This window comes from Solanum lycopersicum, chromosome 11, assembly GCF_036512215.1.
Source record: "Solanum lycopersicum chromosome 11, SLM_r2.1".
NCBI classification, from domain to species: Eukaryota; Viridiplantae; Streptophyta; class Magnoliopsida; order Solanales; family Solanaceae; genus Solanum; species Solanum lycopersicum.
In genome coordinates, this window is record NC_090810.1 from 5,457,806 (window position 1) to 5,584,066 (window position 126,261).

At 31.1% G+C, this 126,261-nt stretch overlaps 11 protein-coding genes across 20 annotated transcripts; 2 read left to right on the forward strand and 9 right to left on the reverse strand.

Moving 5' to 3' along the window:
* Positions 1-6,382: 6,382 nt before the first annotated feature.
* On the reverse strand, positions 6,383-9,285 carry LOC101247682 (zinc finger protein 4). Of its 2 annotated transcripts, XM_019210845.3 has the most exons (3): positions 8,946-9,142; positions 7,631-7,730; positions 6,383-7,525 (listed from the first exon to the last, which is right to left on the reverse strand). In XM_019210845.3, the coding sequence occupies exon 3, from the start codon at positions 7,454-7,456 to the stop codon at positions 6,716-6,718; it is 741 nt and encodes a 246-aa protein (XP_019066390.1). In that variant the 5' UTR covers positions 7,457-7,525; positions 7,631-7,730; positions 8,946-9,142; the 3' UTR covers positions 6,383-6,715. The 2 variants fall into 2 exon arrangements, with proteins under 2 accessions (XP_019066390.1, XP_004250235.1); XM_004250187.5 differs by lacking the exon at positions 7,631-7,730 and having other exon boundaries at positions 8,946-9,285.
* Positions 9,286-16,191: 6,906 nt separating this feature from the next.
* LOC104644543 (ubiquitin domain-containing protein 7SL RNA1-like) lies at positions 16,192-17,158 on the forward strand. The gene has a single exon (XM_026028256.2). It carries the CDS (start codon positions 16,254-16,256, stop codon positions 17,109-17,111), a length of 858 nt encoding a protein of 285 aa, XP_025884041.2. The 5' UTR covers positions 16,192-16,253; the 3' UTR covers positions 17,112-17,158.
* A 595-nt stretch (positions 17,159-17,753) lies between these two features.
* Positions 17,754-25,351, reverse strand: LOC101248160 (transmembrane 9 superfamily member 3). 2 transcript variants are annotated; one of them, XM_004250189.5, is made up of 8 exons: positions 24,552-25,351; positions 21,800-21,840; positions 21,097-21,682; positions 20,873-21,010; positions 20,603-20,759; positions 18,713-19,197; positions 18,223-18,475; positions 17,754-17,997 (listed from the first exon to the last, which is right to left on the reverse strand). In XM_004250189.5, exons 1-7 carry the CDS (start codon positions 24,713-24,715, stop codon positions 18,256-18,258), a joined length of 1,791 nt encoding a protein of 596 aa, XP_004250237.2. In that variant the 5' UTR covers positions 24,716-25,351; the 3' UTR covers positions 17,754-17,997; positions 18,223-18,255. The 2 variants fall into 2 exon arrangements, with proteins under 2 accessions (XP_004250237.2, XP_010312729.2); XM_010314427.4 differs by having other exon boundaries at positions 17,754-18,007; positions 24,552-24,856.
* Positions 25,352-25,652: 301 nt separating this feature from the next.
* Positions 25,653-32,465, reverse strand: GAD2 (glutamate decarboxylase isoform2). The gene is given in 8 exon segments (NM_001246893.1): positions 25,653-26,119; positions 26,791-27,075; positions 27,664-27,716; positions 28,030-28,283; positions 28,848-29,062; positions 29,294-29,494; positions 31,452-31,656; positions 32,307-32,465. Coding segments are annotated over 8 exon segments (1,512 nt in total). The 5' UTR covers positions 32,393-32,465; the 3' UTR covers positions 25,653-25,906.
* Positions 32,466-38,372: 5,907 nt separating this feature from the next.
* LOC101248445 (isocitrate dehydrogenase [NADP]) lies at positions 38,373-44,666 on the reverse strand. 4 transcript variants are annotated; one of them, XM_004250190.5, is made up of 16 exons: positions 44,242-44,666; positions 42,027-42,070; positions 41,810-41,919; positions 41,611-41,648; positions 41,242-41,319; positions 41,102-41,155; positions 40,918-41,019; positions 40,642-40,733; positions 40,349-40,452; positions 40,132-40,200; positions 39,927-40,042; positions 39,744-39,778; positions 39,378-39,520; positions 39,043-39,165; positions 38,866-38,958; positions 38,373-38,626 (listed from the first exon to the last, which is right to left on the reverse strand). In XM_004250190.5, exons 1-15 carry the CDS (start codon positions 44,480-44,482, stop codon positions 38,868-38,870), a joined length of 1,440 nt encoding a protein of 479 aa, XP_004250238.3. In that variant the 5' UTR covers positions 44,483-44,666; the 3' UTR covers positions 38,373-38,626; positions 38,866-38,867. The 4 variants fall into 4 exon arrangements, with proteins under 4 accessions (XP_004250238.3, XP_010312730.2, XP_004250239.2 ...); XM_010314428.4 differs by having other exon boundaries at positions 43,128-44,424; XM_004250191.5 differs by lacking the exon at positions 44,242-44,666 and adding an exon at positions 43,888-44,198.
* Positions 44,667-46,869: 2,203 nt separating this feature from the next.
* Positions 46,870-55,484, forward strand: LOC101248353 (homeobox-leucine zipper protein ROC8-like). Its single transcript, XM_019210854.3, has 11 exons — positions 46,870-47,001; positions 47,147-47,271; positions 48,388-48,505; positions 49,883-50,074; positions 50,945-51,463; positions 51,801-51,893; positions 51,998-52,207; positions 52,813-52,996; positions 53,558-53,823; positions 54,371-54,460; positions 54,966-55,484. Exons 2-11 carry the CDS (start codon positions 47,159-47,161, stop codon positions 55,332-55,334), a joined length of 2,154 nt encoding a protein of 717 aa, XP_019066399.2. The 5' UTR covers positions 46,870-47,001; positions 47,147-47,158; the 3' UTR covers positions 55,335-55,484.
* Positions 55,485-67,124: 11,640 nt separating this feature from the next.
* Positions 67,125-68,747, reverse strand: LOC104644544 (uncharacterized). Its single transcript, XM_010314606.2, has one exon. It carries the CDS (start codon positions 68,745-68,747, stop codon positions 67,125-67,127), a length of 1,623 nt encoding a protein of 540 aa, XP_010312908.2.
* Positions 68,748-95,175: 26,428 nt separating this feature from the next.
* On the reverse strand, positions 95,176-101,766 carry LOC101248935 (UTP--glucose-1-phosphate uridylyltransferase). Its single transcript, XM_004250192.4, has 21 exons — positions 101,525-101,766; positions 101,356-101,403; positions 100,286-100,377; positions 100,057-100,147; positions 99,085-99,145; positions 98,928-99,005; positions 98,786-98,836; positions 98,604-98,677; positions 97,989-98,061; positions 97,842-97,899; positions 97,647-97,693; positions 97,490-97,555; positions 96,996-97,028; positions 96,555-96,607; positions 96,372-96,447; positions 96,233-96,289; positions 96,008-96,091; positions 95,804-95,905; positions 95,617-95,721; positions 95,456-95,527; positions 95,176-95,370 (listed from the first exon to the last, which is right to left on the reverse strand). The coding sequence occupies exons 1-21, from the start codon at positions 101,608-101,610 to the stop codon at positions 95,344-95,346; spliced, it is 1,434 nt and encodes a 477-aa protein (XP_004250240.1). The 5' UTR covers positions 101,611-101,766; the 3' UTR covers positions 95,176-95,343.
* A 1,372-nt stretch (positions 101,767-103,138) lies between these two features.
* Positions 103,139-107,220, reverse strand: LOC101249420 (inositol diphosphatase DSP1). 3 transcript variants are annotated; one of them, XM_010314430.4, is made up of 5 exons: positions 106,746-107,220; positions 106,556-106,649; positions 104,075-104,135; positions 103,927-103,970; positions 103,139-103,819 (listed from the first exon to the last, which is right to left on the reverse strand). In XM_010314430.4, exons 1-5 carry the CDS (start codon positions 106,976-106,978, stop codon positions 103,634-103,636), a joined length of 618 nt encoding a protein of 205 aa, XP_010312732.2. In that variant the 5' UTR covers positions 106,979-107,220; the 3' UTR covers positions 103,139-103,633. The 3 variants fall into 3 exon arrangements, with proteins under 3 accessions (XP_010312732.2, XP_004250242.2, XP_069147796.1); XM_004250194.5 differs by having other exon boundaries at positions 106,550-106,649; positions 106,746-107,218; XM_069291695.1 differs by lacking the exon at positions 103,927-103,970 and having other exon boundaries at positions 103,638-103,819; positions 106,550-106,649; positions 106,746-107,165.
* A 1,858-nt stretch (positions 107,221-109,078) lies between these two features.
* On the reverse strand, positions 109,079-114,493 carry LOC101249698 (E3 ubiquitin-protein ligase COP1-like). 3 transcript variants are annotated; one of them, XM_010314432.3, is made up of 13 exons: positions 113,962-114,493; positions 113,386-113,463; positions 112,771-112,926; positions 111,934-112,293; positions 111,691-111,848; positions 111,533-111,571; positions 111,306-111,384; positions 110,845-111,000; positions 110,653-110,751; positions 110,308-110,412; positions 110,033-110,212; positions 109,795-109,905; positions 109,079-109,718 (listed from the first exon to the last, which is right to left on the reverse strand). In XM_010314432.3, exons 1-13 carry the CDS (start codon positions 114,259-114,261, stop codon positions 109,548-109,550), a joined length of 1,992 nt encoding a protein of 663 aa, XP_010312734.2. In that variant the 5' UTR covers positions 114,262-114,493; the 3' UTR covers positions 109,079-109,547. The 3 variants fall into 3 exon arrangements, with proteins under 3 accessions (XP_010312734.2, XP_004250243.2, XP_019066388.2); XM_004250195.4 differs by having other exon boundaries at positions 111,533-111,598; XM_019210843.3 differs by having other exon boundaries at positions 111,533-111,598; positions 112,771-112,930; positions 113,962-114,412.
* A 4,467-nt stretch (positions 114,494-118,960) lies between these two features.
* Positions 118,961-124,006, reverse strand: PTOX (plastid quinol oxidase). Its single transcript, NM_001247582.2, is given in 9 exon segments — positions 118,961-119,428; positions 119,519-119,566; positions 119,652-119,723; positions 120,005-120,073; positions 120,840-120,948; positions 121,368-121,483; positions 122,178-122,271; positions 122,840-123,035; positions 123,697-124,006. Coding segments are annotated over 9 exon segments (1,101 nt in total). The 5' UTR covers positions 123,873-124,006; the 3' UTR covers positions 118,961-119,207.
* Between the last annotated feature and the right edge of the window lie 2,255 nt (positions 124,007-126,261).

The window sequence follows — 126,261 nt, forward strand, 5'->3', positions numbered from 1 at the left end:
CAACTTATATTCTGTAAATGGAAAATTAGCTTCCCATATTTGACTAGGCTCAAGATTTAATAGATTAAAAAATTCTATTAACTTTTGTTTGTCAAAATTAGTAAAGTAGTCATAATTTTTTACTTAATTAGTAAAAAATGTCTACACTATAAAATATGATGTTAAAATGTCAATATTTTAAAATAATTTGTAAATATTATTATTTGTCTTTCCTTTTATTTCTCAAAACAATCCAACATTAAATATATTCACTATCCATTTAGACTTCTTCTAGACTTTAATACCATTAAATTTTTTTCTATCTTTAAGATTTTCAAAAAAAATAATTCTCTTTTACCATTTTCATCATGGTAAAAAAAAAATTGGAGTCCAATATTTTATATTATTTAGCGTGGAGTTAAAAATTTAATGAAGAGTGTGTGAATTTTTTTATCAGTTGGGTTAAGAGCTTACAAAATTAAATATACACTTATATTAATTAACATTTAACGTATATACACCATATAATTCGATAAAGAATATGAACTTGAACACCCTTTGTCTAAGATGGCTCCGCTCTTGCTAATAACGTAAGTAATTTTATTGGCATAATACATAAATATGTCCTTTAACTTGATTTCAAATTACATTTATGTACTTTAATTTTACCTGTGCACAAGTAGACACTTAAACTTGTATAAAGTTGAACAAAGACACACATGTCCTATATGTCATTCTATATGTCATTTTTTGTCTTACGTGGTGTCCTATATGTATTTTATCATATAGGACTCATGTATTTATTTATTTAAAAGTTGGATAGTTAAAGTGTCTGTTTGTGCACTATGAAAGTTGAAGGTCAAATTTAAAGTCTAATATATGTATTATGTCAATATTATTTTATATTCAAATCACTTATATAGCTACAAGTATGTTTTTAATAAGTATTATAATAATCGATAAAATGATCAAAATACTAAGTAACCTATTAGCGCAATTATGTCACTTCTAAAGAAAGTTATATATATATATATATATATATATATATATATATATATATATATAGGGATAATGCCCAAGTACCCCCTCAACCTATGCCCGAAATCTCAGAGACACACTTATACTATACTAAGGTCCTATTACTCCCCTGAACTTATTTTATTAATAATTTTTTTACCCCTTTTTAGCTTACGTGGCACTATCTTGTGGGTCCAACGATGGTTGTCTTTTTTTTTCGAACTAGTGTCACGTAGGATAAAAAGGGGTAGAAAATTACATATAAAATAAGTTCAGGGGGGTAATAGGACGTTAATATAGTATAAGTGTGTCTCTGGGATTTCGGGCATAGGTTGAGGGGGTAGTTGAATATTTTCCCCATATATATATATATGATAAATGTAATAAATTACCTATTATCATATGTAATATTTACTATTAATATATATTTTTAAAAAATCCACGTGATTAGTATAATACAACTTTAAAATGATTTCTTCGTGACTCGTGATAATGGAAAATAGGGAAAAAGTTAGCAATTTGCTTTTTATCACTAGGAACAACCGTGAAAAAATTGAGATTTTCTCATTTTTAACCAGCAATATTAAATTTCAATTAAAAAAAAACATGTTACAAACAGGGTTAACTCAACAACGTTAGGGGCCTAAAGCGAAACTTATAAGATGGATCTTAATTTATCTTTTTTATATTTTATGTACTTTTATTTAAAATATACTGTTTTAGCTATTTTAGATGTAAAGTCACTAAGTACTGTTTTATTATTAATTTATATTAATAATTCCCATTCAAATGATAATATAGTTAATTCATTCAATCTATCTTCGAGACATTGTTGATCTTAAAGAAGATCTAATAATTTTTAATTTAAAAAAAAAAATCAGTTGAGACAACGGTTAGAGTTCCTCTTAACACTATCCTATAAATAATATGCGTATTTGGAAAAAAATCGAGTCTTTTTATTTGATTGAATATTTCATTACATCATTATTTTTTCTTTGTATTATTCTCTTTAACACTTTTAGTTCAAAAATAAATCTAAACCATCAATATCACAATAACTATTATGTGTTAAAGAAAGTTCAAAGTTAAAAATAATTTTTTTTTAAAAAAAATAATCATATAACAATGAAATTCAAATATAAATATCAGACATAAATAAAAAAAAACATAAAACAAATTTGCTTTTTACCAGAAAATTAGGGAAGACAACATAGTTATAACATGGCACGATTGTGACATCAATTAATACATCCAATACATTGAATATAAATTATAATTTAGTTGACCTAAAAAAAATGACGACTAACAAAATCCTATAGAGATGTTTTGGTTCAAGCTATATATATATCATTAGTATAAAAAAATTTTAAAATATATTTCTTAATTAAAATATTTACTTTATTTAAAAGAAGCTTTGCAAATCAGAGAGAAAAAGATACAAACAATGTCTCAAAATAGTTATACAATAGAATTGTAATTTACTAGTTATTTTAGATATTCATTAAATCTATTTTTTTTTTTAAAAAAAGACATTATTTTGTATTCTTCGAAAAGCTATGCCTACATATATCACTTCTAATATTTTTTGGTCTAATATTGGCTAAACTATCGGAGACACCTGTTTTAATAATTCTATGAGCATTATATCTAGTATGACGTAGTTTTAATGACAAATATATTTTTGAAATATTGTTAATGATAGGTGAATATTTTTTATCATATTTTTAGAAAGTTGATGGTTTTGACGTTTAAAAATTAGAGTATATATATATATATCTTTATACAAACATAATACACATTGTCATAATTTTATCTATCGACCCGAAGGATAAGATTGTGTCACGTATTCCTATTTAGTCTCCTGTTATAGTGAAGGTATATATGTGCTAGTTTTTGAACGGCAGAAGCATTAATATCTCAAAAGTATATATGACAGAGGGTATCTGTATACTATTTACAATAGTTCGAGTGTGTATTTGTCCTTTGTTCCTAATTTAAAATGAAGGGCAAAATTTAAATTAAAAATATTTATCGCATATATCTAAATTTAGAAATGAAAAAGGGTATAGTAATCGATAAAATGCTTCAAAAAATAAAGATAAGCTTAGGTTATCATATTTAAAATCGTATATAAGTTTTTACGAAATATCTTTTTATTTATTTAAAATTAAAATTTATTAAATAAAGTAGACGTGCCATAAATTAGGTACGCCATTATTATTTCAAAAAAAAATAAAATGTGTACACATGAATATTTAACTACCACTACATATTATTTCCTTGATGAGAAGTGTTTCCTTGATAATTTTTAATTTTTAATACTTGACCATCTCAATAATGAGAATCAAATTCACGTAATATAGAACTCAGTTAATAAAAGATATTTCTAAACTAATTTAAATTCATATAATATAAAACTCAGTTAATAAAAAATATTTCTAATCAATTTTTATTTAATTCTCAACACTTGAATGTGAAATATCTTATTGAAAAGGAAGGATTTCCATACATCCCATTACATATATACCTCGATGATGAAAATATCTTTAAAGTTCGTGTGCAATATATTAAAGTATTTATTATTATTATTATTATTATATTATTATTATTATTATTATTCAATTGGACAGGAAAAATAAAGAAAAAAATGAATCACCTGGGGCAGGGACTTTTGCTAGAAGATATTTTAATGGAGGCGGCTATTTTGGTCTTAATATAGCCAACTCAAGTTATAAAAAAGAAATCAAAACTTTAATCAAACCAAAAAAAAAATAAATGAAAAATGATGATTTCCAAATATATAGTTTATATGATATATTTGAATCACGTAATTTATCAAGTCTCGATATAATTTATCTTTCGAAAATTACCTTTTTTATTGAGCACCATGAGATAAGAGTTATATCTGTCATACTTTATTATCTTCTAATTGTACTTATAAAATTTATTGAATATCCAGTAATCTATTAAATTTTAAATAATTAATTAAGTCATGTCCTTATAATATGTCTTATTCAAATTGGACAAAGAGGTCATGTTCTTCCATTCCTTAATTAGTTTCATAAATAAATTGGACCATTTGGCCTGTCTTTGTTATGATTGCCTAAAATGTTACATCATTTGGTTATAAAATAATTGCATTTTTTTTTTATTATTGTGCCAAACTAAAAAGTCTTTGTATTATGTGGAAGTATTAAAATTCAAACTCTATGATCATTTTTGCGTTATAGAGTTGATTAACATCTCTTTTCATTATGTATTTTTCTAATAAAAAGACGATTATAACTAAAATTATATATTCAATTCTTTTTTAAAAATTACTCGCTTCGGTCCATCTACGTGTTTTATATGTGTGGAACTTGTTTTTTTTTTTCTATTTCCGACCTCTTTCTCAAATACATGAGGTAAGTAGGGATAGGCGATGAAAACACGCTTTTTAACAATAAACTTTTTTCGATTCTCAATTAACCTTATTTATAAAGGGTCTTATGTGACTTATAGTATTATATTTAATAAGTCACAGGTATGATAGTAGAATCACTATAAGTATACAATTGACACACTTGGAAAATAAAACAACAAAAAGCAGTCCAATTTGGAATAGTGCAAATCATTATTAGTAGGTCGAAATTTTCCAAAGTCAAGTTAGTAAAGCATTGAATTTAGATAAATTTGGTTATACTCTTCTCCGGACCCATGCATAACGAGAATAAATGAGATTTTCATCTTATATTAGTTCTTCTTCAATTTTTTCGAATTCATTGAATTGTTTTGAGTCCCCCTTCTTCACGTTGCCCCTAATACTAACTGTTAGTGAAAAACTTACAAGATAATAAAATTACAAGATTACAATTGAAAATAAAATGAAGAAATTAATCTCTTCAGGCTGAGGCGCGGATATTTCGCTCTCTTTAAGCAGATTCAAGCCCACTACAACAAATGTTTTCACCGGTCCAGCAGTAGTCCTCTTTAACTTGTCCCCTCCAGGATACAACAGCCTTCACAAAGTATAACTCAACAACTCTGAACAAGAGTTGAGTCCAAAGCTCCACAAAAAAAAAAAAAAACACCTCCCTTCAACTAATAAGAACTCTCTTTTAGACCAACTCTTCCACTCTTTGTTTTCTCTTGTGTTTTTTGTGTGTACAAACCAAATGAAGACTACCACTATTTATACTACAAGAAGTCTTCCTAACAATGAATAGGAAGATAATGGAGGTAGTAAATAGTGAAGATAATGGCCTTAGGAGTTTCATAGGTTACAATAGGAGTTACATAGGTTACAAAGAGTAATGGAGAAATTAAGAATGAAATAAAGTGATGGACAACTAATGCTATTGGATGATGTAGAAGTTATCCATTCCAATGTTTATTGGAATATTTTTATCTCATAATGAATTCAACCAATAAAGCCAAAAGTAACGGCATTACATGGCTACTAAGTCAAGGATGATTAACATGATTAAATTGATTGTTTAAAACTCAAATGCCTACCAATGATCATTCTTATAATTCTAAAATAAAACAATTTAATATGTTAAATATTAATATTAAAATGCTAATAACCTAACAGTAACTACGATCGATTTAGTCTTGTTGTCATGTTCCAATCAAACAGTCCATTTCTAAAGTGGCCCTTAGTATGATTTACATAACATGTGAAAGTTTTTCTCTGTTTGTTGTCAAAATCACTGGTATACTATAATATTTAACATCAAAGGGGTCCACCACTTTTTTTTTATATTTCCAACTTTAACCTTGTACTTATAACTCTGATAATCTAAATTGTTCAGATTTTTTAAAAATGTGGTCAATTGGTCATGTCTTGGATTTTCAAAAACAGTCTACTTTTAGAGATTGTAACAATACTTTTACAGAGTTTGAACAATATAGTTGATAACAGAAAGTTCTTAACTAGTACAAGAACCTTCCTAGGATTTTCTCAATTGGGAGTTTTTGTTGTACTAGGAGTTTCTAGTTATTTGCATAAGTTGCATAACAACAACAACGATGTATTTTGAAGATTCATCATAAATTTACTAGTTTACATTATTTGTTAACCTACCACAATTCTTATCCTTTATTCAGGTGTGAGACCGATCATGTGAGCATGCTCATACAGTCGGAGTACAACATGTAATATATACTCACAAGTTGTAACACATGTATTTTACACACAAATGTAACACCGCGCATAAATAGAGCTTAGTGTTAGGCCTCAAACTTCACAAGGCAGGACCTTATACACTTTGGTCTTCAATTATAACATTGAAGTCTCAATCCATAACTCAATGTTGTATGTGCTCTGAGGCTAACTTCATGTGAATAAGCACATAGTTGAAAGTAACTTGAACTTGTCTAGACATCAACACACAGAGAGTTATAGTTGTCGATACTTAAAAAAGTTATACAGTCATAGAAGGAGAAAATACGAAGTATGATAACCGTTACAAGTCATAACTAATACATTCAAATTGTAAAACAATCCTGTAATGTTCAAATCACACTGGTCTGAACTATGTTGTCCAGACTCTCCAAAAATGTTGCAGCACCAGTATTGGATTCGACAAGCACCAGACAACATGTTTTTGAAGAGTCCGAGCAACATAGGGCCTAAGCAGGCATTGTGCATAGTATCCACACATAGTAGAATATATTTCACTGTACAAATAGAAACAAGAAAGCTAAATGATGTTTTGGCTATTTGCTGTCAAATATCTCAAAGCCTCAGAGTGAGATCTGGTGCAATTGGTTCATCTTTTTCGACGTATGGAGTCAATGTCATATTTGAACATCCATCAAGTGAAAAATTAGTGTGAGAGGTACCAGGATTCGTCACTTGACGGAAACTGCCAGGCCATAGTACTAATTGATCATCATTTTCCATGTACAAAGGTGGACTCTGGCGATTACCATACTCAAACCTTGCACTCGTTTTAAAATCGAGTGGCCTAATTGCTGGTGCAGACATCTGGTGTAATGAAGCATGAGCTTTGATCCCTAAAGACCTTATTGTAGATCCATGTAAAGGTAAAGACGCCAAGTTAGCGTACCTTTCAGAGAAAACGCCCATTCTCATAGCACGTTTAGCTAGCGTTCGTTCTCTTTTATGTGCATTCTGATGTCCACCAAGTGCTTGTGAACTATAGAACTTCCTCTGGCAGAAGTTACAACTAAAAACTCGTTGAAACCCCGGTCCTGATACCGATGTTTGTGTAGTTGCAAGTTCATTGCTGCTTTCACTTGTGCTAGATACTGAAAAACCGCCTATCGAATCCTGGCTAAGAGACAAGTCAAGTGACACATGTTCTGAACTTAACTGTGTGAAATCTATAACTCTGTTCTTGGGAGGGTCCGTGAACGTCTCACCCACACATATGTTAGATGCGACTTGGCTAGTAATATCGGAGTCATCTTCAAACAAGGCCTCAACTTCAAGATTGAATCTTGGTGTTTGCATCTTTGGTTAAATATTAACAACTTATTAACACTATGTAGTGATCAATTGAATCAAATTAGTAACATTGTCCTGCATATAACAACAAAAAGGTTTTTTTTAGTAAACATATACTCTTATGTAAACAACATGCTGATGAAACAAATTCAAGAATCAAGTTTCTAGTACAGTTTGAACCTCGCGAATTCTATAATTTTTTAGTCCATTATCAACAACGGATTGGTTCAGGGTAGGCCACCTACGTGGCACCCCTCGTGGTGTGGCCTTTCCCTGAATCCTGCATAAACACGAGATGCTTCATGCATCGGGAATCCCTTCTTTCATCAATATATACAAATATAATTCTGTTTCATGTACATTTAGAACTAAATCTCACACTATCAAAGGGAAACCACACATATGAGTGAGACTAATTAACACCAACACCTACCATTTTGGGATCACTTTTTTCAAAGGACTAACAACACCATAAATTAGGTAATATAGTCATCAGAGAGTCGGAGATCAGAGGCGGAGCTAGAAGTTCAGCTAGAGAGGTCCGGCTGAACAAAGTAGTTTTAGACCAAACTCCAAATTATGTATTCGTATCAAGAAATATACTGAATATGTAAACTCGGTAACAAACACATAATGTCACTATCCTAAAATTTTGAACACATAACGTTAAAATCATGGCTCCACCTCGTCTAGTTGTGATAATACTTAACAAATAACTTAGTAAGTAAGCTGACTCAATATGAGTCATTAAATCTACACATCAACAACTACTAATATATCTAAATTCCAAGTCCAGTTATATGAATCATCACTATTCACGTCGCTCTACTAAAAACACTTGTCTTTATCCAATATGACTTGTTATAAATAAATTCAAGAAAATTAACAAAACTATAATAAGTTGATTAAGCAAAATTAACAACAAAGCACTCTTGTTAATATTAGATCTTTATTCCACAAAGACTAACATCCACAAAGATATGTATTAAACTATATATATTGCTCGGACTCTTTAAAAAATATCGACAGATGTACGTTAAATACTCCAAAATATTGTATATTCTTGAAAGATCCGACAAAGGTACAACAACATTTTTGGAATGTTCAAGCAACATAGTCTATAACTTAAAAAAAAGCAAAACATATTTTATTCTCCTAGATTTTCATCTACAAGAAAATTGCAAATAGTTTGATGATTTTTTTTTATGAACTTAATCAACCTACAAACAAGAGGAAACCATTTAATTTCAAGATATCAAACAAAAGATTAATGAAAAAGACATAAATGATTAACACAAAGCAATAATATATTGAAATCTAAGCTACAAAAACACCTATGTTGCTCAGACTCTTCAAAATTGTTGTTGCACCCGTGTCAGATCTTTCAAAAATACACTATGAAAAATCTAACGCGTATCCATCAAGCGTTTTTGAAAAATCCAAACAACATAGATAAAAACTATGACAAACAACACAAGAAATTAATCAAACTAACCAGCTTCTTCTTCTTGTTGACTTGTTGTAAGACAAAATATGGTGATGTTTAATTTCTAATGGGACATTTCAAAGTATACATGAAAAAAAGGAACTTTGAGGAATTGAAGAGTGGAGTTGTAGGTATCATTTTTTTTAATGTTTAAAATAATTTAAATTATGGGAAAGCCAAAGGCAATGGTGGGACATTAGAGAGTCAGAGAAAAAGATGGTTATAGTGGATGTTAGAGTTTAATAAATAATAATATTAAAAAAAAAGTACACAACATGCATTTGGTTTATAGTATATGAAACATGCATGACATTACTCTAATTGTATGTTTGTTAACATTTTTTTTTATATGTTTCAAGAAAGGATTTTACATTAATATATATCGACAATATAAAAAAAATATGTTTTTCATTATTAATTGCACTTTTTAGGTATTTTAGTTGTACGTGGTTATAGGGCAGAACGAAAAAGAATTTAGAAATGTGCAAATAGATCCTTAAAACCTGATAAAGTTAAATTTTTAAACATGATCTCAACCAACACATGCAAAAGACTATCACATACAAGAAGATTCTGGTGAAGAATATAAGCAAAGCTAAAGCTCGGATATTGATATAACCGATCACATAGGTGAAGCTTTTTGGAATGTATCAATCTTTCGTATCCCCTTGTTTGATAATTTTATCTGACTCGACCTGATCGGGTAGTATAAAAAAAAATTTACATTATCTACAAATACAAATGTTGGGAATTATTCTATGTTTGAATTAAGCAAAACAACATATGAGAGTTATTATGGTACAAGTCATTTCATAGTCATTTTATGTTGTTAGTCCCACAAAAGATTCTCAATCTGTCAAAAAAAAAAAGAAAAATATGTCTTCCACTTTTCTCTCTCAATCTATGCCCACTTTTAAATGTTTCACAAAAAAAGAGATGTAATTAATTATATATAAGGTTACTAGTCTTCATCATGTCCCCTATGTCTCTAATTACCATAACATACATATAGTATATATAATTTCATTCATTCACTAATTTAACATATTATAACAGATAATAAGAGTATCGTATAAAATAAAACTGATTATTAAAAAAATAAAGAATATCATATAAAAGGGACTAGCGAAAGTATACTACTAACTACTAAGCATCGAGTATTGAGAAAAAAAATTGAAGTATAAGAATATTTTTTTATAATAAACAGTTATTTGTTGGATAATTGTTTAGAATGAATTGTGAGTATGAAGATTAAACAATTGTAATCACAAATGAAACGAATTTTATATATCTATTAATTCTTCTACTCTAAGTTATTCGTCTTGAACAGAAAATTGAACTTATATAACTTCTTGAATGATGAATAATATTAAACTTTCTTATATTAGTATTTGATCTTTAAAAAATCAAATATCATTTTGAATCGATCTTGAGCAAGATCTATATTAGTTCAAATTAAACCACCAATCTCCGTGATTTAATGTTCCCAAGAACATTTTTTTAATATTTAACCTATCCTGAAACCCCAAATCCTAGGTTAATTTTTTTAAAATTCTAAATTAATGTGAAATTATTTATATATTTATTTATTTGTCCCCCAAGTCCATCACAAGACTTACACGTGACACCCTAACACCCAACACTACTAATTAACAGATTAAACACAAGAGTTTAAGGCTTAATCCCAAAAATTACCGACATCTTCACGTTGCCCCGCCGCTTAGCACGCGGCTCGATGTAATCGAATAGAAAAATATCTTGTTGAACTTGCTTTTCGTGAGATATTAAATAAACGAATAATAAAGAAAATAAAAAATATATATATTAAAATTAAAAGCTAAAAAAATTAAGATTTATTAATTTTTGTGCTCACTCATTTGTTGCCCACCACCTAGAAAAGCACATCCACTAAACTTAATTAGTGTATTTTCTTTATTCTTTTAATTTTTAAATAGATGGTACTAATCCAAAACTTATAATACTAAGTTAATTACAGGTTTTGCTTTAATTTGATGAAGATAAGTTATTGTAAGACAAAGCTAATTAATTTATTTGATTAAAATAGTAATTAGGTATACATTCTTCCACTAAGTTTTGGTAGTGCTTGCTTTTTGTATACTCACATGCTTTGCTTTTATTATCGTACTTTATTTAGGTTAATGAACTCTAAAATATATATGAACCACCAAATATTGCGATAAAGTTATAAGTTATTGTTTTTTTTTTTAATTATAAGTCTCGTATTTGAGTTATGAAAATGAAATCACATGTGATAAAAGAGCAATTTACCTCTAAAACAAGATTAGTCTGAACTCAAATTTAAATTAATCAGATTTCAAAATGAATATTATCTGACACTAAATAAAAAAATAAAAAAAACTTGCAAACGAATGATATGTTTTAAAAATAAAATAAAATAACTAGGAACTAATCTTTGGCAAGTGTTTTTATAATTATTCTAAATTGATATTTGGTATTTATAAACAATCTAATGAAATATTATATGGCAAAATATAATATTTGGGGTCAAAACTAGTAAGTATATATACTCCAGAAGAACAACTTGATGGATCCCTAAAAGATGGGTTGAAAAATATGTGTTAATTTTTTATTCATTTGTTTTTTTGAGTTGTCAACTATATAATGAGGTCAAAAATATATATTTTAATTATTTGAAAACTAAATATGCTTAGTCATATAACATAATGATCAAAATTATAATTTATGATAATTAACAGACAACATATATATTATTAATCTTGATCTTGTTTTGCTTTTTTTTTTTTACACATAGAGTCCAATACGAAGATATTTAGAGTTTCAATAAATTTAAGACCTTTAATTATTTTCATAATCTATAATAAAATAGCACCAATACATGTTTAAAAAGTTACTACGTATAACCCTCAATAATTATTTTAGTTGTAACTCTTGATTATTCTTTTTTTTTTTTTGGTTTGGTAAAAAAATCTTATTAGTAATGAACTATTAAAGAAATATATGTGTGACTCTAACAAATTCATAAATTTGTCAAGAACATTTTTAGTATAATAATGATTTGTATGTTGGTGAAGGGATAAATATGAGATTTAATTTAAAGAATATATAGTCTAAAAAATCCTAATTTTATTGATTTAAGAAAGAAAAATATTAATTATATTGAACTAAAATAGGGTTAAAAAATTCTTGGTGAACTCCTGAATGGACTTACTTGACATGAATTTAAATTAGCCAATTTTCAATTAATATCACACGCCAAATATCAAATCAAGAAAAAATACCATGGATCAAATATAGAACTTTAATCATGTCATATAATTAAACTTCTATGTTATAAGAATAAAATTTTAATCATTTTTCTATAAATACCACAAGTCAATGGATATGATCCAATAAGAAAATACTTATGCTAATTAAATGATGAATTAAGGGAAAACATGTTTAATTAACTCTAATTTAGTGATACCAGTATCCATTTATATGCTAATTAATAATTATGAACCAATGATACTCTTAAAATGTTGAATATTTATTAAACGGTGAATCAAAATTATCTAATGAAAAAAGTAGATGATATATTAAATAGAAGACTAAAAACAGATCTCAATATTTTGACCAAAAAAAATAATAGAAAAACCATTTATCAAATGTGGAAAAAATAAATAAATAACTGTCCACAAACTATTAAATATTTAGTACCAAAATATAATCTTCTTTAATATTCATTCACCATTTTTTTTTTATAAATTTAACTTTGAAAGTTTTGTTTTGACGACTAAATTTTTTTTTATACAATTCAGTTCTGGACGATAAACTAATTTGATAATTTAGATATTATTGTTCGTGAAATGGATTTGTTTTTTTATCCAACCAAAGGAAGTTCCATTTGCAATTGAAGTTGACGCTATTTTAGAGGTAAAAGAGAAGATACAAAAATATCAAGGTATTCCTATACCAAAACAAACCCTAATCATCCGTAAATAATTAAAAAATTTTATAATTACTCCGTGATTTTGTCTAAATATACTATATAGTACTAAGATCTTTAAGGGTAATATCATTGGTATGTTTTATTTAATCATGTGCTTGCAATATATTATCTTGAATATTGTTATGAGCAATTTACTATATTTTACATATATATATATATAAAAGTTTGAATAGTTTTTAGGCAAAATTGTATATAATAGCAAACTAATAACCTAAAATAAATGGAATAGCTAGGGTTTGATTTAATTGTGCTCGATAGCAAACGTTAGCTAAAATATGTCAGCGTCTCTCTCCCAAAAATCTCGCTCGCCACTCTCCATTCTCGCTCGCCTCTCTCGATTTATACACAGAAATGTATAATTCTATTTTTGTTTTGTATAAAGCGAGAGAAAATTGTATATACACATGCAAAAATATATATCTTCGTCTTATGCACTTAATTATACAATTTACAAACATTTTACTTCAAATATTGCAGAGAAAAAGGCCAACGAATTATACAATTGCGAATTATATAATTGCAGTGAAATACAATTTTCTCTAACTTTATACAACAGAAGTGTATATATTGTGTTTCTGTTTTTGTATAAAGCGAGAGAAAAACATTATACAATTGTGCATTATACAATTGCAGTGAAATAGGATAACGAATTATACAATTGCAGCGAATTATACAATTGTATATATGTAGCGAATTATACAGTTTCATGTTTGCTATGGAGCGCAATTATGCAAACTTTGTTATAGCATACAAATATGAATTTTTTGATTGCTATATATGAAAGTTGCCCTAGTTTTTATTCAAAGATCCAAAATATTTATTGTTAAAATTATAATTAGAGACTTTCTTTCTTTCATTCTTTTTTGGGAAAAATACTTAATCAAGTAAACTTATACTATTTAATTACTCATCGTAATTATAATTTGCTATAATTATCATTCGCGACTAACATTATACATTAATTACGTGGGCTGACTTCAAGTTTGTATAATTAGTCACGTTTGTATATGTATAATTCACTTGAATATACAAATACATATGTATAATATACAATTATCTAACCAATGTACATATACAATTCAGCTCTCTCCCACTCTCTGACCCCTCTCGCTTGCCTCTCTCCTCCCTCTCCGAATCTCGCTTGCCATATTTACAAATGCATATGCATAATAGACAATCATATACATATACAATTCAACTCTCTCTCTCCCTCTCTCGCTCGCCTCTCTCCTCCCTCTCCCAGTCTCGATCACCTCTCTCTTCCTTCTCCCAATCTCGCTTGTCATATATACAAATATATATGTATAATATACACAATTCACCTTTCTCTTACTCTTTCCCTCTCTCTTGCCTCTCTTCGAGTCTCGCTCGCCTCTCTCCTCCATATAACATGTAGCTACGAATCGTAATTATCAAACTATAGCTATGGAGAGTAATTAGGCTAGTTTTAAGTAACTATATGTGAAAGTTCCCTTCTTCTTTTTTAAAGATCTTTTACTTTTTCATTTTTTTTTTCCTACAAACTTAAACATTATTTATGTGAAAATAAATTCATAATTTATCTTGATTAAGTGAAAAGTTAAGGTAACAACGTGTCTCTCTTTGTCCCAATTTATGCATCATAATTTGAACATTTGAGGGTCGAATGTTATATTGTGGACGTGAATTTGAAACAAGATCATTAGTTTTTGAAACAAAATTTATGTATCTAAATACCACATAAAAAAAATTATAAGATGCAACAATTAACAATTTAGAGTTCAACAGGCATACGAAAAAAATCACGATTAAAAATCTCATTTTTTTCGAAATCCAAACACAACCACTTAATTTGGATGTAGAAGAGTATCTATCTAAATAGAATAGGAGATGCTAAATAATTTGTAATGATAAAAACTTCAAGTATGAAAATTATTCTGAAATAGAAATTTTAAAATTAAATGCAAATTTTTTTATTTATTTTTTATATCAACAACATGAATTCAAATTCAAATTAAAGTGTCCTATTTCCATTCGATTATTTCAATTTAAATTTAAATAGGGATATGAATTTTGAATTACTATTTTTGGTATGATAGCAAGGTATAGAAAAATATGTTGTATATTCATTAGATTGATATAAATATCGAGTACACCTAAATATTTATCCATGTGATATATATTAAGGGAAAATTGTATATAATAGCAAACTAATAACTTAAAATAAATAGAGTAGCTAGGGTTTGATTTAATTGTACTCCATAGCACACGTTTGCGAAAAAATTGTCAGACGCCTCTCTCCCAAATATCTCCCTCGCCACTCTCCTCCAATCTCTTGCTCACTTCCTCACTTTTTATATAAACACAAGTGTATAAAAATTGTTTCTAATTGTATAAAACAGAGAAAATTGTATAAATACATATATTTTTGTTCCCCTCTCTCCCCTCTTCCAGATCTCGCTCGCCACTCTTCCAAATCTCGCTCGCCACCCTCGCCTTTCTCACTTATACAAACAGAAGCGAAATGTATAAATTGCGTTTCTGTTTGTATAAAGCGTGAGAAAATTATATATACACATGCAAGTACATATATTTTCATCATATATACTTATAATTATATAATAAAAATACTCCCCTGCCCAGTTTCTTTTGCATTTCTCTCTTTCTCGTTTTATACAATTTTTTTATTATATATTTAATTTCTCTCTTTCTCGTTTTATATAATTTGATTCAATTGTATATTCCTTATCAAGTCTCTTTTGTCTTTCTCTCTTCTCATTTTATACAAATTCAAATTGTATATAATCGTTCTATACACTTATAATAATATAATTCGTTTTATACACTTCGTTTTTATACAGTTTTCTGCCCAAGAGTCTTTCTCTTTCTTGTTTTATACATTTCGTTTTATACAATTTGCTTCAACTGTATATGTATAACGAATTATACCGTTTCTATGTTTGCTACGGAGCGCAATTATGCAAACTTTGTTATAGCATACTTGTATATTAATAGCATTTAGCAACTTGTACATTTAAATCACAATTATGTTATCGAAAAAAGTAATTAAATAGAATTTTGACAAAAACAAAAAAAAAAGTGGAAAAAAAAAAGCAAACAAATGACTCTCATGCATTATCGGATATTGTTGTAACTATCCATATATTTAGTAGCAAAATGAAATTTGTTGAATCTTCTTTCACCTATATTTATGGTACCCTATTATTTATTAATTTAAATTACGCAATAGTTTAGTTTTTTTTTTTGACTAAATTAATAGTGAAGATTTACCGCATAGCAATAACATATTCAGTATATTTTCACAGCACAAAACATAATTTGTGTAAATGGATGTATTCATTCAACCAACAAAAGGAAGGTCATTTGCAATCGAAGTTGGATATTTTGACACTATTTTGGAGATCAAAGATAAGATCCAAAGACATCAAGGTATTCCTATACCAAAACAAACTCTTATCTTCAAAGGTAACGTGTTAGACGATCATCTAAATGTTCATTATTCTGATATCCTCGATCGTTCTCACATTCAACTCGTTGTAGAATCCGAACCTGACAAGAATAACGCGGTCAAGGCAGAACAACCATCTCCATCATCACTAACGAGAAAAATCCAACTCCTCTTCAAAATGCCAATATCCAAACTCGGAGTCGTGTTAGAGGTGGACGATACGGATAGGGTTAGGAGGGTAAAAGAGAGAATTCACGATATGGAAGGTGTACATGTGAGTAAATTAGTCATGCATGCAAATGGAATCGAAATGATGGATCATCAGACTCTTCAAGAATATGGACTTATAAATAATTCAGAAATCAATGTTAGTATCAAACCTAGTACCATCATGGTGTCCTCACCACCACCACCACCAACAACAACAACAACAACAAAACTTACTACTTCTTCGGGATCGCCCATGAATAATAACGGAAATGGATTGAAGAAATTAAGAATTATGGTTTTATCGAAATGTGGCACTAATAAAATTCCGATCGAAGTTAATCCATCAGACAATGTGGGACATTTGAAGAAAGAGTTGCAAAAATTGGAATTAGAGCTTCCACAAGAAGGGTATTTTTTTATTTATAAACAAAATGTTATGGATGATGATCGTTCATTTAGGTGGCATCATGTATGTCAAGGTGACACTATTGAAATCTTTAATGGTAGTGTCACTGGTGGAGTTTGATTTTATTTATTTTTGTTGTTGTATTTTCTCTATTGGTTCAAAGTTTAATAAAAGTATATTATTAAAAAAAAAAAGTAGAATAAAACTATTTATACTAAGAAACTCGTATACATACATATATATATAATATATTGATGGTGGAAACAAAACCCTCTAGAGAAAACTTGTGCATTTTATCGAATATTTATTTATGTGTAATGCAAAATAACGTGATAGTGTTGTATGAACAAAGCAAACTATTATTTCTTGAGAAAATCATAGAAATAGTTTGTCTATAAGTTTGTAAAAAGATCAAACCTTTTAATCTTTAATCAAATATTTAATAATTTATGTTTGTTAGATTTGACAAAGCTCATAAATGTTGTGTTTTTTGCTTTCATTTAGTCAAAGGTTTATCACAAACAAAACGTCATTTTCAAAGGTCTTTCGAGAACAACCTCTCTACGTACACTCTACCCTCCCCAAACCTCACATGTTAGGTAAATCGTTGGTAGTTTCTGCTATTTTTTATTTATTTGCGCGATAAGATGATGGTGTATATAACTTGCATTCTAATAACAAACGGTTTGAAGCGTTGAAAACTAGGTTACTGTAACAAGTATGAATAACACGACAAATTGGAACATAAACAGCTTAGGATGCAAATAACAGAACCATATTCTATATATTAAGAAGGTTAAAACTAGGAAAATTAAGCTGAAGCTAAAAACTAATTATAGACTCTTTGTAAGTTTGTTCAAAACACAATAAAAAGAGCATTGATTTGAACTTCTTCTGTCAACATATTTTCTTCTGCTTTGTTGCTCCACACAAATTCTAAATGGATCTAACATGTGTTGCACTACTCCAAGCACGTTGACGATTTTTACACCAAAAACACAAGCCCCTGTTACATTCTTCCATGAACATCGCGTGTAGTTTAGCCAGATGAAAACTTGATGTATTCTACAGTCTACGAGTTATGTTGCTCAGATCCTCCAATAAATGCGTTATTTTTTGGTTTTGGAGGATCCCGGAAGGGGTCTGTTGACATCTTTGGAGGATCTGAGTAACATAGGTGTGTGTAGATGTGTTGGGATAAAAAAAGTTGAAAGCAAAACGAGAAGCTTACCGGTTGAACCAGGCTAATGTGGAATTCTGCATCTTACTCGCACTTGATTGAACGGTATATGTGGCGGACGAAAAACAAAGCAGCTCGGAAACCAACAGTTCCAAGCATGAGAAAGAAGGCATAGCAAATGCAAGCCATGTAACCAAAGAAGAATGAGGTTTGCATGAAACCTGACATGTCTGATCGGGCATAATAGTAATACAGGCAGTAGCCATAGATGAACAAGCCGGTTGATCCACCACAAACGAATGACCTAGAAGATCAACATATGTTAGAGACTTGACAAATACTTGGAATGATAGTGCAGCATTTATTAGTCACATATTAACATGCAATACACAAGGAACATTTGGAGTTCTATGTACGATTGCCTGGGAAAGTATAATCCTTTGATGCATTCACCAAAAGTACAGTGTCTAGAACTCATTTCATGCTTTGCATCCTTAGACTGTTTGAAAAGAATTGGATCAATTAAGTACTATTAACTTACCTCCACCACCATTCATGGTCTTCCGCAGCAAGTTGGAAGTATGTCAAAGCCACCGTAATAAATGCAGTGACAATGATCAGAATGATGAAAACTATGAATAAGATACTGTAAATCGTGTAAATCCTATGACCCCACACGCTGGCAAATATGTAGTAGAGTTCAATGTAGATAGCGCTGAAAGGCAAGAACCCAGCCATTGCCATCTGAGGAAGAGCTCCGCGATACCATGGTAATTGTGGTATCTCTCTCGGATACTTCGTTGTTCGAGTTGGAGCTTGAAATTCTGCCTTGCTATTCTTTCCTGCAATTCCTCCCAAGACAAGCAATGGTGATGTCACAAGGGCCCATATGAGGAAAATGACCACGATGGTACCAAAAGGAAGTGCTGCAGTGGCATGATAACCAATTGCAACAGAATTAAGGAAGCAGAAAGTTAGAAGCAGTGGCCCACAGAACAGACCTCCTGTCAACAACAAGTTCCTTACCTGTAAAAGAAATTGAATTTATCAAGTACACATTTTCCTCTTTCTACTGGAAACTAAGCAAAGAATCTCAAGTAATTATAAACGCGAAAGATACACCCACAGCCCACTACATTAATTGTTGGGATCAACTGAATTCGGTTTCAATGATCATAAGTTGCAAGGCAAAAGATGGGGAAAGAGAGGGGGAGAATTCATGCAATCTTAGAAAAGAGCATAATAAAATCAGAAGCAAAATTCCATAGAGGTGATACCAACCAATTGGAATTAAGGTTTGGCCATGTGCGTACACTTAAATTAAGAGTGCTTTAAAATAACATTTTTTTTACAGATTTGTATGTTGGCGTAAATGTGAATAACCTCTAGTTTTAGTCACATAATTTGTCTTAAAGACAAGTTTCTGTAATGGGATGAAACAGGTCCAGATGAAGCGTAAAGGACAATGAAAATTTATATAACTGACCCTTCATAAGTTTGGATTAAGGCGCAGCAATTGATGTTGCAAGGGAAGGCCAAAGATGATGCTAACTGAAGGAAGAGAAGCTCCTCATTTACAATACAAAAGTCTATCTTATGCTCTCAAAACTTATATAATTCTATTGTGGTTTGGTAACTGCCTTTAGTCATAATTCCACTACATTTCTACTAAATTTTAAATTCGAACGAAATCATACTTAACACCTCCCCCCCCTCCCCCACCCCAAACAAATTTTATCTTTATCCATCTTTCTCAATTTCTTCCATCTCTCTTATTTCCAACTCCTCCTCAAAATCTCTTGCTCACTCAGCAGTAAACCCCTCTTTCTGTTTTTCCTCTTTACTCCTTTATTCAAGTCTTTACCTTCTTTTCCTCCCCTGTCCGACCCTCTAGTCAAGACACATCTTCTCCACCTTCCATAATCCACCTAAAAAGTAAAATTCATGTACTCTTTCATCCAAGATCCAACAGAACCAAATAGAAGAATAGGTTGCTTTAAGTTAAGGGGTAATAATGTTAATAGAATCATTTTTGAAATATGCTAGGGTGTGCTGCCAAAAGTTTTTTTTTTTGCCGTACGGCTAAAAAGATTGTTGTTGTAGAGGCAAAAGAATTAGTTAAGCTATTGTGGGATGCATTGTCCAAGATCTCCTATGTCGGAAGGATCTTTAGGAAATAGAGTCCACCATTTCCCCTCCCATGAAACAAGACTTGTACCGCAGAATACACTCTGGTAAACTAAATTCGCGGAGGAAGTTTACACCTTACTATTAAAAATCCTATCATGACTGGTCCATGTCAAAACTAGGAGACCTCTACTAACTAGAATAAAAAGATGAAAATAAGGAATCTGAGTAAACAAAATAAGAGATGCACTTGCAGGAAAGCTACTTTACAACCACCAAAATAGTTCTCCCCATACTTTCTTACCCAATTTTTCCCTTCAAGTTGACAATAGAATGATGCTGCAGTATAGCCTGCAATTCCTGATGTAAGAGCATAAATAATCACCAAAGCTGTGAAAAGAGCTCCTCGGTTGTAGGGGTAAAACACACCAACAAGCGCAAGTATAAATATGAAAATTGCCCTGAGAAAAAGAGGCGGCAAGAATTAACATTTGTCAAAGAAACTTATCAAGAACTGAATGGACTATGCAAATCTAGAACTAAATAAACCAATGTTATAGGCATGCATACTCACAGGGTAAACAACTGTGTGCCAGAACCCAGGGCTGCTGCAAAAAGTGACTTATGCTTCGGGTACCTAAACACATCACCATGAATGTACTTCCACCCAGTTTCTTCTTGGTCATCAGCTGCTTCCTCATCATGGGCATATCTTTAACCAAAACAGTAAATGTCATAGGATAAGTACAAGCTCCTTAATTAATAAGTATATTACCCAACAAAGTTTTTGTTACATACTTGACAAAGTCATTTTTAAGGACGCGCATCAGAATAGTAGCAAGGAAACCAGTTAAGAGCAGAACTGTGACACAAGAATTAATGATAGAGAACCAGTGGATCTCCAAATGATGTGGTAAAGCTGAAGTCTGCGAGTACTTTTCCATCCTTTTCTCAAAAGGGATTTCTGTTTCCTTCCATTTTACAGAGTACATGAAGTCTACATCAATTTCCTTATCTTCAGTTATGTCCACTAGCGCATTGGGGTCAGTTCGTGCATTGACTTCAATCACACGGTCTTTGTTGTGATGGATGTCAAAATGAAGATGTTTAAATAGGTAATATTTGTACTCACTGGGGTCAGCTTTCCCCTCCTTATCTACCTTACCAATGAAACCCCAAATAGGAAGGTCATCATAGAACATCTGGAAGTAGTAGTCCTTGGCAACAGCATCACGGAATCTTGCAACTTCTTCCTTTGACAATGTCTTCTTGCAAACTACCTCGGTTTCTCGATCATTTGTGAAGTCAAGTTTGTATGGAGCAGTGACTAAACGATCTCCATTCAACACCTCACCAAGAGCTTCAGTTTTATCTTTTACATGACCTAAAGCAAGAGCATGAATAGATATATATTCCAATGGTTGTTAAAATGTCGTCAACAATAAAAGCTAAAAAGGGCCAAAGATATTAGAGCAAGAGAGGGCAGAGAAATGAACCTGACCTGGAGAACAAAAAGGAAGATCAAAGTAGCGATATGTTTCGCTGCAATTGACAGTAAAAACGTGAGATCTAAGTGGAGAACAGTAAATGTAGCATGTGCTAGAGAAGTACAATCAGATATATTTTGTCTGTTTTTGACAAGTAGAAGTAACAATCAGAGTTATTCAAGAGTTTAAACTGATTCACCGAAGTTGTTTCAGTTTATATACTGCATTAAAGGAGTCAATTTTCACTAACTCAATGCTTTGCACTCCTCAGAGCAAGTGCGAGAAACAGCTAAAGACACACTCCAGGGGAAGATGCATCAATTGCTGTTTAATTGCTGTAAGCAAGAAATCATTTCAGCAGCAATTTGCGAACAAAGATGCAGACAACTCTCTAGGGTAAAAATCAAAGAAAAGTCACTAAACGACCATTCCAGGAAACTGGTGAAACTGTTACAAAGAGCAAAAGAGATTCAACGAACTAGGGTTGGTGAAGGAAGTATGTGAACAAAAACATCCAAAAAAGGCACTCAGCACATGCTGAATGTTTTTGCCTCCATATCTAGAGACTCAGAGTGATAAGTATAGTTCCTGCTCCTGTGCAAGTGACCGCTGAGATAAGTATCATCCACGGGGCAAGTGAAAATTTTCTAGCTTAGCTACTAGGTAGTTCTGCTATTCTTTGTTAAAGGAATAAGGACACACCATATATCCACATTGTACATGCTTTAGACACAATACAATATATTGAATTATCAAAAGATAGATTGTGTGAGCATGGACACACACACAAAAGTTGAAAAGACTCTGTGAGTATAAGTATGTGCATTTTAGAACTTTTCTTGCAAACAAGTGTGAAGAAATTTATGGGTACTCCAAACTACCATGCTCATGAATAATCAAGTACCAAAATTCAGAACAAAATTTGAATCTTTCAATATCTAAAGCAAAGTGATTAATGCTACAATAACTCTTATGCATAGAGCTGTCTGCAAAGCTCTCGGGTTAAGGAAAATGGATGAAAATACTCCGGTTTTCATGATTATATCTCAGTAGCTACCTTTCACCAATTTCCTGAACAGAAGACTAAGTGGTGGTTTAGACTAGCTCTTGGAAGATAGGTCTGGCTTTCTCACTCTTATGAAGCTTCTTTTCCTTGTTCTACAATTGTTTGTCATTATAAAAACACCTATAACTTCGGTCAATCACATACAGAATATATCCTTAAAAAATGCTAATGATATCTAATGTGCCAAGACACGAACTTAGCAAACATAAGAGCGGAAACAAGATAAAAGAAGTAGAAAAAGTCTTTTTCAAAAAACTACTGCATGCACACCACAAAACTCTTCCCATATCCAAACATCAAAAGCATAAAAGAAAAGCCATTTGTCCCATTCTCTTTTAATAGTGCTCTTACAAAATGGACTACATTAGATTTGATCTAGCATGTAGAAGAACCAAGACGTTGGACAATGTCTTTCTCCTTAATTGTAGATATACAGATATACTCTCAGATGAAAAGATTCACAATACTCAATTACCAAGTAGACTCATCAACATATATTGGAAGTTACTGTTTATCCAGCAAATATCATATAAGTTTCCCCGAGAATCCATTCCAAATCTATTTTTTTCAGAAATTCAGCACGTCAAAATGTAAAAAATAATCTCCCAATTCTCAGAAGATGACCAGCAAATAAAAATTGAAATAGATCAACATTACACCCAAAGTTCGGCAAATTTTCATCAAGTTTTCCCATTTTCAAATCCGACACAGCCCAAACAAAATTCTTGATGTTTGCTCAAATATTGAACACAGACAACATGCAAGCTACAATCAAAAGGAGCTCACGATTCTCAGAAACAAAGGTGACCCAACTAATTTACATCGAGATAACTCAACACTACAGCCAAACTTCAGTAAATTCTCAACAAGATTTACCCTTTCCATCCAGCACCACCCAAAACAAAATATTGACTTTTCCCAGATATTCAACACATAATATGTAAAGTACATCCAAAACAAGCTCACAATTCTCAGAAATAAAGGTGATCAACTAATATACATCAAGCAAAATCCAATACACCCGAAATTCAGCAAATACCGACTACATTCCCCTTTTCATTCCAACACTATCCAAAACAAAATCTTGTTTTCTTACCCAGATGTGCAACACGTACAAAATGTAAACTGCAAACATAGCAAGCTCGCAATTCTCAGAAACAAAGGTGACACACTATTATACATTGAGCAAACTCAGCAATACACCCAAAAATCAAAATTCAGCAAAATCCCAACAAGATTCCCCCTTAATTCCAACACTGCCCCAAAACAAACCTCATTTTTACCCAGATACTCAACACGTCCAAAATGTAAACTACATCCAAATAAAGCTCACAATCTCAGAAACAAAGGTGACCCACTAATATAGATTGAGCAAACTCAGTAATACATCCAAATTCGGCAAATCCCAGCAACATTTCCCCAAAAACGAAATCTTGAGTTTTCCCCAAATATCAAAAGGCCTGCAAAATGTAAACTACATCCAAAAAAAAACTCACACCCACTAATACATATTGATCAAACTCAGCAATACACCCAAAATTCAGCAAATCCAGAAAAGTTTCCCCCAATAACAATCATCCCAATACTACACAAAACAAAATCTTGATTTCAACCCAGATATCAAAAACATACCAAAATCCAAAAAAACTCATAAAAATGAAATCTTTAACGAGAAATATGAAAAGGGGCAAAAGGGTTACCTCGGATTATGAAAAGGACCAACTTTATTTGCATACAAAGGGACTTCTTCTCCAGATTTATACTTATGGTCTGATGAATCCGATCTCACTTTCATAGCCCCAAAGAACAAAAGCACCAATACGACAGCGTAATTCCCACACCCCATTCTACTCTTCCTCACCATTTTTTTCTTTACTCACATACAGAAGAAGAAAACAAAAATACCAAAGATTGTTTCTTCCTTTGAAACTCTCTTTTTAGGTACAGTGGAATTTTCCTTTGTTGTGTGTAGAAGAGAAAGAGGGGGAAGTGGTGAATACGCGCTACTATAGCGAGTTTGTAACAAACGTAATGGTGACCTATCAAGGAATGACATGTGGATAATGATGTGTCACTCTCTTTCTTTTTGTTTTTTTTGTTTTAACTTTTCTTTCCATTTTTTGACAAGAACGTGTTACCAAAGCTTTAAGGTAAGTTCTAAATAGTGACGTTTAGACAAATATTATTATGTCAAACATAGTGTAACACTCCGAAGATAAGGATGTTCAATTGAATGCGTGGATAAACTAAGAGTGATATCGTTAATAACGAAGATACATGATCAAGATACTTCCGAGAACATATAGAGAAAAGGTATGCCAATGCATAATCAGTAATTAAAGAGGCGTGAGGAGTTGAATGTAACATAAATTATGATCAGAGATTGAAGTATTTGGGGTGGTACCTGATTAGATAAGACATAATATAACTTTAGCCTATCCAAAAGGCTTGACTCTGGATAGAAAAATTTGAAGGCTGAGGATTGAGGTAAAAGTCTAATAAATAATCAAATGTTGTCGCACTTTTTGTAAGAGAAGTAGAGAGCTATTTAGTAGTCACGTCATCTATAAATTTTTCATGTATATTGTAATCTATTATTTTATTTGATTATTATGTTGCTATTTTACTGTCATATTATTCATGTACAAGTACTTTTGCTTTAAAAATGATTTTTTAAGCCAACGTTCTATTAAAAACAATTCTTTTATTTTTTTTTCAAACTTCATTTATAAAATTTACCAAAAATATGTTTGTATAATTATTTCTTTTCCTCAATATCTCTTTATTTTTTCTTATTAATGGAAACAAGGTGACATGATATTATATATATTTTAAAATATGGAGTAAACAAGACTTCAAATTAAACACTCACTATATAAATTAATTAAAATACAAGTTGTTACAAGAAAATCATATTACAAGTACACAAGAAAAATTGCCTTTAAAATGATGGTCCAATTTTACATTGTAGATTAATATAGATCATTATTAAATGCTTAAAAAGTCATAAACTCATAAATAATTCATCATATCATAAACAATAATTATGAATTAATTAACAAACTCCCATAGTCTTATTCTTCTTTTTATCAGCAACAAACTTCTTCCATGCTTCAGTAACCTGTAACTCCCATTCTCTATCCGTTTTATGATGTGCCACGCTGTCGATACCGTTCGCCGCGGCCGCCTCCTCGGCCACGGCGAGCTTAGCTTTGACACGTGCTGGAAGCATGTCGAGCTCATGGAGGACTTTAACGATGTCCATAACCTATTTGAAAAAAAAACGAACGAAAAATATAAAAATTAGGTTAAAACTTAAAACACGTTATAAAATATTTTTTGAAGATATTGTTATGAATTGAATACAAACAATTTTAGTGAATATAACAAATTTATGCCATTTAAAAATAATTATCTACCTAATCTGTTTTTTATCACTCTATTAAAACAAGAATAAAACATTTTTTTAGTCTAAAAATAGGGGCAATAACATTTATAGCCATTCAATTATGGATATAAAATGTGTAATTTTGGTCCCTAATAGTGGTATACAAAATTAGGTTATATTTAAATTATTTTTTAAAACTATGGTTACCATCAAACATGTAGTAACACTATAAACTTAACATAACATAGATAAGTAATAAAATAGTTAATTTGTGAATAAAGCAAATGTATAAAATATGTATATTTCCATCAATTAAAGTTTAAATGTGCTTAGTCAAATGCATATCAGTCATGTATATATATATATATCAAAAGTTTTTATATATTAAAATATTTTAAACTTTAAACTTCACATTATAGTTACAAAATATTCGTATCATATTCATGACTACATATTTTTTAAAATATTTCTTTTTTACTTTTAAAAATTGCATCTAAGTAAACTCCATCATATAAATTGAAACAACAGTCAAATAGAAATAGAAACGTTACCAGTCGCTCCGCGAGTGTTCTAGAGAAATCTTCTCTAATAACAACTCTAAGAACTGTGATGTGTTGAGCATCTGGTGGCATAGTGTATGCTGGAACAATCCATCCAAATCTCCTTAAAGTTTCAGAAATTTCAAACTCATCATGTTTGCTATTGTCTTTAAGAGAAAATGCAACCAAGGGAACTCCAACTTCTTTGGAGACTATCTCAAATCTTCCTGTCTTTTCGAGTCCTTCTCTTAGTACCCTTGCATTTTCTTGACAATTCTCCATAACATTCTTGTAACCCTGGTTTAAAATAACAAAATATTAAGCTTTAAAACGCGTAATTTCTTATAAGAAATATATAATTTTTATACACTAATAGTAACGATAGCAAAGTATATGTTGATCGTATTTTTCAAAAATTTCGTTAGAATCATGTTGGATCGTCTCAAATAATATATATACTTTTAGATGATCTGGCACATGTGTGTAATTTAATCTAGAGTTCAAAATATATAATTTTTGAATGATATATAACTTTTATACACTAACAGTAGGTTAAACTATATTGATAAAAGTACTGACACAAGTTCTATGTTATTACATCCATATTAAATCATTTAATTGATCATTTAGAAGATCTGACAAAGATGCAATAACAAAATTTTGAGCTTTAATACATGTAATTCTTGAAACTATATAGTTTCTATAGCCTAATAATCTATCAAATCAAGTAATAGTAGTAAGTTATATTATTCGGATCTTTTAAAAATATTAGTTGTATTCGAATCAAATCATATGAATATCAAGTATTTTTATTTCGTACGTACACATACACAAGAATATTTTTAAAGAATCCAAGTAACATGGAATCGTTAATCTTGTACTCACCTCATAACCCAAACGAATAAGTTGATAATATTGAGCAATTACTTGACTTGATCCTGCACAACAAATTGACAATATAGCAAAATATGATCAAATTTATAAGAGTAATTATATAAATGAAAATTGTACTCCTTCATCTAGTTGGAACATCATATTTTCCTTATACTAAAATCTTATCAAATTTTCGAATGAGCATTACACTACTAGAAATCAGTCAATTTTCGACATGGAAAATTCATATTTTCGATAGACTCTTTAATGTTTAGACTGATTTCTAGTAGTGAATATAGGTTTAGTACAATGCAATTATTATTGTCAACAATAAATTCATATGGATTAAGAACATAATTAGAGATTAATTAATTATACCTTTAGAGAAATTGAGGGTGAAAGTAGGTTGATCAGCACCAAGATAATTAATATGAAAAATAAGTTCATCAGGCAAGTCTTCTTTGTTCCTCCAAATGACCCAACCAATACCAGCATAAACAAGACCATATTTGTGACCACTCACATTTATACTTTTAACTAATGGCAATCTAAAGTCCCATTCAAGTTCTGGATATATAAATGGTGCAATAAATCCACCACTAGCTGCATCCACATGAATTGGAGTGTCCCACCTGTTTTACAATTTACAAAACTATTAAATATATATATATATATATATATATATATATATATATATTCAGACGTGTAAGTGACTTTTCGTGTTTGTTAATGTTAGAAGATGAACTACGACATCTCAATACACATCATCCCCTTTTACTTTCATGTCTCTACACCCCACTTTGAATATTTGAAGATGATCCGCGATATCTGACTAGAGTAATTAAATGTTTTTTTGTTGGTATAACTTGGAAGGCTTAAAACGATAAATGTATCGAAGTCTAATTTTCAATATACATATATAATTTTAGCGGACGACCTACGATATTTGACAAACAGTCGGTATAACTTTAAAATTTTAAGATAGTAAATGTGTCCCACACATCAGACTCTCAGTATACACCCTTTATTTTCATGTTGCGCTAATACTAAAAGACGACATAAAACATCTGAGTTGCTAAAACCAAACTTCTAGAAGGCCATGCCAAAACTATTTGAATAGTATTATTCAGTCGTGCTATAACTTAACAATCAAAAAAACTCGATAAAAGTAGTAATGTTAGAGATATGAAATTTACCCTGTTTCTTTGTTCTTCTCAATCAAGAGGTCATTCAATTTCTTTACATCTTCAAATTCTCCATTAAGAGTTGAACCCAAAATAGCAGCTACACAAATTGTGTTCTCATCAACCATTTCCACAGCTTTCTCAGGGCTCATCACATAGTATCCATCAGTCAACTTCACTTCTTTTAGCTCAACTTCAAAATACCTTGCAAATTTTTCCCAACACACCTGTTCACATTACTAATTAGTCCCTTCTTATCTCAGGTTATTACGTGTTAATATACACTAATGATACAAAATGTGTTTATACTGGCAATGTATATCCATATATATACAATTAGACTTTTCTACAACGTACATTTCACTATAACAATCAAATTTTTGACTCATAATCTTTAAAAACTAAACTACTGACATATACGTAGTTTCAAATTTTACAATGTGTGTGAAAGACCATACCTGGACATTAGCACCAGTAACAATGTTGGGCTTATCATAGGGCTTTCCTTGGGCTTTCATTTTGTTTTGCCATTTTCTCTTAAAGGCCAATCCAGCAAGCATAATGGCTTCTGAAGAACCAACTGTTCCAACTCCAACTGCAGTTTCTCCATCTTCAAGTGGTGCATTAAATAAATGCGCTATCATGTTTACACACCGATTCTGCCAAAAAAAATATATCAAAGATATTTTTAAATCGAGTAACAATGTCAAATTTATCGTATTATTCGTTGTCATAGATTCTAATGCTGCAAAAATGACATAGTGATAGATCTATCGGTGAATTTCAGTATAATATCATTAAAGATTGTCAATTTTATGGTGGACAACGAAATAATATTATTAAAATCATATTTTCTGGAATTTTTTTTGTTTCGTATTTTTTTTTTAAATTTATTATGGATACTTATTTGACTAGTTAGTTTAGGTTGTTGAAAAGTCCATTTCATTAATTATACTTTGCTTAGGAGAAATTAATTAAACAATTTTAAACATCTCTAAAAAACGACTTTAAACTTTATATAATCCTATTTTAATTTGAATAAGTCAACTGTCAAATTAGTCTAAGTATAGACCTTTCTAATTGTTATTCTTTTAGTCCATCTGATATTTAACTGATTTTTTTTTTTATTTTCAATTACAACTTTACTTGTAAATAACGTAATAGTTTTTTTATTCGATATCTATACTTAAATAATTATAGTCGGATTAAATTCATATTTGCATGTTATATGACCTATTAAAAACATAGAATGCATTTATGGTTAGACCACATACGTACTACAACGACAATCACAAATAAAAAAATAATATTATAAAATCGAGCTTATTTTTTAGGACAACACTTTTGATATAATTTTTTTTATATAAATCCAAAAACTACAAAGGGACATAAGATAGTGACAATCCAGTTAATAATTTTTTTTATAATTATTATTATTACTTTATTTTATATTACTTTTTTTTTTTAAGGTAAGTAAGAGACTTATGGACTAGCAAAAACACAATCTAATGAATGTGAATTTATTCGAATTTTAATAAGAGCGTTAAATACCTAATTAAAAAATTGAAGAAAAAAAAAACACTCTAGAATTTTATATATAAGTCGGCAGCACTTTAAAATAAGGTACAAAGTAAATACCTATATTATAAAAAAAACATTAAAATTAAATCATTATAATCTCAGAATACATGAATTTATCAAATAAATTTGTCATTTATTATATACTAATTAATATAAATAAAATTTTAATTATATATACAATGTGTTTGAACAGAAAGAAGAAAACGTGTGGGGAACTATAATGCGTTCAAGGACCACTTTAACAACCTACCATAATCTTTACTTATTGGTCATATTCTATCCTATTTAGTTCTCGATATTTATTTTGAGCTTTCGATTAATTTAATTATATTCGATATAAAATTTATTGAAAGAGTATTTTTTTATTATAAATTTTTTCATTGTAAAGGCTTAAAATATAAAATTTTTGATTGAAAAGTGGAGGATCCTTATGCTTATAATCTCACAATTTTTAATAACACCTATTTTCTTTTTAAATAAAGAAATTTTTTATTTATTTTATTTTTATTGTTAAATCTAAATATTGAACTCAACAGTTTTTTTTTTTTTTAAACTTTATTAAAGTTGAGGAGTTTCTTTTATCCAATCACATCACAATCTTTGGATGGCTCCTATTTTCTTATTTAGCACTATTTTTTTATACCATTCATACTATTCAAAACTTTTAAACCATTGAATAAGTAAAAAGTTCTAGAAGGAATTATGACTTTTATGAAAGTAACAATTCCAAATTATATTCAATATTATTGTGTGAATTTATATATTCATCTTTTAAAATTTATTAAATTTGCATAATTATTAGCATAAAACTTGAATTTCAATCTGTAAAATTTAAATTTTGACTTGTTTTTTTACGTATACTTATCTTACCTTACAATGACTTGATTGTGTATATATCTTACCAAACTTGTGAATGTCCTTATACTTGCTAGCTCCACCAACCTATACTTATTTTCTATTGCTTTGATTGTGCAAATATCGATCTCTTTATATTGTTAACGCATAAAACTTAAACTAATTCATCGAAAAAAATACCTGAAGCTCAGTGGTGACAGGATATTCATCCATGTCAACATAATTTTTGTTAATGGAATCCATCATCAATTTGTCACATTCTGGTTCCATCCATGTTGTCACAAAAGATGCCAAATTCAACCTTGGATTTCCATCTAACATAAGTTCATCATTTATAATTTGATAGGCTGCTTCCTTTGGTATTGAATTTTCTGGCATCTTAAACCTAAAAATTAGATCCAAAAAAAATATTAAATTGAAAAGAAACTATAGTTATACAAAAGAATATAATAGATTTGTGTTAGATACAACAAAAGTCATTTAAACGATCTATTCTTTTGAGAAGTACTTTTTTGAGTGTTTGATTGATGAGTGAAAAAACATTTTTTTTTTAGAAAACACAATTTTTAAGAAAGATGGTAATATTATTAGCAAATCAGATAGTGTATTGATGAAATTTAAGAGAACTTGGACTATATGTGGTCTGAATTTTGAATTAGTCGTGAAACAAAAATAAATATATCAAATAAATATGACATGAATTTTAGGAAGAAAAGAAAGAACGTAGATCTAAATATGTCAAATGTATCAAAATATCATTTAATTTTATTGTCTTAATTAAACATGACAATCGACACATATTAAAGAGTTAGACAAAAAAGAAAAGAGATATTTTTTTTCCGACTATCAAGAACTAAAAGATACAAATTATAAAGTAACTTATTTTGCAACAATTTATTTAAGAAAATATTTTCTGTCGTACCTAAACATTATTGCTAAACGATAAAAAATAAACAATAGATCATGATCATCGATCAACAAATAATTCATTTTTAGCTACGAACTATTTAACAACAAATTACGTATTATCAATACCTTGGGAGAGAAGTTCGAACATATCGAGACGCGAAAGTCGAGTGAACGGACACGTCACTTTCCGATGCTATCTTGGACAGAACCATGGTGGCGTAGTGGTGGTACAACGACGGAGAAGATCAAAGAGTAAAGCAAAAGAGATAAAATGGAGAAAAAAAGAAGATATTTTTTTTTTCTTGAAGAAGAAATGTATAGGAAGAGTCACTATATATAAAATAATGAAATTTGGAATATGTGGAAGGACTAACAAGTCATTATTGAAACTTAGAATTTAAGTTATATATAAATTTATCTAACATCATTGATTTTTTTTGTAGCAGATAATTTATCTTATTTTTAAAATTATAAATTTAAAACATTTAAGTAGATTTATTGGTAAATAATTTTAAAACTATTTGATAGTACTATAATTTTATTTACTCCGACAATGTGTTAGGTTGTTGATTTTGATTTTTATAAGTCATATTATTCACTATAGAAAATAAAAGAGATATTAAATGATTATAAATTATTTTTCAGGTGAAATTAAATTAATATAATTATATTCAAAATCGCTAAATTTCTAATGACATTATCTATATAAAATACTACTTCTATACTATTTATTATTGTCGCCCAATAATTGGTAAAAAACTATTTATTAGTTGTAGTGATAGAAAATAGTCTCATTCAAAAAATTTAATTACATTTTTTTAAAGGTAGCAATATAATTATTATGAGAATTTTAATGCAATTAAAGGTAAGAATAAGCTGATTAACAATTTGGACTTTTAACTTTATAAGTTGTAAATGTAATGCTGCTGCTAAAAGTATATTATAAAGATTTTGAATTATAAAAAATTCCACAATTATTTTTATATATTAATAATTAATAATACTCCACATATATTATCAGCTTTTGTACTTCAACTACGTAATCATTTATTCAAAGAATAAACAATTTCAATATAATAGCTTTATTTGAATATATTTTTTAGTTGGAATGTTACAAATATGTTATTGGAATTCCAGATATTTTTTCTGACTTTTTTTTAATTAAAAAAAATCCATAAATTGATTGTTCACTTGCTTTTTCAGGTTTCTCATGATTAATATTTTTTCCACGCACATAATTTATTGAATTAAATATAAATATTAATCATCGAAAAAAAGTCATTTATAATGATTTGGTTTACACAAATCCCACATATGCACATACTTCAAAAATCTTATAATTTATTAAGTGAAAAAACTATAAAAAATTTAAAAATCTTATAATATTTATTTTTCAAGAAATAAGTAAAATAATTAAATTAAATGAATTTTTACTTCAATTGGAATATGTGCAACGTCGGTGATACGATATTACCTCCCCACATGTTACAAAAGAATCTATGTGTATCGATTTTTATTCTAAAAAATATTCCATTTAAATTTAATAAAAAGAAAAGTGGACCAATCAAAAATTAGAACAATTATACTATACCAAAATAATTTATTTGAACCAGTCACTCAAGAACCATTAAATTATCAGTTTGATTCCTCCACCAAACTCATTATTTTCATAATTAAATAATGTCTCAAGTTCCATTGGTACATATATATTCTCGCTACAACAAATAAGAGAGATTATATGCAAACTATTTAACGATGATAATAATAGGGATAATGCACAAATATCCTTTCAACCTATGCCTAAAATTTCAGATTCACACTTATATTATATTAAGATTCTATTACCCTCTGAACTTATTTTATTAATAATTTTCTATTTCTTTTCGACCTTTATGACAGTATTTTGTGGGCCCAATGCTGGTTGACTTTTTTTTTAAGATAGTGCCACGTAGGCCAAAAAGGGGTAAAAATTAAAATAAGTTGAGGAGGATAATAGGACCTTAGTATAATATAAGTGTGTCTCTGTAATTTCGGACATAGATTGAGGGGATACTGTGCATTTTCCCATAATAATATAATATAAGTATTAATAATCAATATCTCACACTAATATCACTAAAAGTTTTAGCGATTCTTGATATAATAATATTTACTGAATATTTTAATAGCAATAAATATTATCGTTAGAAGAAAGAATAATAATCACGAATGGTCTATTTTGTGGTACGGTCTTGTTGTATGCTTTTCCTATTATTTTTTCCCTCTTAACTAAACAAAAAGTTTATCTTAAAAATGGAAAAGAATTATTCTTTTATTTTTAAAAAAAAAGAGTGAACTTCTTTACCCAAGACATAAGAAAAGTATATGTGCATAAAGATAATATTAATAAATTCAAAAATTGATTTATATCTACCTTGGTCAATAGTGGAGGACTAATTAATAAAAGAACATGGCCCAAAGTTCATGCCAAACTATCATTATCATTTATTTATTTAATTAAAATAATTTTTACTTTATACAAGACACCACTTGGTTTGTTGATGCCTTGATTGAAGGAGACAAGTGCCAAATTTCTAAAAGACAAAAAAAATTGTAATAATTGTACACTTAAGGTGTGGCTTTCAAGATTAGTGAGATGAAGTGTAAATTATGTGAGATTAAACTTTTTTTCTTTTAAAAAAAGTTAAATGGTAACACTTTTTAATTGATCGAAATTTTGACGAGTGAAAATTTGACACTTGTATAATGAAATTATTATAGAATGAATTTAAATTTTTTATAATTAAAATGTCTGTGAATATATTAGAGTTCAGTTATTGTGATGTTCGTGATACGAAGCAAATTGAAAAAAAATATATATATGTAATATTTTAAGTGAATTTTATTTAGAAAGTAGTGTAGTAGCAAGATTCCTATTTTTTGTTATATTTTGGAATATAATATTGACTATTGAGAATTTTTTAATAATTTAAAGTTCAAGTAATTAAAGGAATGTTCAACTTTGAAATGTTTCATTTGTATTTTGTTTTTGTTTTCTTTCTATCATCATTACACCAAAACGCGTACGTACGTGTTCACATATGATTGGTCAAAATATATTATTTTCTAACAAAAAATTAATTAATTAAAAAAGACACTAGAAAAGATAATTTAAAAACGAAGTTGAAAAGTAGCATCTGATGATGCAATGAATAACGTGGATGATTTAATATTGAAAGTGACCTAGTCTTTTGATTAAACGTATCGAGTTTGGACATAAAATGTAAAAAAGTTTTTATTAAAAAATAATTTTTTTATAAGAGGAATATAAATTAATCAGATAAGTAATATTTAGATATATAAACAAAAAAACTTTTATATGAAGCGGGATTTCCTCTATCAAATTTTATGTAGATCGAATCTTAATTAATCGAATCATTAAAAATATAATCAGGTGATTATATATAATAGAATTTAAAGTGAGACGACTCGCGTTATTGTACAATCTAACAATAACAAAAATATCTTATCTTTCAAGTTTGATAATTCTTATCATATATACTGCTTGAATTTATTTTTAAAATTTTAATAATATTTTTGAGAGTTCGGAGCTAAAAGGTAAAAAAATTGTTAAAATTTTCCAAAAGGATAATATTAATTTTTTTAACCAAAACGACACAATCGTTGTTGTAGCAGCGATTTCTTAAATTTTTTTTTTTAAAAAAATAATAATAAAAAATTAAACAAGTCGCTCCAAATGGAGCGATTTTCAAAAATTTTAAAAAATTATAATTTTTTTGCTTTATTATTTTAAAAAATTAAAATCAAATCTTGGCGAAATCGCTACCAAGACAGCCATTTTTAATTATTCTTTTAAAAAAAAAATCAAATTGCCGCAAAGGAAGCAATTTACACTTAATTTTTTTTTTGAAAACTTAATTAAATCGACTAATTTTTTTGCAGCGATTTAATTAAATTTTCAAAAAAAAAAAACAAATTAAGTGTAAATCGCCGCCTTTACAACGATTTGATTTTTTTTTAAAAAAAACTTTGATTAAAAATCGCTGTCAATGATTTTTAAAAAAATAATTTTTTTATCATTTTAATTTTTTTTAAAATAAAATAAAATAAAATAATTTTTTTTTACTGTAAGTCGCTGCAAAAGCAGTGACTTATTAAAAATTATCTTGTTTTTTTATTTTGAAAATCACTCCATTTGTAGCGATTTGTTTAATTTTATTTTTTTTAAAAAAGCAAATTTAAGAAATCACTGCTATTGCAGCGATTTTTTGCTTTTTCAGACGGACAAATCGCTACATTGTGAGCGATTTTATCGTTTTAGTTAAAAAAAATTTTTACTTTTTCAGACGGACAAAATCGCTACATTGTGAGCGATTTTATCGTTTTAGTTAATTTTTTTTTTACTTTTTCAGACAGACAAAATCGCTACATTGTGAGCGATTTTATCGTTTTAGTTAAAAAAAAATTAATATGCTCTTTTAAAATTTTTAAATATTTTTTCTACCTTTTTAATTCCGCTAAGATGTTTTTGATATATCACAAATATTTATGTTTTTGACGATGAAATATTTGTATAATTAGAAGTATTTGAAATCGTTAATTTACTGTATACGTGTTAACTTGGTCCATTTGGGACGTTCTAGAATTCTATTACAAAAATATCTCAATTTTTTATTTGACTTAATTGGAAATGTGAAAGGAAAGAAAAATAAAAGGAGTTGGCCAGACATGATGAAAAGTAATGGCAACAATAATTTACACTTTCCTTATTTGTTTGGACATTACATTTCAATAATTTTGAATTATATTTCTTACATATATAAAAGGGAAAAAGGGATAAATATATTCTCGAACTATCATAATGGTATGTAGATATCTTTCGTCATATTTTAAGGATATTGATGTCCATGTCGTCTAAAAACTAGAGCGTATATGCCCTTTAATCTTACGGAAGACTAACTGGGGACACGTGGCACAATCTTATTCATTGATCCGATGTCGAATCAATGGATAAGATTATGACACGTTTATCTTTGTTAGTATAAAGGGTATATATGTTTTAGTTTTTGGACGACAGGGACACCAATGTCACTAAAGAATGACAGAGGGTGTCCGCATACCCATTTACGATAGTTCATGGGTATCTCCTGTATAAAAACAAAAAATATATGTTTTTAAATGTGATTTCTTCTTTCCTAATTTATAAAATTCATTTACAATTTTATCTGATTAATTCAAATTCACCTTGTGTTTAAGTTTCATCAAGTTTTTTTTTCTTATCGTTAAAATTAGAGATTTCTGCTCCAGTGTGAAATAGTCATATCGACTCACCGTAATTTTGGGTGATTGTTGTAGTGAAGTTGAGTTCTTTATTGATGGGTTTATCACTTGTGACCAAAAAGGACAGATAATAAATTAAGAATATATTTTTTTACTTGACGTGAATTCAAATTAATCAAATTAAAATATATTGGCTACCTAATGAAAAATTCTAGCATTCATCTGTGTCCATGTTACTGGCCACCAAAATGGAGTTAAAAGGATCTTTAGTTTTAGTTTAATGAATAAATAGGACCATATATATTATAATTTTCGAAATATCATAGTAATTTTTTCTCCCAGAAAATTAAAATACCTTTTAGTTAGAAGCATTTTTACTCTTACTTAACGTGAATTCAGATTAGTGAATACCTAATGTAAAATATCTCGCATTCACATTTCCATGTTACTTGCAATTTTTATTTTTTTGGAAAAAAAAAACTATTTAATCCAATCAACTCATGTAAGAGGTTAATTATAATGAGTCCTAAGAGAGCAGATTGACGAAAGAAGGATCGAAGAAAGGTGATTAGAAAAGGGTAACTATAGGAGGTCCTAAGAGAGGTAGAGGTTGACGAAAGAAGGATCGGGCATTTGTGATTAAATAAGAAATGTCACACTTACAGCTTACCGAGTATACAACTCTATACAGAAGGATATGGAGGTCGAGAAGGTTGACGAAGAAAGATTGGAAAGAGGTGATTAAACAAGACATATCACACCTACAACTTAACAAAATATGACTCTAAATAGAATTTCACGGAATATATTATCGACTTATCGTTGTTATTGGTACAACTTAAATCAACTTGCCTAGGAACCACTTAGGACAGTTTACTAATAACGAATGACATTCTAGATACAATTGGCAAATATGAAACATTATACACTAATTTTATTTTGCATAAAAAATCATCTGAAAATTCAAAGTTTATTTTCCACATGGATCAATGAGGGGAACAAGAACACACACTAATCCAGGGTTAAGTGTGGATTAGTGAATAATGATGCACTAGAGCCATAATACAACAACTGACAACTTAATCCCAAACAAGTTCAGATCGTCTATATGAATCGATCCTCAAAGTTCTGGCAAAATGTCATTCTCCTCTAAGCGGAAACCTATCCTGAAAGAACAGATTAAAATAAAAGAGTCAAAGAAAGAACTATACTGATTATAACAAAAGGCCGCTAGACACGCTGTCTAGAGGTATAAATTCGATTAAAAGAAATGATGATTATAAAGCAGCATAACAGTGATATGAAAATTTTAATGAATGAAGGGTTGATCAGAATTCTGTTGAAGTTGAAGGGCTGAAAAGCTATGTTGCTTGAGATGATAAAGATTTCGATCAGAAAAACGTACACTTATATCTTTGCTTTTAGAAGTCTAGCTTTCAGCTCATCAGCCACAGCATCGATGAACTCTTCAGTGTTCACATATTGACGTCTAGCGACCCTGTAAGGTAACAATGACACGCAAATTATAATGACGACAACACAAAGGGCTAACATCAGAACACAAAACAGTAGGGATCCTCACTTGGATCCGTGGATAATAAGTGCTAGATCTTTTGTCATTTTCCCGTTCTCCACTGCACCAATGCAAGCTGCTTCTAGTTTCTTGGTGAAATCCAAGAGTGCAGTATTGTTGTCCAACTTTGCCCTGTTAAACATAATGATTATTTGTTCGGTACTTCTATCATTAAAAATCTAAGTGCATCCTCGAGTTTGAGCAGTGCACAATCTGAAACTCGATGGACAATGGACCTGCCTGTGACAATGGTCTGAATCCATGGTGTGCGCCTAATCCACACATCACGTGACCAAAGTCCTGGGGGCACTAAGCAGAGCAAATTAAGTACCAGAATGTCCTACCTATGTGCAAGTCCACGAGTCCAAGCAAAAATCGAGGCAATGCTATTTGTGCTGGTTTCACCTCCTTTCTGATGAACCCTGTAGTGGCGTGTAACAGTTCCATGGGCTGCTTCTGCTTCCACGGTCTTTCCATCCGGACATATCTGCACCAAATATACCAACCCGATTTGAATCCAATAAAGTCACAAGACAGCAACGAAGCCAAAATGATCCAACAAACAGTAAGTTTTATTTTCTAGAAAACTTTAAGACCTTCTGCATCTAAGCATGGATTTCCCGAATAATCATATGAAATCACAACACAAGGACTCAACATTAAAGAAACTGGGAGCAACAGGGGAAAATGGAAGCAAGTAAAAAACATACCAGGATCGATGTCATCAATCCAAGCGATCCAAATCCTATTCAAGCAATAAACAATATAAGAACGATTACGAGCATTGAAGTAGGTGGCAAAAGTGAAAATTGAACACGTAAACTTTTTTCATATTGCAAGTCCAAAATGTATTACAGATAATTAATAAACCGTTAGCCAGCAGGCAAGCATACCTTGTGCTAAGAAATCACTCTGTACATCTCCATCATAGTTTTTACATGCCCATACATAACCACCGTCACTTTTTAAAGCATAAGCAACCATATCATCAATGAGGCGATGTTCGTACCTATTTTGATGAATTCAATCATTTAACAATCTGTCATTTACAATCATTAACAAGAATCAATTGTTGGAAATGAAAAGTTGGGTGCTTACCAGATCCCAGCTTCCTCAAACTTTGACTTCCATTTTGACTCGTAAACTTCCTGGAATATGTCCTTGAATCTTCAGAAAAGATCATAGAAGTAAGAAGACAAACCTCAAAATAGAAATGGTCGAGAAGATAGGCAAATAGAGGTAACAAGGTAAAGGAACAATCCAATTTAAATGGTGAGTATGCAGAGATACAGAATAAGATCAACGCTAGCCATACCTTCCGTCGTATTTCTTAAGGATGGTATTTTTTGTGCTAAGATAGAGTGGCCATTTCTTTTGGTATGCCATGTTCATAGAAGCTTCAGCAAAAGAGCAAATAGACTGCACCGAAAGAAAAAAACAACAAAGATGCATAACTCCAGGAATTCTAATTATCTCTTTTTTAAGCTATATTGCTCGGACTGTGCAGCGTGTGATCCTCCAAAAGTAGTGCATTTTTGGAGGATCTGACACGGACAAGACAACATTATTGGAGAGACAGAGCAACATAGGTTTTAGGTACGCTCAGACCTCATCAGTGTTGTACATGGATAGAGCTACTCCACCAGCACCAGTGAAGTTGTACACCTCAAACTCGGTCTTTTCATCTGTCCCTTCTGGTACTGCAGTCATGTTCAATACAATATCTCAGCAACCTTTTCAAAACAAAATCACTAAAAAAAAGTAGTAAACGAACTGGAATCAATATATTCATAGCCAAACTAGAGTAGAGCAAAATATCTTAGCAGAGTTCCGGAATCATACAGATTTATGCAATTATACTGATACTGATGGGCAAAACTTTACCAAATACTAATTTGAGTTTTCCAGCTCCTTGAATCACTGTATCAGTAGCTCGGTATTGATCACCAAAAGCATGTCTGCCAATGCATATCGGTTTTGACCAACCTGACGTGAGTTATATCTATGTAAGTCAGAGAGAACCAAGTGAACAACTACCACAGCTAGAACTTCAGCAAATAAAACATACTTGGAACAAGTCGCGGGATATTTTTGCAGAGGATTGGTTCCCTGAACACCGTACCTGCGAAAAAATAGCCAATAATAATGGATATCTTCAATTTCATACAAAGATATCACACACCAAAACTGGTAGAAAAGGAGACTCACCATTCAAAATGTTCCTAATTGTCCCATTTGGGCTCTTCCACATATGCTTCAAGTTAAACTCGTTCATACGAGCCTCATCTGCAAATGCATTAATGTACAACTTTAATCTAGTTTCAACATCTTATATTATCTATTTGAGGGATTTTTTACTTCACGGAACTTATGATTTTCTCAAACTTTCTTCAATCAAATTGCAGCGCATAGTTCCTTGATGTAGGTTCTAAACACGTAAATTTTAAAGATTAATGAGTAGATTTCTGATATGACACTCAAATTTGATGGTTTAACCGTTGTACCCTGAATACCATCATTAATCCGGGACCAGCAGATTAATAAAATCAAATAAACCACACGGAAAAATGTAAGCACCTGGAGTAATGGTTGCACACTTAATAGCTACATTATACCTGCAATTTTTCAGTTCAAACATAATAAGGCTGGATATATAAAGATCAAAGATTCAGTAATCGATGGAAAGATTACAGAAAGTCAATATATGAGCTTGGTCCTAAAACAATCGCTCTTTCATTAAGCAGAAACTTAGAGATAAAAAAAAGTGGATACATACTTCAAAGTAGCCTCAGCGCTTTCAATTGTAACCTTATCATCTGTGGCATCACGATGAGGAAGGCCAAGATCGAAGTATTTTATATCCAACTCCAGAAAAGGCAAGATGAGCTAAAGCTTAAAAGAAAATTCAAATGTCAGCAACTGTGAAATGAACACCAGAGAATAGAGACAGAATATTCTGCTGACATATACATAAGACAAAAACAATTTGTTACCTTATCCTTAATTAATTTCCAAATGACACGGGTCATTTCATCTCCTGCAATACATAGCCAGGTAAAGAAACATAAGAAAATGAAAATAAACATTTCTTGACAGTTAAGAAGAACCAACAAGTAATGCAGTGGACCAAACTAGTTTATCATATATAGAATGACATAATGTGAACTTTTATCATACTTTGAAGGCTGATTATCATTTCACCCTGCTCCTTTATTATGGAAATAACTACAATTTTTGGAAATGAACTTACTAGTGAACTAGCTGTTACATATGGTATCAGAGGTGCTTCCGCGTCTAACCTTAAAGAATAGTGAGGAAAACTTAAGCATGAATGTTGAGCCCCTAAAGGGAGGTGTATGTAACACCTTAGGAAAATTTCACATTGACAAAACATGGAGAGATGTTGATATATAAAGAAACAGGTCCTAGACCCTCGTGATGTGAACTCGGTGTTATCAAAAGTGTAAAAAAGCTCTAAGGTCCATTGGGGCTTTAAGTGCAAAGTGCATATAAAGCACAAGCTTTGATAAAAAGAGGCACAAACAGAGAAAAAAATACAAAGATATATGTTTAGTCCAAGATTATACATGGACAAAGAATTTGAAACTTCCTTTTTTTTTTTTTTTTTTGAAATTATAGCCCAGTGGTGAATGAAGTGTGTTTAAAACCATAAGGTCTCAGATTCAATTTCCAGCGGAGGCAAGAACACCAGGTGATCTTCCCATATGCCCATACCCCAGTGGATAGAATTACCCGATACCTATGCTAGTGGGAGGTCGCACAAGTTGGCCAAGACATCACTGTTCTAAAAAAAGTACATATTTTTATAAAATTACAGCCTCCAGATATTAGTGCACTGGTACATAAAAATGCAAAAAGAACAAAAATAAACTCCACAAATATTCTTTCATAATGGTTAAGAAGAGACCTTTTTCAGCCAGAATCAACATAAATATCAATTTTTTAAATAAAATCAGTACATAAATTAGGATATAACAGTCTACTGAAACTGAAGCAGCTATATATGCACATCAATTTCAAGCAAGTTTTAAAAAGCAACATACAAAAAGAAACATGTATTGTTATGAAATTACAGCCAGTAGTCAATGAAATGAGCTGAGAACCACGAGATCTCAGCTTCGCTTTTAGAGGAGACATAAACACTAGGTAACTTCTTCATTGAAAGTCATGCACCAAGTGGAATTAGACAAGGTGCGCCCAAGCTAGCCCAGGCACCTCGGTTACAAAGAAAAAACACATATTTTTATGAAACTACAGCCTCCAGATATTAGTGGACTGGTAGATAAAAATGCAAAAGAAATAAAATAAAATCCCACAGATACCCTTTTACAGTGGTTAAGAAGAGACCCTTTTCACCCATAATCAAGAATCAGCATAAAAATCAATTCTTTAACTAAAATCATTACATAATTAAGATATAACAGCCCATTGAAACAGAAGTAGCATAAAAATCAAGTCTTAAACAAAAAATCAGTACATAGAATATAACAACCTACATAAAAATCAATTCTTTAACTACAAACATTACATAATTAGAATATCACAGCCTACTGAAACTAAAGCAGCATAAAGATCAAGTCTTGAACTAAAATCAGTACATAATTAGGATATAACATCCTACTGAAACTGAAGCAGCATAAAAATCAAGTCTTTAACAAGACTCAATACACATTTTAATGAAATTACAGCCTCCAGATATCAGTGGACTGGTAGCTAAAATGCAAAAAACAGAATAAAAAAAATCCATAGATACCCTTTTCGAGTGATCAAAAAGGGAAAATCTCAGTAGCTCAGTTGGTTGACTACATAAATCTTTCACCACCTTGTGATTACCTGAGTCCAGTGGCATAGAAAGAATTTTAACAAGGTGGTTCAAAATCTGAGAAGTATACACACGAACTAACCGAAGGGTTCGACATCTACTGTGTATATATATAAGAGTTGGCTCCGCCCATTTAGCTCCCCTACTCCCAATTTCACTTTTTTTTTTTTTTTTTAAAAAAAGAAGACACCCTTTTCACTCATAATCAAGAACCAGCATAAAAATCAATTCTTTAACTAAAATCACTACATAAACTTGGATATAGCAGCCACATCTATTTACAAACATCAATTTCAAGAAAGTTGAAAAAAAAAAATCACATAATCAAACAAAAGCATAGAGTGATACATAAATAAGGATCTGACCGTCCATTTCAACTATGGGGTTAGCCACTTTGATCTTTTGGAAAGCCATTTTCAGTGAAAAATTGAGATCAAGAACTGGAAATTCTGGTACTATAAAGAGTAATGGTGTTTGATAAAGAAAATTTCGCCTGCGGGAGAAGCTTAAATTGTAACGAAATGGGGAAAAAATAATATTATTTTGGAGGGGTTGAAGTTTTGAAGGAAAATACAAATTGGATATATAAACAAAGTTATACGACATTACTGTAAAAAGTATATTCTGAAATGAATTTTCAATTACGTATTTGTTTCAATAACAACCATTCCATGTGATATTCATTTTTGAGAACAACATTCTTGGAAATTTTCACTATTTTAAAAGTTTTAATTTTGAGTATGCATATTTAAATATGTTAGTTTAATTGAATTTTTTAGATTCGTTGAATATTTATGTATCATGTCAGTATTAAGAGTTTATTGAGTCATTCTATGTTGAGTTAGTATGTACAGTTGTTAGTTGAGATAGAATTAAAGTGTCTAAATATGCTTTCTTAAAGTGTGAGGGTTTAATTGTCAATTGAGGTCAAATTTTAGTATAGTTTTATGTATTATGTTTTGTTTTAATTTTATTATGGTGAGTCTTCAATTTTTTAAAATAAAATTTACATATTTTGAAACTATATAAAAAATATTGGAATAAAGGGTGTGTTTGGTATGCAGGAAAACATTTTTTGAAAAATATTTTTCAATTTTCTTATGTTTGGTTGGGTCGAATGTTTTCCAAATTAATTCATTTTCCTCAAATTTAAGGAAAATGACTTTTCTTCGAAATTTAAAGAAAATATTTTCCAAAACTTTCTTTCAAGCTCCCCCTATCACTCCACCCTACTAGCCCTCAACCCACCCCCTATTAGCCCCCATCCACCCACCCTACCAGCCCCCAACCCACCACTTACCAGCCTCTTACTCCTAAAAAAGTTTAAGTTTATTTTTTAAACTTCAAAATTCTTATTTTTTCACCCTTACCATCGCCTCACCCACCCCACAAGCCACCCCTCCCCCCCTCAAAAAAAAATATATTGTTTTTTTAAAATATTCAACTTCAAATTTTAATTTTTTCACCCGTTCTCTCGAACCCCCCACCCAACCCTATCCCACCACTACCAAAAAAATTTTAAGTTTGTTTTTTCAAAAAAACATTCATCTTCAAAATTTATTTTACACTCTAGTAAAAATAAAAGATATTTCTCAAATAACATTTTTCGTTCAAAAACCAAACATCTAAATGTTTTTTTGGAAAATATTTTCTATTTACTAACCAAACATGAGAAAGTAAGTCAAATATCTACTTATTTCCCAGAAAACATAATGTATGAAAAACATTTTTCTTCATACCAAACACACCAAAATGTTAATAGTATAACAATATATGTACTATGATTTTGTGTGTTTTCTACCTGAATTATCCTATATTCAATTTTCCTTTTAAAAATATCTGAACAATCATATATTATTTATCAAAATACATCTTAGTTATCAATTATTTTATTTTTTTGACCGAAATATCATCATTAAAATGTAATTTGAGAAGCTTCAAATAAAATAAGTGCAAACACCTAAGGTTGACAATGGTTTACACTACACTAAGGTTGGAGGCTCCCTTTTATATCTCGAGAAAAAAAAAAGAGATTTTTAATGAAAACAATAAAGTTCGACCCAAAGTTTGACTAAAGTATTTTATTTTATTATATTTTTTTAAAAAAAATTATCAAAAGATAAATTATCCTTTTTCCTAATATTCAAATATGAAATATATAGGAACTAACCATATTTGTTGATTCTATGTATTGAGAACCAAATAAAAAAAGTGAAGAAATCAATTGCCATATTAGCTAAAAAAAATTTAAGACTATTGAATTATTTTCCTATAAAGAACTTCTTAATGAAATTACCAAAAATGCTAATTTAATTTTTAAATATCTCTTTTAAAAATTTATTTGTCTATATTATTTGAGTTTCTTATTGTTATTCACTTCTTATTTTATTTTAGTGTGAAATTAAGAGAAATTTAAAAAAAATTGAGAACAGAAAAAGACAAAAATAAGATTTTTAGTTTTATTTTTTAAAATAAAAAATCGAATAAATATACAACAACAAGATAACATATAGAGAAAAAATTAATCAAATAAATATATAAATCAAAATTAATTTTTCACTTTCGTGAGATAAAAGGTGTATAAATCATTTAATAGGAGTATACACGAGTCACTCTTGTAACATAGGGTATATCAACTCCAAATTTCTAAGTTGAGAGGTATACCATGTCCTTTTTATTTAATCTTTTGGGATCGAGTCAAGTCTATCCTCTTTTAGTTGAGTTTTTTTACTACTTAGATTAAATATTAAAAATGGTTTAAAAAATTGATATTTTATTCTATTATAAAACATAATTATGTGATAATGATAAGAAAAAATCATAATTATATGTCCATTTATGAAATTCAACTAATGGTGCAATTTAAATAGATAATATATATATATATATATATATATATATATATATATATATATATATATATATATCAAATATTTTGTGAGAAAAAAACAAAACACATCACAATTCTTATCTTGTGTTCACACTTTGTATTCTTTAGAATTTCCCCCTAATTTTTTACGATTCAGAATTATATGTGACTGTCACATGTATAGTCAACCTGTTTTCTTCTATATAAATAGATCACTAACATTTCTTTCTCTCTATCTCTATTCAAAAATCAAAAGGTGTGTAGAAAACCTCTCTTATATATTTATTTTCTCTTTGTTTGTTTTAGTTGTTTATGATATAAATTGTTTGTGTAAACAATAAATCAAATAGTTTAAGCTTAATTTTTTTTGTGTTTCTTTTGCTATTTGTTTTATCAAACAGAAAATTAGAAAAATGACAGATTCTGGAGAAGAACACATTGGAGAATCATCGAATTCCCAAAAGAAATCAAAAAGGCAAAGACAGTGTCATAGACACACTATGGAACAAATCCAAAGACTTGAAGCGTAAGATCAATTTTTTTAAAGAAAAACTTAATCCTTCATATATGTTTAATTTTTTTTGTTTGTTCATAGAGATGATGATTTTTTTCTTAAAAAACATGAACGATAAAATTAAAATTCATTAGCGATATAGTAATTTATTTTCTATATGTGTTATTTGCACATTAATTTATGTTTATTTTTTATCGATTTCAAGTATTGCTTTTTTTTTTTTGTTCTTTGTATATCTATTGATATTTAGTAAAAGATCTGTACTTTGATTTTGCTATTCAATTTTTTTTTATTGAGTTACTAAAATGATTCAAAATAATTTATTTGGATGATTGATCTACATGTAGATACATTTTTATGAATGAATCTGTTTGTTCTTGATTATTCATTAATAACTTTAGCAGAAGGAGATGAATTTCTTTAATTTTTATGTCTTTCGCATTTTTGTACCAAAAAAACAATCTCTTTCTCAGGGTGTTAGACACCTCTTTTGAGGCTTGATTAATTCAGATTTTGTATATGTAGATACATTTTTTATAACTGAATTTGTTTCTTCTTTATTATTCATTAATAATTTTGGCATAAGTGGATGAATTTCTTTAATTTCAATGTCTTTTTCATTTTTGTACCAAAAAAACAAAAATATCTTTGTCTGAGTGTTAGATACCTCTTTGAGGCTTGATTAATTTAAATTTAAATAAACAAAATTCACTTTAGGGTCCAACAAATCCAGATTGCATTAAAAAAATTCACTTTAGAGCCCATCTAATCTAGATCTGTGTTGAAAAGTCCCACTTTAGGGCTCGATTAGTTCAGATTCGTATTAGAAAGTCTCACTTTGGAGGATAAACCACTCCCTACTAAAAATGACAACTCCAACCATACAATTGAACATGAGACCTATAGTTAATGATAAAGGGTACTTACTACAACTCAATCTATGGTGAGTATATGGAGCATGATCTAGGGCCCGAGTAATCCAAATTCAAGCAGGGAATCAAGTCCTGTTTTAGGGGTAAATCGTTCCTTACCAAGGAGGTTTTACAGAGTCTTTTTTGTTCTTTGCATCTTCAATTTTTGTTTTTTTAAAAGAAAATGAATAATAATTTTTTAAAATTTTGAATGAAGATTTTTCAAAGAATGTCCGCATCCAGATGAGAACCAACGAAACCAATTGGGTAGGGAAGCAGGGCTTGACCCAAAGCAGATCAAGTTTTGGTTTCAAAACAAGAGGACTCAAACAAAGGTAATTTTAATTAATTAGTTCTTTTTCTATAAATTCAACTATACTTAATTATTATTATTATTATTGTTGTTGTTGTTGTTGTTATTGTTATGCAACGAAAAGTTGATAAAAAAATTTTTGCAACATATTTTGCAAAAAATTAAAAAAAATAGCTAGTTAAAAGTAGGAGAGCTAAAATGACCAGACTAGTGTATCTCTTGCATTAGACCCTAAAATTAGTTCTCTAAATTTGGTTAAATTGATAAAATATGGGAACAAATACGGCAATTTCTTAATATTAATTAGGTTATTTACTTCCATTTTCATTCCCCCCCACCCACCCCCCTTCTATGTACAATTAATTTCATTGGGGGTATCAAGTTGCAAAGCAAGTTCACTGACCTAATATTGTAATATTAGGCTAGCGCGAAAGTAAGTTTTGATTCACAAGTCATTTAAAAGAGAGGAAGTCTCAATATCTTGGTTCTATTACTCAAGGAAATGGGGAGAATGATGATGACATCAAACATGTATAGGTGTAGGGTAGATGAAATGGATAGTTTGTTGAGAGTCTATTCTGCTTTACTATTAGTCGTACTATTATATTAGTATTACTCTTGTAGTTTCTTTGTCGTATTAGTTTGGTTATTATTTGTGGGCTTCTTTCACTTTGTTATCATGTAGCTTGTTATCATTATTGTTTAGGATGATTTGTCAGGTTGTTTGTAGTATTTTACTATGATTGTCTTTATTTATTTGATTTTTCTCTATTCTACTTTAGATTTTTTTTTAAGCCGTGGGTCTATTGGAAACAACGTAACCTCTCTACCTCTAAAGTAGTTGTAACGCTTGCATACATCTACCCTTCTTAAACCCTACTTTGTGAGATTACACTGAATTTTTTGTTACTTAATAACATTTTGGTCCTTCAATTATTATAAAATTCTAATTTTTGATACTAGTAATATCTAGCTAAGTACATAAATCTTCAATTAATTTAAATGTGCACTTTTGATCCCTTTATTTGTGAATATTCAAATTTAACATAATGATTAATTGTACAATTACTTAATTACCTATATATTATATTAAGTTTGTACTATTACTTTATATTTGATAGTCATATAGTTTTAAAAGTAGTTCATACTACATGCATCATACATAAAAATACTATAAACACACATTTTGATTGATTAAAATATAAATTTAAATTGATTTATCAAAATTTCACCAGGATCAAAATCATTATATACCTATATTTTAGGGATGAAAAATGTTATTTTTGAGGAACTATGAATTTCATTCTCTTTCTACATTTAACTAATTCATAATATATGATTTTGTTTATCTATCTATCTATGTATATTTATGTGATTATTTTTTGTTATATTTGATCAGACTCAAAATGAGAGATCCGATAACAATGCTCTTCGAATGGAAAATGAAAGATTTCTTTGTGAGAATATGGCAATGAAAGAATCAATGAAGAATATCATGTGCCCAAAATGTGATGGACCACCGATTGGAAAAGAAGAAAGGGCACGTAATTTAGAAAATATGAAATTGGAAAATCAAAGGTTAAGAGAACAGGTAAACCTTTTATTTATCCAATATATTTTACTTTATTTTTGTTGTTAATTTATTTATTTGTTTTGAAAAGAATTACTTCTCTCTCTCTATATATAATAATAATAATAAAGACATAACAAATTCATATTTTGAACTTGATGGATTAATTAGGTCTTTAAGTTATTTAGCATACAACTCACACTGTATTTTGAAATGAAGGGGGTCATATATAACATAGTTGTTGAACTTTTAGTTGTATTTTACATGTACATGTCTATATTTCACCTCGAAGATATACATTAAGATAGATGTAACTCATAAGTATCAGATTCATTCGAATCTTGTATTTATTTTTTTGAACAAAGCATAGATACTATGTAAGAAACTCACTAATATATAAGTAAATATTATATTTGAATCTATATTTTATAAATACAACAAATTAAGTGTTAGATACCTACCACCAAGGGTTGTGATGGTGTGAATAAGGTTTCCCAACCCTAACCAAGGGCCTTAGTTTGAGATTTGGTATAAAAAAAAGTTTCCGATAGGAAATATTTCTCCTTTTAACGAGATTTATATGATGCTAATTTGAATTTTTCAGAGGTTCTAATGTGGATACTGGATACTAGGTGAAATTTTTTCGAAATATGTTAAATAACTACAAAGACCTAATGCATATAGTTTAAGTTTTGAATTCATTTTCGCGGCCTTGCTTATGATTTGCACCTACTCTTGACAAGAGATCATATTGATCTCACAGTCAATTAATTGGATGAAAAGAATTTAAGTTACATACACTAATAACAAATTATTTACTCTAATCTTTTTTGTTATAAGTAATTACTTTATAATTGTAAGTAAATTAACTTTACTAGTTTTCTTTTGCAGCATGAAAAAGCATCAAATTTCCTTTCAAGTATTCTTGGAAGGTCTTTTGTGATGGGTTCAAATTTGGCACCACCAAAATCAACTCTTCAAACTTCATCAAATTCATCTGATGAAAGTTTATTGAGTCAAAATATATGTGGCTCTCCTATTAGATATCCTCCTCAAGAAAATAATAACAATGTTCGAGCACATTCAATAAATATCAATAACATCCCAATAATGTCTCCATCACGACAAGAACATTATGAGTTTCATCATGATAATAGGCAGAGAACAGATACGTTTGAAATTGTTGTTGCTTCTATGAATGAGATGTTTGAACTTTTGCAAATGAATGATCCAATTTGGGTAGATTCATCAAGTGATGGAGGGTGTTCGATTCATCGGGAGAGTTATGAAAGAATATTTCCAAATATGAATCGACCTTACAAATCAGCAACTGCTCGAATTGAATCATCAAAGGATTGTGGAGTTGTGTCAATGCCTGCAAATGAGTTGATCCATAGTTTTCTTGATCCAGTAAGTTTCTTGAACGCTTTCATGTTATAACTATCAGTTCACAAGTAATGTTATCTGCTTTGGATCTAAGGTGATTGTATGATTTCAAAACATGTCAATGCTAGGATATAAGGCTACTTTCTATTATATATATATATGCATATCTCTCATGTGCTTAGTCTAGTAAAGATTGTGTGTACTAGTCACTTTTTGGATTTTTTTTTAAAGTATTAGACAGTGTTTGAGAAGTTGAGCAAAGAACATGGACAATAGGTATTTATTTTGATATGTAGTTATTATTGTTATTGTTTAATCATTAAACATCTATATTTAAAATGATTGATGCGTGTATATACAGGTCAAATGGATAAACTTGTTTCCTACTATAGTCACAAAAGCTAGGACTATTGAAGTTCTTGATTCTGGAACTTTGGGAGGCTCTGTACAATTGGTAAAATTTTTATTCATCTTTTATATTTGTTTTCTTAGGAATTAAATAAATATTAAAATTACTTCATAAAAATGATCTAATTTTTTCTTCGTTCTTGAACGCAGATGTATGAAAAGTTGCATATTTTATCTCCTTTAGTGGAAGCTAGAGAATTTTTCTTCATACGTTATTGTAGACAAATTGATCCAACAACATGGATTATGGTAGATGTTTCATATGATTTATTCAATGAGATTCAAAGTGGCGTACCTTCTTATTCTTGGAAATTTCCTTCTGGATGTGCAATTCAAGATATGGGCAACGACCAAAGTATGGTACGAATCATTTCTTCTATATATGTCACTATTTATATAAAAGGATAACCCTATGCGCTAAGTTTTCTCTATACACAAGGGTCATATTAAAACACTCTATAATATGCAGTCTTATCCTACAGTTTTGCAAAGTGTTGTTTTCACTACTCGAACGTGTTTTATATCTATTCAGGCTCCAAATTTTCAACCTTGAATGTGCGTGAGAGGTTATTTAAGTGTCCCTATATAGGTTTAGAAATTGATCTTTTTATCTCCATATATGCCCTTGGACAATCCCACCAACAACCATATAAGTTATACTTTGAGACTAGGTTAAGATTCAATAACATCTTTTTAACATGCTATCAATTTGTCAGACCTATCACTATTCTTCTTAACTTAACAATGTTGAACTCCGTTCCATAGTTTGTAATTATTCATGCTTCAGATGTTCAAATCTAAACAAGAAAGAATGAATAGTTATCTCCTTATATGATCTTAAACAATCTTTACCTCATAATATCCACTAATAAAAAGTATAAGAATTTCCAACAGACATTCCTAATTATTTGCCAATGAGGTCGTTATTTTTATTTTGTTTTCTTGATTATTTTCTTCTCTTGTAGGTTACTTGGGTGGAACATGTTCAAGTAAATGAAAAAAGCCAGGTTAATCATATCTTTAGAGACTTGTTGTGTGATCGTCAAACATATGGAGCTAAAAGATGGATAGTTGCACTTCAAAGAATGTCTGAGAGATATAATTTTACAATGGGTGCAACATGTCCTACTAGACATGATTTCGAAGGAGGTTCGATTTTATGTCCCCTTTTTTACATGTTTACGACCTTCTGTATTTTAATTTATAACATAATTTTAATGATATATATCAAATTTCTCGTCACCTCAAGGCGGCTTTAATTGAAAAATGGAAATTTTGAAGGGGGTCAAATTCATCCCTTTGTTTATTTGAAACATGATCTTCTTTTTAAAGTTATTTTTCTTTTGTTTAAAAGTGTGTTTGGCACAAAAGAATGTATTTTCAAAAAAAAAGAAAAAAGTTACGTTCTATGTTTGACTAGAAAAATGTTTTCTAACTAAAGGGGCCAAATTTTTTTTATTATTATTATTACTTTCATGTTGTTTTATCCTTTGATTTTTGTATTGCATGTTGTCTCATTAGCTTTGATTATATTACTGCTATATTTGCTTTACATATGTGAACTTTGATATACTTTACTTGAGATGATGATCTGTTAGAAACAACCTTTTTATCTTCTCAAGGTAAGAATAAATGTTTCAGATATACCTCTATTCCCAGACTTTACTAGTGAAACTACATTAGATATGTTTTTATATTTTTTTCTTTCAGTGTTTAATGATCCAGAAGGGCTGAAAAATACGATACAATTATCTCAAAGGATGGTGAAGAGTTTTTTTGAAATTCTAAGTATGACGGATAAATTAGATTTTCCAGCTTCACCACAACTAAGCAGTGGAGATAGGATTTCTATAAGAAAAAATAAAGAAATTACCCAAACAAAAGGCTTTATTGCCACTGCTTCTTCTTCTCTGTGGATTCCCCTTTCATTCCAAGATGTCTTCAATTTCTTCAAAGATAACAAAACAAGAAGTAAGGTATGTATCAAACCTTTTTATAGTAATTTCGTCATTTGTTCAAATATTTTTTTGTTGGTATATCAAGATGTTGTTATAGAAAACATAATAATATAACATGATACTGATATCGGTTTCAAATAAATTTTTCGTGCTATATTAAAATGGTCAAGGATATTTTGAAAATAATCTCTCTATCTCTAAGAGGAAGAGTTACGATATATGTTAAATTTATCCTTTTCAAATCCCACCTTGTGATATTTCACATAATATGTTGCTGTTGTTCTATATTATAGTGAAATATTGTCATAGAAAATGATTGTCATATAAGAGTATGGCCATATGTATCTTTGCACTAAATAATTTAATTCTTAATGCAATGAAACAAACGTATGATAAAATAGTAATTTCTACATTTTGAATCTCTGTGTAACTTGTTATCACATGTTTACTAGTCTTGGCTTTAATTGCACATATATTTTTTAATTATATGATTTTAAACATTACTCATCTCACAAACTAATTTTAACTATTGAATTATGATAGTGTTTATCTTTTTTTTTTTCAGTGGGATATTTTGACCGGTGGACTCAAAATGACTGAGTTAGCTCGAGTATCAACAGGAACTTTTCCCGAAAACTGTATTACAATCATTCAGGTAATTGTCATATTTATTTATTTATAATTTTCTATTTTCTACCTAAATTATTAACTAATAGCGACATTTTTCAAGAATCAAATAAAATTACTTACGAATGTACTATCTTTTTTTTACATGTAGAAATACCAATTTTTTTTACCTTGTATCTTTTTTTTTCTTTTAAGCTTTTTAATCCTTGATTATTAAATCAAAATGCATTTTCTATGGTCCAGTTTCACTTTTGAGTTGTAGTCAATTAACAATAAAAACACAAATAAATCAAAGACTAATAATGATAAACATATTTTACTGCAAAAAAGGACAAGAATTAACTATGAAATTCCTCGTTAGTTTGTTGTTAAATGACTTATAGCTAACAACATATTTTATAATCCTTTGCTAATTCATTAATAAATAGGATTAGTGGTAAAAAAAAATTGTTTAGCAATAGAAACTAACCTTCATTATTTCTTATTCTTTTGAGTGTTTATAATGTATTTCTGAATTGTTGTGATTTACACAGTCTTATCTGCAAATGGAAAAGTTAGTGCTCCAGGAGTCAAGTATCGATGAAATGGGAGCATTTTTAATCTTTGCACCATTAGAGTTACCAACAATGACTTCAATTTTCAATGGACATGATGCAACAAAAGTTCCTATTTTGCCCTCAGGTATCATCATAAGTCCTGATGGTCGTCTCGTTTCGGATAGGGGCAATACTGAAAATGCACAAAATGGTTCAATTTTGACAGTGACTTTTCAAATATTAATTTGTGATAATAATAATATTTCAATCTCTCAGCAACAGCATATGGAGGTAGTAAATTCTATTCATAGTCTTTTGAGAACCACAGTTTCAAAAATCAAAGCAGCATTAGGTTGCTCTGATTAAAAATTGTGATGGTTTAGTTTCATGTTGTTTGTTTGTTTTGAAGATTTTAAACCTAAACAGTTGATGGTTTTGAAGGATGATGTATTCCCTTCTTTGTGACTTTTGAAAATTTCAAGACTGTGAGATATATATTGTTGCTATTATCTTTTATATTGATAGACATATTTTGAGACTTCTCATTTGTTTGGTTTTTTAATTTTAGCCATTTTGTATTTTTCTGCTCATTATTTTTATTATTTGTCATGTTATAGTATCATGTCTTCTTGATTTTGCTACGAACACAGATAGACGAGTTGTTGAGCCTAGGGCTAAATTACGAGGAGGCTCAATAATTAGACAACCTAACAATAGATTTGCTTGGGATTCAGATTGAGCGCACACTTACTTCATTTCTTTCTAGGCAATAACTCAAATGACACCTATATATTGAGAGGTGGTGATGGAAGGATCTAGTGGAGGGTATTTACTACTCTGCTCCAGAATATTCCTTCAACTACACTTCGAAACCTATCCTTTCTAGAATATTTCTAGTCTTTTTCTCTCAAGAACACCCATTCTAAATAGAGTCGTCAATATGGACTATGTCTGTTGGGACGGCCTGGCCTAGCCCGTGATTTAATAGGGTTGAGTTACAATTTCTGGGCCCATTTGAGAAAAGAGTTTTATAGCCCAGCCTGAATAAGTCTGTTGATTTGTGAGGCTTGGAAAATATCGGTAGGATCGACTCATGGGCCAATAAAATTAATTTAAAATGTATTATTATATTAAAATTTAAAATAAAAGAGAGTACAAACTCAATACAATTAGGTTAATATTTTTATTTAGATATTTATACTTTTACTTGAAAAAGAACTTAATAAATATTACAAAAATAATTTTATTTGTGGATTTGATTAAAAAGTAGTAACATTAACATCATGTAATATTGTTTTGTCGTTATTTATGATAATATTTTTAAATTATAATTTATAATTTAAAAATTCTAAAGATAATATAATTTTTAAATAAAGTGGACTGGTTCGGCAAGCCTGTAGCCCTCGTTCTTGTGGGTTCAACCGGCCATTTTCTAGCCCACACAAAAAATGGGCTCGCCCAGCCTGACCGGTAAAATGTCAAATCCCGTATGAAATAGCCCGGATGGGGTGGGTTAGCCCATATTGACAACTCTAATTCTAAAGATCTTCCTTCATTTCTTAATAACTATTGAATATTCTAGATATTTCTGTTTTATCGAAAAATGATTTTCGAAAAGAGTTTGTTTTATTTTGAAGATATTTTCGACTTTTGGGAGTCGCCACTTAATTTTTTAAGAAAAATCAAGAAAACTTCGTTTCTAAACAACTTAAACAGAAAAAATTGTTTTGAAACATTTTAAAGGTTCGGGATTCCTATTAGTATCTTAGGAAGGTGTTTAAGGCACCTAAGATACTCCGCTAAATACGGTTTTCCGACGATTAACTTATTTGACTATTTTTGTTTTAACTTTTGCAATCTTGAAGTTGAACTTTTATTAGAGTTTCATTTAGACAAATTTACAAGTTGAAATATTTGTTGTTTTTAAGACTTAATTTTAGTTTTAAAGTTTGATAAAATAGCGAGGCAATTCGATGGGGTTGGAGTTATTCTAACCCTATGCTAACGATATTTAAACTAAAACACACAAGCAAGTAGTAGTAGAGAGAGAGAGAGAGATTTGGGTCCAAGTTTCGGGTTCTGTTCGCCTTGACCGAAATTGGACCCACCTGCTTTCGGGTTTTGACCCATTTTCCACCTGTCCTAATCTAAACATACAAAGTAAAATACCAAAAAATAAAACAACGAGGGCTTATGCCCTTTATAAGTAAAAATACAATATATGAAAAAGGAAAAGTCTTCTGATCTAACGCCTCCGAATATCTTCCACTCTTCTCGCAGCATGAAGGTTGACACAAGGAAATTGAATGCGAGGGGGTAGGGAGTCCGAATGGACTCAACATGGGATAGTGTTCATGCAAAGAAGATAAAGGCAATGATTTAGCACAAGTGAATTATACAAGTAGGAGCTGATATTTATAAAATAACGCAACTCATATCGCACATTTGTCATAAATTATAGAATAGCAGATGCATAGTTTGGAAAAATACACTTGGATTTTAATATAAATAAAGTTTTGCATTCACAAATGATCAAGTGTGGGTGTCCACCAAATTTAATTCCTAGAGATGGAGGACAACAAAATAACCTATTGACGTCTAGATTATAAAGTTGACGACAATTCCAATTATAATAAGAGGATATGCTTAAAGAGAACAAGAAGAGAAAGATAACAAAAATGAATAAATACATAAATAGGTAAATTAGCCAACCAAACCTAAAATAATATTAAAGCTCCAAATTTTGAACAAATGTGCTTATAACTTCTGTAACTTTCACGATGAGTTATTTCAAAAAAATTTATATAAGCATACGATGTTATTGTGGCGTGTTTATCAGTGAGTAATCAAAGAAGCAAAATAATCACATCCTCAATTCCTAAGTACAGCACACACAAGATGGAAGTTACCCAAAATCAACTTGAACATGGAGAAGTGAAAACAATCAAACCGGATAATTTTTATGAGCCTTACAACAACATACGGCTAAACCATGTCAACGCATATCATCTCTCATTGGATATCAAAACAGAACGCGATTTACTAAATAACAACTAGACAAACTTAACATGAGCAGAAACCAAAGACGAAAACCTAGGCATAGCATTTGATGAAACAACAACGCATACGAACGCCTAAACTACAACCAAACAACTAAACTACAACCAAACAACGTATTCATTCAAGTAAATTAGACAAGAACACTTGAAGTTGTAGAAACGAATAAAGCAAACAAGTAAACTCCAGCACACATACGCAGTGAGATCAACCCAACAATAACGAACAAAACAAAGACATAAAACATACGTTCTCCACCCTCGAACCATCCAATCGAAACCAAGAACAGAAGAAAATCACGTAAAGAGATGTTTACCTGTTGACGAGCGGCGAACAGGGACGGAGGAGCAGCGAGCGACTTCACCACCGGAATGAGCTCCGAACTGTTTCGGAGACGAACCAACAAGCGAAGGAGACGGAATCGGGATTTCAGTTTCCTTAGTCACGTGACTCTCTCCCTTTACTGCTCTTACGAAAACGACAGGAAAACTAGACAAATTCCTCCGACTTCCCCCAACAGTTCCCGACTACTCTTCTATATTAAAGAAAGAACCAGAAAACATTTTCCAACCGCCAAAAATCCAACAGAAAGTTTCAACAAAGTCCCTCCCATTGTTCTCCTGCAGCAAAACGGAGGAGAACCAAACAAATGTTTTTTTTTCTTTTAGATTTTTCTCCACCTAAAATCGCAAACCCAAAATCTGAAGAGGGAGGGGGTTTAAATAGAAAGGGAATTTAGGGTTTCGAGAGGACGAGGGCTGGAGGGTTGAGGCCTATTTCGAATTTGAAATTTTAAAACCCCAATCTTATCCAAAAAGCAATTCAAACGGGAAGAGATATGGAGGGTCGGGATGATTTTGACGTCCTTGATACACGACGTGGCTCAAATCCGCGTAACAAGGACGAAGGCGTCTGCTACGTTGCTGCGCTGACAGCTCCTTCTGTCGAATTCGGCTGGCACAGTACCATCAAGAGGAAAGGAGGTGAGGACGCGAGCGAAAGGTTCGCGCACGACACGCGTTGCCAATACTTTGCACGCTAGGAAGAAGACCCAACGCGTGAGGAGCTGTTGCTGCTTTTTGTTTCTGTTGGGAGCCGTACTGACGAGGGCGAGAGAAGGAGGGAGGGAATCTCGCGTGGGAGACGCGGGAGAGAGCGTGGGGAGATGAGGGAGAGAGCGTGGGAGAGGGAAGGGGGAAATGGGTCGCGTGGGTTTTCTGGAGTGGGGGTCGCGTGAGGTTACGTTTGGGGGAAGGGGGGGAGTCGTGTGGGGGAGGGAAGTTGCGTGAAGGGGGAGGGAGCGTGAAGGAAGAGCTGGGAAGGGGAAGAAGGAAGGGGAAAAGGGATGGGTCAAGGGAAATGGGATTGGGCTTGGACGGATGTGGGAATTAATTTGGTGGGCTAAAAGAGTGGTTTGGGCTGCTGGGGGAAATTGGGTTGGAGTTAAAGTGGGGCTGGGAACAAGAAGATTGGGCCTGAGATTAATTTTAAGTTGGGTTGGTTTCGAATATACACAAGATATACCTACTATATACACAATTATGTAAACATTAAATCGTTATATTTCGCAAAATTATAAAACTAATTAACTTAAGTAACTTGGAAAACTCATGAAGCTCGCTAATCGAATTACGCCGACGTGGGTCAAAATTGGGTGTCAACAATTTCTCTGGCATGTCTTAGATATTAACTAAGTTGGTGATGAATTCTCGACATTTCTAGAGTCTAAGCTTTTCATTCTTCAATATAATCTCTATGTTTAATTACTAGTTATATCAGTAGTTTCCATTGTAATCCAATAGTTTAAGCGTTGTTGTCATATGGTTTACCACTGATCACAAACTACTTGAGTAATAGTGTTGAGAGTTTTAGTTTGATACATTATGTGTGAAAGTTTAATGATGTGGCCAATTTCCCTGCGATTTTAATTCTATATATCTAGTTTTTTTAAAAAAAAATATTTGACTTGTAGTCCGCTTTGACATACTTCAGATAAACCTCTATCTCCTCCTCCTCATCCCCTTTTATTCTACCAACTCATTTTATCTCTCTGGTTTGTAGGTTGTTGTTCTTTTTTTTTCATGTTTGGTTATAGTAGGCACACTAAGAATTGCTTTTTGGCACATTAATTAAGTTATTTCGTCAATTTATTATTGCAAAAAATCATTGTTGTTTAGTCACTAGTGTTTAGCCATGAGGAGCCTTTGTTCGAACAAACTTGTTTCTATCTCTTACGGTTGGAAGGGTTGAATTATTACAAGTCGGAACAGCCCTTATATTCCGAACAATACTAAACAATGTCATTTATTAACTCAATTCATTTTTACTAGGCTAATTCAATCCATTTAGAAGTTTGGCGGATATATAGATAAAGTTGATACATTAGTAAGAGTTAGGCGGGTTGGGCTACTCATTGTTTAGCCCATTTAGATCAATTCGTTTCAAGCAAAGTGATATTTGGGCTGATTAATGACATGTCTACATTAACTTGAATTTAATTTTGACCCTTTCAAATTCAACCTAATTTGCTCATTAAAGATGAATTTAAATTCAAGTTATTGAACACATGCCCTTTTTGTTGAAGATGAATTTAAATCCGAGTTAAAAGGAGAAAAATCTTCGTTGAATATTTATTGATGTTTTATATTTGCAGTAATTTTTTTTATACATATGCATGTATAATATACTATGATGTTCTTCTTGCCATGTTTGCTATTAGTTGTATATTTGATGTGATAAATTGAAGGAAAAAAAACACTCATACCCCAAAATAGAGCTGTCAATATGGGCTAGCCCACTCCATCCGGGCTAATCCATACAAGCTTTGACATTTTACGGATCAGGCCAGGCTAGGCCATTTTTGATGTGGACCAGAAATAGTCGGCCCAACCTACAAGTGCGTGGGCTACAGGCTTGACGGGCCAGCCCACTTTTTAAAAAAAATTATATTTCTTTATAATTATTAATTTAAATTTTAAATTATAATTTAAAATATTATCATAAATATCGACAAAACAATATTACATGATGTTAATGTTAGTACTTGTTAATTAAATCAAAATAAAATTATTTTTATAATATTTATTAGGGATAATTTCAAAGACCTCCATGTTTCGCTTTATAACACTCACCTCCCCTTTGATTTACGATATTACATCTACCTTCATTATTTTCATTTACTTGTAACCATCCTTTAAACCTATTTGAAATAAATATAAATTAATATAGATTTGACAATTTTACTCTTTTTTATATAAATTTCTTCTTATTAATAAATATTACATAAAAAATAAATCATTTAACAAATACTTCAAAAATAAATTAACACAAAAACTTGTTTTTTTAATCCAACAAAGATCAACGTCTTCAACTAAGCTGACCAACATTTCCATCAAATATTAACTCTTTATCTCGATTTCACCTTTACCAATTCACGTAATTTTTTTTCCCACAATAACCCATCATTTTCCGGCAACAATTTCTTCAAATAGAAGACAAAATTGAACTTCCCAAGAAAGAAATTCGATAAGAACGATAAGATTTGGTTCTAGTTAAACATTTACACAAGCGAAGAAGAAACATGATCCAACGAATAAAGATAAATCATTGAAAATTAGATCTAAACATTCATATATAAGGGTAAATTTGTTAAATCTAAATTAATTTATATTTATTTAAATAGATTTAAAGAATGGTTACAAGAAAATGAAAATAAGGAAGGTAAACGTAATATCGTAAACCACAGGGAAGGTGAGTGTTATAGAGCAAAGCCTGGAGGAAGTTCTTTGAAATTATCTCTATTTCTTAATTTTTTTTCAAGTAAAAGTATAATAAAATAAAAATATTAACCTAATTATTTTGAATTTGGACTCTCTTTAATTTTAAATTTTAATATTATATTATATTTTGAATTAGTTATTATTGGCCCACGGGTTGGCCCTACCTATATTTTTCAAACCCATCAAATCAACAGGCTTATTCAGGCCGGGCTAAAAAGACCTTTTTTTTAATGGGCTCCAAAAATCTTAGCCCAACCCTATTAAATCCCAGATTAAGCCAGGCCGGCCCAACAGACCTAGCCTATATTGATGGCTCTACCCAAAAAGAGAAAAAATTTATAAGTGGTTCATTATTTACTTTTATATCCTTATGTATTTAACTATTAAGTCATGTTTATTACTTGTTACCATTAATGTACGTATATATTGTGATGAAATAAAAGAGAAGAAGTGCTTAAGTGCAAACACTATTCACTTATTTATTGATATTATTAGTGTATTATGTATGTATATACTCTGATTGCATCAAGGAGAAAGAGTCGTTATTCTAGTAAAGAGACTGCTCAATTACTCGAATTATCTCGTTGTCTCAGAACAAATAAATGCAAGACATGTGATTAAATTTGCAGTACATCACTTAACCTTGACTAATTAATGGTAATTTTTACTGAATAAATCACTTAATTTTAATATAAATATTTGGTATGTGCACAAATAATACAAAATTATTTGGTTCTTGATGATTAATTAAAGGGAAAATAATTTGTGTGTCTACTTTATAAAAAATAATTACCATATTTGTCAGTATTATTTTTTTAACGATAAATGTCAATTTAATTGAATATTCAACTTCATATTTTTACTCTCGCCCCAAAATTTTCTCACGCCCACGATTGCAATTTTTCTCTCTCGCGCGATTGTAATTTTTTTCCGGCGACTTCAATTTTCTCTCGCCAGTGCAATTTAAAGGTTAGTGTTGAGTAAGCTCTATTAGTTTAGGTTACTTGCACTGCAATCTACGATTTTTGTTGGTCTCCTTTGCATTTAACTGATCCTTTAATGTGAGCTTGCAATTATGGTCTTAAAAGTTTAATTTCTTCTTTTTGTGTGGATTTATGTTGAAATTTCGTTTGATTTATGTTTACGTTACTTGTGTGCCTTTTTGTTTGATGATTTATGTTGAGATTTCGTTTGATTCAAATTCTTGTGAGTGTCTGGTATTCAGTTCTCTTCTCTAATAAGTATGATCTCTTGTTAGCATCTATATAATAGAACTTTAAGTTGGGTTGGTTTCGAATATACACAAGATATACCTACTATATACACAATTATGTAAACATTAAATCGTTATATTTCGCAAAATTATAAAACTAATTAACTTAAGTAATTTGGAAAACTCATGAAGCTCGCTAATCGAATTACGCCGACGTGGGTCAAAATTGGGTGTCAACAACTGTCCCTCATTTTACTTGGGTTGATGCAAGCAACTCGAGGAAAATGAAATTGACCAAACCAATTTTGACCAACTCCATCCGCTTCTTTTAAGGAAGGATTTGGCAAAGGGTTTAGGAATTATGGCCGAACCCTTGAAAACGGGTCTCCTACATATCTCAGGCTATATGAGAATTCAGGCCACTTGTAGTTCGATAAGCTTGATTTATCGCACGATTTTGAAAGAATCAAAAGCCACCTCGATACCGAATTATGAAGGTATCGAAATTCTCGAGATTAGGATTCGAGAGCGAATGTTTGGAATACAACCGAGTTTTCAACATTGAATCCGCCTATATACCCTTAAACCTTCGGAATCAGGCTGTGTGTAGTTCGACTCGATCGGTGGAAAAGGAAATCTATTCTGTTAGATAGCCTTTGGTTTTGGACAAGTGACAAATAACGAGAATGAAAAGGAGGCTTGTAACCTCTTTAGCCATGAATGTGGCGCGCTTCACACCCATAATTAAGAACTTACACGGACATAATTTCCAAAGCTCTTGGCGCATTTGTCACTCAGATTGGAAACTTGCTTCCGATAAATCGAAACCTTCGGACGCGAGACTGAAACTGACAGAACTAAAGGATGACCCGCATGCCTCGAGAGGGTGTTACGATTGTGGTGGAAGTCGCTCCTCTGCTCGCGTCCTAAGAGTTTGACATTCCTCTTTGGACTGTGTCCCAGTTCGCTGCTAAGAAAAAGTTCCACGTTGTGCTGCATCCTTTTTGATGTAGTCCGCACCTGTGGTTTTTTGAGAATTCATCCTTTTGGATGCTCTCGACAAAGACTGATATAAAACTCGTTACCTTAAAAATGCAATTAGGATGGAAGACAGTGTCTTTTACCGTGCCGACACTTCATTGTTTTCCTCAAATCGACGTCGACTCGATCGGTCTGGCGTCCAGCAAATAAAGCTTATGTCTTGTGTTTTTGCAATAAAATCTTCAATGTACTCTTCATTTGATGCTAAAATAAATAAATAGACGTTGATGCGATGTTGATGTCTCTTTTGTCGCTATCTTCGATGCTCTTCTTGAAGTCTACCTTTATATTAAATAACAAAATGCAACCGAGGCCAATGGATAAGTGTTGCTCTTTCTTTATCCGTGTATGTCCTCTTGCGGGGCATGAATATCTTCCCGCGATGTATAAATTTCAAATTCGCGATGCATGATTTTCAACGAGGCATGGATTCTTCTCGTGATGCATTAAATCCAGCGAGGTATAAAGCCTTCTCGTGATATATAAATTTGACGAGGCATGAAATCTTCTCGTCGTGCATAAATTCAAGCGAGGTATAAAGTCTTCTCGCGATGTATAAATTTGACGAGGCATGAAGTCTTCTCGTCGAGCAAAATTCCAGCGAGGTATAAAGTCCTCTCGCGATGTATAAATTTGACGAGGCATGAAATCTTCTCGTCGTGCCTAAATTCAAGCGAGGTATAAAGTCTTCTCGCGATGTGCAAATTTGACGAGGCATGAAATCTTCTCGTCGTGCATAAATTTAAGCGAGATATAAAGTCTTCTCGCGATGTATAAATTTGACGAGGCATGAAGTCTTCTCGTCGAGCATAAATTCCAGCGAGGTATAAAGTCTTCTCGCGATGCATAAATTTTGACGAGGTATGAAATCTTCTCGTCGTGCATAATTATTGACTCGCGATGCATGATTTCCGCGATGCATGATTTTCCGCAATGCATGATTTTCCGCGATGCATGATTTTCCGTGATGCATGATTTCCGCGATGCATGATTTCCGCGATGCATGAATTTCGCAATGCATGATTTCCGCGATGCATGATTTTTCGCAATGCATGATTTCCGCGATGCATGATTTTTCGCAATGCATGATTTTTGCGATGCATGATTTTCCACGATGCATGATTTTTCGCAATGCATGATTTCCGCGATGCATGATTTTATGCGAGGTATAAAGTCTTCTCGCTATGTCCAAATTTGACGAGGCATGGAATCTTCTCGTCATGCATAATTATTGACTCGCGATGCATGATTTTTCGCGATGCATGATTTTCACAATGCATGATTTTTGCGATGCATGATTTTTCGCAATGCATGATTTTTAACGAGGCCTGGATGGCTCGATAATGTTCCAACTGTAACGAGGTGGATGGCTCGATAATGTTCCACTGTAACGAGGTGGATGTCTCGATAATGTTCCAACTGTAACGAGGTGGATGTCTCGATAATGTTCCAACTGTAACGAGGTGGATGGCTCGATAATGTTCCAACTGTAACGAGGTGGATGGCTCGATAATGTTCCACTGTAACGAGGTGGATGTCTCGATAATGTTCCACTGTAACGAGGTGGATGTCTCGATAATATTCCACTGTAACGAGGTGGATGTCTCGATAATGTTCCACTGTAACGAGGTGGATGTCTCGATAATATTCCAACTGTAACGAGGTGGATGTCTCGATAATATTCCACTGTAACGAGGTGGATGTCTCGATAATGTTCCACTGTAACGAGGTGGATGTCTCGATAATATTCCAACTGTAACGAGGTGGATGTCTCGATAATAGTCCAGATGTAACGAGGTGGACGGCTCGATAATAATCCAACTGTAACGAGGTGGATGGCTCGATAATAGTCCAACTGTAACGAGGTGGACGGCTCGATAATATTCCTGCAAGTTAAAAAGAAACTTGTTTAGAAATCACTTGAGGCAATATATAAAGGAATAGAGATAAATAAGGTGGAAGATTTTCTAGGTTTTGTTGAGGAGTCCACGGTGGGTGCAAGTGACGCCTTTTGTCATTCTTGACAGCTTTATATAGTCATTTTTGTGACTTCAATGTTCCTGCATCCAAAGAAAAATTCTTAGTTTGAAGGACTGATCTGTGTTGGTCTTGTCTCCATGCTCCTTCTTGAAGTTGGCTTACACGCTCGCCCGTCCTTTATGCGACATATTTGATGGAATTTATGAGGACCCTCCTCAAAATTTGTCCCGGTCTACAATATATAAGAACTCTCATAACTTGCTCTGTTAACTCTGAGGTTGCTCATTCTGGAATTTTGAGGCCCCTCCTCAAAATTTGTCCCAATTTACCTCAATAAGTAACAAATGACATTTGTGGAATTTTTGAGATCATCTCAAAAATTCTGTCCCAGTTGCAAACTAGATTGTCGTAATTTTGAGATCCATCCAAGGCTAACTCCGTCGAATTTTGGTCTTCTGTTTTGACTTGTTAAAGAAGTCCAACTTCAAATGAATTTTTGAGATCCTCTCAAAAATTCTGTCCCAGTTTCCATTATGAAGAGAAATGGAAATCTTACTGGGTTTATGACCGAGCCGTTGTGGCGCCTACGTATCCCATTGGAGCAGGAATCAGGTCAAACGTAGTTCCCCCCTCAAGGGTTAACCAAAATAGGAAGTTTTGATAATGAAACGACCGAGGCCGACATAGGCCGCCTACGTATCTCATTCTTGAGAATTCAGGTCGAACGTAGTTCCAACAAGAGGGATAATCAAGGGGAATAAATGGGGTGATCGAAGCCGACATAGGCCGCCTACATATCTCGTTCTCGAGAATTCAGGTCAGACGTAGTTCGTTACAAGAGGGATAATCAAGGGGAATAAATGGGGTGACCGAAGCCGACATAGGCCGCCTACGTATCTCGTTCTCGAGAATTCAGGTCAGACGTAGTTCAGGAAAAGTGCGATACATTTTCAAAAGAAAGGTAATAAAACTTCATATGCAAAATTTGGCCAATGTTGGGCATTCTTCTTCTCGAATGAATATCTTCAAATGAATCAGTTAAGAAATGTCTTGTACTCACTCTTGAGCATCCAATACGTCATCCATTCAGGTGGTTTCCTCGATATTGATCAAGTTGTTGTTGATCATGTTTTGTATCTTGTGCTTCAGAGTTGAACAATTCTCTGTGTCGTGTCCAACGGCTCCTGAATGATAAGCACACCTGTGGTCAGCTCTGTAAAATTTCCCCAAAGGATTGGCTGGTCTTCCTTCTATAGGATAGAGCATACCCATTGCCTTCAACCTTTCATAAAGTTGAGTTTGAGATTCCCTTAATGGTGTAAATACTTTAGGAGCCTTTCTGAATTTTGGGCGAGGAAATTTTTCCTGATCGGTATTATGGTTTTGATATTTTCTTTGATAAGCTGGCCTCATATGAGTAGCCGTGACCACACTTACCTCCTCCACTTTTCCTTTTGATTTATCCGTATCAGTAATTCTGGCAGATTTTCCATTAGATCGCAATGCGGTAAATCTCGTGAGCTTTCCAGTCTTGAAACCATCTTCCAAAGCTTCTCCCACTTTGACAATCTCGACAAACTTTTGTCCCATCATACACAACATTCTTTCATAGTACTCAGGCTCTTGAGTACGAATGAACATTTCAGTGATCTCACGTTCGGACATTGGAGGTTGAACTCTTGCGGCCTCTTTTCTCCAACGAAAAGCATACTCTCGATAATTTTCTGTAGATTTCTGTTTGATCTTCTCCAAGTAGTAGCGATCTGGAGAATCTTCTACGTTATGTCCAAATCTTTCCGTGAAATCCTTTGCGAGTGCATTCCAACTTTTCCATTGTTTCAGCTCCTGTGATGTAAGCCACTCCAGAGCTTCTCCACTTAGACTTCGGCCGAAGAGACGCATCAATAATGATTCATTTTTGCCAACTCCCACGAGTTGATCACAATAAACTCTCAGATGTGCTAGAGGATTTCCTGTTCCGTTAAAAGTGACAAACTTTGGCACTTTGAACCCTTCTGGGAGGTCGAGATTCGGATGGATGCATAAATCCTTATAGCTCAATCCATCGACTTCGGAAATATAGTGCAACTCCTTCATGGCTTTCCTGATCTCCTCTTTCATGTTCACCTTGAATACCTCCTCTTTTGACCTCCACTCTCTCTCCTGTTCCTTATAGCGATCAAGCCAGTCGGCATAAGGTTCATTTGAAGTTGGAATTTGGAGAGTAGTCTTTTGAGGTATGGGTGGAACAATGGAGGGATTTTGGGTATTTTGAGTGGCTTGATAATTTTGGGGGAAAGTTTGAGGATTAGTATTTTGGTTTTGAAGATGGGGAAGGTTTGAGCATTGTTCGTATTTTGGTTTTGAGGGAGCTGAAGGATTTGATTGGTATTGTGAGGATGATGTGGTGCTTGACACGACGTGGGGATTGGGGGTAGTTGAGTCAATGGCTGGAGGATTTTGAGCGGGGTTAGAGAGAATGTTCTGAACTTGTTCCGCGTTTGAGGGAGGAAAGTGGAGTGGAGGTCTTCCATCTCTTGGAGGATTGAAGGATGAAACTGGATTAGACCCATCTTGCATTCTTTGCATTTCGACCCTCATTTCGGCAATCTGTTGCATCAACTGCATAATCAATTCATTTTTATCAGCGGCAGCGGGTTGAGCCACGACAACATCATTCATGTTAATCTCCTCATTGTTATCCCCCATTGCTGTCTTTTCCTTTTGCAAATTTGCGGGGAAGGAATCTTTGGGGCCTTAGACCTTTAAAATACGGACGATCAACCAACACAGATCAGTTTTAAATACCTGACAAACGAAAAAACTGTAAAGACCAATATGTTAGTGCCTGGAGGTGGTAAATAATACAAGATATCACATATAGGTGTAAACACATAAGAGTTGCTTTATCGGGGATAAACTTGCTCACCAATATAAAGGAATGGTTAAATGGACAGGAATTTATCTACTTGACTTTGGGATTAGTGAATAAAACTGTCGACTGGAGTCGAGACAAAGTTGGCGGTATCTTTCATTATCGTACTTTGATTTTTGATTTCTTTGTAAGAGTCGAAGAAGATAAATTTTCTCAAGATTTTTTTTGATCTGAAATGCTGATTCTTTTTCGGATATTAGAGTAGTACTAAATAAATATGTTTTTTTTTTAGGAAACTAAAGACTCGAAGAGTACTTGGACGCACTTTGATAGTGACTTGATATTTGTGCTTACGGGTTCTAAAAGTATTTGAAGAAGAGTGAGCTAGAATATCTCCGGATAAACAACATATTCACGTAAGCAGTTACAACACATAAACAAACATTACGCGTTTTTAACAGATATGTGACCCTTTTGTGCCAAGGGTGGGCCTAGCGATTTAAGGGATGTATACATCATTTTAAAATATTTCTCGAACACCGTATACATCCTTCAAATTTAAACATATAAGCATGGACGTCCCTTTAGGCCGTGGGCCATTTTGGACTCAAGGTGGTCTTTTCTAATGGGCCCAACACTCCTTGGGTGTTGGGTCGTCTTAGGCCAATGCGCTACTTTTCGGGATTGAGTTTCGTCTATCTTAGTTTGACTAAGAGTGGATTGTATTTAGAGTGGAACGGGTAACTCAAGCGGACTACTTGAGCTGGGACAATTAACGATCATTGACTATCAAGTAGTCAACTACACTCGTCAGGGTGCCCCGAAAAGATTTTTGGTTAACGAACGACTGCGAACCCGCATAATCGTCCCTTAGTGGAAATGTAATAAGTGTCGTTTGACAGAAGTATGTATGTTATGCATGAAACAGTTTAACAATTTAAAGAATTTAAACACTTAAACAATTAACCACAAATAATCAAATATGTTAATCTTAAGGTTAGAATCCTCCAAACTCCCCAGCGGAGTCGCCATTTCTGTTTTATCGAAAAATGATTTTCGAAAAGAGTTTGTTTTATTTTGAAGATATTTTCGACTTTTGGGAGTCGCCACTTAATTTTTTAAGAAAAATCAAGAAAACTTCGTTTCTAAACAACTTAAACAGAAAAAATTGTTTTGAAACATTTTAAAGGTTCGGGATTCCTATTAGTATCTTAGGAAGGTGTTTAAGGCACCTAAGATACTCCGCTAAATACGGTTTTCCGACGATTAACTTATTTGACTATTTTTGTTTTAACTTTTGCAATCTTGAAGTTGAACTTTTATTAGAGTTTCATTTAGACAAATTTACAAGTTGAAATATTTGTTGTTTTTAAGACTTAATTTTAGTTTTAAAGTTTGATAAAATAGCGAGGCAATTCGATGGGGTTGGAGTTATTCTAACCCTATGCTAACGATATTTAAACTAAAACACACAAGCAAGTAGTAGTAGAGAGAGAGAGAGAGATTTGGGTCCAAGTTTCGGGTTCTGTTCGCCTTGACCGAAATTGGACCCACCTGCTTTCGGGTTTTGACCCATTTTCCACCTGTCCTAATCTAAACATACAAAGTAAAATACCAAAAAATAAAACAACGAGGGCTTATGCCCTTTATAAGTAAAAATACAATATATGAAAAAGGAAAAGTCTTCTGATCTAACGCCTCCGAATATCTTCCACTCTTCTCGCAGCATGAAGGTTGACACAAGGAAATTGAATGCGAGGGGGTAGGGAGTCCGAATGGACTCAACATGGGATAGTGTTCATGCAAAGAAGATAAAGGCAATGATTTAGCACAAGTGAATTATACAAGTAGGAGCTGATATTTATAAAATAACGCAACTCATATCGCACATTTGTCATAAATTATAGAATAGCAGATGCATAGTTTGGAAAAATACACTTGGATTTTAATATAAATAAAGTTTTGCATTCACAAATGATCAAGTGTGGGTGTCCACCAAATTTAATTCCTAGAGATGGAGGACAACAAAATAACCTATTGACGTCTAGATTATAAAGTTGACGACAATTCCAATTATAATAAGAGGATATGCTTAAAGAGAACAAGAAGAGAAAGATAACAAAAATGAATAAATACATAAATAGGTAAATTAGCCAACCAAACCTAAAATAATATTAAAGCTCCAAATTTTGAACAAATGTGCTTATAACTTCTGTAACTTTCACGATGAGTTATTTCAAAAAAATTTATATAAGCATACGATGTTATTGTGGCGTGTTTATCAGTGAGTAATCAAAGAAGCAAAATAATCACATCCTCAATTCCTAAGTACAGCACACACAAGATGGAAGTTACCCAAAATCAACTTGAACATGGAGAAGTGAAAACAATCAAACCGGATAATTTTTATGAGCCTTACAACAACATACGGCTAAACCATGTCAACGCATATCATCTCTCATTGGATATCAAAACAGAACGCGATTTACTAAATAACAACTAGACAAACTTAACATGAGCAGAAACCAAAGACGAAAACCTAGGCATAGCATTTGATGAAACAACAACGCATACGAACGCCTAAACTACAACCAAACAACTAAACTACAACCAAACAACGTATTCATTCAAGTAAATTAGACAAGAACACTTGAAGTTGTAGAAACGAATAAAGCAAACAAGTAAACTCCAGCACACATACGCAGTGAGATCAACCCAACAATAACGAACAAAACAAAGACATAAAACATACGTTCTCCACCCTCGAACCATCCAATCGAAACCAAGAACAGAAGAAAATCACGTAAAGAGATGTTTACCTGTTGACGAGCGGCGAACAGGGACGGAGGAGCAGCGAGCGACTTCACCACCGGAATGAGCTCCGAACTGTTTCGGAGACGAACCAACAAGCGAAGGAGACGGAATCGGGATTTCAGTTTCCTTAGTCACGTGACTCTCTCCCTTTACTGCTCTTACGAAAACGACAGGAAAACTAGACAAATTCCTCCGACTTCCCCCAACAGTTCCCGACTACTCTTCTATATTAAAGAAAGAACCAGAAAACATTTTCCAACCGCCAAAAATCCAACAGAAAGTTTCAACAAAGTCCCTCCCATTGTTCTCCTGCAGCAAAACGGAGGAGAACCAAACAAATGTTTTTTTTTCTTTTAGATTTTTCTCCACCTAAAATCGCAAACCCAAAATCTGAAGAGGGAGGGGGTTTAAATAGAAAGGGAATTTAGGGTTTCGAGAGGATGAGGGCTGGAGGGTTGAGGCCCATTTCGAATTTGAAATTTTAAAACCCCAATCTTATCCAAAAAGCAATTCAAACGGGAAGAGAGATGGAGGGTCGGGATGATTTTGACGTCCTTGATACACGACGTGGCTCAAATCCGCGTAACAAGGACGAAGGCGTCTGCTACGTTGCTGCGCTGACAGCTCCTTCTGTCGAATTCGGCTGGCACAGTACCATCAAGAGGAAAGGAGGTGAGGACGCGAGCGAAAGGTTCGCGCACGACACGCGTTGCCAATACTTTGCACGCTAGGAAGAAGACCCAACGCGTGAGGAGCTGTTGCTGCTTTTTGTTTCTGTTGGGAGCCGTACTGACGAGGGCGAGAGAAGGAGGGAGGGAATCTCGCGTGGGAGACGCGGGAGAGAGCGTGGGGAGATGAGGGAGAGAGCGTGGGAGAGGGAAGGGGGAAATGGGTCGCGTGGGTTTTCTGGAGTGGGGGTCGCGTGAGGTTACGTTTGGGGGAAGGGGGGGAGTCGTGTGGGGGAGGGAGCGTGAAGGAAGAGCTGGGAAGGGGAAGAAGGAAGGTGAAAAGGGATGGGTCAAGGGAAATGGGATTGGGCTTGGACGGATGTGGGAATTAATTTGGTGGGCTAAAAGAGTGGTTTGGGCTGCTGGGGGAAATTGGGTTGGAGTTAAAGTGGGGCTGGGAACAAGAAGATTGGGCCTGAGATTAATTTTAAGTTGGGTTGGTTTCGAATATACACAAGATATACCTACTATATACACAATTATGTAAACATTAAATCGTTATATTTCGCAAAATTATAAAACTAATTAACTTAAGTAACTTGGAAAACTCATGAAGCTCGCTAATCGAATTACGCCGACGTGGGTCAAAATTGGGTGTCAACAATTTCTCTGGCATGTCTTAGATATTAACTAAGTTGGTGATGAATTCTCGACATTTCTAGAGTCTAAGCTTTTCATTCTTCAATATAATCTCTATGTTTAATTACTAGTTATATCAGTAGTTTCCATTGTAATCCAATAGTTTAAGTGTTGTTGTCATATGGTTTACCACTGATCACAAACTACTTGAGTAATAGTGTTGAGAGTTTTAGTTTGATACATTATGTGTGAAAGTTTAATGATGTGTCCAATTTCCCTGCGATTTTAATTCTATATATCTAGTTTTTTTAAAAAAAAATATTTGACTTGTAGTCCGCTTTGACATACTTCAGATAAACCTCTATCTCCTCCTCCTCATCCCCTTTTATTCTACCAACTCATTTTATCTCTCTGGTTTGTAGGTTGTTGTTCTTTTTTTTTTCATGTTTGGTTATAGTAGGCACACTAAGAATTGCTTTTTGGCACATTAATTAAGTTATTTCGTCAATTTATTATTGCAAAAAATCATTGTTGTTTAGTCACTAGTGTTTAGCCATGAGGAGCCTTTGTTCGAACAAACTTGTTTCTATCTCTTACGGTTGGAAGGGTTGAATTATTACAAGTCGGAACAGCCCTTATATTCCGAACAATACTAAACAATGTCATTTATTAACTCAATTCATTTTTACTAGGCTAATTCAATCCATTTAGAAGTTTGGCGGATATATAGATAAAGTTGATACATTAGTAAGAGTTAGGCGGGTTGGGCTACTCATTGTTTAGCCCATTTAGATCAATTCGTTTCAACCAAAGTGATATTTGGGCTGATTAATGACATGTCTACATTAACTTGAATTTAATTTTGACCCTTTCAAATTCAACCTAATTTGCTCATTAAAGATGAATTTAAATTCAAGTTATTGAACACATGCCCTTTTTGTTGAAGATGAATTTAAATCCGAGTTAAAAGGAGAAAAAACTTCGTTGAATATTTATTGATGTTTTATATTTGCAGTAATTTTTTTTATACATATGCATGTATAATATACTATGATGTTCTTCTTGCCATGTTTGCTATTAGTTGTATATTTGATGTGATAAATTGAAGGAAAAAAAACACTCATACCCCAAAATAGAGCTGTCAATATGGGCTAGCCCACTCCATCCGGGCTAATCCATACAAGCTTTGACATTTTACGGATCAGGCCAGGCTAGGCCATTTTTGATGTGGACCAGAAATAGTCGGCCCAACCTACAAGTGCGTGGGCTACAGGCTTGACGGGCCAGCCCACTTTTTAAAAAAAATTATATTTCTTTATAATTATTAATTTAAATTTTAAATTATAATTTAAAATATTATCATAAATATCGACAAAACAATATTACATGATGTTAATGTTAGTACTTGTTAATTAAATCAAAATAAAATTATTTTTATAATATTTATTAGGGATAATTTCAAAGACCTCCATGTTTCGCTTTATAACACTCACCTCCCCTTTGATTTACGATATTACATCTACCTTCATTATTTTCATTTACTTGTAACCATCCTTTAAACCTATTTGAAATAAATATAAATTAATATAGATTTGACAATTTTACTCTTTTTTATATAAATTTCTTCTTATTAATAAATATTACATAAAAAATAAATCATTTAACAAATACTTCAAAAATAAATTAACACAAAAACTTGTTTTTTTAATCCAACAAAGATCAACGTCTTCAACTAAGCTGACCAACATTTCCATCAAATATTAACTCTTTATCTCGATTTCACCTTTACCAATTCACGTAATTTTTTTTCCCACAATAACCCATCATTTTCCGGCAACAATTTCTTCAAATAGAAGACAAAATTGAACTTCCCAAGAAAGAAATTCGATAAGAACGATAAGATTTGGTTCTAGTTAAACATTTACACAAGCGAAGAAGAAACATGATCCAACGAATAAAGATAAATCATTGAAAATTAGATCTAAACATTCATATATAAGGGTAAATTTGTTAAATCTAAATTAATTTATATTTATTTAAATAGATTTAAAGAATGGTTACAAGAAAATGAAAATAAGGAAGGTAAACGTAATATCGTAAACCACAGGGAAGGTGAGTGTTATAGAGCAAAGCCTGGAGGAAGTTCTTTGAAATTATCTCTATTTCTTAATTTTTTTCAAGTAAAAGTATAATAAAATAAAAATATTAACCTAATTATTTTGAATTTGGACTCTCTTTAATTTTAAATTTTAATATTATATTATATTTTGAATTAGTTATTATTGGCCCACGGGTTGGCCCTACCTATATTTTTCAAACCCATCAAATCAACAGGCTTATTCAGGCCGGGCTAAAAAGACCTTTTTTTTAATGGGCTCCAAAAATCTTAGCCCAACCCTATTAAATCCCAGATTAAGCCAGGCCGGCCCAACAGACCTAGCCCATATTGATGGCTCTACCCAAAAAGAGAAAAAATTTATAAGTGGTTCATTATTTACTTTTATATCCTTATGTATTTAACTATTAAGTCATGTTTATTACTTGTTACCATTAAAGTACGTATATATTGTGATGAAATAAAAGAGAAGAAGTGCTTAAGTGCAAACACTATTCACTTATTTATTGATATTATTAGTGTATTATGTATGTATATACTCTGATTGCATCAAGGAGAAAGAGTCGTTATTCTAGTAAAGAGACTGCTCAATTACTCGAATTATCTCGTTGTCTCAGAACAAATAAATGCAAGACATGTGATTAAATTTGCAGTACATCACTTAACCTTGACTAATTAATGGTAATTTTTACTGAATAAATCACTTAATTTTAATATAATTATTTGGTATGTGCACAAATAATACAAAATTATTTGGTTCTTGATGATTAATTAAAGGGAAAATAATTTGTGTGTCTACTTTATAAAAAATAATTACCATATTTGTCAGTATTATTTTTTTAACGATAAATGTCAATTTAATTGAATATTCAACTTCATATTTTTACTCTCGCCCCAAAATTTTCTCACGCCCACGATTGCAATTTTTCTCTCTCTCGCGATTGTAATTTTTTTCCGGCGACTTCAATTTTCTCTCGCCAATGCAATTTAAAGGTTAGTGTTGAGTAAGCTCTATTAGTTTAGGTTACTTGCACTGCAATCTACGATTTTTGTTGGTCTCCTTTGCATTTAACTGATCCTTTAATGTGAGCTTGCAATTATGGTCTTAAAAGTTTAATTTCTTCTTTTTGTGTGGATTTATGTTGAGATTTCGTTTGATTTATGTTTACGTTACTTGTGTGCCTTTTTGTTTGATGATTTATGTTGAGATTTCGTTTGATTCAAATTCTTGTGAGTGTCTGGTATTCAGTTCTCTTCTCTAATAAGTATGATCTCTTGTTAGCATCTATATAATAGAACTTTAATTCAGGTTTAATTCACTTGTTAGCATTTGTGTAATACAACTTCAATTCAGTTTTAGTTCACTTGTCAGCATTTGTTTAATACAGCTTTAATTCATGTTTAATTCACTTGTTAGCATTTGTGTAATACAACTTCAATTCAGTTTTAGTTCACTTGTTAGCATCCGTGTAATACAACTTTAATTCCGATTTGATTCACTTGTTAGCATCTGTGTAATACAACTTCAATTCAAGTTTAATTCACTTGTTAGCATCTGAGTAATACAACTTCAATTCAGTTTTAGTTCACTTGTTAGCATCTGTGTAATACAATTTTAATTCAAGTTTAATTCACTTGTTAGCATTTGTGTAATACAACTTCAATTCAGTTTTAGTTCACTTGTTAGCATCCGTGTAATACAACTTTAATTCCAGTTTAATTCACCTGTTAACATCTGTGTAATACAACTTTAATTCAAGTTTAATTCACTTGTTAGCATCTGTGTAATACAACTTCAATTCAGTTTTAATTCACTTGTTAGCATCTGCGTAATACAACTTCAATTCAGATTTAATTCACTTGTTAGCATTTGTGTAACACAACTTTAATTCAGTTTTAGTTCACTTGTTAGCATCCGTGTAATACAGCTTTAATTCAGGTTTAATTCACTTGTTAGCATTTGTGTAATACAATTTAATTCAGGTTTAATTCACTTGTTAGCATCTGTGTAATACAACTTTAATTCAAGTTTAATTCACTTGTTAGCACATGTGTAATTCAACTTCAATTCAGTTTTAGTTCACTTGTTAGCATCTGTGTAATACAACTTCTTTTCATGTTTGATTCACTTTTTAGCATTTGTATAATTCAATTTCTGACTTATTTATATGCAAGACATGATCACAATAGATATAGATTTAATTCACCTGTTAGAGACCTCCGGGAAGGCCAAAAAATAAAAGACATACTCAACTGAGAGAAGATGGATTCAAGAAGGCGAAAATTACATACAGCAATTGTGGACAACATGATCACAACAGGAAGACTTGCAAAAATGTCAGGCCTTATGATCAAGAAATAAAAAAATAATTTGTTTTAGTAGTTTGTTTTAGAAGCTCATTGACTCTATGAATTTGGATCATGTTCGGTTATATGGTTTATATTTTTAGTTCCGCATCTCGTGTTATACAGTTTAATAGAATGCTTTCTTAGTTGTGCAATCTCATGTTATTCAGTTTACTGGAATGTTTCTATGTGTAAAGTTACATTTTATATGATATATAGATGAAATGATATAGTTTACTGGAATAACCCAGTTGAGCTTGAAGCTTGGAAATGTCTTGCTGAGTATATTTGTCAGGTAGGGGAATTTGGGTGATGCTTGGTATGTTTTTGGTTTGTTAGTATTTGTGTAATGTAGCTTTAATTCAATGTTTAATTCACTTGTTAGTATTTGTGTAATACAACTTTAGCTTAGGTTTAATTCCCTTGTTAGCATTTGTATAAATACAACTTTAATTCAGGTTTAATTCACTTGTTACCATTTGTGTAATATAGATTTAATTCAAGTTTAATTCAGGTTTAATTCACTTGTGAAAATTTTAAGGTTAGTGTTGAGTATGCTCTGTTCACTTGAAAATCCTGAAACAATTACCATGACAACATCAATAAGACACAAAGAAGGAACAACTTCAAATAGAAGACTTACATATAAACAACACAGTTAGGTATATAATATCAAGACTTACAAAATAGACCAATACAGTTTTTCATAGCCATAGTAACTACAAATTGTTTTACATTATATAGTTTTCATAGTCATACTAACTAATATAACTATATTCCTTTATTTAACTGGTCTTTTGTCTTCACTTTGAACGTCACTCGCTTGCTTCCTTCTTGCATGTTCCCATAATATAGCTCCAAATCTCTTTCGGAGAATGTCTGCCTTCACTTGTTGATTTAGAATATGTTGGCCATTACTTACAAACTCCGCAAATGCAGCAACGAAAACTCCACAATCCCTACAAAATTCAATATAAAATTATTATCAAAAAATCAATTTAATACAAAAAAAAAAAACACATATTTGACTTAAGCTCATGCCTCACAGAATCAGACAACTTTTTGTAGACATCTAAACCCCACACATATGAATTGAATTTTCCACTTTCCACAAGGTAAAAATCTCTATTGCTAATTTGGTATTCGTTGTCCTCATATGAAAATAAAAAATCATTAATGAAGTATAGAATAACCAATGAAACAGCTGAGTCATCATCTATGAATTTTTAGCTAAAAACAGTGCACGTAGATGACTCTTTGGAACTGTGATTTTTTCTGAAAAATAACTACTCATCAAACTACATCTAGAATTGGGAACATTGATAGAAGTGCCATCACTAACACAATTTAAGCCCGTAACTATTCCAAATTTTCTAAGATCAAAAAATAACTTTTTGTTATTTATTTCAATAGCAAACACATCATCCGGTGTGTGTTTTAACTCTCTATTTATAAGACAATGAATAAGTTGTAGTTGTGTGCTCGATTTTGGAAGGTCAAGAAAGTACCCAAAACATGTATTCATAAACAACTCAAGTTGTTTATCAGATAAAGATAGTTTGATTTGTTCAATGACACTATGATTAGTGTAACATGACCACCTACTCAAAATATACACAACATCAGGATGTTTTCAGAATTTACGATCCTGCATATGCATTAAACATGAATTAAAAATGTGTTACTACATACTAAAGATGAATGAAGATGAATTTCACATACTATGTGTCGAAGAAAGGTAGTAATCAGTTGAATAAAAGATGAATTAAAGATGAATTAAAGTTGAATTAAAGATGAATTTCACATACTACATCTAAAAAACAAGCAACAATCAACATACAACCATTGCTAAACAACAAATAACTAAGAAGTACTAGCACATACCGGATATCTACTCTCTGGTAGAATGACACTTTTGGGTAAACGATTTCGTGTTTTTCCATCATTCACCGGCTTTTTCTTCTCCAATCCATCTTTATTTTTCAAACTTTTTGACTGAAATTGAGGAGGTAAATCCTCAAAATCATCATCACTATCAATGAGTTTCTTCGATGTAGATGCCAAAGTAACACATATTTTTTTCCGATTTCTTCATTGTTTTAACCTCTTTTAACTCATTTTTTACCTTTCTTTTGCTTCTTGTTTCGTTCCTCATTGTTCTTCTCCTCATTGTTCTTCTCCCCCGATATTTGTGAGATTCCCAAACTAAAACTTGGAACTTCATCCATAGATTTAGAAGACGAAACTTGAAGCTTCTTTCGACTTCTTCGATAAACTTTCGAATTCGAAGTATCAATATCCCTCACTAGACGCGGACTTCTTCTAAGACATTCTTCCATTAAAAGTCGTGCAGAAAAATGGAGAAAAAAAACAAAACCCTAATTTTTTGAACAGACGAGATGAGGAGAAGGAGAAAGCAAAAGAAAAGAGCGAGAGAGGATATGACTTGAGCGAATACGTTTTACTTTGTTTAAAAATTGTATAAAAAAGGAATAAATGGGTTCTAAAATTGTTTTTAAGTCAATATAGCTAAAAGTTGACAAAAATGGTAATAAATAAAAAGTATACTTAAAATTGGTAATTATAAAATAAAAGGTCTTTGTTTATGTAATTTTTCCTTAATTAAACCTCTTCGTTATTAATAAACATGTTAAATTTCCTTATACAATATAGTATCAATATATTTGGGAAAATTACAGAAATCACATATCTTAAGACAAAATTACAATATATCCTTTAAAAGCTTATAATTATAAAAATCCACCAAAATGAATAAAAGAATATAAGCACTGACACATTAATCTAATGCGCGAAATATATTAATTTGATGCGCGAGATACACTAATCTGATGCGCCAGACACACTAATCTGATATGCGAGTTACACTAACCTGATGCGCAAGGTACATTTTATACATGATACACTAATTTGATGTGCGAAATACATTAATTTGATGTACGAGATACACTAATGTGATGCGCGAGGTACATTTTATAAATAACACACTTATCTAATGTGCGATATACATTAATGTGATACGCAAGATATATTAATGGGATGCACGAAAATGAGGAATTTTAAAAATTTATAAAACTTATGGGAATAATGATAATAAGTAAACTAAAAGGTGGAATTTTCGTAGATAATCCATATTTTTTTACCTTAATTACTATATAGAGGATTCTTTTCCATTTGTTTAATATTACCAATTATAGTTTCCATAAAGTTTTATGTGCCTTCTACAATTCTCTTAATTTTAAGTAAAAAAATTCTCAAGTACAAGTATATTTTGACCAATTGAATATTTTCCGTTTGTACTTACCAATTAATGTTTGTAAATATAATTATAAGTAATTAACCTGATTGAAAACTATAAATTCACCCCTCTTAGAGCAATATAAACGTAAACTAAAAATCTTTTTTTTTGTTCTAATTATAATTATTGTAGTTTCACTTTGAAGAATACAATTTTCGTTGATAATGAAGACCTTTTTCATGGATTTTCTTGCTTGTTTCATTCTCTGGTATATTTAATTTGCTTTCTTCGCCTTCTTAATAATCGTGGTGTTCATGTCAATTTGTATGCGTCTCAATTAATTTTATTATGTTATAACCCACAACACTAAAATAGATATGTGGTAACTTTAGTCGACGAAAATTTTAATAGTTCAATTGATTTAACTATAGTGCTGTTCACCTCTCGTGGTCAATTCGTCTCAACAAATTTTATAAATCCTAAGATTTTTAAGAGAATCGCGATTAATGATTGTCTTGTCAATAATCCTCTCTTTTACGTATTCTAGTACTTTCAAATATAGTATGGATGTTAATTCAGCTACGTGCCACTAGATATGATTTTGTAGGATTTATTAATAATTCTTACGTAGTACTAGTATATATTGGAGCTCGAATAAGGATAGATAAATATAGATATGTTATATAGTTGGTTTTAATTTTACCTCGAAATGATGTGTAATTTTTTGATTAATTAAACTTCATGCTTGTCTACCTAAGTATGATAATATTGATGTTCTCTTCGTTTTGGTATGATAATGAAATCATACTAACTCAATTATACCACTAAAGTATTTTTGTGGCAATACAAAAATCAATTGCAAATAACTATAACTTTTTTTTACTTTTGTGTGAAAGCTGATATTTGTGTATTTATAGCCAATATTTACATTTTCGATTCCTATAAATAACGTTAATGTTATGCTCGATTAAAAATAATCGATCATTTACTGAATTTTTTTCTAAAATTGTCATTCTTTCAGTAAAGTCAAAAACAAAATAATATTAGTGAAATTTATGTCGAAATCTCATTGGAAAATATTAAAAATCACGAAAATCTCTTAGTTTGAGGTGTGCCTATGACACTATCTTTAAAAATATTTCATCAAATTTTATCAACAAACTCTACCAACTTCAATTATGTGTTTTTGTATCTTCAACATCATGTACTTATTTTATGAACTCAAATATTATTGAGAAATGCACAAGTATTCCCTTAATATATACTCGAAATTTCAGAGACATATTTATATTATACTAAGATTCTATTATCCTTGAACTTATTTTATTAATAATTTTCTATTCCTTTTTTGTCTACGTAACACTAGCTTTAAAAAAAATCAACCAGCGTTTGACCCATAAAATAATGTCACGTAGGTCGAAAAGTGGTAGAAAATTATTAATAAAATAAGTTCAGGAAAATAATAGGACTTTAATATAGTGTAAGTGTTTCTCTGACATTTCGAATATAGATTGAAAGGATACTCGTGCATTATCCAATATTATTCAAATTGTCATTCAGGAATTGAGGTACGGCTAGAATCATTGATGGGACTATATTTAACGACATACAATTTTCTCTAAATAAAATTTGTAAAAATAATTTATCTAATGATTGTGTGGGCAAATTTTATATTCCATGATATAATTTGAATGGGCATGTAGTTAAAGAAATATGAAAAGGTTTTTCAATATTTTAAAATTATCCTTAATATAAATAAAATAATTTAATAGAATAGTACATGTCTATGAATTTTTTCGCCAAATAAATGAACCCTACATAGGTAAAATATTGATGATATTGTAAGTATTAATATCAGATAAATAATATATTATATTTTTATAAAACTAACTAAAAAATATACCAAATAAATTGAAATAGAAAACTAATAATTAAGATGACAACATGAATAGTTTATATATATATATATACATATATATATATACATATGTATATATATATATATATATATACATATGTATATATATATATATATATATATATATATATATATAAAATCTCGTGTTATAAAGCAACAAAACAATTCTTTTGCCATTTTTTAAGATATGAAAAATTCAAAATTTATTAATTTCACGTAACATTAATATGAACTTTCCATATATTTTTTTTGGGTAATTACATTAATATGAATTTTCCATTTTTTTGTAACAACGTTACAAAATCAGTCTATATAAAGGGTTTTCTCCTCTTATAGAAATCAAGAAAACAAAAACATCCATACTTTTTATTTTCTCTCTAATTTCAATGGCATCTCAAAGAACAACATCGCAAGAAACTATCAAGTAAGTTTTTTTTTTTTCAAAAAAAAATATTTATTAATATATATAAGTTAAACTCTTATTACATAACATTTTTTTCGTATATTTATTTTCGTGAATTTTCCTCATTTTTAGGGAACTCGAAAATTTAGAAAAGAGGGCTCTTAAGCGTCAAAACTCATTGCTCATGTTGCAATTGTTGAATATATGGATGAGTATACCAACTTGCTTTACATTTGCTCAACACAAAATATATGAGGAGAATAATGAAAAGATCAAAGAGGTTAGTTTTCGATTTACCACGCGTATATTTAAGTTTAATTAGTTTTATGTAAAATTGATATGCGATAAAATATATTTATACTAACAATATGTATAACGTAAATTTTATATATCTATTGATATATTTTTTTTGTTTCTTTTCTTTTGCAGATTGATGAGTTACTAAGCATTATCAACGACATGAAAAAAATGATCAATGAAGAATAAAGCTTTTAATTTTCTCAGTATTTATTTTTAAATTTTGTTGTTGTTTTGTTATTGCACCTTGTTTTGTTGAAGTTAATGATATAAATTTTTTCTTTGAGTTCTTGGTTATATGCACCTTGCAAAAGCACCAAATTCAATAAAAAAAAATTATTTAGAGTATAATTTTTATGAGAGAAGTGACAAAAATTTTTAACAACAATTAGATTTTAACTTTGTAACTTAAAAATCTAATGAGTTTAGTGCTAAGAACTTTAAGAAATAATTAAAGTGAAACCCTAGATCCGCTATTAGTTTGACTCTTGGAATCAGTTTTGGTCAGTTAAATTTTGAATAAAAATAAATACTCGTATAAAATTTAAAAAACTATAGTTATTAGATTTAATGAGAATGGCAACGAGAACAAAAGATTAAACCATAATACATTATTACTTTATAAATCACTTAATTTTGATATTAACATATAGTGTGAATGAGATTCTTTTTGTTTTTTTACTAGAAAGACAAATAACACGAAATTATTTGATTCATCATGATTAATTGAACCCCTTCGTTACTAATAATCACAAGTTAAATTTTCCTTATGATATATGGTATGAATGTTTTTGGCTTATTATATATTTAAAAAAAATTCCCATTTGTGTAGCATTAAACGGAAATTAATATAATGGAAAGTAGAAAGGTACAGAAATATGAAGTAACAAGTTGCTCTCGTTAGGGTGTACAAGTTAGATCGTAAAGTCAAATCAAATTGACGTATTAAATTTTAAAAAAAATAATTTGTGGTTTGATTTGGTTGGGTCGGCGGTTGAAAAAAAAATTGACCACTCTTAATTTTGGTTTGACATTAATAAAATAAATCAAATTGGACTCAAATCAAACCGATATATATATATATATATATATATATATATATATATATAAAATATTATTTATCATCTACTTTATTAATATATATTTTTTTAGTTTATAGTTTTCAATGTTCGTATTATTTTTTCAAATTTGGGCTTATAAAAATTATAAATATTTTATTTTATATTAAGATCTGAAGTATAACTATATTGTTATAGTTTTTCAAATTTGAAGTTAACAATTCACGTTGTAAATATTTTGTTTTGTGTTTAGTTTGCCTCTAGCTTTGAATCTTATTCATTTAACATAATGGACATTGATATTTTAAAAAAATGTTTCGGACTCATATGAAATTTTACCGTCTTTCTGGAAATTCCTATTCATTTAACATTTTATAAGTTTAGCTTGTCACACATGTAATTGAAAAATATTTGATATCTTTATCAAATATCGTATAGTTATAAAAAATCTATAAAAAAAAAAAAGACTGAAGTCGAAACAAAAAAAAATCAATTTTATGTGATTTGATTTAATTTTTAAATTTAATAAACAAACATAATTAATTTAGATTTTTCATACTAAAAATTTAAACCAAACCGATCTATGTACGCCCCTAGCTCTAGTATAGCCTTTTCATTCGTATTGTATCAATGGTTCCATTAAACAAAACAACCAAAATTGTTTGTTTTTTATAATTGATTCTTTCCAATCATCTAAATAAAAATTATAGTAAATTTTTTTTTGTTTGAAATTGTCATTCTTTCAGTAAAGACAAAAATAAAATAGTAAGTGAAATTTATGTCAAAACCCTACTAGAAAAATATGTTATTCTTTATGCTTATGAAATTAACTAAAATGGTAAAATGAAAAAAATGTCGTATAAATTCAAATAGAGAAAATAGTACAAGTAATAGTTAAAATGACAACTAATAACAAGATGAATAATATAATGAATATAATAAAAGTGCGTAAATAATTAATTTAAGAAAAATTCTAAATACTACGACTTGTCTACTTCTTTGCAAATAACTCAAATTTTGTCACTCACAATATATATTTGGTTTCCTCCTCTTGAAAAGTAGTTGTAAAATTATAAATTTATATACATATATTTCAAGATCTAAATATTCTCGTGGTTTTTAGTAACAAAATCAATTTTTTGCCTCTTTTTCTTTTAAAGATATGAAAAAAAATTCCAAATTTATTAATTTCACATTACATTAATATGAACTTCCCATAAGTTTTTTTTAAAAAAACAAAAATATATTTATTAATATATATATGAATTAAATTCTTATTAATTTTTTTTTCGTGAATTTTTCTCATTTTTAGGAAACTCGAAAATTTAGAATTGAGGGCACTTAAGCGTCAACGCTCATTTCTCTTGTGGCAATACACATTGGTGATTATAAGGACGAGTAAACCAACTTTGCTTTACTTTTTTTCAACACAAAATATATTTGGAGAATGATGAAAAGATCAAAGAGGTTAGTTTATGATTTATCACGCGTATATTTAAGTTTAGTTAGTTTTATGTACAATTGATAAGCGATAAATATTTATATTTCTTTTCTTTTGCAGATCGATGAGTTATTAAGCAATATCAACAACATGAAAAAAATGATTAAAGAAGAATAATGCTTTTAATTGTCTCAATATTTATTTTAAAATTTTGGTGTTGTTTTGTTATCATACCTTGTTTTGTTGAAGTTAATGATATAAACTTCTTCTTTTTTTTTGGGGTCTTGGTTATATGCACCTTGCAAAAGCACCAAATTCAATATTTTCTTTATTTAGAGTATAATTTTTACGTGAGAAATGACAAAAGCATTAATAACAGTTAGATTTTAACTTATAACTTTAAAAATCTGATGAGTTTAGTGCTAAGAACTTTAGTTTAACGAGTAATCAAACTCATCAAACTGAAACCCTAGATCTACATCCATTTGTGTTGTGGATGGGATGAAAACTTAATCTATCTATCTATATATATATATATATATATATATATATATATATATATATATATATATATATATATATATATATATATATATATATAGATAGATAGATATATATATAACTTCTATAAAATAATATGTCAAATCATAATATTAACTAAATATGCACAATTATAACTTAAGCCTTGATTACTTAATGCTATACATTTTAACTATATAAGTCACTTAATTTTGATATAAACATATGATGCAAATAAGTTTTTTTTGTTTTACTAAAAATTAAATACAAATAACATGAAATTATTCGGTTCATCATGATTAATTGAACCTCTTCGTTACTAGTAAACACAAGTATAATACTATATGGCATAAATTTTTTTATTGACTAGCTATATATAATTTTTTATCCAATTTTGTAATATTAATTCCCATGAAAATTAATAAATTATGGGAAGTAGAAAAACTATAGAAAATATGAAGGAACAAGTTAATTACTCTGATATAGTCATTTCATTTGTATTGTATCAATGGTTCCATTAAACAAAACAAACAAAATTGTTTGTTTTCTATTTATTATCAATATTTACATTTATGATATCTATTAATTATTATGTTAATATTATACTCGATAAAGAAGAATGAATTCTTTCAGATTATCTATATAAAAATTATAGTGAAAATTCTTTTGAAATTGTAATTCTTTCAGTAAAGTTGAAAACAAAATAGTAAATGAAATTTATGTTGAAACCTACTAGAAAAATACGTTGGTCTTTATGCTTATGGAACTAACTAAAATGATAATGTGTCACATAAATTGAAATAGAAAAAATAGTACAAATAATAACTAAGATGACAACTAAAAAACGATATTAATAATTCATATAATAAATATAATAAGGTTACATAAATAATTATTTTAAGAAAAATTCTAAATACTACTACCTCTTTACAAATAACTCAAATTTTGTCACTCACAAGTCACAATATATATTTGGTTTTCTCCTCTTGGAAAGTAGTTGTGAAATTATAAATTTATTTTAAGTAATATATATTTCAATATTTTAAAATCATCCTCAATATAAATAAAAAAATTTAACAGAAAATAGTATATAGCTATGATTTTTTTGGCCAAATAACTGGAATCATACAAAGGTAAAATATTGATAATATTGTAAAATATTTGTCAAATAAAAAATATATCATTCTTTATGAAACTAATTTTAAAAAATAAGAAATTTATCCCACATAAATTGAATTATAAAAATAGTGCAAATAATAATTAACATGACAACTCAATAACAACATGAATAATTTATATAATAAATTTATAGAAACAATTATTTTAAAAAGTTTCAAAATACTACTGCTTCTTTCAAATATAACTCAAATTTCACTCTCAATATATATTTGGTTTCCTCCCCTTAGAAAGTAGTTGTGAAATTTTAATTTTTTATAAATATATATATATATAACTAATCTCGTGTTATTAAGTAACAAAATCAATTTTTTGCCATTTTTTTAAGATATGAAAAAAATATATATATTTCAATATCACGCGTATATTTAAGTTTAATTAGTTATATGTACAATTAATATGCGATAAAATATATTTATATTAACAACCTGTATAACGTAAATTCTATATATTATTGATATAATTTTTGTTTTTTTTTCTTTTGCAGATTGATGAGTTACTAAGCAATATCAACGACACGAAAAGAATGATCAGTGAAGAATAAAGCTTTTAATTCTCTTAATAATTAGTTCTGAATTTTGTTGTTGTTTTATTATCGCACCATGTTTGTTGAAGTTAAACTCAATATTTTTTTTTATTTAGAGTATAATTATTATGTGACAAGTGACAAAAGTTTTAACAACAATAAGATTTTAACTTGTTTTAATGAATTTAGTGCTAAGAACTTTTAACGAGTAATCAAATTGAAACCCTAAATTCGCTATTAGTTTGACTCTTGGAGCCAACTTTAGTCTTTTAAATTTGAATAAAGTGAATACTTTGAATTTTCCTATAAAATTTAACAAACTACAGTTATTAGATTTAATGAGAATGGCAAGTAGAACAAAAGGTTTAACCATAATACATTATTACTTTATAAATCACTTAATTTTGATAAAAACATATAGTGCTAATAAGCTTATTTTTTTACTAATAATCACAAGTTAAATTTTCCTTATACTATATGATAATGAAAGCTTTTTGACTTATTATATATAATTTTTTTTCCATTTGTCTAACATTAATTACCATGGAAATTAATAATATGGGAAGTAAGAAAAATCTTTTGCACTTTTTCCGGTTCAAATCTTTCATAAGTTGAAAGAAATACTTTATCGAAAATTCGAATCATTAATCTACCAGTGTAGAACAAAGTGAATCATAATTTATTTTTACTTAAATTTTAATCAAAGTAAGGCATATAATTATCAACGTCTTGAATCAGATTTTATAGTTCTAACTCTTGTTTTTACTTAAACTTTGTCAATTTATTATTTATAGAATGGAAAAGGCTCAAAAATATCTCTAAACTATTCGAAATAGCTCATTTATACCCTTAAACATTATTTCGGCTCAAAATTATACTTCCCGTCATACTATTGGATCAAAAATACCCTTCTTATTAACGAAAGTTGTTAAATACCACGTGGATGTCATATGGATACCACATTGCATGCCAAATAAGATTCCACTGCCACGTAGACAAAAATATAAAGGGTCAAAAATACCCTTAAACCATCCGAAATAGCTCATATTACCCTTAAACTATATTTCGGCCAAAAACTACCCTTCCCGTTAAACTATTGAATCAAAAGTACCTTCTTATCAACAGAAGTTGTTAAATGTCATGTGGATGCCACATTGCATTTCAATAAGGTTTCACTGCCACATAGACTAAATCCTTAAATCCTAATTACTTCCCCCCCCCCCCCCCCCTCATTTCATTATTTCAGAAATGATATATTTACCCGTTCTCCCTCATTTCGCGGCTAGGGTTTCATACTTTGCTTCGTGGCTGGGTTTCAAAGTGAATATTCATGCTTGTAGGCTAGTAAATATTTTTTTTCTTATTTTATTATGTTTACGATTTCAAAGCATGATAGTTAGGATTTCACAACATTCCCCTAATTTCGCAGCTAAGGCTTCGGGGCTGAGTTTCAAAGTGGATATTCATGGTTGTAGGTTAGTAAATATTTTTTCTTATTTTATTACGTTTACGATTTCAAAGTATGATAGTTAGAATTTCACAACTTTCCCGTCATTTTGCGTTCAAGGTTTCATAACTTTCTTCGGAGCTGAGTTTCAAAGTGGATTTTCGTGATTGTAAACACATTACAATAAGAAAAAAGTTTACTAACCTATAACCACGAATATTCACTTTGAAACCCAGCGACGAAGAAAACTATGAAACCTTAGCCGCCAAATGAGGGAGAAGGGGTGAAATCGTTTTTGGAAAATAATGAAACGAGGGGAAAATGAGTAATTAAGATTTAGGGATTTAGTCAATGTGGCACATGGTGGAATTTAACAACTTCCGCCAATAAGAAGGTCACTTTTGACCCAATAGTTTGACGGGAAGGGTAGTTTTGAGCCGAAATATAGTTTAAGGGTAAATATGAGCTATTTCGGATAGTTCAAGGATACTTTTGACCCTTTTCCTTTTAGTCTATGTAGCAGTGGAAATCTATTGGATTGCCATGTGGCATCCACATGGCATTTAACAATTTTCGTTAATTAGAAGGACACTTTTGACCCAATAGTTTGACGGAAAGGATAGTTTTGAGCCAAAATATAGTTTAAGGGTATAATCAAACTATTTCAGATAGTTTAAGGATATTTTTTATCTTTTTCTGTTTATACAATTATGTTGACACTTAATATAAGACTTAAGTCATATGCAGTCCCTTAAAGTTGTCCACATAATTAATTTAAACACATCAACTAAGGTTTGTACCTATTAAACACTTTAAATGTTCAAAATATGTGTCTATTAAGCACAAAATGTTGATGTGACAAATCAAGTGTATCTCACTGCCTAGTAGCGCGTGAATATGTTCCCAACTTTTTTTAGAATAAACTTGACTTTTTTTGTCCTAATCATTAACTAAAATAACTAAAAATATTTTTTATTTAAAATAATATTTTTAAACCATAAAGAAAGCAACTCCACCACCCCCACCCCAACCCTACTCTTGTAGGTCGTACCAATGGTGGTCTTCTTCTTCACCCCATTTTAAGTTTCTCAAACTCAATTTTTTTTGTTTTTTTTTTCACTCATTATTAATGAAATTGAATTGTTAATCGAATTTGCAACAAGAAAAAAAATGGAACATCGAAATGATAAAAGTAACTGCTATCCATCTTTATTCTTCTTTTTGTTATCGCCGAAAAATCGATATTTTTTGTTGAAATCAAGATGGTCGGTGAAGGGAAGAAGAAGAAAGGTGGGTGGGTGGATTTGGGTGGGATGGAGGGTTTTCTTTTTTTTTCTCCTTTTCGCTAATTAATTTTTTGAATTATTCACGGTTGGAGCTTTTATTTTCTTAAAAAAAATGAATATTCATTAGATTGGGTCCATGTGGCACATGCTGCAGTTTTATTAGTTGTTTTATAAAGATTGTGTGTGTGCATTACACACACCTAATTTTAAAAGCTTATTATCATTTGTGTTTAATAAGTACATATTTGTTAATATTAGAGTGTCTTATAGGTACTAACCTTAGTTGAGATGTTTATATAAATCATGCGGACAACTTTAGGGGGCCGCAGATGACTTAAGCCCTTAATATAATGATTGATTCAGTAAAAGAACATCTTTCAGCATTGAATTGATAAAATCTTACCTAAACTAATTAATTTTTTTAAAAAAAAAAATGTACTCGAAAAAATCATCTGTAAAAAGGTTGAAGTAATAATTTACATTTAAACAATTAAAAAAATAAATTTTAAATAAATATGTATTAATTTTTTTAAGCCTCAATTAAAATTTCGCTTTTGACCTCAATTACTTTGAGCCGCTGCTGTTAACATTATGCTCGATAAAGAACAATTGATTCTTTCATATCATCTACATATAAATCAGAGTGAAAATTCTTTTGAAGTTGTCATTCTTTCAGTAAAATCAATAACAAAATAGTGAGTGAAATTTATGTCGAAACTCTACTAGAAAAATATGTCGTACTTTATGTTTATGGAACTAACTAAAATGGTAATGTTCCACGTAATTATTGAAATAGAGAAAATAGTACACATAATAATCAAGATGGCAATATCTAAATAAAAACATGAATAATTTATATAATAAATATAATAAAGTGATATAAATAATTATTTAAAGAAAAAATCTATATAAAGCTACTTCTTTACAAATAACTCAAATTTGTCACTCACAAGTCACAATATATATTTGGTTTTCTCCCCTTAAAAAGTAGTTGTAAAATTATCAATTTATTTCTAAGTATATATATATATATTCCAATATCCAACTTCTCTCGTGTTATTTAAGTAACAAAATTAATTTTTTGCCATTTTTAAAGATATGCAAATTTTATTAAATTCACACTACACTAATATGAACTTTCCATATTATTTTTTTGGTAACAACATTATGAAATCAATCTATTTAAACGGCTTTCTCCTCTTATAAAAATCAAAAGTTATATAGCAATCAAGAAATCATTAAAAACATTCATATATTTTTTTCTCTCTAGTTTCAATGGCACCTTCAAGAAAATTGCAAGAAACTATCAAGTAAGTTTTTTCTAAAAAATATTTTTCACTATCAACGAGTCAGTTGTAATATATATATCAACGAGTCAGTTGTAATATACATTTGTTTTGATTTCAATATTACAAATTCCACATTTTTACGAATGATTGAACTATTTTTTTTTTTAGATGTATCAAATTTTGATTTATTTTATGTTTTTTCATGAATTTTTACTATTTTTAGAAAAATCGAAGATACAGACATGAGGGCATTTAAGCTTAAATATGCGTTGCTTTGCATGCAATACAAATTGTTCAATATAAGGAAAAGTAAACCAACTTGTTTAACTTTTGATGAAGACCAAATATATAAGGAGACTGATAAAAAGATGAAAGAGGTTAGTTTTCGATTTATTAGATGTATATTTAAGTTTAATTAGTTATGTTCTATGAATTAATATGCGATAAAATATATTTATATAAGTATGTTATTGATATTAACAATGTGTATAAACGTATTGATGTGTTTTTATTATTATTTTTTTATGTTTTCTTTTGCAGATTGAAGAGTTACTAAGAAGTATCAACGATATGAAAGAAATAATCAACGAAGAGCAAATCTTTTAATTCTCAAGATTTATTTTTAAATTTAATTATTTTTATGTTATTGCACCTTGTTTTGTTGAAATTAATGATATTAAACTTTTTTGTATTCTTGGTTATATGCACCAATTGCAAACTCAATATTTTTTTTATTTTGAGTATAAATACAAAAGTTTCAACGACCATTAAATTTTTAGTCATGACTCAAAAGTCTGATGAGTTTAGTGCTAATAACTTTAATGATTAATCGAACTCATCAGACTAAAAATGTTAAATTTGTTATTAGTTACTATATTCTTGAAGTAGATTTTGGTCATTTAAATTTGACTAAACTAGGTACTTTTAATATAATAAATTATAGTTATTAGATTTAATCAGAATTGTAAGCTGAACAAAAGATTTTAACAGAATATCAAACAAATGATAATTTTTTAACAAATATTTTGTGACAATTAATGTTACATTTATCAATATAATCTGGTAATTCGATGTTTTAGATTGGTCTAAGCACATGGATATTGATTTTCATTATATCGTATATTGAATAATTTAAAATAAAATTAATACGGTCACATAAATTATACTTTTGATAAAAGAAATTTTTAAAAAATATCCTAATTGGTACTTTATCTTTTACAAATAATTACTCAAATTGTTATTTACAGTATTTGGTTACCTCCAGGCTCCATTTAAAAATAGTTATTAAATAATTGTAAATGTATTTATAGATATTTTTTTTCTTCAAAATCTAGATTTTTTTATCAATGACTCCTTTAATTAGGTTCAATTAATCTCATGTCACTAAGCAACAAAATTAATTTCTTTCTATATTATTCTTAAGATATGCAAAAAATTCAGAACTTATCAATTTCCTGTTACATTAATATGAATTCTGATATTGCCTTCGGAAAAGGGCCTAAAATACACTTGAAGTATTGAAAATGGTATAAAATTATCTTTCATCCACCTATTGGCTTCAAAATGCCCTTTTCATCCACCTATTGGCTCCAAAATACCGCTGTCATCCGCCTTTGGATTCAAAATTGACCATTTTTTTTAATTGTTTTAAAATTAAACTCTTTAAATATTTTTTAAAATACTTGACGTTCAACTATAGGTTATAATTTAATTTATTAACATAATTTATAAATCAATCCACTACCCACTAATTACTAACTAAATCTCACCCAATTAATAATTCAATTATAATATCAAAATCATCATAAACACTACTAAAACACGATGAAATTATAAATTCCTGAAAATAACATTCAAAATTATTCGAGTCCGAATCGAAGCCCAATTAAATTTAGGTTGAGTGGCTTATTTAGGAGGACACTTTCTTTCAAGATTGAATGAGAAATTTATGATTAAAGGTACAGAAGTAATACATCCCAAATTAATTCATGTATTTTTTTAAAATATAATTTTTTAAATATTTATTATTTGTTTTAAAACCTTTAATATATTATTTTTTAAAAAAGTTACCTATGAAGTAACATCACATAATTGAGATGTAAGAATAATTAAGATAAACATAGTCAAATTTTTAAGTTTATCGGTAATTTTATTTAGACACTTGAATGTATGATAATTTACTTCTATAGATATTTTCGCCTCAAATTTTTAAAAACACTCAATTGGTAGTAGCTAATCTGTTGTTGCATTAATAATGTGACGGATTTATTAATTTAGAGGGGTTTAATTAGTAATGGGTGGTAGTGGATTGATTTATAAATTATATTAATATGTTAAATTATAACAAATAGTTGAGTCCCACGTATTTAAAAAAATATTTAAATAGTTTAAATATAAAACCGTTAAATAAGTAATCAATTTTGAATCAAAAGGTGGATGACAAGGGTATTTTGGACCCAATAGGTGGGTGGGAAGGGTATTTTGGAGCTAGGTGGATGGAGGGTAATTTTGTACCATTTCCAATACTTTAAGGGTATTTTAGACCCTTTTTCGTATTACCTTTGGTAAAAACTAATGACCTTATCGAATCAATCTTCTTTTTTTACTATTTCTAGAAATTCCAAAATGACCTACCACCGCTACAACTTCTACCACAATCTCTGTCCTTCAAATGAGCATTATGTGATGAATACTTTGTGCACACGGAATAACCCTCGCCCCGGCCATTTCTAGTTTTTAATTCTTTTGTTAAAGTCTTTCTTTAAACAAGGTGTCTTCTTTCCGTTCATTGACAACTCAAATAATCGTCCGAATCATATCACCTCGAAACCAAAGAGAAATTGATACGAGGAAACAACTTTGAAAGGCCTATTTTTTGTTATATAAAATAAAATATATGGTATAACATCTATAAAATAATCTCTCAATAAACACAGTTAAAATTTCCTTATACTATATGACATGTATATTTTTTAGCCTACTATATAGAATTTCTTTTCCATTTTTCTAATATTAATTACTATGGAAATTAACAAAACGAGAAGTAGACAAGCTACAGAAATATGAAGGAACAAGTTACTCTAATATAGTCATTTCATTTGTATTGTAGCAATGGTTCCATTAAACAAAACAAGCAAAATTGTTCGTTTATTTAAAGAGACACAATTTTACATTCACTACAAACATACTTGCTGCAGACTCCGCGACGTCGAATTGGCACTAGCAGCTCCTCTATATATCCTCAGGTCCATTGATGTCCTGGAAAATGAATGGAACAACATCAGATACCTGACTGAAATCTAAATCCAGTAGCCGCGTTAGGCGTTCAGATCAAGTGTATTACCTTGTTTGCAATCACAGCACCATCTGGAATTTCTAGCTTCACTCCGGATTTGGCTGCAACAGTCACTTTCCCCTGTATTCACCGATAATGTCATTGGTAGGACGTTAAATGCACGTTGAAATAAACGTACTCGAGAAAGAGAACAAAGTTTTGCTAATTACCTTTAGGGTAACGCTAGATCCGAACCATACATCACCGGTCACCTTCAAGCTACCTAGATCAATGATGCTGGGAATGGACTTGAAACGGCCTAAGAAGTTGGCCACCTGAGAGACAAGACAGTAACTGCATTCAGCTAAATGTCATGTGAATCTGTAGCACTAATCTACTTGAGGAGTTGATGCTAACCTTCTTGAATTCAGGTCCTAACTCGATGGATGGGTTGGACGGATTAGACCTGGCCGGGTTTCGGATGACATAGCCCTCATCAGTCAAGGTGTAAAGATCAGACTGCAAAGATATACAGGTGGATGAGAACACTACAATCATTTAAGCAAATTAACTGAGGATGTATAGTATCGGAAATTAACAAAATGGAAGATATTAATTAACCTGAACAAGGAGCAAATCTGAAGTTGCTTTCACGGGAAGGAAACGAGATCGAGGAACATTAGCACCAATTGCACGGTCGAAAAACTGTTTGAATGAAATGGTAATTAGTAATTCTAGATAGGAACAAAACATCACGAAAAAAGAGGAACAAGGTGACAAAAATATCAAGACTTAAAAAAGGATGAAGTTGGGTATTTAATGATACAGAGTTAAAGTTTGGCATACCTTAATCGCAGCACCGGCAGCAGTTTCAAGTTGAAGAACTTTAACTCCGTCTACTTCCTGACAATGAATATTGGCTAGATCAGGCACTGTATAAAGTGTTGCAACCATGGACACATGCTAAACAAGAAGAAACTGATACCTTTGGGTTGGGAATAATCTCCATCTTGAGTGCATCTGCTTCTACAAGTCTTTTAATAGCACTAAGACTCACCCACCTGCACAGAAGCAAGGGCTCTCGGTCAGAACATGTTTCATTGACAAGACTTCTGAATAAAGCTTGGAGTAGGTCATAAGACATATTAATTAGACTATCTCGACTTACAAGTTGTTGGTGTTGAAAATTTTGAATTTTTCAATTGACTTGAATTCATTGACCTGTACCAAGAACGTGAAAACGGAACATCAAATTAGCCCCTCTTGGATAAAATGAAAGCACCGCGCACATCGTCATGTTAGGATGAAAAAATTCAAATTGGCAAGAAAAGGTGATGCAACTTCAAACTCATTTTGTTGAATAATATCACCAAATATTGATCTAGGAGAATATATGAGCATTTGTAACTTGAAACTAGCAAGATAAAGGAGATGTAGATGCCTAGATGGATATATCAACAATAGATTCTAGTCCAATTAAAGGACTATTGACTAAAACGTATTATACAAAGAAACCTGAGTCACTTTCCCATTTCCATGCCTTCTAATAACACTTCACATATAAATCAGCAAAAGGAAAACTAAGGAAGAAAGAGGATATATAACTCACATGTTCATCAGGGACTTGTGCTATTTCCAATAGCTGCAGTACCACAGAAGAGAAGCTCAATCAGAACCTTTTGCAAAGTAACTCATATATATATTACGCAAAAAGCATGCAAGAAGTAGCACAACTATCCCAAGTCTCTCAGAAAAGCAAAGACTCCTATCTAGATTCCAAGGGACTAGGAGCAAGCATGCCACCAAGAAATTGATCATGATAAAGCACCACAGAGGAACTATATTCACTTTGCAGGTGCTGTCTTTTCATGGGCCCACATGCAATCCTGGGAGGTAGCAATATGAAGGGTCAACATGTACAATGTGACTTCAGACCCTCTCCAATAGATATACCTAGTTGTTCAGGTGAAGTAGACCAGATCTAGGTAGTTGTACTTATCTGTAGGTTGTATTCGAGCAGTCTATATCTAACCCGATGATACATAGACAGGAATTGCTTCTGCGCTTCAGATATAAGAATCTAAAACTGCAGATAAACATTACCTGTACTTTTCCTTCATATGAGATTAAGGTGCCACCTTTGACATCAGCTAAAGTTTTGGGAGTAACCTGAAATACTCATTAAGCTGTAAATAGCAGAAAGTAGATACTAGTTTCACCTAGGAAGATCAGTTTTCAAAAAACAGTATCAAGTCAGTACCTCCATGCAGTACTCATTTTTGTTTAGGATCAAATGATTTAAGATTTCTGTGATGTCAATTAAGGAAATGACTACGCACTATTCATGGCAATGGAGAATGGCCTTGTGTCAAAACCTTCTTCATGATTGAAATGTTATTAAAGCACACAAAAGAACTGTAGTTTCTTCAACAATGCAAAATCAAAGCAAGGATACTCAAATCAACAATGGCGCCCAAATTATCAGAGTTTGCAACAAAGACATATTCCTTGCCCTGTGGAGGATTTAAATAAAATAATTAATACGCAAGATTTCCGGAACGCCTGCCATAATCAGAAGAAGGCAATGTCATGAACAGCAAACCTTTGCTAGTAGTGCATCAAGCTTTCCACTATTCATCAAAGAAGGGAAAACATCACCATGACCTGGAGGGTACCTGTACATGAGAAATCTACATTAGGCAAGTGAATATACGTGTTATATCTACAAAGCACTAGAAAAAATGGAGAAGGAATCATAATCCTTAAAGCTAGCTCGACTGGATACACTATTTGAAGAAAGCAATCAACAAAGTAAACCCATGAAACAAACAGCTTTACCAAACAATTTTGGCTCATGACAGCAATCACAATACGTTCTGGTTATCATTCTTGAAGCAGAAAAGACAGTAGCATACATAAACATAGAGACGACAAATTAGATAGAAAGCTAAATGAAAATAAGTTTTTCATTATCAGTTCAGGTCACTAAGTTCAATAGAACAATGATACCCCACCCAGTTGCTAACAAAAGAAACAGCAAAAATATTGATCCAACTATTTCTCAATAAAATGATCCATATCTAACTTGTGTATTATAAGCTTTGTTATTATAATTCAACAGAAAGCCCAACATGTTACATGTTTCAGAATTTGAATTAAGATTCACTTTGGAATGAAAAAAATCTTTAGGAAGACCACATATTAAACTGTCAATTACCATCCATCTTTTCCGGAATTGCCTTTGCATGGAAGTGGGGCAAAGTCTTCAGTAACCAGGCGAGGGTACTGGCTCTGTAAATATTTAACAGAAAATGTTAAAACCTCTCTTACGTATACAAAATTCTCGTGTAGATACAAGCTGATAGATACTTGATATCGCTAATGATAAGTTACACTGACCTGATTGAATGTATGAATATCAATGTTTGAGTTTGCATATTTTTCAACAATCTATATAGAGAATGCAATGGTAAGAAGTAATGCACTCGGCCAAAGAGGAAAACTTAACAGTGGAAGAGATATCAAAGTTATGTTATTTCACCTTCAGTGTATCATCGTGGGTGTTGAACGAATTCATCAAAAGCAGGGGAACACTGCATCCGAACTTGGCATTGAGTGCCTACGAAACAAGAGTTAATGAATGAAAATTTAGAAGTCAACACCATGACCGTTAAAAAGTTCCATTAATATGCAGGTACCTCAATTTGCTTGACAATCAAGTCAAGGAATGTCAAACCATTACGAACTTCAATAACTGATCTGCATCACAAACAAAAAAAGAACTTCAAAATTTCTGCATCTTATAAGATCAACAAAAAATGCAAGCTACAACTTTTCTTTTAAATGGAGAAAATCATCTTCATATGCAGTTGCAAGTTTCTGTAAGCTAATATTTCTGACAATAGAAGGAAGGTCAGCTCTTCCCAACTTTTAATATATCTCTAGCATATGGAGAAAATCATCTCCATATGCTTCAAAAAGAAATATGCATGGTAAAAGGTGAAACACATTTGCTGGAGTTGCATTATATTTATTTACAGCATGACATAGGAAGATAGATCCCGGCCTCCGACAGATGAGCTGAATAATGGAATATGATATAATTTCAAGTAGCCACAAACTATCTTAGTTTACTGCTGTCTGAGTTCTTAAATCACAAGCAGCATACTTATATTATAGGAGTACATGTCTTACAGTATTCCAACTCCACCAAATTCTTGTGGTAATTAGATCACATAATGGTTGAAGATGCCCCCATCAGCCAGAATATACAACTTAAAAAACTCCCCTATCTGATGACTTCATGTATTAAGAAATGCAATATAAAGTAAAATAAAAAGCCAAGACTACTGCTTTTATAATCTCCCTTGATGCATGCACTAGCATGAACAAACTGGAAACAATATATACGAAGTATCATGTGCTAACATCAACCAGCTCATACTCAACTTAGACAAGTCTAATAAACAGCATCAGATGAAAGAGACATAGAAGGTTGAGGAAAACACTCTGGATCCACCAACAGTATTCAGTTACAAACAACGGGTGCTGTTAAACTATGGGTTAACCCCAGTAAATCAAGCTTAATTAAGTCACATTTGCAATATACTCTGTTTTTCAATACATTTAATTAGACCTAAAATTGGCTAGAAAAAAGCTGCAATACATACTTGGGACCCGTGCATCCCATTGTTGTTCCCAAGCCTCCATTGAGCTTCAGGACAACAAGTTTGTCCAAAAGCTTCTTAGTTTCCGCGGGATCTGCATTGATCAAGATAATCAAACTTCTTGAGAAAAATATTCAAATGGATCTAATACTAAACAGTCCGCGCTGACACTTGTTGATTATGATATGACAGATCAGAAAAATATGAACTTCAAACAATAAAGTATAAATACCTTCAGAAAGAGGTGCTAACTTGTCATAAGGCACCACAACTTCATCAGTTGGCGTCTGGATCTTACTCCAGTCAATGTGTTGTGCTTCACCACTATGATTCCGAAATGCCACAACAGATCAAGAATCAATAACCAAAACTAAACCATACAAGAAAATGAACAAAATCAAAGTGATTCATGCTATTCGATCGACAAACTAACTTGATCTGCAAAAGCTCAAAAATTTATGTAACATTTTGAGCACACTATACAAACTAATTTGATCTGCGAAAGCTCAGATCTTTATGCAAACTTTACGCACACACACTATACAAACTAATTTGATCTGCAAAATTTCAGAAATTTATGTACATTTTTAGCGCGCACACTATACAAACTAACTTGATCTGCGAAAGCTCGGATCTTTATGCAAATTTTGCGCGCACACAAACACACAATATACTAACTACCTTGATCTGCAAAAGCTCGGATCTTTATGCACATTCTGCGCCCGCACACACACTATACAAACTAACTTGATCTGCAAAAAGCTCGGATCTTTTTATGTACATACTGTGCATGCGCACACACACACTATTCAAACTAACTTGATCTGCAAAAGCTCGGATCTTCATGTACATTTTGCGCGCGCGCACGCTATAAACAAACTAACTTGATCTACAAAAGCTCAGATCTTTATGTACATTCTGCACACTCACACACGCTATATACAAACTAACTTGATCTACAAAACCTCGGAAGTTCATGTAAATTTTGCACCCAAACATTACAAATCATTAACTGACCAACAACAATTTCATATCAAGTAAATATTCAGCATTAAATCACATCAAAAAGCTAATAAATCACTACTCTAACTCCAGTCAATGTATTGCACTTCCCCACTACGATTCCCCAATGCCACAACAGATCAACCGTCACTAACCAAAATTAAAACATACATCAATTCAACTTTTCGAGCTACAAACCAACTTGATCTGCGAAAGCTCACAAATCTATGTAAATTTTGCACAATAACAATTCTTAGTTAGTAATAATCAGAATGGTAGCTCCAAAACTATGAACTGTACCTTAGATAGCGACCGACAAGGTTAATAAATCCAGATTTCTCATTTTCACTGCGCCAAAAAAAAATAAAAAAAAAATCAGCATCTGGATCCAAAACAACTTAATTCTAACACGAATCAGTAACAAAACAGCACCGGAAATGCAAAAATTCGGAAGAAAAAAAAAAGTTACCTGATTTGATTTAGACCGGCGACGGCAGATTTGAGGTTGTTGAGCTTTTCAGCATCAGCAGGAGAGAGAGTAGTAGCAGTAGCCATAGCGACAAGTAGAAGCAAATTTGGTACAGAGTGTGAAAAAGAGAAGTAATACTGTGGGAAGTGAAAAGGGGAGAGGAAGGAATATTTATATGGTGGTGAGAGTAAAGAGATGCTTAAAGTGTAAGAGAAACAGGTGGCACCTAATATTCGAAAATGTTTCCTAACAAGCGCGACTTTGTATTATATTTAAATTTAAGAGATACAAAAAAAAAATTTTTGATAAAAACAACTTTATGTTGCATTTTAATGAATATTATTTTTAGATTATATTGTATTTAAATTTAAGAGATAAACATTTTTTTGCATTTTAATAGATATAATTTTTAGATTAGTAAAACGATAAGACATGTCATTGAGATAACGAAAAGTCACAGAGAGTAAGATGACAATAGAGAAATAGATAGCACCTAGTAGAGGAATGAGATATTGCAATGTTGAAAAGAGAAAATGGTATTTGAAAAATATTTGGCAACTGAGAAATACCTTTTAATAAAGGCGATTTATATTATTTTTAAATAGAAGAACTTTGAGATCGAGAGAAGAATTGATCCTTTAAAATATAGAATTATAAATATTGAATAATTATAGCAAATATCAAAAAGAAAAATCATACTTCAAAAGAAAAAGTATGATATAAATAATATCCTAATATAAATATTAACGTTTGTATATATAATTCAAATTTACAATACGAAAATAATTTTATTATTGTTCAAAATTATATACATGGAATAGATTTATCATATTAAAGGTAGAGTAAGAAATAAGAATATGCGTAGGAATAAACTTGGTGGGTATAGTTTGATCTGTGATTTAGGAACACCTTTGAAACATAACTTTACGAGTAAAATAATGAGTTTGAGAGTTCTCAAGACACCATATTATAAATCCACTTTAATAAATCAAAAGGTCCACATAAAAACAAGAGAAATCTTTGGGAAAAAGGAAAGGGAAAGAACAACGAATTTTTAAAAATAAGAAGAAAAAATAAAATAGAATAATAGGAGCATATAAACAAGCTTTGTAGTAAAATAGACAATTTAAATTTATCAAAGCTCAAAAAATACGTATGTTGGATACTAAATAGGAAATTGAATACCAAAGAAATAAAATAAAAAAACACAAGATAAAAGAGTTGATAATTCTAAAACACTATGATAACATACGTTTTCATGTGGTGAGGAAAAAGTTTTGATAACTAAAAATGTAAAGACAATTCTATCTTAGTTGCTATCAAATGACTTTTTTTTTTAGAGCTAACTCACTCCACTCTTCGAGTAGAAAGGTTGGGATTTTAATATCAACTGCAAACCATGCTTGATACGATAAAAGTCATTTTCTAGGTGAATGATTTTCGGTCATAAGTGAGAGAAGTCATTTTCCCCCTACTGTATTTTTATAAAGTAGAGATAAAGTCTTCATATACTAAGTTTACTCCACAATTTTGTAACTTGAACTGGAATTAAAGTTATAACTTCATGATTGTTGACTTCTTGTTGCAAATCTGAATAAATAGAGATACTTTCGGTTCAAAATTTGAAAAAAACTTTTCTACATGTTCTCGAATTCTCATTATATAGACAATTTAACTACTTAAAATATATCACCTCCTCTGAATCTGATAGATCAAAACCTTATACCAGAAGGTATTATGAAAGAGAAAACTATGAAGGTGCACTGAAGAAAACACAACCCTCCCCTTTTCCTTCTAATAAGCAAAAATAATGCACAACTTTTACAATTCCCAATCCATCTCCAATGAACACTTTCAAAGTAGGAAAGGATAAGACCCTTTTATCATAGGCCATAGCAACATCTAACAGATGCCATCTACTTTCTACAAAGAGAGAGAGAGAGAGAGAGACTATGTCCAAATGAAAAGAAGAATCCGATACTAGCGAAAACCATAACCAGAGTTCATATAAGGAATCCAATACTTATGGGGGTGGACTGAACTCAAATTTTTTGATCCAGTTAAAAATGCAAAGCCAAAATTGCCTCTCGTCCTGTATATCTTGTCCATTTAGTTCGGGGAATGTGAACAGAATGTTGGTGGCTGCTTGAAGCTGGAAATGTCAAACAACTCCATGAACCTCAGATCTGATACTCTAGCTTTTTCAGCAGCATACCTTTGGTACTCATCAAAAATTGAGGTGAGGCACCATTTCTGTAATTTTCTGAGACACCCCACAAGACTACCAGTTCGGTGCTGCATAATTTACCACCAAGACGTAAATGGTGGTCAGAAATGTTGAGAGTGAAGGTTCATGTAAAAAGAAAGTCAGAATTTTAAACAAAAGACAAATGAAGGACTACCTTTCCTCTTTTGCAGTGAATTAACAGAGGGCGGTTCTTTTCATCTATAAAAAGAATCGAGAGAGATTGTAATACAGAAAGTATTTAGCAAAACTAGTGGACAGAAACCTATAGCAAGATATAATAAAATGCAACCTTTCATACTTACCAAGGACAACTTTCAAAGCTTCCTTTATTGTTTCCTCTGGGATGTTAACCAATGGTGGCTCCTGCATTAAGAAATAGTCTAGTACGAATCAACATGAAACTTTTTTGCGTCATATTAACAACTAGAAAGAAATGTTTCCAATTTACCCGTGGATAGGTTGAAAAGAAACAACAATAAGAATACTCATATACACGGTTTGCACAATCATATGAAATTTCTAAAATGTCTGCAAACCAGAAATTGCATTCATATATGTTGCTAGTAATGTTTGTAGTATGTGTACCCTTCCAGCATAGATTGCAACCATATTAGTACTTCGATTAAATTTCAAACCATCTCCATTATAGAAAAATGTCTTTTCACTTGACCAACACCTTCAGATATCCAGATACAATGTGGTAAAGTGGTTATAGGACAAGAATATATATGGACGTTTTTTATTCACCAATCAAGCCTCAGTGGAGGAGACAGAGATGGACCAAAATATTTGGAGTAGCTTTGTCCAGCATCAGGACAGCAGATAGAAATCGAAGCTAGCATATGATGATTAAAAACTAAAAACATAGAAGAGTGTATGACAAATACAATTGTTTCCTAGTTTGATAGGCAACTATATGACATCCTCTAAGGCTGCTCAACATCAGAAGGTAAGAAAAGAAGAAGTCATATGGACTTGATTGGGGCTACATATCAAATGGCATGACAAATATGACTATACACCAGCAGATTCATCAGATTCTCTCTTCACAGTCAATCATCTAGTGATCTTCCTAGTTTAGCAATCCAATTGATTGGGACTCGGGATGTAAAGTGGGACAGCTAATATGACCTGCTTCTGGTGAATCCGAAAAGAATGCAATTACATATTGCTAGTGTATAAATTTCTCTCTCCTACAGACCAATTGGAGGATTTTCTCCAAGACAATTCAAAGCTCCAACAGGTTCAACAACTAGAATGTATCTGTTCTCACTTAGAATGTGGAAATTGGACAATCTTTCTTCAGGCTTTGGAAAACCACAAGAAACTCCCTACCTCCTTTCTTAAGTTATGAATTATTTCGTTGCAGCATTACCTGTAGTGCACCACTACCAAAACCAGTTGGTTCATGCATCGAGAAACAGAGGAAAACTAAAAGCTAAAACAAATAGAAGGAAGACAAAATAAATGCTAAAAATGATCAAGTAGCACCAGTTGCAGCAGGCCCTTATGAAGTATGAACTGTGACAAGTAATGTTTAGTGGTGGCTAAGAAGGAAGCAATAGTAGGAAGTTGCAGCTATACTTGCATTTTGTTGTAAAAGCAGAGTGCAATTTAAGAGGGAGAGGAACTTTAAATACTAGACCCTTGAGAGAATCATAGAGACAAATTCAGCATGAGGCTGCAGGTGACAATCCCCATGGTGAAAAACTTTTAACCTATTATAGGTCTGCAGCTATCTGAAACCCAAACACATCACAGAACTGTCTCAACTACTAGTTGATGAATATAAACACATGAAAACTTGCAGACGGTTTTGAAACAAGAACATCTTATGGGCCATGCAACTGAAAGGACAAGTTTAAACTCTGACATGACTTATACTAGTTCTGTAAGTCAAAGCCACGATGGCCAGATACATAGTTCACTTCCACAACAACTAAAGGAGAAATCAAGGGTCTGTGACTATTCCAACATACTGCTGCTAAATGACTAAAAATATCCTAGACCATGAAAGTTTATAACCTCATCTCCTACAAACTAATACCACAAAACCTTTTGACATTGATCCTTGAAGAGAGATGCCTCCACAAAACTAATTATTAATCCCTTCCCTGTTATACAAATCAGAATAACTTCAGACATGAAATAAATAAGGATGAGAATGAAGTTAACAAACATATAAAGTAAAGTATTCAATGCCAATAAATACTCTTTCTAAATAATCAGTCAACTAACTCCCATTTTTACATTTCTTAATAACTAGAAAACAAGTCAATAACTAACTAGAGAGCAAAAACAATGTCTTTTTCACCATCAGCCGACATAAGAAAATGGAACGAATAAAAGCATTACTTTTTTTTTTTTTGGATAAGTCAAATAATTTCCAGAATATCACACCTAGTTAGTATTACAAAAATGGATAACATAGTGTATAGTTGGCTAATCTTCAGTCCTTTCCCAAACTTCCCCAATTGATTTTGTCTTTCTGGTAATGCTTTACAACTTGTAAGATCAATTGAGACATTTTGGCAAAGGACTGAGGATTAAGCTAACTATACACTACGTTATCCATTTTTGTAATACCAACTAGGCGTTACATTCCGAAAATTATTTTAACATATCCAGAAAGTAATGGTTTACAACAGCTTCCAGCACAGAAAAATCAGATCAGGATCACTCAGCAACAAAATGCTTCTTATTATCTGACAATTCAATCACATGATCCTAACATTCTATATCATACTGATATTGAGATATACATTATGGAAAATAACCTCAACCTTAGATCCTTCAATAGCAAACTGAAAAAGCCGAATTCCATTCGCATTTAGAAACTCCACATTATCTTCAGGATATCGCTCTGGACACAAATATCTACACACAAAATATGCAAACAAATAAAAAGAAAAATCAATAAAAAGGAAACTTCAAGTAACGAAACCGATCGGTCGAATTCACAAACTCACTCACATGATAGAACGAAGACCTAGGGTTTGTAAAAAGGCAAAGTTAGCAGTATCAGGAAAACCAGACCGGAAAACGCCGTAATCAACCATAGCGAAATTGAGAGGCGGAACAAGTAGTCCTTCACCATCCAACACCGGTAAATAACTCTCCGGCAGCAAACCGCCGTCGTCGTCTTCGTCGGAGCTGGAATTAACGATCGGACGACACGTGGATCGATCGCCGTTCTCCAATCGCATTGCTGCTGTTGGCGCCAAGTTAAAAAGGAGATACGTATTTAATTAGTAATTGAAAAAATGTAATATTTATAAATCTGAATTTTTGATTCTATGGAATCTTTTCGGATCTTCGGCCTTTTATAAAGGTTAAAGGCCGGCTGCTAAATTGCGCTGCCTGGGTACAGGGTGAAGGTTTACATCACGGGATAAATCGAATAATTTATATAAGATCGATAGTATGACATCGAAGGATTGTTCGATACAAAGATTAAGTTATCACGCATATATAAAATAAAATGAGAAATTTAGGATCATAATTTGATATTATATATTATTGATGGTATAAGTTTAATTATTTGTCATGTTACGTTTTTTGAAAATAATTTGATTGATTTTCAAAGTTAATGTTAGATTATATTGATTCGATATATTAAATAAAAAATTTAGGTATTCAAAAATTATATAAAAAGTACTATAAATTGTAATTTTTTATATATTAATACGATAAAAAAATACATCTTAAAATGTTAGTCAATGTACTTATAGTTTGACTATAAAAATAGAAATTAGGACAAAAAATAGTGAATGAAAGGTGTATTAAACATAATTTTAAATTATTTACTTTATTCTGCGTATTAAATCAAATCGCGCTTAAAAATATTATATTTTATTGACCATATAAGTTTAAAAGGTTAATTTTTAAGAAAAGCATAACAAAAATTGTTTTTCAATTGTAGTAATTTTTAAAGAGTTAATGATTTAAAAAAAATAATATTTAACTCTCATACTTTTATGAATTTTATACTCTAAAACTATCTACCATTCTATTTAAATAAAAATTTTATTTTTTTGCAAGTTCGATCTGCACACCTAGTTAGCCAAATATTCAAATTGACAATATATTAAGTCAATTCAATATTAAAGTGTGTTTTTGATTGGAAGATGATAAGTAGTTGAAGCCAAGTGGGACTGAGGTATCCGATAAGGTGTCCATATTTTGCAAAGTCCTTTTTGGACGGTTAAAGTTTAGTGTATTTGTGGTTTAGAGATAAAATGAACAAAAACAAATAAAGAATAGTGGGCACTACTTACTTTTAATATGGGCAAAAAGAAACAAAAGTTTCGAAAAAGACTTGTAAAATAGTGCACTTCATAAAATTTTATTACGTATGGTGATTTGTGACCAATTTGGAAATTGTCATTCATTGATAGGTGTTATTAATCATAGCATATTTTTTTGGGTAATAGTTGAATCATATATGACTCATTAACTATGGTAGGTATTAGGTCACATTTCAATTATATATTTGAGTTGTCAAGTTATATTGTAACTCTCAAAATGACTATAGCTTCTTTTTTTTTTTTTGAATGATCGATTATCGGATGAAAAATAACAGTGAAAAAGAGCACTCATATAAGTATTTTGAAATGGTTTTAGATGTGTAGACATCATATGACTTGTCAATCATGATAAATCAATTTCAACTCTATTTAATCGAGTTGTCGAGTCATATTGTACCTTTCTAATAAATATTGATTTGACGCTATTATTAACATATAATAAAGTCGAATCTACGTAAGTTTGCTCATATTATCGATTTTGAATTAGAATAAACTAGGAGGATTGTAATAGATTGATACCAATGTGGGAACTCATTGATTCATGATATCCTTGTAGGGAAAAGTACCGTACACAAACTAGGCGAATATATTGATGTACTCTTAAACTTGTCAGTAAATTTTATTTAGACACTAGAATCACACAGTTTATCCCGCTAAGCACACGAACACATGATAAAGTGTTTCTATTAGACATTCCCGACTCAATTTTTGTAAAATTGAAAGTGCATGTCCTGAAAATCTTATTACACACACCTCCTTTTATCATACACATTTAGCCTCAATAAATCGTAAAACCTCATGTGTATTTTAATTGAGTTTGATGTGTATGAATGAAGGAAGTAACAAATTTTATGTAATGGGAGTCTGAAAATACATGCCGAAAAATTATAAAAATTTGAATCCAAAAGTGTCTAAAACACTTAATCACTCGTTCTCAATTAAATTAAAACGTAATTCAATGTATAAATGAAATTTACTCTCTATCAATTCTGTACTATGTGAGTGAAGAAATGAAAAATGGATAATAAGTGTGAAAAATAATGTTTTACATGGTAAAGCTGGCAAAATAGTTAATTTTTACATAGGCAAGTGAAATTCATGTTTTCACTACAATTTTCACTTTACTATCCTGATCTCTATATATTATAAGGTATAAATACAGCCCCATTAAAGAGAGAATACACAAACTATAAGAATTATGTGACTACTACTACTCTATAATCAGTTTGTTTGTGATTGAAGCGTAGTTGTTTACTATTTAACACACGATCAAAAGCTAGATCTGTGTTCTCATCAAACAGGCGTTATAAGGAACCACCAAAATCGGAAACCAATGTTAGCCTAATAATCTGGTCATTCATGTACAATGGAGAACTCATACTTCTTTTCCTTTTCAACAAGCCTACTCATCAGTCAAACGTTATCGATCATTCCAATAGGATCGATCATGTGTAGTTTGATTGTTTGATCAAGCAGCAAGAACAAGTGCTTTTATTGTCCCTTGACTGTTTGCTGTAACAATGGTTGGGCTGTCACGTTTCCAACAAACAGCACTGATGAAAAATGATCCCATGTCCCCGTCTGGATCATTCTGATCATCAGAAACAAATCTGTACCGAGCTGCTGGTTTAGAAATCGCCTGCACATACAGTTCAATAACAGATTAAGCACTGGAAAACGATGTTAAATCGTATTTTCTCAAATAGTTTCTTAACCTTGTGGTAGACAAAGACTTCATTTGTCTCACTTCCACAAGCAAGGTATTCGCTGTTTACTGTAAGACCGACAAAGTTCTTCTCGTTTGTATGTCCTTTAAACGTACGCAGCTGAGAGTAGAAACAGAACAAGGAAAATGCTGGTTCAGTATGAATTGGTTTTTCACATATTACTGGCTCTTAGAAATTAGATTATTGTCTTTCTGATTGAGAAAATGATGGGAGCATGATTACTTACTGGAACATTCTCATTGACGTCCCACAAACGCAGTGTACTATCGGTTGATGCAGAAGCTAGCTCATAGTTTGATAGAAATTTTACATATGAAACAGCTTTACGGTGTCCACTGAAAATGTATAGTGGCTGGCTAATATTTCTCAAGTCGTAATAGTGAACGTGATGATCTGCAGAACCCACCTGCAATATATATATATATATATATAGGTTCACGCCTTAGTTTGAAGATATATCGTTTAACATGAAATACTCATGAACCTTCAATGTGAACTTACAGCTATGTGAGCACTGGATCCAGGATTATACTTCACCGAGCAAATGTTAGCTTTCATGTCAATGGTAAGAACGCTAGCTTCCTGCTTCGTACACCAAACTTTGACCTGTTGAGAAATTCATTAGCACATTCCAAGTATAGCGCCTCGCCAAAACAAGTTCTGTTCTTTCGACTTAGTACACTGACTACAGATCTCCAAGCAGAAAGATATTAGATAAATCCCAATTTTATCTTACCTCATTTGTCAAATTTTTTTTACATTCAGAAACACTATGATTTTCTTTCCGAAAACCAAATTAGGAAGCACGTAAACTTGAGAAAACACATGTTCCGAATTTCTTTTTACCTTGCAATCATCACTACCAGATACAAGCATAGAAGGTTCAGTACGACAAAAGTCAACACTCCATGCTCGTTTTTCATGCTCCTCGTACTCCATCACACTCTGAAAAGAGAGTGTTAAATCTTATCCCATCAGATATAAACTGCAGATTCATATGAAGGTGTTTTTCATTATCTAGATATAAGATGATACTACCTGACGAGTTGTAACATCCCAAACCGTTACTATGCCCTCATAGTCACTGCTTGCTAAGTGGTTTTTAGTGTAGTTGTTCCAACTCAAACAACTTAGTTTAGATCGGGTAGACATTTCAACAACAGGACATTGCGCATCAGCTGGTTTGTTTACCACCTGATAAAGAGAACATACAATGATTAGCAAATTGTATCTTTTGAAATAACAAAAACATTACAGCCAAAAGAAAAGCAGAACTCATAAGAATCTCACATCTAGCAAATTATTGAAAAATTCAACTACAAACAGTTAAATTTATCCGAAAACATCTAGCATGCAAAAATCTCAAAATCCTATATGAGAAGAAAAAGGGAGCTAGAAATCAAGTTCAATTAATAGAACAATTATTCAACTACTAGCAGAAATTTTTCATGTGGGAAGCTTAGAAGAAATTAAGAAGCTCACAAGAAGCATGAACTTACTGATGAAAACTCGAAGACCTTAATTCTTCGTGATACCCCAGCAGTAGCAAATAATTCATCATCTCGGTCAAATTCAATACTGTCAAGAAGAGGAAATTTAGTTGCTTTGCAGAACACACAAAAAAGGTTTTGACTAAAATGAATCCAGGAAAAAACTACTAATAAGAGTAGAACCTGTCCTGTTTCTCATAACCGATTATCCCTAGTACTGAGAATGAACTTCTTACCTCGAAACAATATTGGCTGAGTGAAAAATGTCAGAATGCCTGAGTTCAGCAACAACACGCAGACGACTATTTCAACAAGCACAGTCGAAAGAAAGTTAAGCCCAAATATTTAGGATAATTTGCAGCCAATACTACCATTATAAGATGAACTGATGTACCTGTATCGCGTAAAGGTAGACAAAACAGATTGAAAATCCTCAAGTCCCGCAGAATAACCTTCTCTATTCTTGATATTTGCTACCCTTTCTCCCTGTTTCTGCGACTGTCTTGCCCAATAGCGCCTCTTTTGTAGGTAACAGTCTTGAAGCTCATTGAACTGTTGACAATTGAACATGTTAAGAGAGAGCATACGAACATTAACACGACCATCAACAAGCACAACAATAAGTTATTGAATTAACCTGTGCATGAACGCGCCGTTTCCTTGCTAATGACTTTCCAGGTTGATTGAGATCCTGTGAATCTGATCCACCGTGGTTGTCATCCTTCCGTTGCACAATTTGAGAATTCCGAGGAGCTCTTGTATCAGTATTCCTGGTCTGTGAAGTGCCAGCACGACCTTGTTCTTGTAAATTGACAGGACTAGAAACAATTGCACCACTTCCCTTATCTCTCAATGGAGGCCTGACTGTCATTGCAGATGAATCATCTACTAGCGTTCTCATTTTCGCAGAATATCTACCTCTTGTCCTATGCAACTCTATTCTACGCTTCTCCACAGCATTTATGTCTTCTTTAATGTACTGGAGATCATTTTGGATCTAGAAGAAGTGCAGAGAGAGGTGAGATTAGGATAGTCTATTTTATACCACAGGTTTATAAAATTGCCAGCATCTAAGGAGCCTATAGTTTGAAGAAATTAAACATAAAAGATGACAGCATTCTCTTGAATGGATAAAAAATGAAAAGAAATACGTCCACAAGGAAGATACTTCAATGAGTTTAATCTTTTTAGATGATAGACAAATATGTAATTATGCAAACTCCCTTTCTTTGCAAGGGAAAAGGCAAGCTCCAGGTATCTACTAACGAAATCATGTTCCTTTCCTTGTTATAATATTCTATTGAACACACTTTCTCTAGTTAGACTTCAAAGATATAGTACAAGGAAAGCAAATTCTACCTGTCGGAGGGATGTGAATTAAGTAGAATAGAGTACAATAAGTATCCAAATGACAACAGATGAATTCAAACCAAAAATGGCAATGTGTAAAGTCGGTAGAAGTTCAAGAAAAAACCTCATTAAGCTCTTCAACTTTTTGCTTCTTTAAACACTGGAGAAACTCGAGCAGAATCTGAAGATTTGTTTCAGCTTCTTCTTGTTCCATTTTTCTTTTCTTGTCCATAAGAAGCGATAATAGACTATCCAGCTCTTTAACAGACACCTCGCATCCCTGCCTAAGAATCAGAATGAGAATCCTGAACAGCTATATGGAAATGATCCCGAAGAGTATGACAGAGAGTGTTAAAAGGCAAAATCATCGGAGATTATAGAACTAAAAGAGCTGCTGAAATGGAATGTTAGGGACGCTCTCCACAAAAACTAAGTTGAATAAAAACCTACAAGTTTTCTACCTAAAGAACCAGCCCTTGTATTTTAACCAACATCTTTGCTAATACTTGCAGGTGAATTGTATTCATTTTCAAGACATACAGGCTCAGATATTCGATTTTCGTTTAGTTTCTCACAATTCACGACTTCATAATATCTTTCCCTCAACCTAAAAAGTGATTGTAATGAAATAGACCAACATCAGCCTACAACATATAGCATCATATTAACATTCACTAGTTCATCTACAAGAGTACAACGATACGAAGAAAGCTTGTTTAACTTTTCATGCATATCTGACCTGCTGTATTGCTTGGCGCAGTTGTTCCACAGGTGTAGCACTTTTGGCCATTTGGCGAGCAGATTTCTTCATCAATAACTACACAATGGAAAAAAAAAAAACTTCAACAAATCCAGCGCATTTCTCAGTAATATAAACAAAAACAGGGCAAAACCACATTCCTCCAAGGCATGTAAATCTACATTGCTAAACGAAGAACAATTGCAATTCTACTAAAACAAAAGAAGCACCAGAATTCCAAAATTCATCTCATCTGCTTTAAAAATTCCCCCAAATTCAAAAAATACTACTCCCCTACTGCCCTAAACAAACTACACAGCTCACCGATCAACACAATACAACACATTTAGTACCTTCATTCATATACATTCCAATCAAAAATGATTATCACACTCATATATACGTGAAATTCAAAATCAAACATTTAAATTCATGAATATGAGCACAAATGTGATTATTACACCCTATAGGTGTAATTATTCAGCTAAAGCACGGGTATCACTGTAGTATAACCTTCACCGATCTAGCTAAAATTCAAAATCATGAAAAAAGCTTTAAAAAAAATAAAAAATTCACCTTATTAAGAAGGAAATTAGGATAAAGATGATTCGTGGTCAAATAATGAGAACAACAAGGACAATCACTTTTATTCTGCAAATGAGTAACAATACACATATAACAAAAACTATGTCCACACGCCGTTAGAAACGCATCCTTGATAATTTGCATACATATCGGACACAATATATCCTTATCCACCTCCTCTTCCTCCGTCTTCACCACCACCACCTCCGTCCCAGCCGCCGGAGCTGAAGTTTCACCGGCGTTCACAGTCGGCACTAAAACTCCCACTAAATTACCCTCTCCTCCTCCCATTACACTCCGCGCGATCCAACTGATCAGTTCAAATACGAACAAAGTTCAAATCTATCGATCTGTTACAATGCGACGATTACATAATTGTTGTTATGATATATATTTTTTTGGTAGTACAAATTGGAATGGGAGAGATGAGTACTGTATGTGTGATTTTATTTTGTTGTATTTTTGTGAGGGTATAAAAGGACCACGTTGGCGGGGAACGGGTGTTTTTTCAAAACTGGAGAGACTTGTTAGTGTGACCGCCTCATAATAATAATTAACTATACTTTTTTTTTTCTTTTTTTTTTTTTTTATTCAATTGGATTTATATAGTTTTCAATAACCAACAAAAATCAAGCCGAAAATTTGTTTTCTTAAGTTTTACATTTAAGTTTTTTAAGCGTTAAAAAATAAATGTTCATTTTTATTTGTGTAATTTAAATAAATTAAGAGAAATAAATTTATTATTTTATGTATTTATAATCTTAAAAATAAGATTGAAGATATATGTTTTTTTTGTTTTAATTTGTTTGTTGGTTTTGACTTTATCTGAATTTAAGAAAGTAAAAAATGACTTTAAATCTTGTGTTTTATATCGGGAAGCCTCGAAGTGAGGGTAAAACGCTCTCAAACAAAAACGATTTTGCATCTAGGGATTTTAAATCGAGACTTCTAATCAATGATGAAGGAACCGCTCGATTACAAGTCTAGTTGATTTTGTACTTGTAAACTAAAATATCATAAGATACCTAATTAAATAGTACTCATATATTTCTATTTATGTGATCATTTTCATTTTTTTAAATCAAACATTAATTTATTTAAATTTTGAAATTTGAAAAATGTTACATAAAATTAAAAGAATGGAATAGTAATAATTACAAACATTTTGGCATCTATAAAGTTTTTCGATGCATCTTTACATTTTTCTACGAGTAAATTAGGATAAATTAATCATGTAATGTGAACGTTATTAAGTGGTTTATTACTTAATAAACTTTGCTAAACTTTTACTTACTTTTAGTAAATACGTTTTAATTGTTAAACTATATATATATATATCCAAAGAAATAATTACACAATGTAAACTATTAATAAAAGGTTAAAATAGTGATGAAATTCATGACTAATTTAAGCGTTACGAGTTGAAAATAAATAAAAAATCATATTATGCATAACAAAATAGATTAAAATCTTCATAGATTTATATATGCGTATTGGACCGTACGTAATTATCGCTATTAAATGCATGGAGTCTCGTGATACACAAGTTTGACTATGAATTTGACATTACAATTTAATGTATTTCTAGCTAACCTTGTTCTCACATCAATTATTATAATAGAAAATGGGACTATACATAAGTGCAATAAATAAAATCCTTGAAACTTCACCTAGAAATTAAAAGGAAATTAAAATATGAATTTTTGAATCTCCGTCAAAAGAAAATCAAAAAATCTTTATCGACAAATCAAATTCGGATGAGACATTCAAAAAATAGCATTTTCCAGTAAGATATTAATGTGTATTATGAATAAATTTGGGTCAAATACATAAACAGATCTCTAAGCTTGTTAGATTTTTCCTTCAAGTATCTCAACTATGTCATTTTCCTATTGAATCATTGAACCGCCCATAATTTATTCTTTTTAAACATATATCGTTGGATGATGTGGAATAAATTTTTTGAGGGGTATTAGTAGAGGATACATATGTTGTTTCAAAACTCATTAGTTCAATTGATAGTGAAAATGTTCGAGAATAATTATGTTTTATTTCAAGTCATTAGAAAATAAATGAAACTAACATATGTTGAGTTCTAAATGCTCTAGCTTGATTCTCAACTCTTAAGAGGGCCTTTTCTTTTTTTCGGTATGCCGCTCCGCGAGCAAGGAGTGCCACGCACAAGCGGAGCAAAAAGAAAGCAAGGGAAATTCTTCTCTTTTTTGGGGAGAAATTTGTCTTCATTCTTTAATAAAAAAAAATTAAAATAAAAACACAATTGAAGACATTTACAATAGAAAATTCGATCAAAATCAATTAAAGATGTTTAAAGGGAACAAATTATAGGTGGTTCAATGATTTAATAGGAAAATGACACAGTTAAAATATCTGAGGGGAGAAATTCAATAAATTTAGGGATTTACTTATGAGTTCAATCAAAAATTTATATATAGTATTTGCTGATTTTTAGATGGATATAAATCGATAAATTTGACGAATTGATATTTTCAAGTGAAAACATATATTTGTAGTGTTAGACAAGTTTGATAAAATTTCTACGTTGAAGTTCAACCATGTCATAAAAAAGTAATGACGTGGCGTACCTCCATCAACTAATTAAAAGTGTTAAACTAATCCCACCATTAATAGAATAAACATTTTCTTTACTTTAAATAGATTTAAAGTTTAAATTAGGGCAGAAAGAGAGCAATACAATTTTCTAAAACAAGTGGCTTGACTAATCCACAATATCATCAATTAATATAATGTTCATTTTTCCTTAAATAGAACTGCTTAATAGCTAATAATCATCTTTTGATTATACATTTATCATTATTCTTTTAGTGACGAAAATACAATGTTTCATTAACGACTTTTTAATATGAGTGACAATGAGATTCAATGTCAATACTTTCGTTGACTTTGATACCATATTGAAGTGTGTAACTATCTCATATAAAAATTTAGCTATTTAAATTGTATCTAATTTCTCTCTTTCTCGTTTTATACAATTCGATTCAATTGTATATTCCTTGTCGAGTCTCTTTTGTCTCTCTCTCTTTCTCATTTTATACAAATTCAAATTGTATATAATCGTTCTATACACTTATAATAATACAATTCGTTTTTATACAGTTCTCTACCCAAGTGTCTTTTTCTTTCTTGTTTTATATACTTCGTTTTATACAATTTGCTTCAACTGTACATGTATAGCAGATTATACAGTTTCTATATTTACTATAAAGCACAATTATGTAAACTTTGCTATAACATATAAATATAAAAATTTTATTTGCTATATATAAAAGTTACCCATAGAAATAATACATTTTTATTATTTAACTATATTCTTTACTATATTCAACCGTACTATACTTACACTTCTTGTGGAATATTAATTAATTATCATTTATGGTCTTATCTATAAAAAAATAATAATATTACATAAAAACTTTTAGGACCTCAACATTTTCACATGGTATTGTTGGTGATATAATATATAGTTTTGACATGAGACAATTTGGAGAGCTACACAAATAAATTTTCTAAAACTATTGGCTACTGACTGAGACACGATATTAATTATTTTTATTTATTGGCTGCTTTATTTTTCCACTAGTATATGATAAACGTGGACCAATAAAAACAAAGAAAATATTATGAGTCGTGTAACATGGCCAACAAACCTAATTCTACTTTAGGGTTACACCATGTATGAACTATATATATAGTCAACCACCAAAAAGTTGTTAAGGCGATCCATCGTTTTCGATTTAAGTTTTAGATATATATTTTTTTTCAATAAAAAATATTTTTAATAGACCTTACACGTTATGTAATTGGAATATTTTGTTTTCACACAATAGATCAAACACAATTTATTTGGAATTGTTTTGGAGTATAAGAAATTACAAATGTTACGTATTTTATATGTATGATTATTTAGAGGGTAAATGACAGAAAAATTACTATTTGTTTCTTTTAGTTTATAATTACGAAAATTTCTCAAATTGATACAATAATATAAATAATGCTACATTAATTTGATGCGCGAGATACATTAATCGTTAAGTAAGATATATATACATTTTAAAAATGACTTTAAAAGCTATTCGCAACAATCAGATTTTTGGCGAAGTATAATTACAAGCTCTATGCGGGCTCAAAGGCGCAAAACATTTATTTCGAAACTATTTCAAGCAAATGTACATCCCCCCCCCCCCCCCCTTTTTTGACAGAATAACCCCCATTTGTCTTTTTTCGTTTGATATCTTTGAACTAATTAAACCAATTTTTCGAAATTAGACAGGTAAAGAGATACATTTTATACATGATACTCTGATGCCCGAAATACATTAATTGATGCGAGAAAAAGAGAAATTTTGAAAAATCCTAAAATTAATAGGAAATAATGATAATAAGAGAATTTAAATATAAAATTTTTGTCATTTTTTCTTATTTAAATAGTAATCGCAAATTGAATATATATTCTAATGCAAATATAGAACGCTCGATAAAAAAATTTGGAAATATGAGAGGGGAAAAGGACAAACAACTTTTTTATGGTCTTTACTTTTATGACGATGACTTGGAGATGTGTCTTCAAAATCTACCATAAAGTACAATTTGCACACTTCCACATGACCTAAAAATCTGGAGTACAGAGAACTTTATGAGATATTTTTGCTACAATAATATTATAATAAAATAAGATAGTCCCAAAACGTAGCTTCATCATGTAACTATGCATCACATAATCGAATTTTATTTTTATTATTGGTTCAAAATACTAAATTTAACTTAGTATTCATATCTATTTTTCCTGAAGATGCACAAAACTCTGGTTTCAAGCTCATCTAACGTATTCAATAAATATATCAATTCATCTCCGCGAACAAGAAACATGGAGCACAATCTCATTTCCTATTATGATGTACACATAACTTAACTCTGTAGCTGAGCTTGTCACGGGCTAAAGGGTAACATATTGTTGCGTGTGTAAAAAGCTCATGGAGTCGATATATCCAAAAGTTGTCAAGATCCATCCACCTATAACAGGTTTCGGGTACAAATTCTAAATATAAAAACAATCTTAGTAAGGAGAGCTTACATGAGGTAAACTATCCAAAACATCTCTACCTCAGACAAAAAGATACAACATGTACCTATATCTTTGTATTTTTTTTTTTGTCTATACTAGTATATACAAGTATAGTTTGTCCGCGTTTTTCCTTTTCCTACCTTTTGGTTACTTGAGTATCGGTGACTGACTTCTTTATACAATCCACGATACCTATACAATCAGCTTGAGGTACGGAACACCCTGTATCATCTTCAGAATCATCGCATGGATCTGTGTGTGGAGAACGAAGGCTCCCGTGAGTTTGACAGGCTTTCATCGTCTTACAATGCTCTGCTTCGTCATCTCTAATGTTCATGAATACGTCATAGAGATTATCTAAACAGGAAACGCAAGACTTCAATCAGTATTATACTCTCACTTGTCTAAAAACGGTTTTACTAAAGGTATATGAGGTGTGTGTTTTACCTATTTTTGGTCTTCGAGTATTAGGCTCTCGTGAAGTTTGAAACTCATCTGATGCAATCACAAAACGGTTTAGATTACTGAACCAGATAGATATCGAGTCACGAGAGTATTAAGGAAGATATGTAACACTCACCAAATAAATATAAGTCACCTCCCGTGTAGTAGTCCACTGCAATCTTTGGAGCGGGCAAATTCTTCAATTCCTCTGCAGAAGCATTCGGACTACATATTAGTTAATAATATATACTCCCTTCGCTTCAATTTGTTCGTACCAAAATGCCCTTGATTCTCGTGGTCTTAAACATGCATTGCTGAATGTTGGTATTAAAGAGTTGCCAAAAAGGAAAGAGTTCGAAACAAACAAATTGAAGTATAGTACAGCATATCCTCGAGAAACGGCCAAACAAATTTAAAGAAACTAGCACTTCTAATTCCATCAGTGCAACTTTGTTGTTCAAACTATTCAACTTCTTAAAAAAAAATTACCTCCTTGATCCTTGATGAATTTATCGTAAGTCTCGTATGCATGGCTCTCCACACATTCAGAGAAATGATCTGCGAAAATTGAAGGAACACCAATCAATGTATCGATATTAGTCTTGATAACAGTGTTATCAAAGGCGAAAAGCGCAAAAAAGCTCTAAGGTCTGTAGGGGCTTTAGGCGCAAAGCGCAAATAAAGCGTGGGCTTTAACGAAAAAAGGCACAAAGGGAGCAAAGAATAAAATATATATGTTTAGTCCAAAACTAATAATTATAACAACCAACGAAATTGAAAAAAATTACGATAGAGTGAAATATCAATTGTTTAGCTTCAAATTCTTCATAAGAGGCTCATTGGCAAGGAAATGCTTGCCTTGGAACCTTGATGACAACATTAAGTGCACATAAAGCGAGGCGAAGCGCTCAACACGTTTTGAACCTCGCTTTAGGGCTTAAAGCGCGCCTTTGATAACACTGCTTAATAATGGGCCATACATGAAAAAACTCACCAGTCACTCCTTAAGGGCCTTATCAAACATAAAATCGTGACCAATCACCAATTTTATTCAGGTAAACAAATCAAAGAACTTAAAGCCAGGCAAAGAACGGTAAAAATATCAAAAGTGCCTTCCTCCCCCCAAATATTTAAATAAAGTAAGACTTAAAAAATGCTAATGCTTCCCCTAAAAACAACAACAATGAAAAGATGAAACTCGTACAAAAGCCAGGGGAAACAGTGAATGGATAAACCGTGAAAGCTAAACCCACAGAGACGCATTGAAAGAACACGGGTACGTTGCAGAAACATGATTAAATCAGATCTTAATATTTCAACTTACATGCCATTCTCGGGCTCAAAGCATACATCAAGACTGTCATGAAATAATAGAATATAGCTATATGTTGTGCAAGAAATCGATCAAACCACCAAGCATTTCCCCCTAATTCCTGCAGTTGAACCACAATTACCATTAATACCAAGACAAAGAAATATTGGTATTATATCGCAATAAAATTTCTAGAAATTAAGGGCTTGTGATGCCTGACATATACGTTCATTACATTGATGCGCAAATTTGTACAAGCCCATCCCAGAGAAAAAGTTTATTCTTTCAGTAAATAAGTAAATGAGCTGTAATATACTCTTCCAGCAAAAAGTTCAAACTTGCACATGGAGAAAACGAAACATCAAGCTCTTCACATTTTAACTCATTCTGAATAAACTATGGCTAGTTAAGACAGAACATATACAACTCACTCACTAAACCGGAAAGACAGATGCTCATCAGTTTAATTAAAAGGCAGAGAGGAAAATAAAACTTGGATGCATTGAAAGGAAATCAAGAAGTTAGAAGAAGGAGCATTACTTCCATAATGAGCAAATGGTGCATCTCATTCCAGCTTTCAGCAAAATGCACCTTCATATAATCTGCTCTTCTCCACCAGCCAAAGCTCTCATACATGTGAAGAACCGATATAAATGCTGTTATGAACACATGGCCACACATGTCTTTATTAGAAGTTGGATTTACAATAATATCTTTCATGAGTACAATAAATCAAGAAAGGGTTATTCGGTCTCTTTAAATCGCTCAAAGATATTTATGGCCTTCAACGGGGAAAAGAAGCATGTCAGTAACCTGCTTTAGAAAGGTACAATCATATCTCTTGCTCGATGGCCAAGTTAGAGTGTATGTTCAGAGGTAAGAAACAAGTAGAATAAATAATTAAATATATACCTAAACTCAAAGAGACGTTTGAGAAGTGATCTCCTTATGAGAGAATGGTGATTGTATTATCGTTACTACTTTGTTGTCAATATTTTTCTCTGTTTTTTCTATGTAATTTCATCAGAGCTCTTTGCTCATATATCCTTCAAACCTGTTTTGAAAATGCTTTTCTTGAGCCGAGGGTCTTTTCAGAAACAACTGGTCTACCTCTCCAAGGTAGGAGTAAGGTCTGCATACACCCCAACCTCCCTGAGCCCCACTTATGGGATCACACTAGGTATTTATTGTTGTTGATAGTATTATAAAGGTAGCACTACGGAAGTACTGTAGTAATTACATGTGAGCAAAAAAACAAAACAGAACTCCCTTTCCAATCTTACAGGAAGACGTTTGAAAAGTGATCTAGGTACTACAAAACAATCAGCAGCTTGAAAGAATAGTACTTACCAAAATAAGGAACTCTTGCAATTGTTTCCAGAACAAAAAACCTCGCATAGTTTCGGTTGTGATACAAAGTGTCAAGAATCTTTATCACTGAATCCTGAAATTATCAGGCATAATTTTGAAATCAGACAAATTTCAAACCAAATGAAAATATTGAAAAGCTACTCAGCAGTAAACCTGTTGCAATAAAGATGTTCCTAATAGAAAATACTGTCAAACACCTTTTCATCAACGTATCACATGATACTATAAAATCAATTTCAGAAAATAACTTATTCACTCTGCACAGAGCAATTCCATAAACTTACAATACATATCAGAAGAAGATGAAATTGCACACTCTATTACCGAATTCCGATGCATTGCTCAAGTTGCAACTAAAGTAATTCAAACAGAAACTTTAACATAAACCATGATCATATCTAGTTGTGTTTTCTTCTTTTACGGAAAGGGAGAAAGGGTAGGCCCTTGTGTATTTAATAGTGAAAAGAAATAACTTTTTGGCACCATGCCGCATGAATTCATATAGCCAAGATTAACTTATTCTAAGGTCGAGCCATAGTGGACTGATATTAATTGACACACAATTCCGACGAAGATGCCAGTTGTTGAGTTGAAAAGAAATTTACAAGACACTAATTAGATTCAGAAAAAGTAATACTTACCGTGAGTAAGATATTTACAGACTGCTCAAGCTTTATAACCCATTTCTCTAGACCGCTAGAGGATGAATCATCTGGTGGCTTCCCATTACTTCCCCCTCCCACATTACCAGGAAAACTCTTGGGTGCAAAAGATTTCTCCACAACCACTTCTTCTTCATTCTCTTGTAACAACGTTGCTCGAACTCTACATGATTTCCTGCAGACAATTGTACAACGGAGAGAAGGACGTCATTCATCTATGTGAAGTTCAAGAAAATGTCAGTCAACCTGCAAATTACTACAAAAAAGCAGTCAAACAATTAACTTGCCTCGATTCCAAACTAGTTCAAGTCGACTACAAGATCCTCTATATTCATTCGGCTCTATTTGAGCTCATTACATTCTAATACTATATAAACTATCTTCTTAAGCAACAAAAGCACAAGAACTTCTTTTCAATGCTAATCATTTGCAAGATTCAAATACTAACTAAATGTCCTTTTTAACTCGTAAATGCATAGCAAAATTCTTTTAAGAAATATCCATTAAGAATGGAGCCTTGTCGTAACTAGTAAAATTGCTGCTAGGTAACCTAGAGGTCACGAGTTTGAGTTGTGCTACTGTAAAATGGCGTAAAACTAGTGGAAACTTAGTGCATCGGGTTGCCTTTATTTTAATCATTGAATGCTAATCATTTGCAATTGACACAAACTAAATAACCAAAGAAATAAATCAATTCTCTTAGCCACAACTGTCAATTTCAAATTCCAACAAAAATATACTAAACGACAACCCCAAAAAACAGCAAATATTTGGGGAAAAAATCATATTTTTGAGCTGATTTACCATAAAAACAAGAACTTTATGCAATAATTTACCTAGAAACAGAACACCGTGAAGCCCCATCAGATTTCCGAATCGGAAAAACAGAATTAAACCGACATGGGTTCTGGGAATTGCATAAAACTGATGACTTCTCAAAACTCCTAGCTCTAAAACAAGAATATGAAGAAACTGAGGTTCCAAAACTCATAGCAGAAATCGAAATCGCCATTCTTGATCCTTCTTCCTTCCCACAAGAATCAAATTAATACCCTTCTTAGGTAAGGTAAAGAAAATTCCAAAGTGGGAAAGTTGTTAGTTTTCTGAGAAACCAAACAGCTTTGTCCACTGGAAAAAAAGTGCGATGGAATTGGAAAAGTTTGGGGATTGTTTTGAAAAGTACCAAAATGTTTTGTCGTTATTTGGAAAATTAGATATTTTTGGAGGACTGTAATTGTCATTTTCGGTAAGTTTTTGGTTCGGTATATTCGTCTGGATCGGTGTCGAACCGAAGTTTTGGACCTGTTTTTCGTGGTGTAGTTTATTTTGATATCGTTATTTAATTTGTGTTTATCGTTTAATTCTTTTTCGACATGTATTTATTTTGAATATGTGATATCTGACGTTAGAGTTTGAAAAATATCGAGCTTCAAATAAAATGATAGAAATTACATATGAATGATGTTTATACGTAACTGTTTGAAACTTGTAAAAATAGCTTAAATTCATATATTTTCTCTTACGTGATTGAATTTCAGTAGTCAACGATGGTTAAATTTTAACTCTATGTATCTGAACGTTAGCTGTATAAAAACTTCACACATAGAGTAGAATACACATGCAGAAAAAATTAAAAAGGAACACAAATCAAATGACAACATTAAAATCCGATTATCACACACTTCACCCACAATATAGAGATCAATTGGGCTTGTCAAAATAGGATCGAGGCTTAATGGGCTCATCAAAATGAGGACTATTGACTTGTCAAGATAAAACATTGGGCCTATTGGGTTTTTTAAATAAAAAGAGCAACTTTCACATATAACAAATACAAAAATTATATTTGTATGTTATAGCAAAATTTTTATAATTGCGTTCTATAGCAAACATAAATATGTATATTTCGTTATACATATACAAAGAAAACAATTGTATAATTCGTTATACATATACAAAGAAGGCAGTTGTATAATTTGCTATACATATACAAAAGAAAGCAGTTGTACATAAAAGATCAATTGTATAATCTGTGTATGTATAAAACGAGAAAGAGAGAAAGACAAAAGAAAAATAGGCAGTGGAATATTTGTATTGTATAATTATAAGTGTGTAAGACGAAGATATATGTATTTGCATGTGTATATACAATTTTTTCTCGCTTTATACAAACAGAATCACAATTTATATATTTCGTTTCTAATTGTATAAGAGAGAGAGACGAGGGTGGCGAACGAAATTCGGGGGAGTGACGAGCGAGATCTGAGAGAAGGGAGAGAGGAGAACGAAAATATATGTATTTATACAATTTTCTCTCGCTTTATACAAACACATTTAATACATTTGTGCATGTATAAAAAAGCAAGAGAGGCGAGCGAAACTGCCACCAAACGAGAGTGGTAAGCGAGATTCCACCAAAAATATCAATAGTTTGCTATGGGGTACAATTAAATCAAAGTATATTTATGACATTTAATTTGAGTTAATAATTTATTGTTACATGCAATTTTCCCAAAGAAAAATGAGGTTAAGTGGGCTTGTCAAAATAAGAGTCGTTACAAGTTAGTAGGTGGCGGAGATAGCAAGGGCCAAAAAGGGTCTTCTAGACCTTGTTCGGTAGAAAATTATACAATTAATATATGATTTTTTACGTATATATAATAGATATAAACGTATTTAAATTTTATGTTTTAAATTTTCTTAATAAAAATTCTGATTCTGCACTGCTTGATTACATGTCGGGCATATCTTAGGAGCATATGAGGTAAGAATTTGATACATATTTAACTATATGCATGTCAATATAACTAAAATTGATGTCTCATAGACAATGTATCACACTTTACAATTGTTGAAATATCTTGAATTCATAATTTATAAGTAAAACTAATTTCTCAATGATGACAAAATGAGATATTTAAAAAAAAAAAAAAGAGTAAACGATTAAATCGTCACAAATCAACTAGAACTTATTTCCCATAGGCAATAAATGTTATTTTTGGAGAAAACAAATTTAATTATTTAAGTCACCGATCAATCTATTTGTTTATAAAATATTTTTGTCCCATGCCTTAGCTGTTGGACTTTTCGATAAATACCAAGTGAGATGTATTGCTATAAAATTTGGTCTAGTAGACTATTTCTATTTTTTTTTTTTATGGATTTTCTTCAAAAAAAAATTAATATATAAGATAAATAAAAATACCCTTTGAGTTTTTTGTATGGTCATTTGTTCTATATCCTAATAATAAAAAGATCACTAAAAACAATATATAAGATTTATAAAAGTACCTTTTGAGTTATTAAATGGTCATTTTATTCTATATTTAAATTATAAGTGAAGATATAAATCAGCGACTCCACGATTAAAAGTTTATATATACAGAGAGAGACAAATATGC

Bases quoted from the DNA above. Each gene is read 5' to 3' on its own strand.
- LOC101247682 (XM_004250187.5), bottom strand. From the start codon at position 7,456: ATGCAAACACCAAGATTCAATCTTGAAGTTGAGGCCTTGTTTGAAGAT.
- LOC104644543 (XM_026028256.2), top strand. From the start codon at position 16,254: ATGGATGTATTCATTCAACCAACAAAAGGAAGGTCATTTGCAATCGAA.
- LOC101248160 (XM_004250189.5), bottom strand. From the start codon at position 24,715: ATGGTGAGGAAGAGTAGAATGGGGTGTGGGAATTACGCTGTCGTATTG. The intron at 21,011-21,096 runs GTATGTAACAAA...TTTTGGTTAAAG, and splicing joins CTTAAAAATGACTTTGTCAA to ATATGCCCATGATGAGGAAG. The intron at 18,476-18,712 runs GTAAGTTAATAG...TTGATCTTCTAG, and splicing joins GACCATGAATGGTGGTGGAG to GTCATTCGTTTGTGGTGGAT.
- LOC101248445 (XM_004250190.5), bottom strand. From the start codon at position 44,482: ATGTCGTATAACTTTGTTTATATATCCAATTTGTATTTTCCTTCAAAA. The intron at 41,920-42,026 runs GTAACAAATTGT...TTTAAGCTTTAG, and splicing joins GGAAATTAATTAAGGATAAG to CTCATCTTGCCTTTTCTGGA. The intron at 41,020-41,101 runs GTATGTTTTATT...AACTCACGTCAG, and splicing joins TATCCCGCGACTTGTTCCAA to GTTGGTCAAAACCGATATGC.
- LOC101248353 (XM_019210854.3), top strand. From the start codon at position 47,159: ATGACAGATTCTGGAGAAGAACACATTGGAGAATCATCGAATTCCCAA. The intron at 51,464-51,800 runs GTAAGTTTCTTG...GTGTATATACAG, and splicing joins TCCATAGTTTTCTTGATCCA to GTCAAATGGATAAACTTGTT. The intron at 51,894-51,997 runs GTAAAATTTTTA...TCTTGAACGCAG, and splicing joins TGGGAGGCTCTGTACAATTG to ATGTATGAAAAGTTGCATAT.
- LOC104644544 (XM_010314606.2), bottom strand. From the start codon at position 68,747: ATGGGGGATAACAATGAGGAGATTAACATGAATGATGTTGTCGTGGCT.
- LOC101248935 (XM_004250192.4), bottom strand. From the start codon at position 101,610: ATGGCTACTGCTACTACTCTCTCTCCTGCTGATGCTGAAAAGCTCAAC. The intron at 97,029-97,489 runs GTAATGTTTATC...GTGGTACTGCAG, and splicing joins CATATGAAGGAAAAGTACAG to CTATTGGAAATAGCACAAGT. The intron at 96,448-96,554 runs GTAAGTCGAGAT...GCTTCTGTGCAG, and splicing joins ATTTTCAACACCAACAACTT to GTGGGTGAGTCTTAGTGCTA.
- LOC101249420 (XM_004250194.5), bottom strand. From the start codon at position 106,978: ATGCGATTGGAGAACGGCGATCGATCCACGTGTCGTCCGATCGTTAAT. The intron at 104,136-106,549 runs GTTATTTTCCAT...TTCTTAATGCAG, and splicing joins TTGAAGGATCTAAGGTTGAG to GAGCCACCATTGGTTAACAT. The intron at 103,971-104,074 runs GTAAGTATGAAA...TTCTTTTTATAG, and splicing joins AGCTTTGAAAGTTGTCCTTG to ATGAAAAGAACCGCCCTCTG.
- LOC101249698 (XM_004250195.4), bottom strand. From the start codon at position 114,261: ATGGGAGGAGGAGAGGGTAATTTAGTGGGAGTTTTAGTGCCGACTGTG. The intron at 113,464-113,961 runs GTGAATTTTTTA...TCCATTGTGTAG, and splicing joins CTAATTTCCTTCTTAATAAG to TTATTGATGAAGAAATCTGC. The intron at 111,385-111,532 runs GTAAGAAGTTCA...TCTTCTTGACAG, and splicing joins TCAGCCAATATTGTTTCGAG to TATTGAATTTGACCGAGATG.